Below are 144,179 nucleotides of genomic sequence, written 5' to 3' on the forward strand. Positions count from 1 at the left end.
CACATGGTTTTACAGTGAAAACTTGTTGGAGCGGACAATGAGAGGCAGCCGGTCTTTCAGCAGTCTTAATAAAGAGCAAAGCAACTCTTTTTCGCCACATACACACAGTGCAGTGTCTTTTTTTCTAATAGTTACAGTGCATTTATATAAGAGCATCACTTTGATATCTTCAGGGTAAATCATTGGAAAAGTACATGTAAGCTAGCGCCAAACAACTGCTATTTTTTTAATGAATTGTTTCTCCGAGAATTGTATTCTTGTCACAGTGACAACCTCTAAAATTACATAGAATTAAAGTCTGCAGAATTTAAAAGTTTTGGGAAAGTGTGATACATTACTTACTTTAAATGAGGGATTAATCTACAAAAAAAAAATAAGTGAATGACTTCATAAAATGTCAGAGCGGCTGCAGCTTTGAGTAGAGCCATACAGAGGCCTGTTGGGGCTGATGGATGTGTTTGCTACATATATTAGGGCCACACTAAAGTCTGCTTGTTTATCCCTGTGGAGTTGGGCTTTGTCATCACACACTGAAGTTATAGGCAGTGACACTGGGAACAGCGTGGCCCACTTCTCCCTGACCTGGAAACACTCTGCAGGCTGACCCTGAGTCTAACGCCAACGCGAGTTGCATCAAGCAAAAAAAAAAAAAAAAAGGGTGAATCAAATCTAGGCTAATCGTGCTTCTTATCATTTTAATAATTCATGGAGGTCAGCAGCTCCTGAACACTCAGCAGCACACATGCCATGTTCCCAGCGCAAACGGCTGGGGTACCCATGGGAGAAGAACAAAAACGGCTACTAGTGGCCGCTTATCTGTACATTCATTTGAGTGAAATCCACTTTAAAAAAGGAGAAAAAAAACACACCACAAAGGAACAAAGGGGGATCTGAAGTGGTGTCAAGTGTTTGACTGCTCTACTGTGTAGCACGTACGAAAATGAAAACCTGGTGATCTGAAGTGACTTTTGGACACAGGCGTATGAAGTTAGCCCGGTTATGTGAGGACAAAGGAAAAGCATGTGCTGGGCTCCGGCCAAGTACTTCCATATGGGTGTTGAGTTCACTGGCTCCAGGTGGCACGTGGCAGCATATGTAACATGTAGGTCCTGTATGGATCTACTGCCCCCTTATGGCCTGGAACGTGCAGTGCTGCAGGAGGCCTGGATGCTTGTGCTGATTTCTAGAAATTTTCTCTAATATTATCTAGAAAATATTCTAGATATTATTTATAAAAAAATCATTCCTGATGTATCTTATGCTTCTTCTAACTGGATACCCGTCAACATTTATTGGACATGGAATACTATAATCTGAGTTGAACATTTTGTATTTAACCAATATTTCCATCTCCCAAGATATGCTTGTTAAAGTTTACTGCAATGAACTACTAATTGCATGTAGATCTAGTCAGTGAAACCACTCTGGGACAAACTTGAGGATAGAAAGTTCCATCCCCCAGCTGGTAATGATTAACCAGGGAACAGAGGTAGTTACCAAAGAATCCTTCTAATCACACTGGCGACCTGCTCGGCAGCCATTGGTCAGTAGTGTTCATACTGATTTACATTCAGTATGAGAAATTGGAAACGTAAATACTTGATCCAAATAGATGTGTGTGAATAAGTGTGCAGCTTTTATGGACTCCTGCATTTTACCACCATCCTAAAGAGCAACATTGTTGCCACGGACACTGCTCTCTCATTGGCTTATAACCCTATGAACCACAAATCAATCCCCACTAAACGACCATCTGCAGGTCCATGAAGATGGAAATGGATGCTCTGAGTTTGGAGAGAAGGATTCAGATGAAGGGTCCAATGAAAAAAAAAAAGAAAAAAAAGAAACTGTCTCAGATACCCAAGTTGACGTTGTGTTGAAAACAGCTGTTGCTAACTCAGCTATTTGGCCCCTGACCTGGGTTTTTTGGTCACTGAATGGGGGTCTCTGAATTCCCACCCCTGTCAGAGCATTTACAAGCCTGAGCCCTGCCTCAGCCCCCCTTGACCCTAGCATCACCCTTGCCCAGAGCATGCACCGAGGCATCCTGGGAGGAGAATAGGGCCAACAGAGAGAGCGAGTGGCCGCGGCCGCGAGCCCACCCCGTCAAGTTTACAACCCAATCAGGCTCAGCCTCATAAATCCACGCCTCCTCCTGCAGCACGCAACAATGCCAGCCATTCACTGTATGTGCAGGTTTAATAGTTCTTCTCCGGCTTCCTTCGACTTCTTAGCGAACAGCATCCCCCCCCCCACCTCTCCTCTTGCAAGTTTATAGTGGGAGCAATGAGAAAGCCCAGGCCAGAGGAGAACTGCACACAATTAGGTCAGCACAGAGTCATGGCGAGGTCAGCATCTTCTGAACTGTGTCCGACCTCTGACCCCCCCCCCCCCCATGGTGCCAACTGGCGCTGCGATGACAGCCAAGGGAGTCCTGAGTGAACTTCGCCTGAACCTGGAACTTAACATTGGACCATTGCCTCACCCCTGGCCCTTTGCTCCCAGAGTCACACACAAATATTTGTCACAGCTCCAGTTTAGGTTTGTATTGAAACAAACCATGATGCAGAGCCACTTCTGACAGTGGCATGGACGTTGTAGTCTTTCACTTCGAGGTTATGATCTCTGACCACTCACACATCTACACAGACTGAGGCTATTCATCCAATGGAGTAGATATAGAACACCAAAAAACAATAATCATCCTGTTATAACTATGGAACTACAAGTAGACATTTCCTTTTTACCATCTTGTTTTTATTTCTCACACACTGTGCTTCACTTTTACTGCTTAAGAGCCAGCTGATTAATGCTGGTGGAAGTAGCATCTCTGACATTATTGAGTTTATACTCCCCTCTTGTGGATTTGACAGGGAATTATAAGCCATTCAATACAATGAAAGCATTCCACTTTACCACTAGATGGAGCTACTATCATGATTTTATGTAATACCTGAAAGTTAAACTGACCCAGACTGTAGTATGAACAGAGACAGATGTCTGACATGTCCGACTGTAATGTAGTGAAAAGTCAGTCAGTGATATTCCTGGAGAAGAAGTGAAGTCAATCTAAATGTACTGTGCTTAAAAAATAGCCCTTCTTTACTTCCTGTCTGAGAATAAATGCGTGTTTGTGACCTCACCCATACTGTCGTTCTTTTCAGACTCCAGTGGAAGGTCACTGTAGAAGCCTGGAAGAAAAAAAAAAAAAAAAAAAAAGAAAGAAAAAAAAAAAAAAAAAGGACACAGGTCAGCTGTTGGATGTTTTCACAGAGAGAGAACACTGCAGACAATATTTCATAAGAAAGGGGTTTATTTAATTAGAATTAAACAATGCATGCATTTGTCTTAGACTTTGAATCGGGAACATATCAAGAAGCAATGCAACTGTATAACGCAAGTATAAAAGCCCTTTTCAATTTCCCAGCACATCTGAAGATAGTGACGTTTAGGCACACTAGACCATGAAGGAGTTTGTGAGTTCTACATATTTACTGGTGCATTTCTCTGATGTTTCAGTGGTTGTAATGAAAAAGAACAAAGTAGACATTCAGAGGTCAGAGTCATACTGAACCCAGGGCTTAAATACATGTTGGGCTTTGCACAGACCACTCATGGAAAGAGGATTTTAGTATCCACAAATAGAAATTAAACTCCTATTGTGCAACTTTTCCAACTTGGTTTTGTACCTCACACAGCAGATGTTGCCTCCTCTGCTGCTTGTTTGAGCAGAACATGGGCTAATTCTGTCCAACACTTAAAATAAATGTGTACCCACATTAGCTACAAATTAAATGGAATGTACTTTTATAGCGCTTTTCTAGTCTTCCAACAACTCAAAGCACTTTAACACTACATGTCATCATTCACACACTGCAGGCACAGCTAATGGAGCAATCTGGGGTTAAGAGTCTTGCCACAGTTGTCCCTATGACGCCGTGGCCGTACTGAGTAATAAGTAACGGTACTCAGTTGAACAGAAATGGAATGTGCTGGTGAGTACTGACTAATTGAAGCACTAACTCGGACTACTTTTGACCAAAGTAATAACTAAAATTCCTGGTAAAAGTTTAAATTGACCCTATACTAAGTCCTGCCCCTGAAACGCAGACTGGCCAATCACAGCGTAGCATCGGCCCGCTCTGACTAGGGTCAAACAACTATCCAGCTCTGCTCCATAGACTCATCAAAGGTTTCAGAGGTTCTTTATGTTCAGGCTGCTTTAGTGGATCTGGAGCTCGTCATAGTTGAACAGAGACATCTTGCAGTAACTTTAGCTAAGTTTTTTTTTCTTCTATAAACCTAACCAAATCTTAATCTTAGTTGAGATAAGTTGAAGTAAAGCAACAAGCACACTTCCAAAATTGTTCCTTTAAATGTGATCACTTCTATGTCAAATAGAGTTTGATAGCCCCTACTGCCATAAGAATTATTTTAGGTTAATGGCTTCCCATAGGTAATCTGTGGAACATTTATCAACTGCACAGTGAAAACTGAATCAAAGTGCGTCACAAATAAGGGCGTTGGACCACACTGACCGAACCAAATTAGATTTGAAATACAAGGCCTGATATCATCCGACTACCACACGGGTCTGAGCATAACCCCAGAACAATCTGTTTGCTTCATATAGGTTACTCTCTTGTTATGTTTTATACCCTCTTTTTTCCCCCCCATCTCGCCTCCATCAGCAGCCTGGCCATCTGTGCGGCCAGCGTCTGGAGACACGGCGTCTACTTCTCACTTACACGGCGCCCGGCCAGCTCCATCACTCATATCCAGACGGGTGCAGAGTGTGGGCTGTCGGTGCATCAGATCCCCCTATCTGTGTCAATGTACCACCCTGCTATCAACAGCTGTAGACCCCTGACCCGACACACGCCAGCTGCCCCCCCACCTCCACCCCTGCCCCACAGTCAACACCAGCATATGTTCTCCCTGGAGCATACACCGACACACACGGGCTCTGTTCTCTCACACACACACACACACACACACACACACACACACACACACACACACACACACACACACACACACACACACACACACACACACACACACACACACACACACCCCTCCACTCAACAGACACACTTACATTGACGTGCAACACACAATCACGCATGCAGACAAGGATGAATGTCTTTGAGTGCCCCCCCCCCCACATGTATGACCCAAAACTCTTGAGATAGGTCACAAGTGAACACCACTTTTCTTTCACTGATGTAGAAGTAAAATTACACGACCCTGCTCAACTCAACTACTTCTTTGGTACCACCTCAGTCAAGGTTCCAAGTGAGCTGAGCAGATACTGGACGGTGGAGTTAAAACACTGCAGACCGATAGGTCAGAGAGAACAGTCACTGCACAAACCTGCTGTTATTAAATAGCCATGCTAACATCAGTAGCAACTGCAATTCCTTTTTATTCACTTGAGCCAGGTTTTTAAAATCACTGCAGACATTCCTCTGTTTGGTGACTGATGAAAGAATTCAGAGTGTCCCACAGAAGATAGTTTCACAGCAGTTTCACACCGCGTCGCTACAGCGATCAGCTGACAATCCCGCCCACACTGAGGGGGTACCGTCTGCTGTGGAAAACCAACAGAAGAGGACCACGCAGTGGAAGAGGATGCAACGGTCAGCAGCAACACTAGCTAGTCTGTGAGATTGTACTTGTGCACAAGTACATGCTAACATGCTGCTCTTTAGCATAATGAAAAAAGAAGCACTTAAAAATAAAGCTTGATACCTGCAAGCTTTAGGTTTAACATTTTTGTGTTAGGCTTACATTTTTAACATTTCGGTTTCTAAGTCTGTTTTGCGGGTTTGTGCATTCAGTTTGTTAAATTCCACCTTTGGTGCACTTTTGATCTCATGCGTTCTAAGGGTGCACATTTATAGATTACAGGTTAAGGATTTGATCGGGTAATTTTACTTGGTTCCATTAGTGAGTCACTGACATATACCGACATGTATATGTCTAGGGATTTTACAAAGAAGGTCAATTCATCTTTAAACGCTTTAGAAATCAAAGGTTTAAACAATCTACATTTGAGTAGTTCTTTACAGGGCTTGTACGAAGGCAATAGAGTAGTCCATGAATAGGAGATACGAGTTTACAGATAATTACATTATCTTCTCATCACTGTGGAGGTTGGTTTATGGCTTTTTGCCGGTAGCACTGGTTGTCTTCTTACTTCTTCACATTTTGGCGTTTCGAAGAATAATGCAACAAACAACAGATTTATGCTCAATGCACTGTGTCCTCATAGCTTGCATGCCATCTGCTGAGGCTCACACTGTGGTGCCATGAGCGACTATGAACAAAGCTTTAGTTTTCACATTCAATCGATTGATAAACAAAACATTTAGTTGAATGAATTAGTTTTACAGGTACTTGAAAATACCAAGGGATCTCCAAAGGTCACCCATTAGCTGTAGAGAGATTTCAGTCTGGACCAAAGTGGTGTGCTGACCAACCGACCAACATTGCCATCCCTAGCAACACGTTCTCACTCCCAACTAGTCACACAGCGACGCTTGGTCACTGGCCTATACGCTTCAATAAGCCTATACGCGTCACTGTGGTTTGGTTAGTACTGACCCTTTAAATGTTAAAGGTTATCTCATGTCTTGTGTGTGAACACCATTTGTAGAGACTTAAATCTAGCTTAACATAATTCATCACAGTGAACATCACGTCTGCTTCTACTTTTGTCAAAGATATGTTAGTGTTGTGTGTTAATGCTCTAATGGTTCCTCTCACCACAAGGCAATGTCCAGAGTAATATTGGAAACACTACAGCACGTTTTGGAAAATGGTCAGTTTTCCATTTAAATTATCTTTCAACAGAAAGCTGATGTCTGTCCAAGGACACACTGAGGCTATTGATCAGTCAGTCCATCCACATATTTTACAATTTTCTCTCCGCTGCCTTCTGGTAAGCTCTTAATAGTGGCATTTCTAGGATCAGGGTTAGGCCTTGTTTCAGTCCATACACCAAGGCTGCAATGCTCGCTGACAATGGACCAGCACTAGAGAAGAATGAAGCTCTCCAATGTGTGGTCTCTGTAGCTAATCCTCATGACCGTTTATTGACCATTATAGCCCGAGGCTGGGAAGATTTCCAGCAGCGGCCAATACAGCCGGAGCCTGCTCTGCTGCGGACCATTGTGTGTTGACAAAGAAAGGCTGCATCTTTAACCTTTCACCTCTAAAACCTCTGCAACCAGCTCCCCATCAAAATAACATCCCGACTCCGTGGATAGAAACATGCTCTGCGTGCCCAATATGGTATTTAGGACCAGCGGCTCAGTACTGCATCTGTGCTGCAGTTCCTCCAATAGCTGCTACCTACAGTACCGTCTCAACTATCAGGCAGATTAAAAGTAGCTTTGGGGTCTAGAGCTAAAACAGTAAGGGCGTAAGAAAATCAACACACTTACTGTATCGATTTTCTCAAAAACACTATTGATTTATAATTTATAGTTTGCACTGTTTGCAGGGATTGGTGGCATACAGAGACTCGGATTGCACAAAAAGTTGTTCTATGATGTTGTATGTTACAGGGACTGTGATAAATGCAAACACAATCCCACTGTTTGGATTGCATGCTTTTATTCAGATTGTATGCATATGCTAGTATTTTCTTTATACTGTGACAGTTTTCCTCAAATTAGTTTTAAAAAATATCGCAATAAAAACTAATTTGAGAATCACTTCATCATTTCATTCAGTTTAAAGCCAATTCCAATAACTTCCTGCTTCATAAAAGAGGATTTGATGCTTTTCTTTGTCATACATAATAATAAATTGAATATCTTTATATTTTTGGTTGGAAAGAACAAATGTTTCCGAGGACCTATTTGGGACACGTTTGCTGATTGACAGTTGTGTCAGGGTATCACAGTAAGCTTTGACAGATAAGTCAAGCAAAATGTCTTTAAGAATTGATTATTTTCATTATCAATTATGTTTGAGTTTTTAATTATTGATGTAGTACAAAGTCACAATTTGGTTCCAGAAGCCTTTTTAGACTTGACAGCATATTCTATCTTTAGACCATCAATTTGGAATAAATACCCCGAAAAAAAATAAATCTAAATATTTTCACAGGAAAAATAGAAAATGAATGATGGCTGTAGTTGAAATGATTAGTTGATAATCTGCAACTGGGCATGCATGCATGCATACATACATACATACATACATACATGCATGCATACATACATACATACATGCATGCATGCATACATACAATTGTTTTAGTGAAAACAAGTAAATACATTCTAAAGACGAAATAAGTGAGAAGAGTGAACAAAATCTAAGATTGAAAACGTAAATTAACAAACTGACACCTGATATCACAGGCAGCACGAGCAGCTTTTCTACTGTGAAATACAAAAGACAAAATTAAATATCCCTAACATTTTACACAGACTGGAAATATCTCTAAAAACAGCAACAGATACTGAAGTCCCCCAACCTCTGAAACCCTCAACCTGAAGCCATTAGCACTGCCTAGGAATCCCTCCTCAACATTCATGCAGCCCCTATATCAGTCCATCACTGTCCCACTCTTCTGTCCCAGATGGCAGGGGTTCCGCATGGCCAGTGGAGGGCAACGCCAGCCTGTTATCTGAGTAGGTTGGCCTCTACCTGCCAGCCCTGCTCTTATCTCAGCACTACAAACCACACGGCAACCATCTATCACATGTCTCACTCCAAACAGTGGACGGGACACAGAGGGGAAATGATGACGGAGACGTAGCCAGAGGAGTCATTGAGTAACCTGGCTATTGGCCATGAGGCCACTAAAGCATTAGTGAGGTCAAACTGGTTCTTTGAACCTCCGATACCCCCACTGAGTCTCCCCGTCTCCGTGAATAAACCCATTAATGGGATATTGTATCCCATTTTGATTGAGCTGTAGGAGCTAATAGAGACGAGAGAAAACTCTTTCCACATGAATCTGTTTTTTGGGGGGGGGGGTTTACATCAAAATGAGTTTTCATGTGTTAAGAAATAATTTTAAATTCAATTGTTTGGTCCATTAAAAATTTGGCAGCGTGACTTTTAACTAGAATCCTCATTTGTAACATTGTGAACACAGACTTTACAAGTCTTTGAATCACATGCAAGGCACTTCATGGCAGAGCCGCACCAGTACTATGAACCTCCTGATTTTAACAGTCTAGTGTTGTTTTCCTGTTGTTTTTTTTTCATTATAATGTAGTTTGTCATGTTTTTTTCTTTTGTTGTGGTTTGTCACATTTTTTTTTTAAATAATCTATATTGTCCATTTGTTTTTTAAATAATGTGTATTGTCCAGTTTTGTTTTAATAATCCAGTTGGTCCAGGTTTTAATATATCCACCTCAATGGAAGTGAATCAAATTATGATTGTGTTTCAAGAGACAGTGTTTTGGAAGTTTTGTTCGATTAGCAGAAACTTCAAAGACAAATGTCTCAAAAACCTGAGTGGTTGGAAGACTAGAAAAGCGCTCCATTTACCAGTAGCTTGGTTCCAGACCCCTGAATCGTCATCGTTCAGTGCACTGAAGTAGCATATCGCATAACATGGTGGCACTACATTTGAGTCAAATAATTGAGGACTGCTTTAAATTTATTGTATTTAACAATATAATCAAACTATTTAACATTTTGTTGTTCTGGATTCCTCATCGGAGGTGTTATTGTGCTTCATCACTGAATATGTCACAGTGGATACAATGCAGTGGTCTGTGATACTTTGTTGAACAGACCTGACCCAGGTTACATCACATGACATTAACAAACTTGAAATGTTGGCCCTACAGAAGCTCTGTGTGGGTAACTAGCATGAACAATGAAGATCCAAGGATTAACATGTGCCAATCTTCTCTCACTACACGTCCTGTCTGTGTAAGCAGATAGACTGAGGAAAGAACAGTTCGGAAATGTTCTGTAAGATTACAGTTGTGCGTTATGTGACGTCAACTTTTCACTCAATCAATCACTCAATCAATCAGCCCTCCTGACTGTAAGATGGATGAGGGGAAGCAGCAGCCACAGATAGATCATTGTTTTCACTCTGTGGCTCTCTGAGAGGTCAGAGCAGAGAGGGCTGTGTTACCCTTTAGGCACCACTCGATCCATCCCCCCCTCCAGCAGAGACACCCAAGCATGACAGTAAGGAGTTTCAGTTTGCCTCAGACAGCCTTGAAGGACCAGATGGGGATATAACCAAGTGGAGAGGGGAGACATTGCTGCTGCTACAGGACCACCTGGCTTTAAGGGGCTGTTGCTGCTGGATCACTCAATCTAGCTGGCTACCATCAAGGCCTTATTGTGCCTTTATGGGATCGATGTTGCTTCCAGTGGGCATAAATGGCCTGCTGAATGAGAGAGGGGTGCAACCTCCCATTGCTTCTACAGGTAAACTTTAAATCAAACACTGGAGCCTCCTTACAACCACTTCTATGAGCCCCCTCACCATAACAAGTCTGGGTCCTGATTGACAGTCTGTTTTTGGCTCAGAGCCTCTCAGCTCCCCGTGGTGGATAGGGCCTTATGACAATGTCAAAATGTCTTCCCATCCTTTCGATCGTGACGCCATAACGCCAGCCGTTTTGCTTTGAGAGGGCACAACATGCGGAAACATTCTCAGACTCAGCGCCACCAAAACAAGAGGAGCTCCTAGGAAAGTCCCCCTATAGGGCATGATGGATGTCATCACCTGAAACAGACTACAGTACACACAAATGTGTTAACAGGGTTCCATTTGTGGCTGCTTATGTAGAAACCGTATCTCTGCTGTACCACAACGGTTAACAGATAAAGAATCTATAGATGATACAGATAATTAAATGTACATGATTGTTAGATGCCATCACACTACATGCCCATGGCAATGACCCCCAATGTAAACACAGCAGGTCTAAAAATAGAACAAAATGATTGTGGTTATTCTAACCAGTGAGAGAATAATCAGTGATGTTATGAAGGCTCTATACACCTCAATTCAGAAATTTAAAAAATGATTGTGGACCTTAATGTCTGCCTGTCCTGTGAAATGCATTTATTAGGCTATGTGGTTATTTCCTATAGAATATGTATGTATTGAATTACCTAAACACAAGTCATGAGGGTTAATGACCTGCATCGTGTTAGAAGACTTAATGGTGGATATTGCGTACGACAGCTTGTGAAGGAACTCGAGCGTCGGCTTCACAGGCTGCTGTGCGGTCGGCCCTCTGACCTCAGCATCTGACCCATGTGCGTGCGTGCGTGCGTGCGTGCGTCGCAGCACAGTGTCTGCTCCATCCGCCCCGCTGCGTCGGGCCCGAGGTGCTGCCTCGACAGCGCCGCTCAAGTTCACAGATCTCCAGCTCACGTTCTGACCGGCAGCGTTACACCGTGTGATCACCGGGTAGCGATGGGAGACTGAGTCACGTGTTACTACGGAGGGTTTTAAACTCACCAGTAGCATTGGGACATATCAGCACTTGTGAGGAGCTGCAAAACTGAATTTAAGACACTCACATTTAATATATTTATGGTGAGATTGATAATATATATTCAGATATTTTAACTCTTTTCTTAAGACTCGTAAGCACCCTGCATTTCTTTTTAGCCTTTACAGAGGTATATAACTAAAATAAATCACCAAAACATGTGCACATTTTTTTATATGCAGAGCAGAGTTAGCCAGCGTTTCAGCCTGATTGAACCCTGTATGATATAAGATACGTAGACTAAATCCACCATCACAAACACATGTTGCTCAGAGGTTTTTGAATTCACAGAACTTTATCCCTAAAACTGTACTTCAACATTTTGGGAACAAACAACTCATCTGCTTTCTTGTGAGTGAGAGGGTTGATGCTCTCATGTCATCATGGGTGACAGAGAGCTGGAGGAGCTGCAGCCCGGCTCTGACTCAGCACCTCACTAATGAACGCGTTTTTTCATCCTTACACACAGACATTTAGCTGTGTGCTTTTGAAAAGGACTTGTGTTGTGCCACTATTTCTAGATGAACACCCACCGGGCGAGGTTGCCAGCACTGTGCCTGTAAAGAGACCGAAATAGTTAACTGGCAACCCACACTGGAGAGGCTGTGTAGAAATGCTCGGTAGATGGATGATCTCTCCCTGGAACCTCAAATTGTTCTTTCGACATGTCTGTCAGTGAACAGGTTTAACAGGAGGAGGATTTTTTCACGTTGGACAGAGCCAGACACAGACATGACACTCTTTATAGATCATTCTTCTCATCTCACTCTCAAAAAGAAAGCCAATATGTGCATTTTCCAGTTTTCCTTCACGGATTCCAACAATAAGTCAAACTCAGCTTTGAAGATAAAAAAAAAATTAAAAAAAGAGGAAGAAATCCAAAAAGTTAGTAACTGATATAAAATAATATTTGACTTAATTGTTTTGTAGTGTACTTAGAGCTCTATGATAAATAAGCCACCATGGGCCACATTACAATCATCCAATGAAGTAAGTATCCACTAGATACTGGGAAAATGCATAGAAAATACTGGCCATGATTTAGAACTGGCTTGTTTTTTTTAAATCTTATTTTAAAGCATAAATGTCTCTTTTACTGAAAATATGACTAATCACTGATGGATATCTGAGGGTTATAGTTCAGTCCTATTTTTATTTAAAGCTACATTGATGGCCATAGTGCTGCCTTCAGGATCAAACAATGGGCTAAAGGCCTCACACTTTCTCATCAGTGTATGTCGTGTTAAGCTAATGAATGTATGTCTTTATCCGCGCTAATCCGGGCGGCCGGTCGGGCTGAGGGTCACGCTGTGGTCAGAGGGGTGGGGGCTCCGTCACCGCCACTTGACACGCTCAAAGGAGCAACTTCCCTTTCATCATACCAGGGGTCAGAGTTTTACTACCTCACAGAGCGAGCCAGCGCACTGCACTGTGCAGACTGAGGCGTAAAGCAGCCATCTGATAATAATCATCTTACAAAACCAACCAAAAACAAACCGGGGTCACCGTGCTGCGATCATTCAGCTGCATCTCACTTCTTGTTAATCTCAGAGGGCCCTCTGACACAGCCACGTCGGGGAGAAACACTGAAATCTAGGTGGATTTAGTTCAAAAGAGATCTGATCTCTTGAAAAAGTTGGCGGATTGACTCCAGGTTTCCCTACTGTGGCAGGTACAAATGCTTGAAGTCATCTGCAATATGTCGAGTAACTATGGGTCACTTTTAAATTCGATCTATACCTGTAACTTTTAAACAATTGTTGCAAACTGAAAGTCTCATTTTCCTGTTATTCAGCAGCTTAGAAGCCCTCCCTCCCTGTGGACAATGAGATCACAGTAAATGTCACCAGTTACTATAGGGCACAAGGTTCAATGATTTACTCCTCTGGTCACACTCTACATGAATCATCCTACAATCTCATTTTAGTATCGTCAACAGAATTCTCTTTCAGTTTGCGAGCAGAAATCATGAACTTCACTATGTTCCAATGAAATAATATCAAACATTTGCTGATCAACTTCCAACTAAAACTTAAGCAGACACTTACAGCTGTCCATCTGAGAGAGGCTCCTCCACTTCTGCTCAACACTAAAGTGTCAGCAGCATTCTCAATTTAAGTGGTCTGAGAGTTATGTAAATAGACTTCAGTTATTATGCACAAATTCAGTGTAGTGTTGAGGAAATGAGCTCAAATGAACAGGGCTCAATACTTACAACCAGGCATCAGCATTTTGCCAAACTGAAAATATGGATGCCATTTTTAGTCACTTTATATCGAGTGAGTATTTAAGATACTATGCCGATTTCATCAGCTTAATGAAAATATAGCACAAAGGAATAGAAGCTTAATGACAGAAACCAAACTAAGTTCTTTGTAATGTGTCCATCCTAAACTCCTGGTATACTAGACATCAGTAAAGCAGCTGTAATGTTCCTCACAGAGCCCTCGGAAATGAATCCAGCAAATCACTGGTTGCTTGTTCATCCGTTCTCTGCCATTCAAAAGGTTAGTTTTCTGGACCTTTGCGCCGATTCCCAGCATAGATCAATTAAACCTTCCGCATTGAAGTCTTGGATCGCGGGTCCATCATCTCTACTTTCAGAGATGACTTCCAGTCGGTCCTGATTCTGGGAAATAATCTGGGAATGTTTTCTGTCCCTATTTTTTAAGATGTTAAAGACCAACCAAAAATGTGTTTGCCAATTTCTCAAAATGGTTGCCAATGGCCATCTGGCAACCCTTCTTGTCAAGCCCTGCTTAAACCATTAGTCATTTCATCAATTGCCAGAAAATCCAAACATTTAAGTGCAGCTTCTCTTCTCTTGCTGCTTTACTCTAGTTTATATCATTGCAAACTGAATGTCATATCTATAACTATTTTCTAACATTTTACAGACCAAACAATAAATCAACCAGTGGAACTAATAGTTAGATGCAAAGACTCCACCCACAGGCCGTTCACAACGGAGGTGAACAGCCCTTAAAAACATTATCTCAAGTGAGCAATCAGGAAATGTTTGCTCATAACTGTGTGTTAAGGTAATGAGAACAGTAACTGTTTAGCAGATTCCTGTTAAAATGGCCATTGTGCACAGCTCTGTGTGTCTTTTCTGTTGACTGCCAAATGACTGTGGTGCCTGGCTTCGTCCATAAATCAGTGAGGATGACTGTGCTACATCTTCAACAGATTCCAATCTTCTCAGCATGGAAGGACCTTTGCATCTATGCACCAGTCAAATCACCTGTGTGAGCTGAAGTGAGATCCTTCAAATAATAATAATATAACTGACACCTAATAGTTAAGGCTGCTAACAGAAGACCCCCGTTTCCTGCTCTACATACCAAGTTCAGTGTTTTACAGCTGCCTGTAAACTCATCCTCCACCCAAATTCAAACTCAAATTGAAGGCGTTTATGGCCTCTGGCTCCGCTATGTGTTAAATATCACAGAGGCGTGATAATCGCCAGTGTCACTGTACCCATACTTACTGTCATGTATTCCCCTTCAAATATGCTTTATGGCCGCTCCTCCCCCACCCCTCCCTGCAGCTCATTAGCAGCTGCTAGATCCTCAGGTTGTGCCAGGATCCAGCCAGTGAACAAGTCAGAGAGCAGCCTCACTGCCAGCCCAGCCTGTAGCTCATGGATCAAGTGGAGGCTGTAAATACTTTGCTGGGTTACATGGAGGTCAGCAGAGAGCAGGCCATTAATGCTTCAAGAGCAACATCCCACTGACCCTGGTCACCGTTCCCATAGCGCTCACTGCCACCTCCCCCACGTGTCCGTCACAGTCCATACAACAACAACATCATCATCACAAGCTCAGCCACGGAGGAAGAGCTCTGAGCTCAGTGTGAGGATGGACGTTTAGTTTGTCTAAGATTTTTTTATTTTATTTTTTTTTTTAAACAAATATCAACTGAAGAGACAATGAGCGTGTCCAAAAATCACTCAGTACATACAGCGAGTATAGCCACCATGTTGTAGTGCTGTCCGAATGTATAGTGAGAATTATTAAACCCTATAAAATGGATTCATAGTATCCCACAATGCATCGTGAAAAGTAGGGTACAACCCATGGTCACTAACTTAGCACTATAGAGCCTTTAACAGATTATTAACAAAGATGACGTGTGAAAGTTTGCAAACACAGTTTAGCACCAAAGATGGTGATGGCCACCTAAACAAAGTGATCTGTGTGCTTTTAGTGAGTGGATAGAATACATTAGCAAGAGGCGCAGTATTTAGCGTCAGATATATACATGGATTTGGTTGAGAAACCTAGCGTGTAATGTCATTAAATGACTGTAATGTAATGTTACACCAGCGGGACATTATGAGCAACAAGTCACTTTCTAATCCCAAGAATCAAAAACTGTAAATTCTGACAATTTCAGGCCATTTCATTAGTGCAAAGTTCTAGTGTTTAAACAACAATTAACAATGTATTCATGTTAATTGTAATAAAAAAACACTTAGTATTTGTCAAAGAATGGGAGTCAGTATGTTGAAACGACAGACCAAAGCAGGACACAGCACTCATGTTGAACCAAGGTGAGCTTGGTAGAGCGCATTTTCAGAGCCCACAGTAGAGTGACATTTCATACAGTGCTCAATAGCAAAGTGCCCAAACTGTTCGCTCTCTATGCGTGTATGTGATAGTGTGATGGGCCTGCTTGAATGTTGTCCTGATAAGATAAGACAGGAGGATGATCTGAACCGGTTTGTGGTCGCATCACCTGACCCTCTTCATTCCGACCACACACACACGTTGCCTGCCAACCGCAGCATCAGGATGAAGGACATTTAGCCTCTAGAACTCTTAGAGACGATCTTCTGTGTAAATGACCAGCGTGAACATGAGGAATGCCATCTGTGAGTAAATGAGCGCACATTCATGAATATTGTAAATTGGCATAGTCATTGTCCCAATAATAGCACATAGGGCTACGCATGCTGCCCGCATATAGAGATCCTGTTTTAAACAGCCTCATAAAGTTCTAAACAGCCTCAGCAGCAGAATTAAGAGACCTGCTAAAGACAAAGAACGATGGAAACAACAGAGCTGTTAATGCTGTTCACCTGAGGGTCGAACTGTCACTGAAATAAAGAAGAAATGATTCCATATGAAAAACATCTCACCACAGCAAAGTGATTGATTGGTGGCTGTGACAAGAGGAGGTCAAAACATTTAACAAGCTCATATTAGTATTTGAGCACAATAGTATCAATTTAAGTTAATGGTGATATCTTTAGGCTCTATGAATACATGTAGAATTATATTAGCCTAAACGTCAAACATAATGTCAACCTAATTGTGAAGAGTAATTCATAAGGGTTTTGAAACTCAAAAATGCTAATGAAATATACAATCCATTAGTGAAAAACGTAGGCTTGGATAACAGCAGGCTAATAGTACATGACTCCTACGACAGGTCTGGACCACAAATTGTGTTCAAAGCTAATAGAATATTCAAAACACAAGAAAATTATTGAAAGCAGAAAGTTCTCCTGATTCACTCGGACAAGCCACTTAACAAATCAGGTTCTCTTACTGGTATTATTTTCTTATCTTACAGTAAAAACAAACTCATTTACTCAAATGGCAAATTCCCATAAATAAATTGCCTGAACACAATCAACAATCAGAGAACTACAACAACCAAGGACATAAGAAAAGTTCAACCAACCGATCAGCCTCAGTTTAACTCATGACGTCATACATGAGAATAGTGTTTCGTTCCTGTGTGTGTGTTTGAAGGTAAATTACATTTAGGAGGAGAGGAAACTAAACAAACCATTTCTGGTAAAACGGATACAAACAACAGTATTTTTTTAAATTATTTTTTTTTCTTAAGCAAATTCATTATTTGACATTTTTTTTAATGTGTAAGCACTAAAGAATTTTTCGGTTTTAATTTTTTAACGTATGTATTCCAACTTAAAAATAGTTTAAATTCATGAATCAATCCTCTCTTAATTAAAACAAATCAAAGTGGATTTTATGGCCTTTAGCTTTGAATGTTTTCGGCCGGCAGTAAGAAAAACAATACTGTCTGTCATGTCAATGTTTTTCTTTATGCATCATTATAATGAAACCTGGATAATCAATACAAATTAAATAAGTAAATCCAATCTATAGCAGGGCCAAATGATTAGTGTGAAGCTTCCATTTGGTCTTCACTGCCGTCTCATTGTTCCACCACATACAGGACAGCACACCACTTCAGGATCCTCTCATTCATCAAAACAGTCTTAAATGGTGAAACCATCTGCTGTGGAGCGTGCTGTGAGATAAATCACTTTGTTTGAAATGCTAATCAACCCGAGTGAGGAATTTTCTTCAATCTGGTGAAATTATCTTGGAATAGATGGAGTCCTAACATTCAAACCCTTGTTTCACTCTGAAACTGAAAGAGATGATCAGGATTTTCACTTGTTTCTAATTGGATTTATTGAGAAAAGAAATGAGTGAAAGATGAGGCCGTGTAACTATCCGATTCTCCCCGTTCCATGAAAGAATGATCTGCATCGGGAAAACAGAAACTGTTGCCAAAGTGCTTTACGAAATGTATCATTAACATTTAGTATTATTGAACTAAATCAGTTGTAGAGATATGCTACAGCGTGTCAGAGAGCACACAAAGGAGACTGCTGGATTTACTTTGAAAGACAGAATCATTCAGACTTTCAAACATCCTTTTCTTATTTCCACAACTTCCATGTCATCTAAAAATGGGAATAAAAACACTTGACAATGACTGAAAAAACCTGTTAAATGTGTCCGTTGAAGAATAAAACCAGGATCAAAAGGAGAGAATCATAGCTTGCTGTGGAGATTCCAGATCATTTTGTTCGAGCTATTTAGAATACAGTCATTTGCTGTGTGTTTGGGGGGGTGGGTCACTGTGCTGGTGTTGACACAGATCTAGTGATAGTGGAGGAGTCAAGTTAAGAAGAAGAAGAAAACAACATGATGGATCACATCTGCCTGCATGCCCCCCTAGCAGCCCCTCCTCTCTTACTGTACTCCTCCAGGCTCATCATTCAAGCTTCACAGCAGGGGGGGGGGGTGCTGCATCCTGTCCCTGCCCCACCCACCGCCAGCCGTCCCCGAGGGGGAGGACAGACCCCCGGCCGGAGCAGGGGCTGACAAAGCACTTTCTTTCAGCCCGTCGGTCCTGCCGAGCTGCTAACCCCCGAGGCCCAAACATGGATCCACACAAATACGGGACTCCTCCACCCAACCCGTCTCCCTCTTTCTTTCTGCTCCTTCTTCTTCCACTGAGTTTGATTATATTAAAACAAGCACACTTCACTGAGCAGAGTGGCAGGTTGGGGGGGGGGGGGGGGGGGATTCCTGGTCAATTCAAAGATCAATCGAAATTGAGTTCTTCAAAAGTGGTTATGTGGAGAACTGGAGCTGTAGGAGGGTTTGGTTGATTTCTATGTAACAATGTGAGCTGAGATTTAACAGTCAACACTTCTGACCAGTCAGTGATGGGTTAACCAGCTGCATTTAACATCTTTCTTTGTGAATTGAATCATTTGGTAAAATGTCAGGAAAATAGAGAAAAATGCTGATGTCATTATGAGCTGCAAGATGAATCAAGAAGTTTTGCACTATTAAATTAATCCACAACTACTCTGATAAAAGTTATGATTCCAGCTTCTTAAATGTGAATGTTAGCTAGTTTCTTTACTCCTCTGAGACACCAAAATAAATATCTTTGAGGTGTCCATGTGGGCTCTGGGAGACATTTTTCAGACCAAACAACTAATCGATTAAAACCAGGAAAATTACTAAAATAAGCATTCAAATAATTGTTAGCTGCTTTTTTTTTTTGGTGCAGTTTATGTCTGACGTCAAAGACAAAATTCCATGTGATGCAAAACAGCTCAACTGAAAAGATAGACATTTTTTAATTATTTAAAATCGATGAGAAAAGTTTCTATTAATATACTTATTACTCCATACTTCAGCTCTACATTATGTAAAAGGCAATCCTCACCCAGATTCTTTTTACTGTCTATTATTACATTTAGAAAATAAAAAAGGGCCATTTTTCTTTATTGTATTAAAAGAATTGTATTCATGACGATGTTTGGATTAAAAGAGCTCTTAGTTTGGTGAATCTTTGGAAAAAAAAGAAAAGAAAAACGCTGAGTTTGCAAATTACTCAAACTGACTGAAATAATTAAATCCTATCGAGGGCTGATGTAACAGGTTCAAAACACATTCCGCTTTCTTTGGTTCATTCCATTAGGTCATTTGTGTATTCTTTCTTACATTCTGCAATGACAGAATTATTTCTTTAAAAAAAAAAAAAAATATATATATATATATATATATATATATATATATATATATATATATATATATATATATATATATATATATATATATATATATATATATATTTAAGGTTAACAGGGCGGAGACAATTATTTTAATTATTGATATATTAATTGTTTAGCTTTTAAAATTCAGAAAATAGTCAATGAAAATGTCTGTTACAATTTCCTAAAGCCAAAGTTGATGAAATTACTAAAAATAAAATCAATCATCAAAATCGGTGACAGTTTATTTTCTGTGCATGGACAAATCGTTTCAGTAATACATGATACTGTGCCCAAACATTTAATCATTTATTAAAATAATTTTAAGCTATTTAAGTTTACTCCTTGTAATTGTTAGAATTATCTTTTCAAAAACCAAGATTACAGAGAGAAGGAAATGACGAAGCCATCACATTTCGGTGCAGGCTTTGAATCTCTTTATAATTACGCTCATTAAGTCACCATCATAGAGTTAAAGGAATTTCAATCTTGGAAATGTCAATAAATCTTCAGTCCCCCGCATGGGGGGCTCGATATGGGACTGGCGCCTGGGACAGACACTGCTGCAACGCATTGTGGGGCTTAGTTTGGGCAATATATAGAACATGTGAAGACATAATCAATTGGAAGCCAACAGAACGGGAAAAAAAAAAACCAACTTTCTTACAGTGCAATCGGAAATGCACTCTGAAGTCATCTGACCCATGTATCGCCGCTCCTTCAATCCCATCTTTTCCATCCTGTGAAGCGCATGCATCACCGGATTTTGGGGACTAAAAAGCTCATGGCTCCAGAGCGTTCTCCAAGTTCAAAAGTTCACCTTTTACGATCTCCCCGAGCCTGGCTGGCCACCTCCAAATAAAAACATTCCGACCTCTGTTCCCAGCGAGCCCAAGTCTCTCTTTTACACACACACACACACACACACACACACACACACACACACACACACACGCACACACACGCACGCATTTTGGACCACATCTCTCACACCTGGTCGCAGTCCACTCACTGCATTCACTCCACTTGTTGAAATACATGTACGTGTCGAGCCCTAAACTTCATTTCAGCAGATGAAGTAGAAGGACCAGTTGCCCACTGAGCTCACGCTCCAGCTGTCCTCTGTCTTACAGTTCGGAGAGTTGGCTGCAGTGGCTGTAGAATGCTCGTGCAGCTGATAGGGCTGATCGGAAACAGTGCAGCCATGCCGCACACCTTTCTTCACCTCCACGGTGTGGGAAGGTGCTGCTGCCGTCACGGCCCGCAGCAGCGTGTTATATGGGGGTGTGCGTGTGGACATGCACGATCATGCTCAGGGGTCGTGTTTGCCTACCGTTAACGGACTTAGCGTTGTTTCTCTCCGGGAAGTCGAACCCATTCGTCCTCTTCTCTATCTCCATCCTCCTGCATGGGCTGATCCCGACTCAGCCCGACGTCGCCTCTCGCCACCACGCAAAGACCTGCACACTGTTGATGTGGAGCTGCCAGCTGTGGTGATGGCGATAATGCAGTGTGAAGTGAATCAAGGTGGCTCTGCTTTGTCCCCTGTCCTCAGCCTTGGTTGGCTCACTGCTCGGACCGCCGTCCCATGATTTAGCCTACTGATTCCAGTCAGCGGGGAATAACTGGATCCACACCCCCAGGGGTGGTGCGTTCAGGAACCGTAAAAAGGGTGGAGCATAGTGGATAGCATCCTTTCAGCCGAGCAGAAGAAGTAGCCTGATTAAATATATTAATACATTTTATTTGGACAGCGCTTTAAAAGGTACTCAAAGGCCCTTTACATGGTAAAAATAGAAACAATAAAAGCAATAACTATATAAAAAAGGCAGATGACATTATAACAGCAATAAACAAAACAAAAACATACATAATTAGTATCACAAGTTAAAAGCAGATTTAAATCATGTTCTAATGTTTAATCAACTCAGATTGTGTAACTCCTGAATTAAGAAATTACACAACCTGTGTCTTGCAAATGTAAAGTTTAATTCCTAAGCAACTAATAGGGCCATACAATAATCTACTACCTCCGCTTTCCTTGAAATAGGAGTGTAAAAAGACTGAGTCTATTCTACATAAAAGCAACTATTAAGTAATTTCTGTTCATTACTCCTCTGACGTGTTATCGAATAACATTAGAAAGTTGCATTTCTCCCACATGACATGAAGGCAGCACATACACAGCCAGTTATGCACAGGTGTTACTAATAACACCGGTGACGTGACGTGTGCCAGTGAGCAGCACGCTCACCATACCAGGAACCTGGAATCAGCTAAACGGAACCCAGGCGTCATCAGCAGTATTATTTACACCTGCGCTTTTCTTACTGCGACAAGTCCGTGAATAGACCTTATGCCACAGGCATTATGGGATATGGAGTCCAGTTCTGAATCTGAACAGCACGTCAGCTGTTTACCAAGTCAAGCCAAAAGCTAGCAGGCCAATGCTAATACTATCATTAGCTTCTGATAGGTCAACATTTCTTTAGCTCTGGTTTGGCTAGTAGGTTAACATTCAGTATTAGCAGCCAGTTACATTCATATTCAAGAGAAGAGTTTTCAGAAAGAAATGAGTTGATTTGAGTCTTTGTCAGAAATATTTGGCTTGTATATAGACTTTTTGTTGTTTATTGTTGTTGTTATTTTATACACCTTTAGTCTATTTATGTGGCTACTTGTGTGGCCTAGTTAAATAGCCCTGTCTGAGGCTATAGTATCCCAGCTGAACTGTCTGGCTGTAGTAAACATAATCAGAAGACTCCACACACAAACCACATCTATTTCATTCTGTTGTTTTATTGGCACTCAACGTTTACACTACCTATAACGACTTGATGTGTAGATATCTTACATATACAGACAATTATTTTGGATCAAAGAGCAGTTAGGCATAAAGGCCTGGTGTGCAGGGTTTAGTAGCATCTAGTGGTGAGGTTGCAGATTTCCATCAAAACGCTAATATGAAAATGTAACACCTGAAACACAGAGGACTCCTCATGAACACACACACACACACACATCAGTCAAGTCTTTTTTCTTTCTCCACACACATTCACACAGTTTATTATTATTATTATTATCATTATTATTATTATTATTATTATTATTTACTACTACTAAAAGTACTAGCATCTCTATTGTCATTATTGCTGTGACCAGTAATCGATCTTGTCTAGCTCCTCTTCCCACCAAATGACTTCTTAAGAGCAGGTCAGGACTTCAGATCGAGCTCTCTCTAAGCTTATGAAAACACAACAATTCTTAGTTATACACAAATGAAAACATAGTTATGAATATTAAATTCCATGTTTGCCAATAAATCCCCCTGAAACCGACACACTGGTGCTTTAAAGCTCTTGTTTGTCACATGGCATCTTTTACCCACCTTTCTTAGAAATTTAAGAGAAGTGATGATCTCATTTGCTGGGTAGTACAATTCTGAATTGCTTGAAAATAGCTAGATTACCCTGATTTAAAATAACATAATTTGTAATCATTGTCATAGTCTTAAAACACAGTGCTGCTAATTGTATACCATGGGAATCTAAGCTGTGAAGACTGAGAAAATAATATCATGATCGCTAGGGTTTCTCTTTAGACATATAATTACATAATTAAGGATAAATTCTAACTGCTATTGACACAGACTCTGGCCCCAAGGACTTAAGGGCCCCCAAAAGCCCTAGGCTCAGTGTTTCAGCTAGTTTGTGCTCATTTGATTGAAAATGTGTTTGGTAATATTCACTGCTTAAGCATAAATATAATTTGACTTAATAAGGGCATCGTAGTAAGGTTAGTTGTGTCTTGAAGAGAGCCCCTGTGTCAAAATCTCATTTGTTTGGTATTGTTCAGTTTTGTGGTGAGGTTTTATGTTGCCTAAATTATTGTTATACTTTTACTACACAGCAAACCTGGAGCTATGTATTCCAGCATATAGAGAAAGGACACATTGCATAGCGACTGGGAGAAACAGGGCCTCAGCAGCTCCATAATACATGAAGGTAAATCCCACCACTATGCATATTTTCTGTGATTTGTTTGACATTTTGTTTCCATTAACAATGTAAGTATTTTGTGTGCTGAAGGTCTGTGGCTGCATGTTGTGCATTTCACTCTCTTACAACCCATGACATCTCAAAAGTGACCTAAACTGTGGCATTATAGGATGATTTTAAAGTAAAGTGTCGTTGAGTATTGTGAAAGGTGCTCTATAAATAAAATGTACTATTGTTATTATTATTATTGGAGTTTCAAAATAATAATTGGCCAGCTGATGGCGCCAAAAGCCCTTGAAACTTCTAATAGGCACTTTGCTTTCATTCCCACTTTTACTCTCACACATAGTAACACTATTCAAACTGAATTAAACAGTTCAAGATCAATTAAAAAAATATTTTGAATTTCACAATAGGCTTTTTATTGTTATGATGATATATATTATTGTTTATTGTTATTATTATTATTATTATTTTATATATATATATATATATATTATATATATATATATATATATATATATATATATATATATATATATATATACACACATTATAATATGGTTCTGTGCAGACAGGATACAGCAGTACTGTGTTGCTGTGTAAACCCCTCCCATCAGTGCAGGACAGCGGATGACAGATGAAGCATGCTGTGTGCTCAGTTGAAGACGGAGCGCGCTCCTCAGCACACACTGACGTCCATACAGTCCTACAGACAGGCTGTATCATCCTCCCTGTGTGAAAAGGACATGGAGTTCAAATAAGTGCGCTACTACCTAATGGACTGATTGCAGTGACTGTCGCTTCGGATTTCTGAACTTCACGCCCAGACACTCAGGAGAGAAGATGTGGAGATACACGAACTTGTTCGCCTGCCTGCTGCTTTTGTGTAAGGATGCGTCTTCACAGAACAAGGTAAGGAAAGAGACTCAACAGGCGGGGTTTGATTTGAGTTTTCAGGATTCGCGTATTGCATCGCAACAAGAGCTGTGTAGAGTCACTGATGTCTAAATATCCTATCATTACAGTATCCCACTGTTATTGTGCTCAACCTCTTTCATGTCATGGTGCTTCTGCCTCAGACAAATAAGTGACTTGACCAACATTTTCCCAAAGCCAGACCTCTAAAGTTCTGTCTAAAGCCGGCAGATGGTTGTGTGGCTATGTGTTATTTTTTCGGATTCGAGGTAATCCTTCCAACGAGGGCTTTTGTGTGACACGAGACACAGTGGGTTGATGTGATGATACCTCCGGTGTGTGACCAGCAGAGTGTGGGAGAGATGGCACCCAGTGGGGTAACAGTAATATGTGGCTGCCCTTGTTTATACAGCTGCTGGACTCCAGTAACCCCTCACTCTCCCTCAGCCTAACCGGGGTAACACTCTCTCTCACACGCACACACACACACACACACACACACACACACACACACTGCCAGAAGATAACATGCATGTACAGTACATATTATAAGACCAGAGGCTCTGTTGCACATGTATGGTGTGAATAAACAACTGTGTGCTCTAGATACAATCAGAGGCCAGGTCAGTGAGTGCAGAGCAAACGCCCCATAGTAATAGTAGTGATGGGAATACTTGTATTCATAGTAAAAGTAGCAGCAGTAGTACTAATTACAACAGTAATAGAAGCAGCACGTGGTAGTGTTAGTAGTAGTAAAATATTTTGTAGTATATGTGTGTGGTTGGGTTGAGGCCAATGAAGGACATCTTGATGCTTACAGCGATCATTTAGACAACCCTGTTTTTCCAACTGTGTGGCAACAGTTTAAGTTTGTCCCTCTTCGGTTTCAATGTGACGATGCTCCTAAGCACGAACAAAGCTCCTTAAAGAAATGATTAAGAACCTGACTGAAACCCATTCCAACACCTTTGGGATGAACTGGAACACGGACTGTGATCGTGTTGGACCTCACTGATGCTGTGTCTGAATGGGGGCGAATCCCCGCAGCCAGGTTTCAACATCTGGTGGATAACCTGAAACCAAAAGCTCAGCGTCCCCTGTTGGAGTCCATCCAGACACCTTTGCTGCATTGTCACTTAGAGAGATTCCCATACCATTTATACTTCCCGATTCCGATTCAGACACATGAACATACCGAGTACCGATCCGATACCAGTGTGTTAAAAACACATTGACTTTTTACTTGTGGGATTTTCCACTGTAAGATATTGTCAAATTGCTGTCATTTTGCTAGCTACTGCTAACGTTACATTCTCCGCTTGCACCTACTTGATCAGTACTGCACATGTGCAACTCTCAACAGAGAGTCTTGATCATCGGTTGTTGTCGGAGCGATCGTTTTTTCTGGAGCTGATGATGAGTGAGCCATCTTGCTGCTTTTTCATCTCTGTTGAGAGTTGCACATGCTCAGTACCAATAGGGCAGGGCACATAGATCAGGTAGATAGTGGCATGTGTTAATCTTTCTTGTGTAGCATAAATTACCTGATAAACAAATCATAATGTGATTCCAGATCAGTGTATAGATCACATACCCAGCGATACCTGATCCAGTATTTTAGGCTGTATCAGACATGTTTATGAAGACTGAAGGTTTTATAGTAAATCCATTGTTTGTTTGTTTTTGCTTTATATCCCTACATATTTCTCCTCACAACACCATTCCCCATCATGCAGCAGTGGCACAGCTCCAGTCTTGTGGCCAATGGAGACGCCCAGTCATAGTCTGTGTCGCCAAACTGGTGGCACTGACATTAATGTGAGACAAAAGCCTGCTTACAAGAGGGCATGGAGGGCACCAGAGGGTGGCGTGGGAAGCAGTGCGTGCACCTGCTCCGTGTTCTGGTTGTAAACAACCCCGAGGACAATCGGCCCAGGGTCAACTGGGGGCTGGAGAGGAGGAAACAGCAGACTGGGGATGCTCAGTCGGCCTTAATGAAATAGCCCAGAGCAGCAGAGACAGGGCTCGATGATTACAGTCACTTACAGATGCTGGAAGGTGCCTTGTGGCCGTAGATGATTGCCACGGTGTACGTGAACCGACATTTTGTCATGCCATGTTATGGTTTCATTTAATTGAGAATGTCTCATGGGGCTTGATGAAGAGTCAACATTATCAGTCTGCAGAGAGTCAAGTCGCTCTGTTCGTGTTTGAAACAAAGCTGCAAGCTGTTCGAAATGAGAGAGACCACTACCTCATTCACACCTGCTTTTGGTGTCTGTGTGAATAGGTCAACATTCACCTTACGACTCAGGTGCACGGCCTTGCACACGACCGGGCTTTACACTGGTCTGACGTTGCTTGGCTTTGGTACAAAATGGTCAATAAGGATGTTGTATTTTAGGCTGTTCTCCTCAATAGATTGTGGGGATGACTTTGACTGTTCTTGATCTATAAACATTACATTAACTAATGTAAACAAAGTTTCACCATTAAATGAACCTGCATAGATACCAAAACCACATGAGTGTGCTGTGCAACAACTCAAAAAAGCTGTGATTTTTTAAATCAGTGTAATACAGGGTTCTATTCGCTGGTCAAAAAATCTTATCTCAAGCCATTAAAACACAGCCTTGTTTTTATTACAGACTCATTTATTCATTGTGAGAAAAGTCACAAGGCAGCTATTAGGCTATTTACACCCAGCCAAGTAGATTATGCTACTCATTTTATCAATAGTTAGTTAGCTGAAAGGCTCTCTACCAGAAGGATTTAGTAGTAGCAGTAATAGTAATATTAGTAGTATGGCTTGAACTTAGGAGACTGGTGCTTGAGTACATTTACTAATACACTTATTATTTTCAAGTTTCTCATTAATATTATTTTCAGTTGCTAATAGCATCTGCCTTAAGTAGCGAAACGCTCAATCGAGAGAGAAATGCACACAGCTCATATTAAGAAACTGTGCCTTTAAACGAGCCATTCCGACGTCTATGAAGGTAGATTTGTGTCTTTATTACGCAAACAAAAAAATATGTTTTGAAAGGAAATTTCTCGCACTGCAATCAAAAATCAAGTTTGTAAGTGAAAATATATAAACTGAGAATAAATTATTTGTTAGTTTTGCTTATGAAACTATAATTTTTGGTTGCAAAACAAAAACCTTTGCTTTCAAAACGAAAAGCTACGGTTTCAAAACCAAAAGCTACGGTTTCAAAACCAAAACCAAAACCAAAACGTAAAGCTACGAGTTGAGTTTGGACGTAGTGGGCGGGGCATACGCTGCTGAATGAGCCAGGAGTTTCTATTGGTGGGTTCGACTTGGATCCCGGCATCTACTTCCACTGTAGAGGTTACTGTGATGAGCGGCATGGAGGTAAGTTGACATTATATTGCTCTGTTAGCACTTCACTTTGTTTTCATGTTGTTAGTGTCGTAGAGTCTCTTTTTTTAAAGAACGACATGAGGTGTTGTTGACATGAAGCTTCACTTTCTGCGTGCATGTGACGTAAGTCGAACCCACCAATAGAAACTCCTGGCTCATTCAGCAGCGTATGCCCCGCCCACTACGTCCAAACTCAACTCGTAGCTTTACGTTTTGGTTTTGGTTTTGAAACCGTAGCTTTTCATTTTGAAACCGTAGCTTTTCGTTTTGAAAGCAAAGGTTTTTGTTTTACAACCAAAAATTATAGTTTCATAAGCAAAACTAATAAATAATTTATTCTCAGTTTATATATTTTCACTTACAAACTTGATTTTTGATTGCAGTGCGAGAAATTTGCTTTCAAAACATATTTTTTTGTTTGCGTAATAAAGACACAAATCTAGCTTCATAGACGTCCGCAAGGTTGTGGTGTCACAACTATACAGTTGCCAGTACAAGTGGCACTGAACTCTGTGTAGTTGTAACACACAGTAAGTCCTTGACTGCGGTGCTTCTGTGAAGACGTTAACGACGCAGACGCGGAGGACTGGAAAACCTTGATCAATAGCAGCTGACGTGGTTTTCCGGGAGAAAGACTTAAAGTGACAGCCGTGATAACGGTGCGTCTCAGGCAGAAGGTGAATACAGGTATATTCAGGCAGACAGTATGAGAAACAGAAAGAGTTTTTTGAACATTAAAGCATGTGAACATGTTCTAGTAGAAACCTAAAATACATGGATGAACCTGAAAATGAGTATGATATGTCCCCTTTAATCAACATTCCCATTTCCATCTCTATGCAAATGTGCCAGAGTTAGCTCATGAGCTATTTTTTTGTTCTGAAATTGTGCATTTGAAAGCGTCATTGGTCTTTTTTGCAAGCTTCTATGGCTTCATATGGTTTGGGCTGTTTTTTCTCTCTCTATGCAGATCCCTTAATCCTTGAGTGCAGGATTTATGATCACAGAGATGTTTCAAATTGAGTTTGTCTCTTATCTGCAGTGTATGTCCTAGTTCTTGTATAGTCTTTGTAAAGTCTCTCAGGCACCACCTCCCTGGGGACCTTGACCTTTCACAGAACTGGGCCCTTGTGTTCTCTTGTAGTTTACTTACAAACATGGAAGAGTAAATGAATGTCATGCCTACGGTCATTTTTTTAAAAAGACAACTTTAAACCCTCAACTACCCTTTGTGCACATACAGTGAACAACTATAAACTTGTGCAAAAATATGTTCTCTTCAATCCCCTTCAAGACTTGCAGCTCTAAGGCTGAGATGAAGAAACAAACAACATATCAGCATGTCTTTCTTATCAGGCCGACATCCCCCAGAAATTACACCCATATTCTTACTGAAAAGTACCATTTACAAGCTATTTCAGCAATCCGTGTCAGTGCAGGAAGCAGTGTGATCTATATGCAGCAATACCGAAGGTAAGAGGAGGTCGTGTGGTGCATCTTATTTTGCTTCAGATTGGAGCTAGCATCCCATTACTGACCTGCGATTAACATTAACGCTTCATTTTCTATTAACTACATTCTTTCCCTAATTTTGGGAAATCCTCTTGTTGGATTTCTTGCTGTGAGCTAAATGAGAAGATTGATAGCACTGCCCCCACCAGCAGCAGCTTAGTACAAAGATACAACAACAAAAAAGTGTAGAAACAATACGTTGTGCTTTAGGGGGGATTATTTTGTGGCAGGCAAAAACTGTCTCTCCATAAAACCTAACATGTTATTTTTATACAGTTTTGTAAACAAACCAGCTATAAAGTATGAATTAGTGAGTTTAGAGTTGCTGAGAGGTGGATTTAGCTGTGCTGTTTCCAAGTTGACAGACTTTGTTGCCATAGGCGGTGTTGTAGAAGTTGAGAATTTGTAAAACATTGGCACTGTATGTAATCTGCAGAACATTCAAATATCAACGGGTGTCACTCGCCAATATCTTCCTGAGTTCTTTCTTCAATTCATTCTCTAGAAAGGTCCCAGAGAGGTCTGCATCAGACTCACGACGTGTTCTTATGATGTCTGTCGTATTCAGTAGCTTCAGTAGTGGATGTGAAACAACACAAAAAAAGATGCATGGGATGCTATTACTCGTTCACCATGATGTTTTGTAAAATAATGATATAGTAATTATAAGATATTATCGTAGTTTAAATCTTATAATATTATGCAACTGTACAATTGAAGAAAATGCAATAACCAATTATTTAGCACAAACATGTCAGCCCTCTTAAGTGTCCCAGAATCTTTGTGGAAGTCAGGTTTAAGAAGAAATTTCATCTTAAGAACAGTTGATGAATGTTCTTGGTTGGTGACAGCAGCACCCCGACCAGCTACTTTTCCACACAGGTCCTTTAGAAAAATGGCTGGCTATCTTACAAACAGGCTTAAAAGTGTGGAATGATGTGGATGTGATATGGCTGCAGATCAGGTAATGTACTGTAGCTGCAGAGAAATCAAAATATGTGTATTTTTTAAGCACGCTTTTATTGTCTCAATTCAAAGTAACTCTGTTATACAAAACGTTTTTGGCATTCCTTAATTAGCTTTGAGAAATGTATAGGATGAAGATCTTCATTATAAATCACCCGTTGGCCTTTGTTCTTTCAGATAACACTACCCACCAGAAGGTTGAGTTTTCATGTTTTTTGTTGTTGTTTTCTCAATAAATGGAGCACATTATCTTTCTGAGCATTGATGACCTCTGCAGCTTGTTAACATCTGCTGTAACAAATCATCTGGAGAAAACACATTGGCAACATCTATCATTCCACTCGTTGTTGAGGTCACTAGACACACACTAACAATTAGTGTCTCTTTGTGCCTGTGAATGGATTCTTATAGCATGTGGATTTCATCAGGGAGCTGTATTGGCAGCTTGGTTTGTATCTGTGTTTTCAGAGGATTCTCTCCCTAAAGCAGACTGATGATTTTATTGTTGGGAAATAAAGCAAATGTGAGTAAATCCTGTTTATGTTTTCCAGAGTTCTGTAATCTTACTGTGGCTAGACAGGAACTTTCACACAAGTAATCCATTAATTAATTTAGTATAACAGAAATGTCATAATAGTCTTTTTGTCATTTTTGTGTGATGATGTGCTGTGAGGACTGGAAGGCCCATGTGTCGGGACACATAAACAGACTCAGCAGGAATGTAGATATGTACCTGCAAAAGCAGCAAGTGCTTGATACCCTTTGTGTTCAGCTAATTAACATCCCTGTGCTAATGCCAGTGTTGTTGTTTATAGTCTGAGCCACCGACCTCATGGTTCATATCTAGGAACCCCCCCCCCCCCCCTTTGTACCAAGTTAATCTTTACAGTGGCACAGTGAGACTGTTTATCATATGCGTGGCTAATTAGATTAAAAATCCGGCAGAGTCTTTAGACCGGAATGTGGACCCCGGTTTTAGTCCTGAGTAACCTTGACAGGAGATGATGTGGATTTTAAAGGGATAGTCCTTAAAATCACAAGCTGGATGGACTTAAGACTGTTCTTGTGCATTTATGGGAACATCATTTTAAAAAGTAAAGAGTGTGTGTGTGTGTGTGTGTGTGTGTCTGTGTGTGTGTGTGTGTGTGTGTGTGTGTGTGTGTGTGTGTGTGTGTGTGTGTGTGTGTGTGTGTGTGTGTGTTGGGGGGGTGTCTGCAGGTCATAACAGCACTTATGTTTGTGTTTGAAGGTTGGAACAGGATACCTTTTTCACCTTACAGTTGTCCCAAGGCTGCAGATACAGTGCTACTGAAACACAGAGCCTCATGCTAGAGCCGCTCATACGCCCAGATTCATTCTTAAGTGGCTGGAGGGATTCAGGGGAACTTTCACCAGTTTTCCTGTGTTTTGAATATTAGGTTTGAACACAATTTGTGGTCCAGACCTGTCGTAGGAGTCGTGTACTATTAGCCTGCTGTTATCCAAGCCTAAGTTTTTCACTAATGGATTGTATATTTCATTAGCATTTTTGAGTTTGAAAACCCTTATGAATTACACTTCACATTTAGGTTGACATTATGTTTGACGTTTAGGCTAATATAATTCTACATGTATTCATAGAGCCTAAAGATATCACCATTAACTTAAATTTGCTATTGATGTAGTTTTGTGCTCCAATACTAATATGAGCTTGTTAAATGTTTTGACCTCCTCTTGTCACAGCCATCACGTGGCTCACTAGTATGAATCCACTGAAAGGAAAAGAAAGTTAAAATAAAACACCAAAATGTTGCCTGAGGGCCAATGACTTTAACTAACAAATGCAGCAGCCATTGTGGAACACAGCTTGTGTTTTTAGCAAACTTGAGCACAATAGGGGTTTCACTTCATCACTGTCAGGGAGAGTTAGCTGCTAAAGGCTGCAGCAGCTGATCTAATAGAGCTCCTTTCTTCCCATTGTGCAGACATAAGTTCATGTTTGAGCTGTGTTCTTTTTGACCTGAAACTTGACTGCACTTGAGAGGTCAAAGCCAAAGACTCCAAGCTGTAAGCATGCATTAGATACTCTGTGCTTTTAATTATTAGAGCTCTTAATTGTGTTGCCTGTTCTCATGCTGGTAGGTCAGCTTGGCATGAGATGCTGGACGGTCAGTTAGTCAAACCAGCACATGTGATTTGACAGGAGGAGGAGACAACTGCTCCGATTGGCAGAATGATTCAAACGTTTCATGATAAGATGCAGTAGAGCCTGCCAGGTAATGATTTAGTCCTTGACTAGACAAAACATGAAGTACCAAAGTAAATCTGGCTGGAATTTCTCTGACTTCTCCAATTTAAAGCAACTTAAGCGGATGTTGCTATGCAGCAGTTGGTGTTTGGCTTGGGTTGAACAATGCAGCTCAGCAGGGCCGTAGGAAGAGCCTCTGCTAAAGAAGTTTAATCTGCTAATCCACTCTGTTTTCATGTGGCTGTAGGATTTGTCAACCTGCTGCCTTTTCGCTTGACATGGGTCAAGATTGGCCCGGCTCTGCACACAGGAGTCCTGCCCCATATCAGACCCCCTCCCAGTATGTCTGCAGTAATGGAAGGGAAGGCCCCCCCATCACTCAGCCTGCATTCTTTCACTAATGAGCCCCCAACACCTCCACCTCTTCCACTCCCCCAACTTACCTTCAGCCTGCTGCTGTCCTGCTAAAAAATGCTAAATCACGTAAAACACGTATCACAACGAAGATGGTGAGAAATGTTTATTCCATTTTCTTGTATTCATATTGTCAGGGTACTACCTCCTACATTCAGTCACATGAGGACAGGACTACAGCTCGTTAATGAGGAATCTCTGCGTTGCAGAACTCCAGCTCTGATAAAAGTGCTACCACGTGTGCGCCCATCCTGCAGAGGTCCCTAAATCTCCCCAGGAGAGATGACAGTCCAAACCTCCTCCACCACATGGTCCAGCAGTCATGACTCCAAATAAGCACACACACTGAACACATGAGTGATACCAAACCAGTGCAATGACTAGTACAATGCTCCTACGAAAAGCTGCGTGGATATGCACATGTACTACACCAACCCGTTCACTCCCAACTTGTCAAATACCGAATGGTCTGTGGCCCTCGACGTCTGATACCGATGCACAGAGGCCCTCTTTAGAGTCTGTATGAGAGACACGGGCCTTTCAAATAACTCCAATGTAAACACGTCATTATTAGACGCTCAGAGCAACTGACCGAGTATAACGATTAAGAAAGTCTGTGCTTGAGGATAGATGGGTCAAACAAACACAAGACTTTTATTCAGGAGTCTGCTGTTCGTGTCCCGTATGAAATCAAGTCTACATTGACGTATTTTACCATAGTTTTGTTACATAACTTACGTACTTAAGTAACGCCAGTTAGGTAACAAACGTACTTATTTTACATAACAAACGTACCTGTTTTAACCCAAACCACGATCTTTTCCTAAACCTATCGAACCAAGTAAAACTAAAAACTAAATAAACCTAGATTTGAAGTTTATTTAGAAGTAGTGTATGCATGTAAAGCACAAAAAACTGTCATTTTGAAAAGGCACGATGCATGCAGCCTATCGAACAAAAACAAATGACCTGTGGTAAACAATTCGCTTACAATGCACAACAGAGGATGCAACTGAAACCGTGAAATATGGCGTCTCCATGCGGGTGAGACAAGGTTTTAATACAGTGAGGCTGTACAGTGACTTTGTGACATGTCTGTCTGTTTCCAGGAGTGCAGGAGTATGACTGCATATGTGAAACAGGTTGTATAAATCTTGCCATCCATCTTTTTTTCTGCAACCAGAAATGACACAAGAGGGCTGAGCTAAGTACAACCGAACGCTGAATAAGACATTTTTAGGCGACTAAAATGTTACAATAAACTTTCATGAAGTTGTAAGACGAAAACACGGACAACTCCCAGACTACAACGCTCTAGTAGAGTCCTGTCAATCACAAGGTAGCCCCGCCCTAAAGCATACCCTGCTTTATGGTCTGTTTGACTCTAAATGGACCATCATTTACTAAATGAACATCATGCTGATCATCAAGATCTGTTGGCCAGTAGAAAGAATGCCGTTTTCTGCATTTACTTCACTTTTCAGAAACCAGAGGTGGCCCGCTGATGTATTGTGCTACAATTTTGCTCAAGTTGAAACATTTTTGCATCCTCACATCACCCACAACTACAACCCCCGTGCTCACCACCCAGGACAAATTTGCGTCCCATTGTGTCCTGGCATTGACAATATATGCAATCTACAATGTGACACAACTGTTGCTACACAAGGTTTTGGTCACCTGAACGAGTGCCCCCCTCTCCTCTGTGAAATAAGGGGAGCTGGATTGTAGTGGAGAAAGTCACAGAGTTCCCAGCAGACCTCACTCTGCCAACTCACCATCACCACCTGAACATTTACATTATGAACATGGGCAAATATGCTGTAAATCTGTGCACTTCTTTTTTTTGTATGAAAGCTCCACTGTATGCTAGCTTGCACTTGTTTCATGTATTGTAGTGTGGAATGTCAGTCCATGCTGCCATACATTGCATCCTGTTTATTAAGTAAGCCTGCAAGAGCTCTGTCATCATACATGGCAGCCAAAGTCTTTTGGAGTTATGTTTGTCTCTGAGGCTTTCAGTTGAGTCACACCTGCTAACATTCAAAGTAGGGGAAGCTTGTGGCTATTTTTCAAGATCACTTTCCTTCCCTTTCTTTTGTTTCCCTGTAATAAAAAAATGGATTAATATCCCATGGAAATCCAACAGGGGTTGACTAATGGAATAGATGACATTTTATGGGTTTGGGTAAACATATAGTGCAATCCAGGTCATTGATATCCGAGTTACATTCTTTCTCAGCCCTGAATAGTACAACAATAAAGAGACTTTTCCACTTCATCCAAGAGTTTCTTATGTGCAAAAATGAAAAGAGGATTATAGTTACAACACAAAAAAAGGCTAAAAATAAATTTTCCTTTGGATTTGAAAATGGGACAATTCACATTCTGTCTTCCAGATCTTTGGGGAGACTGAGCCAGTCCGGATGACGTCAGAGGGCTCAGACTGCCGCTGTAAGTGCATCATGCGCCCTCTGAGCAAGGATGCTTGCCAGCGTCTGCGGAGCGGGAGCGTACGCGTGGAGGACTTCTACACGGTGGAGACAGTCAGCTCTGGGTCCGACTGTAAGTGCTCGTGCACAGCCCCGCCGTCCTCCCTCAACCCCTGTGAGAATGAGTGGAAGATGGAGAAGCTGAAGAAACAGGCCCCCGAGCTACTAAAGGTGAGGAGATGAATATTTATATGATCATAGCATCTTTCAAAGCAGGGGTGTCAAACTCATTTTCACCCTGGGCCACATCAGCGTCATGGTTGCCCTGTAAGGGCAGTTGTAACTGTAAGACTGTATAAATGTAAGTACTCCTAACATATTGTTAAATAACTGTCTCTGCATTTGATTATTGTTTATTCAAATGTAAAAATATTGTACATGCAGTTATATAAATGTACAAATATATGTAAGAACATTTAGGGTTAAGAAACCCACATTACTCTATCAAAGATCAAACTTTTAAAGAAAATAACAAAGACAAATATCATCAAACACAAGTTATTACATTGACTTTGTTCAAAGCTGTTTTTGTGAACCCTCCCCGTTGTCTCCCGTGCATGGCAGCTACATCTAAGAGCTCCTCACTGACAGTCAAGTCTGCCTTCAGCCTCTAATAAACATTGATTGATGCACTGTATCCGTGTTCTCTGTGCTTTCATCAACATCTAATGAAAAAGACAAGTAACTGCTCGTCTCTTCAGCTAGCTGTGTTGTCAGATTGCCTGCTAGTTCCTGAACTCGGTCTGCGATGGTGTTTCTTCACAAACTGATATTTTTAAAAGTCTGTATCTGGTTGGAGTACACCTGCTCACATACATTTAGCATGCACTGCTTCAATGCACCCTCTGAAAGACACTTGGAAGCTCGGGCGATTTCTTCAGCCACAATAAAGCTAGCTTTCACATAATTTTTAGCTGTAACTTTTGTAAATATATTCAGCTGCGATTGCAGTCTGCCTTTTAATTCTTGGACAATTTTATGTTTTTCTTGGAGGCTAAATTGAGCTCCGTGTTTGGTGTCAAAATGCCGATGTAAATTTTATTCCTTCACCACCGACACTGCCTCATAGCACAGAAGACAGACCGTTTTTTCTCCTTGAAGCACAAACATGTATTCGCTTTCCCATCTTTCATTAAATGTTCTTCCCTCTGCATACATTTTTCTCTTCTTGGACATTTGGGGATTATTTGTTGATCTTTTTCAACTCAATCACTCAATCACTCATCACAAGCGGAAAACCGCTTTAGTTAAACATCAATATGGAAAAACTGCTGCCATCACTCACGGGTCACAAAATCAACATACATTGTGGGAGATGTAGTTTATGGTCACTGTACACTGTAAAGCAGCATAGACTTTAATTTTAAGACAATCATATGCCTTTCAAGCTCTCGCGGGCCACATAAAATGACGTGGCCGGCCCGCGGGTCTTGAGTTTGACACGTTTTTCAAAGGATACTGATGGATCAGTTGTTGTTTGTACAAAAATTACACAATTCCATCCTTTGTAAATTTGCATAGTCTGTTACTTTCAACACATTTGACAACTAGGAATCAAAAAAGTTGCAGTGTCAGTTTAAATCATTGCAACACCACACAAAATGTTGTAAATTATTTTTTACATTATAATACACTATGATCCTTGCAAAAAAAGTGAGTGAGTAATTAACCTTACAAGTAATTCTAAAATGCTTCATAATGTGTTATGATTATTGTGATAAAATCTTATGAATATTTATGAGTGCTATAACTATAACTAAAAGGAATTATGAAACAACTATAATATGAGTACATAGAATGTACGCTAACACAGAGAATAATAAAATAAGCTATAAAATAGTAAAAAGAACTAAACAAACTGAAATGAGAAGCTTCTATGTTTCACTCAGAGTGCTTGTAAAATAGAACTAAAAGAAAAGCAATCAATGAAAGGAAATATCCCTCCAGTTTAGAAAGTCATTCTTCAACTCTGTGTGACCTGGCTGTAGTTGTATGTCATCGAACATCTTAGTGAGCACGTCAGCACACCTCTGCACATACCTAAAGCACACTTTCATTTTTCACAGGCAGGAAAAGCACGCTATGTACCATATGAAACAAAAGGCAGTTCCAGATGTCTGACTCCACTTTAAACTTCAGGCTAAGCCAATACATATCTGACGGAAAGGATTACATTGAAAAGGAAAGGTATAAAATCATTAAGACGGACTCTGAATGAACCCCAGACTGAGAGCAATCAGTGTGGATGTCAATAGTGGTAATCAGAGAAATGTTTCTGGAGGGCACATAAAGCTATTGCTGCAGTTGAACAGAGGCACATAAAGCTGTCAGGTTTGTGTTCAGGAGTTGATGAGTAATGCTAGTTCTTCTCCTTTTATGGCCTGAATGACCAGCTTCAATCTATGGTGGACCTCCTGGAGGGAACACTTTACAGCATGGACCTAATGAAGGTCCACTCCTACATCAACAAAGTGATGTCTCAAATGAACACTCTGGAAGAGGTAGGCCAACACCCAAACTCGTGCATCTCCTCATATCACTATAATTCTGGATGCACCGATTCCACCTTTTCATACCCGATACCCGGGCTTTTGGCACTGATCAGATAACGTTGTTTGATTCATAAGCTGTATGCTTCAGTGTGTTTAAGTGACTGGAATCATTCTTTTATAGTCATCAGGCTTGACTTAAACATTGCAAAACAGACTATAAGGTAAATACATAAATATAAATTATCAAATTGTTATTTATCATTAAAATATAAAAGCAACTTGGCATAAAATCTTCAAAGTCAAGCAACGAATTGGTCAGAACAGGAATTAAAATCCCAGTATACAATATGTATATTATATGAACATAGAACTGAATTAAATAGTTCAGCCCAATTGTCACTGATACCCGATCCAGATATTTGAGTATCAGTGCATCCTTAATTATAATCAAAGGGTTGCTCTGAGACACGTGATTGAAAGGTGGTTTGTGTAACTACGAGCTTATTTAATGGATTATGATTGATGTAAATAATGACGTTATCTTGCAGACAATCAAGACGAACCTTACGCGAGAGAATGAATTTGTTCGGGACAGCATGATGAGCCTCACCAACCAATTTAAGAGATATGAGAACTACTCCAACGTTATGATGAGCATCAAGAAGGAGATCTCCAGCCTCAGCCTGCAGCTGCTACAGAAAGACTCTTCTGAGAGCAAAGCACAGGTTCCAAGAAACACTTTCTGTGCTTTTGTATACGTATGGTAGCATTAGAGCAACTATGACAGCATTAGAGCAACTATGACAGCATTAGAGCAACTATGACATTGTAGTAGGTGTATATATATATATATATCCTGACCCTACAGCCAAAGCCATATATATATATATATATATATATATATATATATATATATACCAACTATGACACTCTAGGTTCCCCTCTAGTGTTACTTTTGTAAAAACGTAGGTTTACTTAGTTTTTAAGTTTACTTTTGTAGTTTGTAAGTAGGTTTAGGTTTAGGCAAGAAAAGCAAATTAAGAATTAAGTATCTATATTAAGTATGTAAGATACGTAACATCCTACATGGACTTGGCCTCGTTATACAACGATTTCTCTGACTAATAATGTCGAGGATGGGTTTACATGGGCCATACAGACACTACAATGTGGCTCACTGCGTCGATATCAGACTGACCAAGCGTCCATATTTGATGAGTTGATAGTGACAATGGGTTCTGTTAGTACAGCTGCAACATAGATGCATTTGGTCCAGTAGTAATATTATCAGCAGCAGTACTAGTAATAATAATACTGGCAACATTATTAGCACTACTTGTAATGACAATATTATTGTCCTGACATAACCGAAGTGTCATGTTTACAGGACACCAATGGTGAGAAAACAAAAGAGACTGTAAAAGTACCCAACAAAAAGACGCCTGCAGCCAAACTTTCGCTCAAACCGCCCAAAGAAAAGGTCGTAAAACCCAAGAAGGAGGTCATTAAGCCTGCAAAGCTGGCCAAGCCTGACCCTACAGCCAAAGCCAAGGTGGTTGGCCACCAGCCCGGCGTGGTGAGGGGCATCACATACTACAAGGCTGCCAAGACCGATGAGGATGAGCATAGAGGAGGTGAGCATTTTCAGCTTGGCCGGGACACTGTATACTCTAGTGGTGTGTTCGTAGAGTGTCACGCACTCTGAGCTAAAGCAAACATTGAGCTCGTACTTTAGCTGAGTTTGCGCTCCCATCTGTGTGCGATCATCTGTGAGCGATCCACTGTGGGTGTTGAAAATGATCCAAACTTGTTTCTTCAGCAATCTAATCTAACCCCACATGCCACTTTAATAGATCAGGATCAGCCAGCAGCCAGCGGAGTCATTGAGCCAGAGTGTAGTTCTTTATTAGCTGGATTTAGTTTCCAATTGAGGACAATATAAAGCTTTCCTTAGAATGTTGTTTTACGCAAGTGTAAGATAAGGCTCTAATTGTGTTGCAAATTTGACAATAAAACAGGGAATCCATCGCTGCGTGGCAAACAAGATCCCCTCAATACAAAATTTATTTCACTGTTGTTTTAAGTAAAGCTGATGTACTCAACACAGGATTGGATTGCCGGTGTGCTTTCAGCAGGCAGGAAATCCAAATCTTTTATTGACAAAATAGATGGAGTTGATGGAATGCTGTCTCAATGGAGCACTGCCATGTCCATGACATGCCTCAGCTTCACTCCTGACAACAATGTGCGGGGACCCTCACCAATGCAGAGAAAACATTTTCTGACTTCTTCCAATCCTGTTTAAGTCTAGTTGAGTGAATATGCTGCATTTGCACAGGGCACACGCACATAATGCTGTCAGACTGTGTTCTACTAATGGCCACTGAGGAGCTGAGTTGGAATTCAGTAAGGAAAATGCTAAACACTCACTTAACCTGCCTACAGTAGTTTTTGTATCCTAAACTTTTTTATCAGTAACCATAAATGTATCTATACAACTGTAAGATTAAGATTGAGGCATTTGTAGCCAATGATATTCCGAAACCATTTTTTCCTTCCCCATACCAATTCCAATGCCTGTACTTGCGTATTGGCCGATACAATCTGTTACCAGTGCGTTAAAAACGATTGCGGAAGCAGCAATAATTTTTTCTGCTGATGGAAGTAGCTGAAAAGTGATATTACTTCTTTCTCATCTCTGTTGAGTGTTGTACATGCTCAGGACCGATCTGGCAGGACGTACGGATCAGGTAGCATGTGACGCACTGTTGTTGTTCCTGTGTAGCATAAATGAGCTGATAAATGAAAAGATGACGCGATATCAGATCGGTGCATAGACTACTATACTCACGGATACCCGATCCAACATTTTAGGATAAATAAGAGGCAGTACTTGTTTTGGTATTAGAACAACTCTAATGAGAGGTGTGCAGATTGATTTGAAAAGTATGCGCTGCAATACCATACAATTAGAATGCAACTTTGACAATGATAAAAGCAAGTACCATGTTCCTTTGTTCCTTTTCAAAACCCTAAAAGACTATGGTGTTGTTTGGAAAATGTGTATCAGTAATGTCAAGCACAAAGGATAGTGTGCAAAAAACTAGCATGGTCCTTTAAAAAGGACTTAAATATCTTCCTCATCGTAGCAACATGTTGAAGGGGTCTTTGATCGGTCTAATAAGAAGGTAACAAAAGAAGTGTAATGTGCATCCCATCTCATTTACAGATGGATGACATCTGACGTCTGTTAACAGTTATCTGATCTCTTTTTTCATGTATTCTCCACACAGAGCCATTAGCTACACTCAAGCAGAAATACTACGGTTTTAACAGATTTGTTCCTTTAGTTTGCTTTGGCAAAACTAAAGGAAGTGTTGCATTTAATTACAGGTGCAATTCAAAACTCCTTGATTATCTTAAAATACTTTATGGCTCTTGTTAATTGTAAAAAGAGTCTTAAAAAATTGTTTCTACTCTGTCATCAGGTCCACGTGTTCAGTAAGATGCATTGCTGTGATCTATTCACATCTGTCTGGCAGCACAGGACATCAGAGTCTGAAGACCATAAGGAGAGCAGACTTTCCCTCTGCTAAGATTGCATTTGATTAAACCTGCTGTCCACAAGTGACTATAGAAGCCTGAAACAAAAAACAAAGAAGAAAAGTGTTTGACCAATATGGGTTTTTGATTAAAAAAATAATGACACTTTGTCCAAGCATTTGCAACGGTGGTAACACCATCAGGAACACTAAAGGCTTCAGTGTGGTTAACTAAAGGCTTCAGTGTGAGCAATTTTGTATTGAAAAACGTGTACAAAAAATGCCTATGGTCACCGCTGAAATCAAAAATGAAAAACTTTTCACAGACTATTTGATGACGTTGATTTAACGTTCACATTTAGACCATATTTCACTGCAATTTGCTGTTGAGAATTTTTTCATCCTCTGTATTTGCTAATAAGTCATTTTAGACCCTAACTAAGAAACCATATTGACGTTTTTCAGTTGAAAGACAGATTTGCAAATCACAGTGAAATTCGAATTGTGAATATTTAACCAACGTCTTCATATAGTTGGTGAGAAAACTTTCAAGTATTACCCAGTTTTGAACATCTTTTCACCATAACTGTTTTTTAAAAAGGTAGTCATTCTAACACATCAACAGTTTCCACTTACAGGACAAAGAAAACCATGTGACACAGGCTACAATTCCTTTGTATTTATTGAGCTACAATTTAGATATAACATGAACAATGTTCTTTAAATACAAAATTTAATTTTTGGTTGCAAATAATAATAAAATCTCTTTTTCCTTCCTCAAATGTTTTTGTCAAAACCAAAACGGTTTCAGATGATCTGCCATATTAACGGTGGACATCTGTGAAAAGTATCAAAAATAAATATTATATCAGGAAAGGATGAATGTCCATCAAGGGTTTCATATATCTTCGAGCATAACTGTAATTTCTATATTTGCAATTTGGCATTCACAACTAAGGATAAACACCTCTCTATATTAAATAGTATCATATCTACGTTGTTTGCATGCTGCTGTGCCAAACAACAAGGTTTTGACGTCTTGTTATCTGTGCATTACTTTGTTGTATTTACTCGCTTCCCATCCAAACTGTATACAGCGCCACTCGTTTTCTGTTGTGTATTTTAGATGCAAAATTTCCCTAAAAATATGACTTTTATAACGTTAGGCTACACCTGCACCTGCATTAGCAAGACAAAATTACACATTACACGCACACATATGGTGAAAATAATCTGGCAGCTTGTTTATGTTTGCTGTTGGTCTACGCTACAGTATGCTACAAGCTAACATGCTACTACTATTAGCTTATGTCTTCATGTAGGCCACATTTTGCCAACCAGTGCAATATGACTTTGGAGAATAACATTTACGGAAATCAATATTGTCTCTCTGTCAACCCACAACTGAAAAAATAATCAACATTGTCAAACAAAGTGGTGTTTTGTGATGCATTGATGTTGTAACTGTTGTAACCCCCCACCCCCAGACCATGTCAGAACGTACTCAGTCCATCACATCACGGAAAACCAGTCAGAGGATGGAGGAGCTGAAATGGTCCTGGAAACCATGGAGGCCACCGTGGCTGAACCCACTACCACCACTGCTGTTCCCACCACTACAGCTACTACTACCACCACCACGACTACTGCCACCACAACTAGCACCACTACTACACCATCCACTACCACTACACAAAATACACCAGCATCTGATAGACCAGCTCCGACCATTGTGCTGGTGCTGGACAACTCCAACAACAACAGTCGGCCCATTCTCCACAGAGCAGGTATGTGCTTAAGGCTACATCCACACTAATACGTTTTCTTTTTAAAATGGGGTTTTAAAACAAAAACGATCTTCGTCCAGTATTGTTTTCAAAATTATTCTTTTGTCCATACTAACATGCCTGAAAACGGATATCACATGACGTTTCACGTACACTGTTAACAGGAAGTAGATTGGTTGCCTATTTACAGAAAATACAACAGAGTATTATTGTACTCTTTAATAATAAAAGGTCGCGCTTGATACTTAAGCGTCCTCTACACATACTACACATACTCAAACTGACACATTTAGTGAATTGCAGGTCTTGCTCTATCCCTCTCAGATACACATTAATTTACTTTAAAAATCAACACTTTCCAATGAAAGTTTTTTTTCTAGGTTATGGATCAAGAAATTTGATTAACACACATTTCTCACTTGTTTCCGCGTTTTGTTGTTGTCTGCTTTCACACTCGTAGCTCTGCAGGGTGGCTAAAGTCCCTGTTGCACTGGAGATAGTGTGGACGCTAGGCATAAATGTAGAACAAGATATGCGTATTAAACAAAAACGTAGTAGTGTGGCTGTAGCCTAAACTCAGTATTGTGTTGCAGGCCTGCAGCGACAGAGGGCAATTCAGCAGCAGAAAAGCCTGTAGGATCACTCTGCCAAGAAATATACGAGTGTGAAATCAATTTAAGCCCATGGTAATGCAAGTAATTCTCTCCCATGCGTACATGTTGAATGTTCTGCTTGTTTCTTCCAGGGAAGATCCTAAACTGTGAAGGGACTCTAGCATCCATTGACCAGCCAGAGAAGCAGCACAGTTATGGGCGCAACGAGGGAGCCTGGATGAAGGATCCTCTGGCTAAAGACTCCAAAATCTATGTCACTAACTATTACTATGGCAACAACTTGGTGGAGTTCCGCAACCTGGACAACTTCAAGCAAGGTGTGCTTATAATAGGTCTTTTTACAATGCCCCATTTGCCCACCATAATCCATATTTGTGTTTGATCACAGGGATTAACAGGACTCCCACCATAGATAAGTCTTAGGTTGTGACTCTGCGTTCTAAACCGGCTTTTCAGTCTATGGTTATTACAGCCAGATTCAAGTCTACTGTCATATACCTGTCTGCTTTTGGCCCTTCACCTTTTCAGTCAAAGGAGGATCAGAGGTTACATACCATGTGTCCAGTTGTGCTGCCTCTTGGGCCACCACACACACACCTTTGTGAGGTTGTATAGCCTTGATATGACAGAGTCTTCGGTAACCCACTCATTTTTTAATGAAGACGTTAATTGCTGTGGTTTGCCATATTACTGTCAGTAGTAATATGTGTGAGCTATATAGGTATTTACTGAGATCGAGGAGTATACATATGGCATTAGTACCAACTCGAGTTCGCTGTCATCGTTCATCAGCTGGATTGGTACTAGAGGAAGTTGCTGAGCATGATCAATGACGTAGGCCTGAGGGGCCCAATCACAGCCTGTCATGGCCAAGTATAAACTTGGTTGGGTGGAATTGCTTTATTCAGTGGATCCTGCTTGAGACACAGCATAAGGCATTAGTCCGGACTCTTTCTCATTTGTAAAACCAGGTTTTTAGCACAACACAAATGTTTTTAAATCCAATAGCATTGCAGCTTGAGACTACGGAAGCAGAGGAGGAGCAGAGTACCCACGTATGCACCTAGCTACGCTGTAGCCCCTCAGCGCACAACCATGAACCTTTATAGTCTGAAGCGCATATTAACCTTTCCTCATTAAAATAGCCATGAGGAGCCAGTTTGCACGGGCATTTGTCGTCTACGTTCGCATCCTATTTACTATCCTTTACAGAGACCTGGTGGGACAACTAAAATAAAATGTGGCTATCCCAAGATTTAGTGCTAAGAAGTTATGGTTTGAAATGCCATAATAATAGATGAAGCAATATAAGTTGTTTAACACCAATATGTTTGTATTAAATGTAATATTAAATATTTTGAATATTCCAATATGATCATTTAAACATATTTTGTGGTTTTTGGTGGGTTAGCAACTACATTAGTGGTTTTAATTCAGTTTTTACAGACTGACACATATCTTGACTTTTACATCATTTTCATCATCTAATTTACACATCATTATCACATTAACACATTGATCTAACGAGTATCTGTGTTTTTTAACATGATGACATTGATTCATGTTGATTGTCCAATGAGCTCTGTTAGACTGATGAGATCTCTGGAATGTAGGTCTTAGTTGTTTCATGGCTCCAGTGGGTGGGAAAATCAACTTCTTCCACATCCAAATCAACTGAGGAATTGGATTACACTCTCTAAGAGAGTTAAGATGATCTCCCCTCATAGGACTTGGCTTGTTGATCTAGATGTGTTTGGACAATGGGCTTTCTAAATGTACTTACATGCGAGGCGTCCTGCAGTCCGGTGAGCTCACAGCTGTGTGCAGATGACTAGGTATTTGGAGTGGAGGCGATGCCTGCTGTTCCCTGACATGTGCTTTGGCCTTTCCTTTGAACTGGGCACAGTGGAGAGGGATTAAGAGTGTGGGTTGGCCTTATGGGTGGGGATGGGGGGGTTCTACTGCACGTTGTTTTTTTCCTTCACTGGACTTTCCATTTATTATCATTACCTTCCTGAGGTTGGAAGGTTAGGATAGCAGATAGGATGTGATTAGAAAATGATACCTATAGTCCAGTTTGTTTAGGAGTGAACTCCTGAACAAACTGTGTCACTGTCACATGAAGCTATCTGGTCAAAACGAAAATCTTCATTATTTTTTCTTTTAGTGTCAAGTCCAGTCTTAAGAGTGTCATGTCTGAAGTAAGTTGTTATGTCATAGCTTGGTTTCAGTCCTCTAAATCGCATCGCATATCTCCGATTTGTTCAATTACTCAAATTATTCTTGTGTTGTCGCCATTGATGCCTCTATCCCACAGTTAGACAAACAGTTGACCAATCAGAGCTTTCAGAATCAGAAACAGTTCATACCAATAAACACAGTGCAATAGTAAAAGACATAAAGGTTGGCATTGCAGGTAGGATTAAAAAAAGAGAAATCATTTTTCTACACAAATAGGAAGCTACATGCATGAAAATAAGTGTGGATGAGCATGATGCAGCAGTACAGGCTTTTTTGATAGACCCATTTACCTCATTTTCCACGACAACAAGAGTGACTCCATCGCGTTCAATATATCATTCCACTTCCGACTGAGAGGAAGCTAGCTTGCCAAAGACGATCAAGTAAATCTACAATGTCAAGTATCATAATATTATGTTCAGTTAGGGGTGCCGTAATGATTGGATAAAGAGGAGGGAGCAATCACAACAACAATGTTAAGACATTTTTAAAAAGTGAGGAGGTTGGAGTGTTGTGGGGCATTTTACAACCTGCATCCACCTCCCAAAGATGAGGAGCACTTGAAGAAATGTCTGCAGACGGTAAACCTGAATTACTGTGTGCCTTTCCCATTTCATGGACAGGAACACTGTTACCACAACTAATGGCTCTGCTGCAATACTTGTGTCAAGTGATGAGGAGATCAATTGCTTGTTAGCTAATGTTAGTGAGATCCGTGCTATGAATACATTAATTCATTATCAGTCAGTTGAACTTGCTTTACAATCGGCAATCATTATTAACTTGGAGTTACTGGAGCCACAACGTCATAGGTTTAGGGACATGTCACGTTCACTCACTCCCATTCTCATCCAGTAGCTAACATTGTGTGCCGAATCTTGGCTCCAGGCAGGTCCTCACAGTTGAAATGTATACATTTTGAAAAAAAATTTACTTTTATTTTGAAATGTCTGCAAGGAATGCCGATTGTAAAGCATGTTCAACTGTAGACACTTGACTGATCATTAGATATATTCAAAGCACAGATTTCACTAGCGCTAGGTCACAAGCAATTGAACATATGGCTAGCTAGCTTACTTTAATCTGGCAACCTTCCCGAAGTGACTTCTTTAACATAGCATTTTAGCCGTGCCATTTCTCTGAGTAAGGGTCTTCATCTGTTCTTAAGACAATGCAATAAATAAAGCCAATGAAGCTGAGTTTGATGTGGAAATATTGACTACTCAACTAGCTAGGTACCGGAAGTTGACATGACAGTTTAACGGAAGTGGGATGACAAAGGCGGGAAAAAGGGAACTATAGCGTGCTGTAACCCAGAAGTTAACATCGCCCTGGTCCCTCAACAAGAAGCCAGTGGGATTTTTCTATTGGATTTTGGATTATTGCAGAAAATAAACGTTTATGGTACTGAAACATATTATTCAGCAAGATCTTCACAATTGATCACCACTTTTATGAGTAGCAATTGTAATTAGGCGTAAATACAATTGCCAGGTGAAAAAAGCTAGCATTAACCACCACAACTTAGCTGAAGGCGGACTATTCAATAATATTTTACGTAGTCATATCTTATGCATATTCATTTTATGTTCTCTGTAATATTATACAATTTTAATATTATATAGGTGGAGGCTTCAAATAAGCCCAGTTGGCTTTTTGCCTTTTCCTGCACTGTGATATTTATTTATCACTGTTATGTTTGTTTAATTTTAATTGTTTTTGTTTAAATTGTGCAAAATCAATAAACTAAACGAATAAACTAGTGTTTAGCATGATCACGTTTAGTCGTCTCATTTAGCAACTAGTTAGCAGCCGCCTTTTTTAAGACACATAAAAGCTTCAAAATTCTCGAGTGGGGTATTTACTGACATCTAAATCTCGTGTTAACCACAGACCTTATTTCAGGTATCTAACTTAAAACCCATTATAAAAAAAACATTGACTTAGAAACGAGGAACCAGAAGTGCAAAAATAATAACTTATTTCAGAGATTTAAGTTGTATAACTTGTTCCTGCTGCACTCTGTTAAAATTAGACAGAATAAGGTGAATACAACCAATGTTGTGGCCACTGGTGATCACAGACACTTCCACATGAGCAGTTGCATCACTTGTGAAGCAGTGGTCTGTTTTGTGCAACAGAATGTGTTCATTGGTAAATAACAATAGATAAGTAAAGCTAATGTGATATTCCTGTTTATCTTAGGACGATGGAGCAACCTCTTCAAACTGCCTTACAACTGGATAGGCACAGGCCATGTGGTTTATAATGGAGCTTTCTACTACAACAGAGCTTTCACCAAGAACATCATCAAGTATGATCTGAGGATGCGATATGTGGCAGCCTGGACACTGCTGCATGACGTGGTTTACGAGGACACCACCCCCTGGAAATGGAGGGGCCACTCGGACATTGACTTTGCAGTGGACGAAAGCGGCCTGTGGGTGATCTACCCTTCCATGGACTATGACTACAACCAGCAGGAGGTGATCGTCATCAGTAAACTGGATCCTGGAGACCTGTCGTTGAAAAAGGAAACAACTTGGAGGACAGGTCTCAAGCGGAACTCCTACGGAAACTGCTTCATCATCTGTGGTGTCTTGTATGCCGTCAATGTATACAACCAAAAGGAAGGTGAGGTGAACTTTGCTTATGACACCCACACCAATACTGAAGCCATCCCACGCCTGTCCTTCACCAATGAGTACTCCTTCACCACCCAGATTGACTACAACCCCAAGGAGAAGGTTTTGTATGCCTGGGACAATGGCCATCAGCTCACTTATCATGTAAACTTTGTCGACCAGTGAGCTCAGCTAGTTTGTGCTGCAGCTCACTGTAGGCCTGCCAGTGTGGCACCTAAATAAAAAGATGCAGCCATATTGGACTCAGGAGAAAGGATGAACACACAAGCCTTCCACTACCAATGCACGCTATTCAAACACCTGACCTCACAGTGTACCAAACATTCATCATGCCTCGAGATGTGACTGTACAATATATCAATAGAATGGACAACCAACAGTGAAAATAATCTCACAGGTTGAGTTAAAGCTCATTGGGCAGGTCTTAGAAAAGCATAGAGACTTCTTTATATGTTCATTTATGACATGTCAGCAGGCTGGCTAACTGGCAGACAGATAGATAGCTATACAAGGATAGTTTAAAATAGGCATATCATGCTAACACATAACGGTGGATTTTGTATCCAATAACTCTTTAATGTACATTTGGGCACCTGAGTGATGTATTGAAATAACATGTCAGAACTAATCTAACTACTACTAATGAACTACTCTAGTACAAGATTTGACATGCCACTTACAGGTGTGATTGGGTGAAAAGTGTAATAATAATGGCACGGCCATAATAATCTGCATGAACGTGATAGACGTTACAAGTCAGCTAATAAGGAGCTGATGAATGAGCCAGTGATAGAGAAGCATTAATGAAACACCCAATGCTGATCCGCTGTGACTTCAGTTTTCCAGCTGTAGTGTAGCGCAAGAAATGTGCATTTACCTTCAGTATTACCTTCAGCCACGTTTGCTGTCACTTAGTTTTAAGTTTTGAGTTTTAAGTTAAGATAACCTAATTAACTAGCTGACCTTTTAGGTAATATACCATGCCTAGATTTAGCAACCATCATCAATGTTTGACCCTGTGTTTTCCTTTTTGCTTTTTAAGTGGCCTAGAAATATTTCTACATAGCTAGTGTTATTTGGCTCCACCCTCCAACATTTAACTCAACCAATGAGATTTTTTCTGCCTCCACAGCAGTTCTCCTTGTGAGAAATGTTTGTAAAACTAAAGTATTAGCTGTTGTTTCACTTGCCTATCTACTCCATCCTATCACCAAGCACCTTGATCATGAATCTGCTTTGATCATTATTCCAGCCTCATGATGTTTCCTGTCTCGTTACCATTGATGTTGTTAAATATAAGTATGAACTCCAAAATTAGTTTTTTTTATATATATGTTTACATGAATTAATTTGACAATATGATACAACCGTTTATTTCTAATTTCCATGCATCTTTTTGAACTTCTATGTTGTATTAAAATATGCAATGTTCATCATTGTTAATATCATTAGCATAACCACTACAATTGTTGTAAGTATTGAGTATTTGAACATGTTGATACAAAAGGTATACAGTAGCATTAGCTGTGCCATCTTCAATAATGGACACCATAAACCATGAATGTTTTTGTTTTTGACAATGACTTACAATACTGTGTGAGGCCAACACATTCTCACTCTCAACTCGTCATGTGTCTATTCCCGGTCGTCACATGCATACACTTGAATACAGACAGGAAACAACTTGCTTAGGTTAAGGCAACACAACTTGGTTAGGCATAGGAAAAGATTGTAGTTTGGATTAAAATAAGTATATTTTATAATAGTATATTATATAAATAATTAGGCAGGCTGTGTCCACGTAGAGCGCTTTTGTTTGACACGTAAGGCCACTGACCAAACTGCCGTATTTGACGAGTTGAGGGTGAGACGGGCTGATGAGGCACATAATTGGAATGGTAAGCTTTAAAACACATGAGGTAACTCTTACAGCACTTTATAGTGTTGTTTTGGTCTTGTACAGCATTAATGATTCACAACCACATTATTGGGCTTGTTCTTAAACAATCAGGAGTGTTTTGTAAGTCTATTCATAAAAAGGCATGCTGATTGCAATAAAGTAATTTGTTCAATTGCAAGGTCTTTATGCATAAATAATAATGTCATAAAATGTAACACACCACTTGAAACTAACTGTGTGTGTGTCTGTGCTATGAGAAGAAAATTATTTGATAAAAGTCTGTTGTGACCCTGTAAATGCCATGGGATTGCAGGACTCACTTCATGTTGAAGGGATGATGACTCAGATCTTCTGACTTCTGGAGTACAAAACTCTCATGAGCTAGTTCTGAGGTAAAGGTCGCCATTCTTTGCTTGATCTCAATCCCAAAATACAGTACAAGGAGCCGCACTGGGTCATGGTTATAAGGGCACGGCTGCCTGATTTCTTGGCTGGGAATTTAAAAATCTTGAAACTCAGCACCAAGTCAAGCAATTCTGAAGGGACACGTTAAAATATATCAAGAGCTGAATAGTGGGTGTGGTAATTCCATGCATGTGGTCCTCATTTAAGAAGATATCAGTGAACTGTGTTCTTTTTTTGCACTCACATAATGAGGTTCATTAATGAGTGCAAGGCAAGGCCATAGGTTTGATGAGCTCAGCACTAATGGTGTGTCCAATCATGAACTCTGTCACGAAATGTTGACATGTTGTTGTAGTGGAACAATGATGTCCATGCTAGTCGAGGTGATGAACACTGACAACTCACATGACCTATGCTTCTTCAGTCCCTGCACCTCATGGCGAACACAAAGGCTCTCCTGTTGCTAAATCAGGACTCAACATGATCCTGTTCACATCAGCAGGGCCTCTTGTTCTTCACCGTCACATACTTATCATGTACCATCATAAATTCACAGTGGCCGGGATGTAAAGCCTTTGTCCCCACGTTATATGCCACTGTGAAGCCGGAAACTGCACTATTGAGCCACATATCATTCATGGTCAAGAAGTAATTGGGTTAATGTAAAAAGTAAGTAAGTAAGAGGCCCCTCACAGGCCTTTGCTATACTGGGGATATTTCTCCCTGTAGTAAAGGGAGCTTCCGTTGCATGATCAACCCACATTTACAAAAACACACCCAACACTGCAACAATTCATCAGGACCTCTGAGTATTAGTCTCATATTAAACATAAAGAAAAGCCTATATCTAGCCAAAAACATGCCAGTCTTGAGTTGTGGAGTCGTGTCAGATGACACATGAATCTGATGACTTTAGACTGAATACCAAAAGACTTGCAGTGCGACTTTGACTTATAATCAGTGACTTGTGTCTTCTGCCTTTTGACCTGGAATGACTTGATATCCTTGCAAAACCCCAAAATGTGAATAAAAAAGTGATTTTATTGTGAATCAACCCCTAGGTTCAGATAATTTAAATCAGATGCTATCAATCTGACAGCAACTAATCATGTAGCACAAGCAGGAGAAGGTCTGTCTGTCAGTACAGGCGTTACCTGCACGGCAGCTTAGGCAGTTTATGTCAGTGAGGAATTACAGGCAGCTAGGAGCGTGGTTTAGGTGTGTGTGACACAACACGAGAGACAACTGTTTGTTCAAAATATCAGGATGGCTCTGTGTAACAAACCTTCAGGCATGTCAGGTTAATGTCATCCAACTTAATATCACATTCAGGCAATAAAACACTTAAGTAGATTACTACTTTGTATCTTTCCACAATTAAAATGACTAACATCTCCAACAGCAGATTATATCAGCTGTGGCTTATTGATATTAAAAGTGTAAGCCACTTGCCAAAAGCAGGCAGCAACCTCTGGTTCTGCCAAGTGAAGCCAATGCTTCAACCTGCATTCTCTCTACTGGCCATCAGGGGACGACTCCTCTGGTTGTATAGAAGTCTATGAGAAAATGACTCTACTTTTCTCTTGATTTATTCCCTCAGTTTATGGTCTCAATCTCTAGTTTCAAGTCTTCTTCAATACAGCATGATGTTCATTAAGTAAATTATGGTCCATTTAGAGTCAAATAGACCATAACCGTATGCTTTAGGGCGGGCTTACTGTGATTGACTGGTCACTGTACTAGAGCTGTATCCGGCATCTCTATGTCACTCCTCCACGTTCCAAATATGGTAACTTACGTTTATTGGTTGCGAAAAAAACAACATGGTGACGGCTGTAATCAGAGATGGCTACAGCGAAATTGCCGAACTCAAGGCTTCAAAACGGCAGTCCACATCCAATCGGTGACGTCATGATCATTACGTCCACTTCCTATATACAGTCTATGGCCAAAAGGCAAAAGTGAAACTTCTTTCTCTTGTCTTGTTAATGCTGTCTTATACAGTCAGTGTCTGTACTGCTAAAAGATCATTTGCGAAGCAAATGAAGCGCCACAATTTGTAGATTCATTGAGGGATTCAAACCTATAGTCACAGGGATAACATACCAAAGTACACCTGACCATTTTGCTTTTAATTGTCCTTAAATGTATTTGAAAGCAATGAATACCAATTTTAATAAACATTACTTATCTCTGTAAATGTACTGACTGGTGCACTGTTTGAAAAATGTACAATGGCATTACATTTGGTGACTTTTTGAGGACTCAAAAGACGAAGGTTAGGACTTGGAACTTGATTTGGCCCTTCGTTGACTCAGGACCATATAAGAAGGGGAAATAGTCTCTGTGACATGACCTATTGGTCTTTGGCCTGCCGTTTTGAAGCATCGAGTTCAGCATTATGTCCGTCGCCATCTTGATTTTTGGCTGTCACCATCTTTTTATTTTGCAACCAGAAGTGACACGAGAGAAAAAAAGTAAAAGAACAATCAAATGCTGAATAAGGGTTCAAATTGATGCATGTTGTCCCCTCTCTCTCTTTCTCTTTTTGGACCAAATGTTACAATTAACTTTCATGTGCAATTTAAACCTTGTTAAAGTTAAAGAAAACGTGTAAAGCACTTCAGTGTGATACTATTTATTTCTTATAGAGATTAGCAGGATCCTGTAAAGTTACAATTTTGAGCTTGGCTCAATAACATATTGGAAACACATGATTGCTCACATTGAAGTACAGTATAAAATGGGACTCATGACAGCATGAGTATTGTGCTGAACAGAATATAGAGATTAACGTGACTTTAATTGTGACCCTTTGGGCTATTTCCTGTAGCAGTCACTTAAGAGAAAGAGTTGGCTGAACAGGATGTAAGAACAGAGCAAAGACAGCAAACATGCAGCACTATCCTTTTCAAAGCTGCATGGAAACTTATGCGTGGTCAACCTTCTGTCAATCCCCTAAACTTCATGAAATATCACGTGTAAAATAAAGTCCAGGGGTCCAATACTCAATAACAATCCAGTTATGAAGTGCTTTTCTCTAAGCTTGTCTATGTTCTTTGCAGAGGGGCTTTCCTGAGGTTTGGGCTAGCAACCAAGGAGCACACCAAAGAAGACCATTGTACAAGATACAATGGAGGCCTTTGGAAATTATGGGGGAGGAGTGGTTGTGTCAGGACCTCACATCAACATTTTGTATCAGAGGCGCAGACAAAGATGCCACAAAACAGATACACATTTTTGCATGTGATTGAGGCCAAACACTAAATCTCAACAAAGATTATTTATGAAAGTGAAATATTCTTCCAAATACATCATAAGTCATCTTGATGAAGTGTTGAACTCTTGCAACTGCTTCACTTTGATGTGAATATGAGATGACAAGATAACACCAAATGGAATCTGATATGTCTTTCCAAAATAGATAAAAGTTATGTTTTCATTTTTGGGCTCCATCTGTTCACTATGGTGACAGTGAAATAAAGCTGTCAACAAACAGGAATAATAGAGATACTGCAACTAGATGAATATTGTATAGGGCTTGATCTTATTAAGATTAAATTAATAGACACATACATGCATGGGTAAACCGAGCATTACCATGTTAAAGTCATAACGTCAAACCTACTACTGTAAGGTTCGGCAAGAGATTAGTCTCTGCAGTCAGTGGGCAAATTGCTGTTGGCTGAAGAAAAAAAGCCAGGCAGACAGCAATGTGTGCTGCTTTATATACTTTATATACTTTCTGTGAGGGAAATTCTAATATTAGCATTGTTTTATGCATGTTAGCACCAGTAGAACACAGACCACAGCGCTTCAGCAATAACCCATCGTCCACAGAGCAAGGACTCAAGTCTCATTGTACATATCCCATCATCACCAGTTACTGTCCTTAACACTCAAACATTTTGCTCCAATATCGGTCTCCGTTAATGTACGGTAATCACATCATCGGACTCCTCCAGGACTTCTCTCTCTAACAGAATTGAAGCAGCAGTGATGACTCTTTTACAAGCCAGGCCAATACAGAACCATGGAGTTCACTAGAGAGAAAAAAACTACAAATTACTTCCAGACCACATTCATACTCGCAACACCTCCTGTTTTGGAGAAACAAAAGAACAAATATATAGAAAGTTATTTATATGTATTTTTCTGACCTCAGCATGAGAGGGGAGAGAGAAGTGGAATGTGTCGGAATGGGAAACCATCATGGAGAGGGGCTGGGGTGTCCTGGTCTTGTTTTTGGGCCAACAACAATGCAGGGCTCAGAGACACAGTACCCACCAGTAGGCCTAATGCAATTCACACATCCACACAGTCCATCCCAACAGCTGCCCTCGGCTGGAACTGCACCAGAGGGACTACAGCCTCAGTCAACCCTGCCATCCGTCACATTGCCCAACCCAATACCAGACGCCAGCTCCAATGAGGCCAAATATTAACACCACTTTGCAGCTGTTGGGAGGGTGATGGACTGTTGAGGTGTCGCCTCATCAGAAACAGGATTGATCTGTTCTTAATTTCAGAAAATTCTTCACAGCTGTTGAAGAACTAACTCAACAATTATAGCTGGCCTTAAAGCCTTACTTCACTTAACATTAACAGCTGGTTTAGGTTCAAGCCATTCCACAAAAACAACTCAGTCCAAACATGATCCGCCTAATGCAGGCCTGTTTTGAAGAATCAAGACTGCACAACTTTGAATCACATTTTTTCACATTAATTCATAGAGGAGATGATTAAAAGAGTGAGCTGTCATGTTCACAGCCTGGCACCGCCAGCCTCCACCATGCTGCTGCTGGAGCCCAACCAAGGGTTTCATGGAGAAGCACCATGTCCTTGTGGCTCACGTTGTTGTGCAGACACAGCGACCCACCAACATCCCCATCAGGGTCTTCAACCATGATGCTGAACTTGTTATCTAGATGAGAGGGGCTGTGGTCAGGATTCTTCGGCAAAGCTGTAGAAGAAGGTGGAGAGTCCCCAGCCAGAAGCAGGTCTTGTGCACTGCTACCTGCTACAGTCCGACAGTAAGGTTTTCTCTTCAGAGCACGCTGATCTAGTCCACACCAGCACTATGTGCAGCACTATATCCTGACCAGCCCAGGACCACCTGTGAAACAGCCACCATGCACAATGGCCAGAGACAAACAGACGGAAGCAGACCAGCAGGTGCATCGGGGGAGACAGGACCCCCTGATTGCCATAGGGTATTTTGCACACAGGGACAATACCACCAGAATGCAGATGCACTGTCTAGGAGTCCCTGCTGGAGGTCATGACCATGCACGATGGCAGAGCCGAACCTCAGTGGCAAACAGCGTTAACATAATGGCCAACCGTCCAGGTGAAGCCTGTCTCCAGTGGGGTAGTGAACACCTCCAGTCACATCAGTTGTGATTGTGCTCTGTGCCATTCAAGCTTCCACAGGGTGGAGTGAACCACCCACCTGTTCTGTTGACCCACCTGTTCTGCTATTCAACTGCAGCAGTTGAATAGCGGCCAAATAACTGACCCAGACAGACACTGTGGAAGTGGATGGATGAAAGGAGAGGCTAGCCAACATGGACTGACAGAGCCTCCAGCAGCCCTGTCACCAAAGCCTACTGTGCACAGTGGGAAAGATGGAGTCTTACTGAGGAAATTTTACTACACCGAAGGAAAAGAAAAGAGTTTTGAGTTTTACTCAATTCAGAGCGATTGTTAATGTACTCCTTATGACCATAGTATGGTGAGGTGAATGACTGCTAGGGAGGAAAGGGCCCTATTTCAGTCTGGTGTGGAGCAACAGCCTTGTAGTAGTTACAGGTGTATTACAGCTACAATTACTATACTACTGCTACTTCTATCCCTACAACTACTGGTGCTTGCTACAATTACAGAAAGGTAATAAAAAAAACTCCATAATATAACCTAAAGCTACTATGCTTTCACTATTTTGAAGCTGACTTATTTTACCAGCTACCACTGGTATCAACACCTTAATGCTTGTAATGGTTTTAATGCATACTTTGATGTCTTTTTTACACCTTTTGCCTCATACAGTTTTACGGTTTTACAGTACTGTCTTTCAATATTTTTGACCGTCACATGACTTCTCATGATGTCATGATTCTGTAGAAATCCAGACTACCACTCCTGTCTTTTCAGCACCACATTAGGAAAACAGTTTCCTCTGAGTTTTGTATTAGGTTATAACTGTGCAGAAAGTGAATGTCTTTTTGCAAAGGCTTTGATCTAGGCTTCTGTTGATGGTTCCACGCAACCCCAGACATACTTGACATTCAGCACAAAGCCAGTTTCTCCCCTGGCCTTGAGGAATGCTGGCTTGATGACAGCAGCCGGAATCTGGGCTAATAAAGAATGTGACCATTGTGGTGACAGTCAGATCTTCCTCCACCACTACATGCACCACAGACAGCTGTTGTTTAGAGACTAAAGGCTGTGACACATATTTCTCCGGCTTTCACACACGCACACACAGACTTTATTCATCGAACAATACCAGAGGGGACTTCTGGAAGGGATCTTGGCAGCATTTGAATCATTAGGATGATGAAAAATCTTGGAAGATAAAAGAGTCTTCCCTCAAAGTGTTTAGAGGCCTTTCTGTCTACACCAGCAGCCTTACAGGGACAAATTATCCCAGAAAAGTTTGCACACTGCAGCAGCCAGGTGTCCTGTCAATGTGTCCTTTGACCTGTATCTGCTGTGTTCTAGTATGAGTACGGACTGGTGATCCTGTGCCACATTTCAACATTAGAGGAGAAGGAAGTTATTATCCTGTCTGTCATCAGAGAGATAGAGAAGCATTAAACGAGTCACGTGTCCTCTGAGTCAATCCCAGCTTATTAGAGTTTCATCCTATCACAATGTCAACTTCTTTTGTCTCAAAATGTTATAAAGCACAGCGCACAGTGAAATCTAGTCTACTACACAGTACCAAGGAGCAGTTAGAGGGTGCATGCCTTATATATATATTGTATATAGTGATACATGTCATGTTTTTGAAAAAAGGTTTCAGTACTTCTTAGGGTGGTGTTGAACTCTCAAAACCACAATCACATTAGTGAAATATTGAAACTCCATTCTAACAGGCTTTTTCAGGGTTGCAGGAGCCAGTCCATTACAAAGCTAAAACACATATAAACTACCAGTGGTGGGCCGTCATGGCCAGCTAAGCCTTCTCTGCTGGCCTAAACAGAATCACAAAGTTATAGCTATTTTATAATTTAATAATTTTTCACAAATACACTACAAGTATTAAAAAAAATTCCCACTAGCTTATTTTCTCATTGCACAGCTCCCGTCTTCCTTAGTTGCTCTGCTTCCAGCCTGCAGCACCGCTTCCAGTGCAGCTAGTTTTAAGTAGAGCTCTTATCCAATCGGATTCAGCCTCTATTTCTCTATGTAAGGAGAGAGGCCCGAGGTCCTCTAGGTAGACCTTGCAGATTAAAGTATATGGGGACAATATTGTCGATTAGCATCGTCTTCAACCAATCAGATCTTTAGTTTGACATGTTGGGCGTATTCTTTGACATGCCAGAGCTGTCTAGGTAGCCTGCTAAGTACGTCAGCATTAAGGTGCGCCGTGATTGGTCAGTGGGCCAGCATGACTTTTGTCAAACAGAGAGCTAGCTAGCAGATCTTAGTGTTTAGTAAGAGTTCAAGTTGAAACATATGTAAGAAGTTATGACATTGACATGACATTTTTAGCGTTTTTAAACAGATTTCTGGAGAAGGACATTTCCAGAAAAACTGGACATTGTATCAAGGGGTCAGTCAAGCCCACAGCTAGCAGCCCTAACCCAGCCAGGAAAAGGATTTGTACAAACGGTATTTCTGGCTGACAGCGGTGGGGAAGCGTTGCACATTTTATGGCTAAGAATGCGTTTCATTTGCAACTGAGCTCTTGTTGTTTGGAGCTGTTTTGAGCTATGTTACGCTAACCACGGCAGCTACATGACAGGACACGTACAAGCTAAGTGCTTTTGAAAACGTTTGGAGAGACCTGAGTGGACTTTTTAAGTGAAGAGCAGATGTGGTAAGTTAACTGATTTTGCGTCTTTACATCTGCAGTAGCGTTTCTACTGTGTTCATTTGTCTATTGTGTCGTTTTTATGAATAATATGAATGCCTCGTGTTCTAGCGCTGCAGTGTTGCTTGATTGATTTGTTGCTTTGTTGTCATATAAATATGTGACTGGTTCTTGTGAGTTGTTCTTGTCATTGTCTTAATTACATTGATTTGGACTACATATATTGTCCGTTAATTACGAAGCATCCCGTCATGCGCGGGGTTATTGTCCGGACAATTGAATCCGTTCGGGCTGTTGTTTCCCCGCTAGCTTAGCTGCGGTACTGCAGCCTCAGTTGTTTTTTGTTATTGTTCCGGGTTCAGAGGTCACAAAGCCTGTTGTCTGTTACGTGAGCGCAGTCCACCAAAAAATTATATTTCCCACAATTTAAGCTAATGCATTTTCCAAATGCACTAGTATTATTCAAACGTATTGTTCGGTTCTTAAGCCTCGTACTGAACGGTTTAATACAAATATGTGTGTTATTACACCCCTAGAAACAAATAGCCATAGTTGTGGCATCATAATGAGCTTATTAGGACATGGCTCAAGTAGGACAGCACAGAAGGCCTAAGTATAAAATGCACGGCCCGCCACTGTAAACAACCAAGCACATCCTCAACTAGAAAATGCACTCAGAGTACAGAGCTCTGCCAGGTGTGTCTGCAACGACTGAGGCTATAATGTTTGATTGAATGAATACAAACCACAGTTGCCTGCCATCTAGAATGTAAGTGTTGCTGTTAGTGCTCAGATCAGTTTGGTATTTGCTAAGCAATAGTTATACATGCAAACATACACACAAATGTACATACAATTGTCTTACCTAGACGTAAAACTTTTGTAATCTGTATGGAAAATAAGTCCAAACGGAAGCAGTTATTGATCAATTGTCCTTCAGCGTACAGTCAGAAATAAACGCAAAAATTATTAGACTGTTGGGTCCAATAGTATGCGAGATTAGCCATGGACAGACAGACAGACACAGAGATGCAGACACACGCACACACACAATCCAGCAGGGTTCGACATTAACCAGAAAGAGTTACTCTGTGGCTGTTAGGGAACAAGCAGTGACTCATTGAGGAAGCAGGAGTTGTTGAAAGAAAACTCCCCGAAAAAAGACTATCTAAGCATTCCCACCCATTCACACAACGATGGCACAGCCTACGGGAGTGATTTGGACCAATTTATGGGAGGCCGGGGATCAAATCGTTGATTTATTTATTAAGGAACAACCCTCTCTACATTCTGAGCCACAGTTGCCCATAAAAGAAGTCAACACAAAATAACTGTACCTAACTATCCTAACTGAGTGCAATGCGAGCAAGCTTAAGCGACTGTTTGATTGCATTATTTTCTATTTTAATGTCCTAACTGGCCGTTTTGAGCTGAACTTTTGTCAGACGCCTTGTTTGTATTTGTTCCTGTCACTTACTTTGAAAGCACCACAATGGCCAAGTAACAACAAAAACTGAAGTAAAGTGGCAGCTGGCTGGTGTAGCCTTATCAAGGTAAATGACCATCGCTAATAACAACCTTGCTCTTGGCTACACTGTATGTCATGTCCAGCAAATGGAGACATGGGAAAACATGCAAAGACAGAACCCTTCCAGCCAGCTAATGCTAATCACCTCATCACTGTGTGTTTGAAATGACCCACATTGGGACACTGCTCAGAGAACGGTCACATTCTTGACTGCAAATGTGATGCACTGAGGACAACTGTTGCTGAAGTCAATTTCACCCTGATGTCAGAGGGGGAAAACCCTGTGTAATCCCCTCTGGCTGGTTCACACTGACACCCGTCCAGCAGTGCAGATCAGTTTCAACACTGTATGAGGTTTAGCATTTTTAATGCCTCCACATCCATAGGGACATGTCAACTATTCAACACCTAATGCTGCCTCTCACAGATGTCAAATTACCAGCACTCAAACAGTGAAGCTGACAAAAGACAGCTCAGGGAAATGACCATGGTTTGAAACATGAGGTGAGGTACATTGCAGCCTAATAATGACTTGTGCTTTGTTTAATTTTGGCTGATGTATCTTATAGCCACTAGTGCATCATGTTTCAAAATAAAACACTGTTTACATCTATAATCATCTGTCCTCAAGATGTGGTTAATCTAATTAGTGTGGAATGTATTTGACACCCTGCCATCACATACGGAGCATTATGAAAAACCAAAGGGAATCATATCTCTGCCCACAGGTGGCCCTGTGCGCTGACCTCAGAGAACAAACATTCGGAACAAAAGAAAGCAGCCTGTGATCAGGTTCATGTAGAGGCCTTAAAGCGTCCTCACGGTTTACACACCACAGCAAATATTCCTGCTGTCGGCCCATATGCAGAGCTCCAGTTCTTTGGATAAAAGTGAGCAGTAAATCTACTTCTAGAGACACGGGACGGGAACAGAGACTTCCGGCGCGGCAGTGATTTCACCCATTAGGTTGGCCATGCCAAGCATATCATTGAAAGGAATCCGGTTTCTGTATGCTGCTGTCCCCTGAGACAAGAATCATGTGGCGGATCCCAGCATGCTGAATGATAAAGAGTCAAATATGAAAGTAGATTTACTGCCAGATGTTGGCAGAGTATGCTTCATTTCACTTGTAAAACAGAGAGGAAAACAGAGTGAGCATGAAAGCATGAATAATTCCAGGACATTCTTTTGGGGAATTGTCTGAGTTGCCTTGTGGAGAAAATGGCAGCAGGAGTGGATACCAAGGTGTCTGCAGAGTTCTGAAAACCCCAAAATGAGCATGCACAGACACTCAATTAAACAAAAAACAGTCTGTAACTTTTTCCTATACATTCCATACAGAAGAACACACAGTTCTTCAACCTGCTGTCAGCTTATGTCAGACATCATATTTACACAGGAAGGAAGGTTCAAAAGAAATGATGTGGTTTTGTTAAGTGTCGTTTTTTTTCTCCTGAAAATATGTTGATAGGAACCAAAGTGCAGTGGTGGAAAGTAACTAAGTGCATTTACTCAAGTACTGTAGTCCAATTATAAGTACCAGTTTAAGATACTTTTACTTAACTTGTACATTTTCATTTTCTGCTACTTTATACTTCAATTTCACCATACTGCAGAAGCAAAAATTTTTAATGCACTACATTTAAGTTACTTTGCAGATTCAGATCATTAATACAAAATATAATTAACAAATTAATTATGATGTATTATGTTACTTTACGCTACCCAGCAGTATATAAAGTCATTAAAATGAGTACCACATTTACCAGCTGCAACATTAAAGAAAATTACATATTAATACATCAATGATTAAAATCCATCATAATGATATACACAATTTTGTTTTGTGTATTTTGAAGCTAATACTTTTTGTAGAAAAATGGTTAATGAAGCTTGGGGCTGTTCTCCTACAGGGACCTGCAGAGGGACGACACCCAGTGGCCTTTATCAGCCGTAAGCTGTTCCTGAGGGACGTCCGGTACTAAACGGTGGAGAAGTGGGCCCTGGACTCTTTTAAATACTACCTCCTGGGATGTGAGTTCACCCTGGAGATGGACCACAATGCTCTCCAGTGGCTTGAGAAAATGAAGGACACCAATGGACGGCTCACCCGGTGGTACCTGGCATTGCAGCCATTCCGGTTTATTATCCATCACATTCCAGGAAAGGACAAATGCACAATAGATTACCTCTCTCGCTATCCCAGCAGGAGCTTTGAAGGGGGGGAGTGTGTGGTGGCCACAGCCCCACAATGGAAGTTATCTGGCTGCTGAGCGCCCCTTCCTGGTCTGACAAAAGATGGGTCTGAGGGTGGAGCCTGGTTTTATGCAGAGGCCTGAGCCAAGGACCATACCAAGAGTTCTTGTCTGTGTTGTCCTCCCCTTTATGCTTTTGTTGGTTTTGCCAGCCAGTATATAGGTTTCCCTCAGTTTCATTCTAGAGGGTTTTTGTTAATGGAGTTAACGTCTTGTTTAGTTCACCTTATTCTTTAATAGGGTTATGTTTTTTTTACTTCTTTTATAGGGGCCCCATAACTTTGTTAAGTAATTTATTTGTAACTGATTGTTATTGAATAATTGGGAAAATAAACCCACTTTTGACCCACTTGACCTAACATGGCTGTTGAGTGAAACCTTGTGTCTCTAAAATGGAGGCTTGTTAGGAGCTCAGGGTTCTGGTTCCAGCAAGTCCTCACATGTCTTTGCTCATCTGATCTGGTGAATTTACCAACCTAATCTTTCTCTCTGACAGCCAAGACCTTATTGAGATTCACACACGTCTGGGACACATTTACAGCCGTCTCTTATCCACAAGTGAGCAGAAATGAGCAAAAAGAAGAACCACGATGCTACCGTTAGCTCACTCAAAATGCTGTGATTAGTGCTACACAGTGGACCAGATAATAGACTCTGATAATCTAGAGGAGGGGTATTCAATTTTAATTCAACGAGGTCCATTTAGTCCAAAACAAATTTAGTCCAATCACAGTAATGTCTAACTTGACCTCAAATTTTGTATGTATTGAAGTAGCTTAGCAGTTGTATTTACTTCTGTATGTAGTCCACAACTGACTGTCAAGTAAAATCAAGAAAGTTTGATTGAATAATATCTGAATATTTATTGTCAAGAAATAATCTAATAATAAATAAATGTTCTCTCGTTTCAAGTAAAATAAAGGATGCATTTAAGATTAAAATACATAACAGAAAGCTTTTGAAAAATGTTTATCTTAAAATAAAGTACTTAATTTTAGAAAAAAAAAAATTAAGGATTCTGATCATATTGGGCTTATTATTTTCTGTGACTTAATTTCGGATGTGAGTTGATACGTTTGCTCAAAAGAGCTGTGTTTTGTCTCATAGTGGTGCTACACATTACCGCTTTTAATAATTGCCACGGTCTCTGATCATATATGACAAACTGGTTTTGAATCTCCCGTGGGAAGAATGAACATATAAGAGTTTGTCCATTTTTGGTTAAAGACTCTGGTCTCTCTGTCCACATTTGTCTTAATGGAGAATGGCATGCAAAATAACTTCTCTGACTTGTGAAGCTTATCGGAATACACATTGGCTGAGTAGCATCACGTAATGTGATTTACAACGCATGTAATTGGGTGTGTTTCCTGGACCGCTGAACGAGCTGCGCCAGTTAAAATAGAAGTGCTCTGTCAAAATTCAATAATTCTCAATTATCTATCGGTTGTAGATCCAGAGTCCATCTACAACGGCGCCTGGGTCTGGGCTCAGACCATCGAACTAGAGCTTGGACGGCAGGTGGCTTCCTGGAAATGTCCGCCAGAAACCACTTCATAGAATTGTGCGGGTGGGATGCAGATGTTGGCATATTGTGCAATGTACAATAAGTAAATGTATGAAAACAATAACAACATTTGAATAATTGTTAGGAGCTCAGAGCAATTGCCTTAGTACAGTACAGTGCATTTATAGTATTTAATCCAAAGGGGGTTCAAATGGATTTACAAATCAAATGATGTTGGATTCAACCAGAAAATGTATGAAACCCTTCAAGTAAGCAAAATAAGACAACATACCATGACTGGAGATACAGGACTTTTAAGGGACAACAGAAGTCTGCTTGGAGGGGTCTGAGCCAAACAATGGACATGTGCGACAAAGATGTCTATGTTCTCATCATATTGGACAGCAACAGGAACATTTCTCAGAAATGTCACATAGTCTATTCTGCAATAAATGACTTGCTCAGTGGAGTTTTTTTTTCACAAAGGACATCTGGAACCTTGTTGAGACGGTTCTAATGAGGACTCAGACCCCTTACAGCTTTTTGCATCTGCTGTTTCATCTGCTATGGACACCAGTATATGTCTTATGTATTTGCCTTGGGACTAAATAATACAGCACTGTTGCAAGAACATTGGACCTCATGCATGAACATTTTGGTATTCAAACTTCACTTTGTGTTCCTTTTTGTTGTACAGTGTGAGTGAGCCATGTCAGATTCAGCAAACATTCCTAACTTCAGAATACTGTGTCAATGACCAGCATTAACATGTCAGATCAGTCTCAATATTAATGAATGCACACAGTGGAATTCACAAGTGTATTTTGTGATTTATAACCTCTCAGCTGTGTTTGTGGTGTTGGTGCCCATGGGAAATTTTTTCATGCAAATATTGGAAACAAATATGGCTTGCTGTGTGGCATCCTGCTGGGCAATGTGCGTTGGATGACCCCCGTGCTTTTCTACTGGTTTTCAGAATTATTTCTTTCTGCAGAGAATTAAGGCTAATTTGTTTGTATTTCAAAGTTCTATGGAACCTTTTTTTCACATGGTGTTGAAATCCATGCTTGATTGCTCTACCTTCTGCTTCAAGAGTAACAACACACACACATACTCTGTGCTTTTCCAGAGAACTTCAGACTGGATTGGTAATGACACTCTAATGTTAAGTTTGTTTTGGAGTGTTTAGTGTTTCGATTATCTAATAAGTCTAAATGCTGTGTTAATAACCTAGCCCATGAGTCAACAATGAGAGGGAAACAGGCCAGATGATTTCAGTCAACAGGACTGTTTCACTGGAAATGCCCTCAATATACTCCAACGCTACCCCAAGTAATTTGATCAGCTGTCTTACCACATTTAAGCAACTAAACTTGTGTTAGTTGTGAGTATGAAAGGGTCACGAACACCTAATTCATTAACATATCATTGAATTGTATAACCAACCCTTTCATGTTTAGCTGGTTGGGGCAGCTGTGTCAGCCACTGGGTCAGCCAAGCATGTAAACACCAGTTGTGTTTGTGTGTTTTCATTGGCTATTTGACACCACATGCAACTATTTCCAGTAGTTTCTGAGAAGTTGTTGGCCTCTTCTAGGGTGGGATATTGCCCTGTATTGTCTCAAGTATAAATACAGAAGAAGAGGGGAGTACTACGAAGCAAGTTGGACAGAGCCAGGCTTTCTTTTCTTTAGCTTCTTTGACAAAAACTAAAGCCACAATCAAAGATATTGGGCACCAAGACGATCGTTATAAACTGTCTTTATTGACCCACGGTTTCTTCCTCGGGCTCTGTGTGCCTTCCCATAAAGGTGGACATACTTCCGCCTATGAAAACACCTTTGTTACAATTGAGGCATTAAATGAAAACCGGCAGAAAGTTGTGTCAGCAATTATGTACGTAATTATGTTTGTTAATATATTTATTTTACCACACAATGTACTCTTATTGCCAACCGTTTATTTCTAATGTGACAGCTGCACATTCTACAGCTGTTACACTTTAAACTTGATGCTTCAGACTTAAATGTTGTACTAAAGAACTGCATTTAGGTCTGTCCCATGGAGGACACATTTTTTGGACAAATCAAAGCGATACCAATTTTATTAATTGAATATTATCTGTGATGAATACCAAAAGACTAATCCGTTTTCTAATCAGTGTTCCATTAACTGTAATACCAGCAGTGTAAAACAGAGTTAAGCAAAAAACCAAGCATAAAAACATCATCCAAGTGGTAACGTCATGGTTATTAAAAAAATTCTACCAAATTTTCCTAAAGCAAACTTCATACTGATTAATAATGTAGTGAACTATTCATGTATGCTAACTGTGATTATATGCAATTTTATAACAGTTAACTGACATCCTGTGTACATTACTGCACTAGGGTCAAATTTTTAAAGGAAATGCTCATGTTGGTCACCTCAGTAGTGGTTTAGTGGGGCGTAAGTAGTAGTAGTTCAGACACAAACACACATTCCTCTGCTGTGGTCATCCCTAACTCTCACTTGGCTCATAGTCAGAAATAAGGACCCCTGCTCTCCCAGCAGAACTGACCTTACAATAAAAAAATTAATTAAGACTGAGGAATATGATTTGAAACGTAGCACTGCACTATGCAAAAGGTTTTCTCAGAGCTAGCGCATCATTTTTAAAAGTGTTGCTTCCTCTTTGAAAAGCAGGATATGGAAAAATGTTTTTTATGTGAAATTCTTCTGGGATCAAACCACATCAGGGGTTTTATAAGAAACACACTGTTCACACTGATGAGAATGTGTGGACATACCTTTTGTGCTCCTCCCAGGAGAAACATCTTTCTGCACTGATACCTGATAAGCAACTTCTATCAACATGCCTCCTCCCAAGTGCTTAGAGCTCTCTGGCCAAGTAACAAAGCCAAAACACGCAGTCATGTTCATGTAAGATGCTGATTCTGAAACCAAACATGTAGTTGAAGTCCAACTAGGATTTAGTATGCTCAATAAACTTTTCTTGCGTTAGGTTCACGACACGTACATCTTATTAAACGTCATACACATTGTGTAATGAGAAGAGTTGAGGAGTAATATTAATAAATGTAATTAGCTGTATGTAATCTGGCAATAATGACCTTAATAATAATGTGTTGTGTATTGTACATTAAAGCTACTGTTAGGAACTTTTCTACTGGTTATAAACAGTCTCAAATCTAATACTGACACTTATATATGACTTACATAAGTAAACAGGACCAGGATCAGTGAGAAGATATTTCTGTACAGTTATTCCTAACTGTCCCATGTTGTAAAATGTGAGCTTTTTATGTATTTGTTATTATAAAGCAGGTCTTAGTGCTCTGAAAACACTGAATGCTGTATCACTGTAACGCAATTTTGTTGAAACGCGCTAAAACTGTTTCAGACAGAAGGTAAATACAGGTATATTCAAACCACTAAACATTAAATCATGTAAACATATTCTAGTGGAAACCCAAAACACATGCATGAACCTGGAAATGAGCATATGTCTCCTTTAATGCTTGTCGTCGGTGCCACTGGGCTGGATTCCTCTTAAAATCAGATGGAATTATGTAGGGTCACCAGAAACTCCTTCAGCTCAGACTCCAGGGTCTCAAGCGACCAACCGCCTCAGGTAGACCCAGATTCAGCTTCGCTATCACCTTCGACCAGCAGTAGGAGCTCAGGCAGCAGGTTAAGGCCTGGACACCGATACCACGCTGCTGGAGGCCCAGGCCATCTTGTTGTGCCCGCTGGAGGGAAGGGAGACACGGGAGAACCTGAACCACTACTGCTCAGAGTCAGACCCTGCTGCAGTGAAATCACTCTGGTGCTCTGAAACACAACTTTTATCCACCGCCACCGCCAAAATGAACACAAAATGAAAGTTCCTTGTAGTATGTTATGTATAACACTTGTAAAATAATGCTGACCAATTGTTTCACTTCAATGCTTCAATGCTTGCTAACAGTAGATTTCATGGTGCTGCGATGCTGCTGCTTCATTACCCCAAACCCGCAGCAGACAGGGTGTAACAATGACAATGTTTCTCCCAGCTGAAGTCATAAGCTCACAAGACATGTAATGAAACACCTCATCAGTGTTGTGTAGATCCAAGAGGAATGGGTGGGAGAATTAACCTAAGCTTCATTACCCCCCACACACAGAGAACAACACGCCCAACATGCAGAGTCTGAGAAAAGCATGATGATATCATGGCTCTGACCAGGAAACCCCCCAACTTATGTTGAGTGGGTCATAGCATGAAGATCCTTTAGACAAGGGCAGCAGTGTGGTGAAACATTTCCCGTTCACTCTCTTTTCACAGAGGGGACTCCTCAAGAAGACGGGATGTTGGGGAGAAATTGGTCAATAGGACCTGTTTCAAAAATGAGATAAGTGAGGATTCCAGTTTCCACTTAATCAGTGGTGTACAAAATGCAGCAGTTGTGTGTGCAAAATGTGTCTAATCCAATAGAATCAATCATCAAAACAGCTAAAAACAGGTCAAAGTTGCATCACTGAAAATGTCTCCAGCATTGCAGCTGACATGAAGTTTTGTTGCATCACGGATCTGCTGTTGTGGGGAAATTTTTGTTGCCAAGTATCTTTGTTTCAATTGGAACACTTTGGTGACATTTCCAAAGTCTAGACAAGTATTGAGGGAGGCAACATTCATGGTCTTCCCCTAATGCCCTCTGACTTGCATCCATGCATCCATCCATATGAGCTAAGAAGCACAGTGGGTGGATGTGTATTATAAAGTCCCAGTTTTTCACTTCCTTTCATTCCAGAGTTCTTATTGCTGACAGAGGAAAGAGATTTTTCCTTTTGACTCAAAAAATGGTAAATGGACTTGCATTTGTAAAACACCTTTGCAGTCTTCCGACGACTCAAAGCACTTTACTATTCATACACTGACGTCAGGGCGACAAGCAATTTGGGGTTAAGTCTCTTGCGTAAGGTCACTTAGACAAAGACTGGAGGAGCCAGGGATTAAACAACCAATCTTCCGATTGGAAGACGACTCGATTTCTGAGCCACAAAGTACCCACAAATAAGAGTCGAGGTGTTAATATTTGGCTTTGCTATTTAGGACATCAGAGAGCAACATTTTGTCTATAACCAGACATGTTTTGGAGCGTCTTTACTTTATCTCAGTGTGGTTCTCTGTCATTACAATGTATCCTTCATTCACAGTAAAACCAAACGGGCCTACTAGCTTCAGGGTAAAGTGGGACAGTTGACTTGCTGGGTGTGCCTACCCAGTATGCCAGCCAGGGAAAGCTAGCTCACAGACAGGAGGTCTCTCAAGAGACCGTTCTCATGATGCACGGATTGCAATAATAACTGCCATTACGTGGGTCATAAAAAATGACTTTTCTGAAGGAAGGAGGAATAGCAGTAACAAACAATATTTGTTATGCCATCATGTAAAAAACATGATGTGATTATCTGAATAATTTGAGGGAGTAGGTAAACAAATATATTGATGATTGAACTATTTGAAGCAAATGGAACAACAAACTTTAAATGTGAAGATGCCAATAAAGCAAATGGGCTACAACTGCATTTTGTTGTGCAACCCTGTGTTGCATAATGACAATAAATTATCCTTGAATCCTTGAATTTATGTTGCGCAACCCTGTAGTACAATGACAATTTATGAACCTTGTAAATTATTTTATTATATTGTGAATATAAAATGGTGACGCTGGAGATTCAGAGACAGATGCTGGCAACTAACTGCTTACTTTGACATGAAACTCCCACATAGTTCGCTATTACTTTACTGCTTCAACGAATGTGAAGACTCTGGGACATTCTTGGGGTCTATAGGTGAGCACCTGGAGGGAGGTAACAATTGTAGTTGTGAAAGTAATGAATTGTAGTTTTACTAATGGTTTGAGTAGAGAGAGAGGTTGTGAGTGACAAGGGGTTTTGTTAGGTCGTTACCAGACAGACTGGACCGAGTGGAAGAGAGGAGCTTTAGCACACTATCGACTTAAAAGGGGTATTTTCAGATGAGGACATTTAATAATTGAATTAAAAGAAGTGTGGATGTGGGGGATTGAGTATGTTATAGGGGAGGGGTGAGAGAGGAAAGGAGAAAGGAATGGGGGGGGAACTGTTTGTTGACACAGTTTATCACTGCAGCAACCCAATTTTCCCACAGGGATAATTTAAGTTTCCTCTTACAGTAATAGATTCAATTGGGCTACAGAAAAAAACAAAAGATTGATGGTCTGAAAATCATTCTGTGATGTCCTCTCATCCCTCAATAACTGTTATTGAGCTGTCTTAGAGTAATTATCTCTGCTGTTGCTCCACTGAAGCTGCTCAACATCCAACTGTCAGAACTAGTTAACAGCAGGTAAGAAACACTACAGAGAGCTTGTGGCAGCAGTGGTGAAAGGTCATGTGAAACATTGTCCCCAAAGGCCTGTGGAAAGCACGCACACATGCTTTCTATTAAACTCTTGTAGATGAGGCTGATTTTCTAATGTGCTAAACACAAACATCCTTATTGAGTCAGTTCCAGAGCTGCATGCCCTCTATTTTAAGCAAAATAAGATTGAAACCACCGTGAGGCTGCAATACTTCTTACACCCAACTATACTGATCATTGAAAAAATGAAGCATTAACATAGTTTTAAGCTTGCAGCTAGTCAAGTTTAACAAACCTACTTTGCATATGGTTGATCATATTTTGTAGTAACTATGTCGATCAAATTATTGTAGTGGAGTAAAGAAAGAGCATTTCTTCTGAAATGTGTGTAAGTATAAAGTAGCAAAATATACGACTCAAGTCAACTTCAACTGCTTTAAAATTCTAAGTGCAGTAGGGGAAACCTGAGTGAAGCATAAAAAACACATTCTGTCGGTACTTAAGTAGTCACTGTAATGTCACCCACTGGTTTGTGGACTACGCTTTTCAAGCCTCCTGATTTTTCGCTGTCACCATCTTGTTTTGTTACATGAGGGGGTGGAGCTAAGTACAACCAAATGCTGAACAATACATTTTAGGAGACCAAAATGTGACAATGTACTTTCACTGACTGAAAGCACACTGTGAAAGGGTTAAAGTTTTAAGACAAAAACACAGCCACGCCCCTTCCGGTGTACCCATGGGACCTTATTTGGTAAAAAATATGTACAGAAGTCAACGGCGAGAGAGAAATATTTTTTGACTCCTTTTTTTCTTGAATTTTGCCACGAATTACACATATGCACAATGCTCGTCACCACCTTGCCTTGCTAGCTAGCTAGCTAGCTAGCTAGGTAGCTAGCTATATACATGCACAAATGTAACATTATCTTACCTGATGTGTTTTATCCGGCAGCTCTTTTAATCAGCAGGGAAGGGAAAGAACATGCAGGACCTGTCGTTCATGGAAGTACATCCTGGTACAAAACACACAAGCATCAGCAAGAGATGTCCCTTTTGGGTGTGGTCTTTGTAATTACATATTTTCAGTAATACTTCCATAGTTTTGCGACAAAATGCAACTGATATTGTGCTATTGAAAGATTTGACCTAGAGATAACAAATAAATGGAGATTAGTAAAAGGCCAAAGACTGAGCATAAAGCCACACAGAATTTTAGAGAGATAGGAATAAAACTGTAACTGATACGACCACTGATGTCTGGGCACTGTCAGCTGCTAAAAGGATATTAAGAACTCTAAGAAGTGCTGTCTCAGCGCTGTGGCCCGCCCTACAACCTGAGTAAAATGTATTAAAGAGCCTGTTGCCATTCATATGATTCAAGAGCTGCCCAGCCACCACTTTTTCCAAGACCTTTGCTGGAAGGAAAGTTAAGATATTGGGCGGAAGTTATTTAAAATAGATGAACCAAGAGATGGCTTTTTGAGAAGAGGTTGAACGGTAGAGGGTTTCAAATGATCAGGCACTTGACCAGGTGAAAGTTATCTTTTTTTTTTTATTTATTACAAGACAAGAGACAACACATAAACATAACAACAAGAGGACGACAAGAACAGTGAAATACAGGCCAGCTAACATCATTCAGTGTATGCATATGACATCCTTTGTCATTATACCCTCAATTTAGATATGTAAGACTATGATCATGAAGTAGTGGCAGTTGTTGAGACATCTTGCTCAGGTTTGATGACAGACATGATCACTCTATAAGGACCTCATATAACTAGTGGGCTAATAAAAATGCAGCACTCACAGTAGACGCATGAGAGCCTAACTTGATGGACTCCTTGCTCATTCATTGGTCCCTGGGATAAAAGATGTCAAAAAATTAATCCAACTCATGGTGGCTGTACTGTCAGCTCAACTTATGTGTTCTGCACTAGATTTCACCTGAACACCATCAAAAAGCAATGCTGCTGGTGAAAATGTGTAAAAGAAAACAGACAGCCCCTGAAAGCAACAAACCCTCCTCTGCTGGATTCAGTCCCAAGTGAAGGTGAAAGCGAAGACAGACGCAGTGCAGACTATATGAATTCCTTCTGCACCTGTCCTCCTTTTAAGATAAATCAGTATGACGTGGTGATAAAAGCATCACAGCGGATCCCTAAATCCACTGAGAAATGTTAAGAACACTCCTCACGCATGGCCATTTATTTTAGTCGCTCACCTTTTTGAATTATAACCCATGGCTTATAATGGCCTGGATTCATGAGACAGCCTCTTGTTAATGTCCACAGTACAATAGAGCGCACGTGGATCATTGGGTAGACAAACTCCACTCCCTGTAGAGGCTTTGCAGTTGCTTCACACACCTTCTTACAACAGCTGGATCCAGTGGGAAGCTGGCGGTCCACAGGGTATTTGGTTTTCAGTGATTTCATACTGTAAGTTATCAAGACATTCAGACAGAATGAGTTTCATTCGGTACTTACATTTTTATTTATTTATTAAAACTAAGTCCACTGCACACCAATGGGCAGTAAGGCATCATAAAACACACGTCATTCAAAGTCAAAAACATGAGTCACCGCAAACATGAGAGGGCCTTGAGCATGCAGCCATAACTGAGCACCCAAAATATTATGCAGTTTGCTGCAGCAGAATGCGAGATACACTGTGGACAGACACACAGGTAAACACTAACACAAGAACGCATACACGCAAGCAATCGCATGATTCTTGGAGATAATTATAAGTTCCTCAACATTTGTAGTATTGGTTATTAATGAATGTCTGGAATTAACATTTAAAAGTAATAATAAAATGATAAAAATATCTTACACTGTAGTTACCACTGTATAATTTAAATCAGAAATTATATCATAGTTTATTAGCTTATTAACGTATCTGAGGTTAGTGGGCTAAAGCCATTGTCTAGGGACTGTGGTGGTACCACAGAATGAAATAAATCTGTGGTGTTATTGTGATGTATAAAATTAGTTGCACTAGCAGGGGCAACTTAATGACCATAAACAGTATTCGGTTTGTATCAGATATGAACACATGACATAATTTTGCAATGCCTTGCTTGTTTGAGTTACTGCGTCATCTCTAAATTACCCACAAAACCTTGCATTTGAGGGTAGTTTACTGCAGTTGGTTTGGATTCCATTCCCACTCTTTAACAACCTGTACCACAGCTCTCTTGGCAGAGAACTAACAGGCATTCAATGTGTTTATTTGCTCTGTTCCAACAGCACTGTTCCCACCAAATGACCCAAGGAAAGGGAGGATACACACCAGAGGTCACGTAAAGCACTCGTGCTGGATGTGAACCTACACTGACTAACTCGATTAGCTGTTTTTGCACTGTTGAGGTGTGGCTCTTCAACACGGTAAACAGGGAGGGGTTACATCCCCTAAAAGCCTTGTTTGGATATCAACCATAATGCCATTGTGTCACACAACCCCAGTTTGGTAACTATGACAGTAGAAATCTATGACACCTTACACCCCCCCCCCCAGTACCCCTACCAACCAAACAAACTCAGAGAGTGAGCTCACGGTCCCTTAGCAACAGTTGAGTGGATCTACAGAAACAGCCCTGCTGGTAAACTCAGCAGTTGGGTGTGTATCCATATTCAGAGGAACATTACAGAATGGGATTTCATTCAAGATCTGCATGTATGATTCCTCAGAGAGCTTTGCTGAAAGACTTCAATGTCTGAATGAGAGCAGGTAAGAGCAGTCACAGAGCTTGTATCACTGTGGGAGAGTTGATGAAAGGCAGTGTAATCAACTGTAACCTAAGCCCAAACCACACGCACATGCTTTCTGTTAAAATCCTGCCGATAACCCTGCTTGTCCAAGTGTCTGAAACTAAACGGCCGAATCAGTTCCAGAGGTGGGGGCCTTCTGTTTTTCTTTAAAATGTGTCAGGCCGTTAAATGGGCCTGTAAAAAGTGCTAGCTGTGTGAACTGTTGTGAAGTATTGTGCCAGGAAACATCTGCCATGTGCTCTTAAACTTAACACAGAGTTATCAGACAATCGATCAGGCCTACACTATACTGACAGTGTTGGTAGTAAGTCAATTTGTGTGCTTCATTCCCATTGTTTGCATTTGACAAGATTTTTGCAGGGAGTTGGTGACAGTGTCTGCTGCTGGGCAGGAAAATATTTGTTCAGAGATTATTGTCTAGCTTTGTCAGCAATCAGTGCACCTTCTTCAATACCTTTAACTGTCAGCATGCTAACAGAAACATGATATACATTACAACTGCTTTGTTGAATACTCAGTTCTTATTCTATGGTCTGTTCTTCTGTATAGCAGACCACTTCTCTGATTAACACACCATTGCTTTGGACACTCTGATCATCCAATCATGTCATTTTATGCACCTGCTTCAAATTCCAACAGTAAAACTTACTTGATTGCCAGTTGCATAGAAATAAGGCCAACACTGAATTGGGCTACTTTTAAATCCAGCAATGGGATATTTATATCTCATATTAAAAACCTTGTAGGTGACTATCGGCAACCTAAAATTAGTCACTGAGAGGCTGAGTAGGGGAGACTAGCCTGCAGACGCACTGGCAGTCAATTGTTCACGGATCCAGTGGCTGAGTTTTGTGATTTTATACAGTGTGATCTTACAGTCCTCCCTCGACAGCCTTGGCTGTTCATTTCGAGTTCATCAAGTGTTGAGGCGGAAATCCTGTTGATAGTAACCGCAGGATGACCACACTCTGGATGACTTTGAGCGGTTCCAAAGCTCTGGGCAAATTCATGCCTATCAAGAGCTCCACATCTGCATCTATCTCGGGCAGGTAGATGTGTTTCAAATTAAGCCATTTATGCAGCTTTTGCTGCCAGGGGATGTTACTCCTATTCACAGGCATTCTATGTTGAGATGTCTGGCATTTTGCAGTACAACCCATTATCCAATCCAGCCACTTCCAAGTCTGACACAATACAACCGTTCACAATTTTCTCTTGGCCCATGGTGCGCAAAAGAATCTTTGTTTTTCTCCCAGAGAGATTCAGTTTATCCATCAGAGCCAATGTGCAGAAGGATGCTGAACTCGCTTGGTCTAAGAAGGCATAGGTTTCCACTGTCTTCTGACCTTTCGTAGATTTAACCTTTACTGGTACGATAGCTAGCTTACAGTTTTGTTCACGCCCCAGTGAGACCACTGGTTTGGACTGCAACCAAAGAACTGGCCACTGTACCCTCGAAGTTGCTCTTGCCTTTCTCCAAATATGCTCCTCTTTCCTCAGGATGGATGTGAAGCATTCTAGGGTGTCTTAAACCACATGTTTCGCAAGACAGACGTTTCCTGCAGTCCTTGCCGATGTGCCCAGTAAACAAGCAGCCAAAACAAACTCCAATCGTTTTCAGGAAATCAATCTTCACACTGTGTGCCCTCTTCTCCAATAGGGCGCTCAACTCCAGCATGTGTCCACCTTTACAATACAGGCAAGATGAGTGTCCATCTATAACTGTGTTTTCCGGTGTGGTCTTTCTTTACTGCAGAAACAGTAGTGGCAAAGCTACTTCCTTTAGCCCTTGCGAGAGGTGAAGGTTTTGCTCTGTTGTCTTCTTTGTTTGCCAGTAACTTTGGAACATCTTGTTTCCAAATACAGGATCTGGTAGAATCTTTACTTGACGCTCAATAAAACCCACAATATCAACAAACATAGCTCTTCGACGATGCCTTTCCTGGATGTCACATGCCACTGTTCGCCATTTGTCCCTGAGCTTGTAAGGCAAGGCAAATTTGTTTGTATAGCACATTTCAACAACAAGGCAATTCAAAGTGCTTCACATAAAAACATTAAAAACATCAAAACATAAGGCAAAAGAAAAGGAGATTTAAAAACAATTAAGAACATTGATTGAAACATTAAAAACTGTCATTAAAACACCAAAAAGCAGTGTAAGAAATAAAACACAGTAGTAGTAAAATGCAGAAATTGATTAATATCCTTGAATCTGGTTCAATTAAAGGCAGCAGCAAACAGAAAAGTCTTCAATCTTGATTTAAAGGAGCTGAGGGTCTCAGCAGACCTGCAGCTTTCCGGGACTTTGTTCCAGATATGTGGAGCAGTAGGGCAATCTTCTTATCACAGTAAGTAAGTAATTGAATGTAATAATTAGGGGCCGGAATGTAGGAGCCAGGTATGGCCTGTGCCATTTTGTACACCCTTTTTTACTGACAAATGTAGGTGACTATCGGCAACTTAAAATTAGTCACCGAGAGGCTGAGTAGGGGAGACTAAGCTGCAGACGCACTGGCAGTCAATTATTCACGGATCCAGTGGCTGAGTTTTGTGATTTTATTTGTGGACAACAAACAAACTTTTGTGCTGTATAACACACATTCATAAACGTTCAAAATACTTTCTCCTTGATCAACAGCGTCAAACAACGATAATAATGATAATAATAGCATAAATAGCGGTCAGCAAAAAATAAGACTCCCTCTCTCCCCTCCTCTCCTTCTATTCATCCAACTAAACTACGGAACAGCATATGTACCCATTGCTATCCCCAACACCACACTTCTCAATTACTGGAAGTGACAAAAAAGGGTGTACAAAATATAACTGGCTCCTACAAACCTTCACAAACAAAACCAGAAATAAATTTCATGTTCTCATGGTGTACACAAGGCAACACACAGTAGGCGACATATTGCAAATATCCTCAGACTGTACATGCAGTCCACGGTCATAAGGCCTCATTTACCCCCAAATCATTCATTCAATCATTTTCTAAGTCAGTTTTTCTTTCTTTTTAAAACGACCATCCACTTCTTATAGAGAAACTACAGTAATCATTCCTCGCTGCTGTGCGTTATGTGTGACCTTCCTGTAAACTGTAAACTACAGTTGCCATAAAGCTGCGGTAGCAGCCCAGAATGTAAAAATACAACCAGTTTAATATTACAGTAAAATGAAAAACAAAAGCACTTGTGTTCATTTTTGATTATTGGTTATCATTTAATTTCAGAGTTTTTTTAAACTACAAAGACTATGTTAAAATTTGCCATTAAAAAATATTTTTAGAGCATTTGTGTGTCTTTGAGATTAAGAGAGATGAGAGGAGGAGAGAGGGGGAATGACATGCAGCAATGGTTACCGGGCAGAAGTCAGGACATGCTGTTCCATGAACGTGTCAACCAAGAAATTTTAAATTATGGATGACAAAAAGGGAAAACATGATCTGCAGTGCTGATTATCAACACCTCTGAGTATTGATACACACAGGTGTAGTTTGATGAAAATGGAAATAATGTAAATCATATTCTGAGGCATTCACAGCTACCAAACCATCCCAAACAACACTTATGAGAGATTTTAGGGCAAGGTGTTAGACAGTTATCACCACCACCACAACCATCATTAAAACATCAAATTAGGAAATATCTTTTAGAAGAATGGTCATCCCTCCAGTAGAGTAACAGAGACTTGGAGACTTTATGACAGCCAGCACTGATTTGGTAATACGACAAAGGTTAGCTACACAGAACCATCCAAGAAGCCGTCATAGTGCTGCAGCAATGAGTCATAATACCTTGAAATAAGTCAGCATTTTTGCACTTATTTCAGGAAATACTTGCCAGGTGATTGGATGAACCATCTGCCAATCAAACTCTCACCGAAGCCAGTGAGAAAAACATCATTTTCATGGAGAAAAGCCTTCAGTGTCGTTTTCCTCTTTTTTTCAATGAAGAAATAATTTCCAGTTCTTATATTACTAACGCTACTGCAGCATCTACGCTAACCTCTTTAGGTGCTATTTCGAACAAACAGTCGCCTCTCTGTGTCGTCTCACACCCAAACCAATTAAATACAATTCAATTTATTTTGTATAGCCAATATCACAAAATTGCCTCAGAGGTTTTTACAATCTGTACCACAGGTAGCCAACACGGTGCCCGCGGGCACCTGATCGCCCGCAGGAGCAACTGGTCGCCTGCAGGGACCATGTGAGTTGCCCGCAAGGCATGTTCTAAAAAATAGCACTAGTCACCGTGGAGCTCCGTCTACAAATTGTAGTTGCTGTTAATTTTAAATCAAAAACGCTTGCATTATTGTAGATTTTAAAATGACAATATTTCTTGTCATAAGAGAGTTGGGTACCCGGAGGCGCACGGCGGACAGCCAGGACGAGGCCGCCGCACCGCTCTAGGTTTTCAGGTTCCAAATAGCGGGCGCTTCCCGTTGGCGCAGGACGCCGCGAGCGCACCCCGTCGTCAGGTCCGTCAGTCCTCGGAACAGGCCGCGGGGCAATAACTCGTGGGTGGCGGGGGTAGAGGCGAGGCAACGCAATCCGACCGAAAAGGCCCGGACTAGCGGTTTGAACGCGGGAGCCTAAAGACGCTCGCGCGCCTCGGTGGGATGGAGTCCCCCCGCTATAGACGAGACTTTGTACTAGTTTTTTCTTGGAGAAAAAGGTACCATTAGAAAAGCTGGTGTCGGTGACAACGGACGGGGCTCCCGCCATGACGGGTTGGCATGCAGGCTTCATTACGCAATTCAAAGGTGACCCAGACTTCCCAAAATGTTTACATTACCAGCAGGCGCTATGTGCAAAAGTAACCGGCTTTGATCATGTGATGACTCCTGTCGTAAAGATCATAAATGGCATCCACTCCAAAGCCAAACAACACAGGATATTCATAACTGATCATTTGTATAAACATGGGACAGAGTTCATGATTTGTTAAAAAATGTTACAAAAGTGGTTAGTACAAACGAGACATGATTTGAAGACAGTTATTTACTAATAATAGTGATAATTTGTACAAAAATAGGTGTGATTTTCAACCAAATGCTACAAATGTGCTTATTCATACAAAACTGTCAAGAAAGATATTTACAAAAATATCAGAGATGTGATACCTCTGACTTTCAAATGTTGAAACACATTAACATATTAAATATATGTGTTTCTTACCATCATTGTTGTGGAAATCATTGTTAATTATTGTGAGGAATAATTAACATTGACATGACAGTCTCTTCACATATATTATTATTATTATTATTATTATTAATAAAAAGTGATCTGTGCAACTTTGGTAATCAGGAAGTTTGTATCAAACAAGTACCCTTGACGTAGCTCTCAGTTTCAAAAAAGTTGGTGACCCCTGATCTGTACAGATACGACATGCTCTGTCCCAGGACCCTCACATCGGTACAGGAAGAACTCCCCCCAAACATTGCGACTAATAATAATAATAGCAGCACTGGATATAGCACAATAATAATAATGATAATAAAAGAAGTAATGGTATCAGTCATAGTAATAGAAATGTGACTAATAATAATAATAATGATAGTAGCAGTGGGTGTCAGCAGGACCAGGGTCCAGATAACCACGATCCATGAAACCTGTGAGGAGAAAAAGCACAAAGAAGCAAAGTCAGTAATGTGCAATAATGGGACATGAATTCATACAGAAGGAGAGAGAGAAGCTCAGTGTATGTTAAAGCTTTGCACTACTGTTTAGTTAGTTAATTTAATATTATTCTATTTTATTGTATATATTGTGCATTTGTATACTCAATATTTTGTATTATTACTTTTTATTACTTTGATTGCTTACCTGTATCATAATGCTGCTGTCGCGAACAAATTTCCCCGGGATTAATAAAGTATCTATATATCTATTCTAGGAAGTCCCCCGGCAGTCTAGGCCTACAGCAGCTTATCTAGGGCTGGTCCAAGGTAAACCTGAGCCAGCCCTAACATAAACCTGAATCAGCCCTAATTATAAACCTGAACCAGCCCTAACTATAAACCTGAACCAGCCCTAACTATAAACCTGAACCAGCCCTAACTATAAACCTGAGCCAGCCCTAACTATACACCTGAACCAGCCCTAACTATACACCTGAACCAGCCCTAACTATAAACCTGAACCAGCCCTAACTATAAACCTGAACCAGCCCTAACTATAAACCTGAGCCAGCCCTAACTATAAACCTGAGCCAGCCCTAACTATACACCTGAACCAGCCCTAGCTATAAACCTGAACCAGCCCTTACTATAAACCTGAACCAGCCCTTACTATAAACCTGAACCAGCCCTAACTATAAACCTGAGCCAGCCCTAAGTATAAACCTGAGCCAGCCCTAAATATAAACCTGAACCATCCCTAACTATAAACCTGAACCGGCCCTAACTATAAACCTGAACCAGCCCTTACTATAAACCTGAGCTAGCCCTAACTATAAGCGTCTGCCCCCCGGACTGAAACTGGAAGTTGGTTCCACAGAAGAGGAGCTTGATAACTGAAGGCTCTGGCTACAATCCTACTTTTTGAAACTCTAGGTTTTACAAATAACCCTGCATGTAGGGAGCACAGCTCTCTAGTAGGATAATATGGTACTATAAGCTCTTTGAGATATGACCACTACTGCCTGACTAATTAGGGCTTTGTAGGTGAGGAGAAGGATTTTAAATTCTATTCTTGATTTCACAGGGAGCCAGAGCAGAGAAGCTAATACAGGAGCATTAAACCACTGCTGTCGCTGCCTGTACCTCTTCACAGGACGCTGTTTGGTCCGAGCCACTGTGATTTGGACACAAACGCATTACTTGTAACCTAACAAGATGGACTTTTGTGTGATCACGTGACCCTGCGATTCTCTCGTGATATCGAATCTAGCTGCCGTCCAAAGTAACTAGTTCTGGAGGCTCGTGGTACAACAACACCTTACCAAGACACTATGTTGGTTTTTCCTTTCATTCTTTGTCAGCCATAAAATTTCCACAGATTTAAAGCAAGAAGAGCTTAACAAATACTTTGACCAGACCATGTGGTTGACACATTACTTCAACATATTGAATCCAATGTAAATCCTGGTTTCACTTAGTGGATTTAAACAACAGAGCCAAAATGTTTTAGGAATGTTTCAGCTCCATTACAATAAATTCAATACAGATTCTGAACAGATACTTTGAAGATTTTTTCTTTAAGTAATACATTCATCCTATATTCCAAAATCTAAAAATGCTGGGAAGACCCAATTACATAAATGTCACAGTTCAGTCATCCAGCCATCAGTAATTTTCCATCGATCCTGCCTCTGCCCCACTCAGCCTGTCAGCCATACCCACCTCGTCAGTTCACTCCACTCACCTGTGCACACAGCTGCCTCTCATCACATGCAATCAGCCCAGCATATAGTCACCAGCTCCACACTCACTCCTTTGCCAGATTGTTCTTTGCGATGCAAGTCTTTCCAGCGTTCTCCTGCCTGTCTTCCCGGTACCGACCTCGCCTGTCCCTGCTTCGTCTGCCTCCTGGTTATTCGACCTAGCCTTCCGTCCCTGACCAAGAACTTTGCCTCTCCTCTCCTGATTCCTGTTTGCCGGTTTCTAAACCGTTTGCCTGTCTGCCGGAGTCTAAGTAAAACGTTGAACTTTTACCTCTGTCTTCTGAGTCCTTTGTACTGCAACTGGGTCCATACACCACCCGTTACAATAAAGTCATCATCTGTAGCTTTGAAATCCATTTGAAGGGTTAGCGTTAGGGTTATTACAAAGAACACTGACTGTGCACTATCTGTCTTTGCAGTAAAACATGTTGGATGTGTGATGAATGACAGGAAGAAGCATCGGGCAGAGTTTGCAGGTGAAAGCATGTATGTCCACAGCGAGCAGAGGAGGAACTTGCCTCAGAGCGCAGTGTTCACTGTGCTTCCACTGAGACCACGACCCTATGAAGACGCAGGGCTGTCCTCCAGAGGCTCTGAGCTCCTGGGCCTGCAAGGTGACTACATGTAAATATAAGTTAGTATATACAAATCGATCAATATGATAAACTGTAATGGTCTGATCATTGTTCCTGTCACAGTGCAGGGGCTCTGCTGTCCCCTCCAGCAGAGGCCAAGCAGTGGGAGGATGACACACGGGGTGACACCACATAGCAGAGGGGGAGGAGATGGGAGCCTGACACTGCTAAGCAGTCTTAAGGGAAGGCTGGAGAGCAGGGGAAAACCAGCGTCCAGGTCCAGCACCGGCAGCAGACCTGAGACGATTTCAGAAGGTGCAGATTCTGCTGTGTGCCGTAACAGAGATCCAGTCAGGGAAACAGCAGGTGAATGAATCACATATATTCATATATAATATGGTGTATATACTGTTAACTGATGAATCAGTTTCACTATATATATCTATCTATCTATCTATCTATCTATCTATCTATCTATCTCAGAATATGTTATTAAAACATGCATTAAGACAGAGTTAAGGCAGACTCTGATTCTTTTCATTTCCTCTCATATATTAGATTCAATTTCAAAGTAATCACAACAATATGTACATTCAGGCTGCCTCGTGGCTCAAAGGTGTACTGCAGATATAAATGTAAAATAAAAGACAATGGAAGAAATTCTGCAAATGTATTTAGCAGCCCTAATAAAATCCCCAGTGACTCACCTGTGGGTTCCGACCCAGTCTTTGGAATTGACTGCTCTGGTACTAATATGGACCTTGCTTTTATAATTGGTACTAAAGCTGCTGTTTACTCACACTGCTATTCACTTGAAAGGCCTTTTTGATCAGCACACACACACATACACACACAAACACAACAGCTTCCATCTGACTGTAAAACTCCATAATCATATCCAGACTTCTTCTGGCTTTGGGCAGGAGCAGCTGTGCTTATTTCTGGTGACTCCAACAAATAATCCAATCCATTGCCAATTGACATGAAAGTTGCTCTGTTTTGCATTCTTGCTGTATTCTTTGTATTGAGGGCAGTGTCTGTTTTTGCTGCAGTTTGGGTAATTGCCTTTTGGATATCCTCTAGTGATAAGCAGACACAGTTGTTCAGATGTAGTTATGGTCGATCCATCACCCAGTCCCAGATCTAGTGTTTGGATTGTTGGCAAGCTGTACTAACATCTGCAGCATGAATGTGACTGAATTCAAAGCTGCATCTCTGACCGTGACCGACTCTTTGAAACAACATTCTCCTCCCAGAAACTCCAACAACCCCCTGCGACAAGAAGAGGCAGGCTCATCATGGACATCTCGGCGACGCAAACGTTTCACAACTCCATCTGTATCTGCCTTCATCACTCTGTGATGAAGAGGAGCAGGAAGCCGAGGTATGACTTCGTAGTGGTGGCGTTTGGGGTGTGGATGCCGTGGCGAGTCAGAGCAGCCATCTGTATCATTTTCCCGAACTGTTCCTCTGGTAATATCTTCCACGTCACATCTGGTTTTCACCCTCCTTTCCACAATCTGGAACAGAGCTCTAAAACAGGTCTCAGAAGTGATGTCAGTTGGAGGGTGGGGACACAAAAAATATTTTCCCAAGCAATTAGAACAACTGAGTGCATGTAAAAGCCTGACCACTACGTCTACATGGGATATAATCATTCCAGATGAAGTTACATGATGTTCTGTGAGAAATTCAATGTAGAGATGGATAAAGACACAGAGACGTCATGAAGGATGGTCAGCCCGATAAACCTAAAGCAGTTTAACACTTTGTTAAAGTTGCACTAATTCATATTTTTAAATGTAAAATAGATCAAAAGACTGTAATGTTAAAGGTTCCCCTCGTAGTGACGAACCCACAGAGGACTATCACTTTGTGATGTTCCTCATGACGACTTAACTTGATGTGAAAATGGAAGTTTAAACTTAGACTAGTCAACTAGTCTAAAAGTAAGAAAACACTCAGAAAACAGTCAAATGGCAGCACAATTCAATCTACAAGATTAAACATGTTCTAAGAGCCATTTGAAATTGTTAATCAATCGTATTTTAAATGCCACTGAAATCAATATGGCCCCATTGTCTGCTCCGGACATTCGGTTAGAAACTCGCTTCAAAGAAAACAGGGGTCTTGCTTAAATTGTTTTAATATAGTTTCAGTTGCAATTACCATCAATGCAATAACAACCAAAGGAGTCAGGCCATCCATGTTCCACACCTGTAGACTGCTGCATGTGGTGAGTGTTCTATAGTGGAAGCTGGATGAAGCAGTGGGACTGTTAAGAGGACTTCCCAAAATGTTTTTGTTAACGGTCATACGGGTAGACAGGTAGACAGGTCCATGACTGGAAGCTGGAAGAAACATCTCAGTCAGGTCATGTTTAAGGACCTGATTACTACATCACTACATATGTTGCTTTACTCTTTGCAGGACTTCAACAGAGGAGACTAGCGCTCAGGAATCTGAGGTCAAACCAAACAATGCAAAGTCTCTGGTGTTTTCCCAGTCCTTCACACACCAGTCAGAACCAACCAAAAGCAGGACCCGGCACTCCTCAGCACAGCATCTGATGGCATCACACAGATGTGAAGTATAGAGGACCGCAGCGCTCAGAGCAGACAGCAGGAAGAACCTCCATGTGGGCGGGACAGAAAAGAGCCTCTGCAGCTGGATGGATGGAGGCCCCACATACTGGTGAAAAACATGGGCCCCATAATGACATGCTGGAGAGTCTGCCCAAAATTACAAAAAACTACGGGAAAACAAGAGTGTGTACTGCTGGGCCGCTTTAGAAAACAAAGTAATAATACGATGCCTGTGAACAACTGATGAGCTGGTACAACAGCTGGTTGTGTTTGTTTCTAAATCAAACTCACAAGAGGGGCATCTGCAGAGACAAGATGGGGCCACACAGGAGAGTTACCAAAAAGAAAATGCTGCGTTACATTTGGGGTTAAGGAGCCTGTTACAATGTGTACATTTCAATTGTGATGATCATAGTAACTACAGCAACTTAAATCTACAAATCTAAAGCCTCGGTGTGTCACATTTGGTGGCATATATGTCCTTATATGCCCGTGACTTCTTCTGTGTGGTGGTGTTTTTAAAACTCACAGATGTCATACTTGAACAATGATTAATATTCTTTACCATCAACTTTGCTTTAAGATTCCAGATTTGTTTGCTTCTGTGCATACATTTTTTGAAACTGACATTAGTCACTTTTTAAGACATTTGTGTGGAAGTCTTTTAGTATTTTTTTAAAAACAGAGCAAAGAAGAATTGTATCTATAAAAAACGCCTGCAGGACTCATTACTACTGTAAGATTCTGGTATGGGTGTTCAAGCCCCACATTTGGGATTAGTCAAAGAAACAGTTTGGTTGTAAATGTTTCTTACAATGAAGCACTTTCATGTGCTCTATGTTATTGTGTTACAGGGAAACAATGGCTGGAAAACAAACCAAGAATTTGGTCAAAGTATTCATGGAAAGCAAGTTTCCTTATCAGCAAAATAGATCTCATCAAAAGATCACAAATGATCTTTCAAAGGCCCTTTTTTGCACAATTTCTAACAAATACCTTAATATTTTTAAATGTAATACATATACTGACTCAAAAGTGATTATATGCAAAACAACCAAACCAAAAGACATTTATCATTTACTGATTAAGTCCATACAATGCTGTGTAAAAAAGTGCCCGCCTGTTGCTTCCAGTAAATCAAACCAAGCTGACTCTTGGCCCTCCGTGGGACAAGACACCTTCATGCCAACCCACGGGACACGTTGAGACATCTTGCAGCGGTCCCGGCCAGCAGCTGCTTATCGTTCAGTGTGTCAGGTCTGTATAGTGTCGTCTTGCTGGCCTGCTCTCAGTACAGAGGTAGCAGATCATACACCACACACTGCGCTCTGGAGAGATCTGGACTCCACTGCTGCTCCGAAAAGGCCTCAGAGCACAAGAGCCTGTCGGTCACAGACAAATAGATGTGTGTGTGTATATATATATATATATGTATGTATGTATGTATGTATGTATGTATGTATGTACATATATATATATATACATATATTCTGTATGAAAGTTATAGTAATTCAATATAGTAAAAGATTCTGAGATACTTAAACTAAGTCAAAGTTATGAGATACTAAATCAAAATGATGACATTTTTATAAATACAAATATGAGCTCTAAATGAATTAAAGTCTAAATTAACTTAACATTAGTCTATATCTGAAAGAGTGTCTCATTATTTCAACAAAGTGAATCAAACCTTTTGGACAACATATAGTACATGCAAGTTTGGCCAAAAATGCCATTAACATAAATTAAAGAAAGTCAGCAAGATAAGGAATTAAGATGTTTTGCCACAGCTGGAGGGCCTTCTGTGTGTAAATATGTATCATATTTAATAAGATGATCATATGATATGTAAAATTAAGTGTAGTAGAAGTATTGAGAAGCATAAGATGGAACACATCCTTAACTCATACACTTCACATTATTAGCTGTATCTAAATTGAATATAATACAAAGCGTTACCCAGGATGAAGTATGCAGCAGCACTCAGGGAGAGCATGATGAGGAAGATGGTGCCTAGACCCAGATCTCCCATGGCACAGGCATTTGGACAAGCACAGGTGCTCTCCACCCAGATCTGCAGGGGCTCCTCAGTGCTGAGGCTCAGGGCGCTGATGAAAGAGGCTGACTGATTTGGATTACAGTGGTAATGCACCACTGTCAGCGGCCGCTCATCCTGACCTGGGACAGGAGAAGGAGGGACTGGCTATCAGGTCAGCACACAGAATGATCACTGACATGAATTAGATGTGATATGTGTGTTTTAGCTCACCCATGTATGAGACCGACAGCGTCTTCAGGGTGTCATTGTAGTGGAATTCATTCCCGTCATGTCTCCCATAGCTGAGATAGCGGCTGATGAACCCGTTGAGCCTGTGATACCTATTCATTCACATGGGAAAATATTACATATCAACAGGAGATTCACCTGCTAGATGAGTAAAGGACAAGGATCTGAACATGTATCCACAGGTACAGCTCAATGCTGAATTTAACTAAAAAATCAAGCAGTTGTCACATTACATGTATGTATGTGAGGGGGGGGGGCATCTCTTACATCCCTGAGACAGACACACAGTGCACACACACACACATTTAACAAATAATTCATAAACTGTTTCAAAAACTTTTCAATATGTGAAATGTTCACCAGAATCAGCTAGAGTTGGTGTGGTGACAAAAGCACAGCTGTCCTCACACCTTCAGTTTGTGTGTTACAGTCGCCCCCTGGTGGCCACAATAATAATTACACAACTCAACCTCGCCATTATCAAACAATTCAGTAAGTCTTGTTAGACCATATCCACCTTGTAACCTCACATTAAAAAAAAAGTATTGTTTCTGAATTACACATCTTTACTTTGCTTTCCTGTGAGGATTGCAGCAATAGGTAATTTGAGTCTTATGAGTGATGAGTGATGAGTGTGTGTGTGTGTGTGTGTGTGTGTGTGTGTGTGTGTGTGTGTGTGTGTGTGTGTGTGTGTAGTGCTGCCACCCCATAGATGAGGCAGATGAGGTGGTTAGGCACCAGAAACCTTTGAAAGGAATGCTGAAGAACCAGGTCAAAATCCAGAAGTAGTGGCATTTATTAACAAAAGATTTACAGACAGGATCTTCCTACATCTTAACAGATCCCAGCCCTCCCTGGTCCAGTCCTCGTCCCTGCTAAGAGGACATAACAAGGCTGAAAGATGTCTACACTCTCCTTGTATGAGGATTTAAGACTTGAGACTAGAAACAGACGCCCTCCCCAAACCAAGAGAGGAGGAATCTTGACTTCAACAGTACATTCACAGTCAGAACTGCTGGTTTAACAGCTCAACATGTCCTCGAACATATCCAGTCAGAATGGAGAGTTTTTTTAGACAACAACCAGTGTTCTGAATCAGAGTATTTCACAATCAAAGACAAAAACATTTCTTTTGATTAAAGTTAACCCGTTGTGGTACAATATAGCACAATACTTTAGACTTATTTAGCAGTAAAAAGATAAACGCTTGTGATATTCTATGTTTTCCTTGTTACTAATCCAATGAAAACAAACAAAGCCAGCAATGAACTTATCCCACTAACAAGTATTAGTGTGTATCCAAAATCTGATCAGTCTTTTCCCTCTATATTTAGTGAGAACTGAATGTCAGGATTTAGCTGTGATGTTGCAAATGTCCCACGTGTGTTCAAAGCATAATTTGTGCATGGATGAGGAAGTGGAATACCCTTCATGTCTTACTGCATAGCAATAAGTGACAGGGGTCCCATGGCTTAGAGAGGGCTGCATGAAGAAGTTCTGTGGAAGCACACATCTTGCTTCCGTGAACATACAATGTGAATTGTCTACTCTACCTGACAATGAGACATGCAGCGACGTTGGTACAGTCCGCTCCTGTCGGGTCCTCTGGCTGTGAGAAGGGGTGGCAGGGGCTGAAGGACAGCAGGGTCTCTGCACCGATCTCCAGCTTCTCTGCTGACACAGGCTTCAAACGGCCCAGGAAACCCTCTGCATCTCCCATAGCCTTCAGGTTTATCACCCCGCTCCCATCCTTCATGATACATTTGCAGTTGTTGACTTTGAAGCAGCCCAACTTCTTAGCGGAGCTTGGATGAGGGGAGAGCGATGAGGAAAACGTGTTGAAACAGACTGAGAGCGTGATGAGGACAGTCTGAAGACTCATGGTGTCAGTGTGCACCAGTGCATAGGACAGTGGCAAGCTGTGTGTTGTTCGGTAACCAAAGAGCATCTGACAGCTCGGTGATGGTAGGAAAGTAATTAGAATAAAGGTGATTGCCATTCCAAGCATTCCAGAGGCCCACCATGCTCAGATCAGTGTCTTTCCAATTGCAGCAAAACACAGGCAGCAGGTCACAGGTCATCCAGAGAAACCAGGAAACAGGTCCTGGAAAAACCTGATGCTCTTGAGTTTTGTAAATATCATTTGGCTGTGCTGTGAGAACCACAAACACAGTTCCATTCATCTTAAAACCTGGACAAATCAAACTGAACTATCTTTGGCTGAACTGATTCTAACATTGATTATGAGATTTTTAAATACAAATCATCTAGTCTTATACATGATAATGATACCCACATATTTGACCCAGAAACAACAAACAGTAAAGCAATCCAGAGACGACAATCAGAGATGCTCACAAGTCTCTGAGTTAGAGTCCAAGTCAAGTCTCTAAGCTAGAGTCCAAGTCAAGTCTCAAGTCACTGAGTAGAGTCCAAGTCAAGGCTCAAGTCACTGATCTAGAGTCCAAGTCAAGTTTCAAGTCTCTGAGGAAGAGTCCAAGTCAAGTCTCAAGTCACTGAGTAGAGTCCAAGTCAAGTCTCAAGTCACTGATCTAGAGTCCAAGTCAAGTTTCAAGTCTCTGAGCTAGAGTCCAAGTCGAGTTTCAAGTCTCTGAACTAGAGTCCAAATCAAGTCCAATGTCTCAGAGCTAGAGTCTAAGTCAAGTCTCAAGTCTCTGAGCTAGAGTACAAGTCAAATTTCAAGTCTCTGAGCTAGAGTCCAAGTCAAGTCTCAAGTCTCTGAGCTAGAGTCCAAGTCAAGTTTCAAGTCTTTGAACTAGTCCAAGTCTTAAGTCTCTGAACTAGAGTCCAAGTCACTGAGCTAGAGTCCAAGTCAAATCTCAAGTCACTGAGCTAGGGTCCAAGTCAAGTCTTAAGTCTCAGAGTTAGAGTCCAAGTCAAGTTTTAAGTCTTTGAACTAGAGTCCAAATCAAGTCCAAAGTCTCAGAGCTAGAGTCTAAGTCAAGTCTCAAGTCTCTGAGCTAGAGTCCAAGTTAAGTTTCAAGTCTGAGCTAGAGTCCAAGTCAAGTTTTAAGTTTCTGAACTAGAGTCTAAATCAAGTCCAAAGTCTCAGAGCTAGAGTCTAAGTCAAGTCTCAAGTCTCTGAGCTAGAGTCCAAGTCAAGTTTCAAGTCTCTGAACTAGAGTCCAAATCAAGTTTCAAGTCTCTGAGCTAGAGTCCAAGTCGAGTTTCAAGTCTCTGAGGAAGAGTCCAAGTCAAGTCTCTGAGGTAGAGTCCAAGTCAAGTCTCAAGTCTCTGAGCTAGAGTCCAAGTCAAGTCTCAAGTCACTGAGTAGAGTCCAAGTCAAGTCTCAAGTCTCTGAGCTAGAGTCCAAGCCAAGTTTCAAGTCTCTGAGGAAGAGTCCAAGTCAAGTCTCTGAGCTAGAGTCCAAGCCAAGTTTCAAGTCTCTGAGGAAGAGTCCAAGTCAAGTCTCTGAGGTAGAGTCCAAGTCAAGTCTCAAGTCACTGAGTAGAGTCCAAGTCAAGTCTCAAGTCACTGATCTAGAGTCCAAGTCAAGTTTCAAGTCTCTGAGCTAGAGTCCAAGTCGAGTTTCAAGTCTCTGAGCTAGAGTCCAAGTCGAGTTTCAAGTCTCTGAGGAAGAGTCCAAGTCAAGTCTCTGAGGTAGAGTCCAAGTCAAGTCTCAAGTCTCTGAGCTAGAGTCCAAGTCAAGTCTCAAGTCACTGAGTAGAGTCCAAGTCAAGTCTCAAGTCACTGATCTAGAGTCCAAGTCAAGTTTCAAGTCTCTGAGGAAGAGTCCAAATCAAGTGTCTGAGCTAGAGTCCAAGCCAAGTTTCAAGTCTCTGAGGAAGAGTCCAAGTCAAGTCTCTGAGCTAGAGTCCAAGCCAAGTTTCAAGTCTCTGAGGAAGAGTCCAAGTCAAGTCTCTGAGGTAGAGTCCAAGTCAAGTCTCAAGTCTCTGAGCTAGAGTCCAAGTCAAGTCTCAAGTCACTGAGTAGAGTCCAAGTCAAGTCTCAAGTCACTGATCTAGAGTCCAAGTCAAGTTTCAAGTCTCTGAGCTAGAGTCCAAGTCGAGTTTCAAGTCTCTGAACTAGAGTCCAAATCAAGTCCAATGTCTCAGAGCTAAAGTCTAAGTCAAGTCTCAAGTCTCTGAGCTAGAGTACAAGTCAAATTTCAAGTCTCTGAGCTAGAGTCCAAGTCAAGTCTCAAGTCTCTGAGCTAGAGTCCAAGTCAAGTTTCAAGTCTTTGAACTAGTCCAAGTCTTAAGTCTCTGAACTAGAGTCCAAGTCACTGAGCTAGAGTCCAAGTCAAATCTCAAGTCACTGAGCTAGGGTCCAAGTCAAATCTCAAGTCACTGAGCTAGGGTCCAAGTCAAGTCTTAAGTCTCAGAGTTAGAGTCCAAGTCAAGTTTTAAGTCTTTGAACTAGAGTCCAAATCAAGTCCAAAGTCTCAGAGCTAGAGTCTAAGTCAAGTCTCAAGTCTCTGTGCTAGAGTCCAAGTTAAGTTTCAAGTCTGAGCTAGAGTCCAAGTCAAGTTTTAAGTTTCTGAACTAGAGTCTAAATCAAGTCCAAAGTCTCAGAGCTAGAGTCTAAGTCAAGTCTCAAGTCTCTGAGCTAGAGTCCAAGTCAAGTTTCAAGTCTCTGAACTAGAGTCCAAATCAAGTTTCAAGTCTCTGAGCTAGAGTCCAAGTCGAGTTTCAAGTCTCTGAGGAAGAGTCCAAGTCAAGTCTCTGAGGTAGAGTCCAAGTCAAGTCTCAAGTCTCTGAGCTAGAGTCCAAGTCAAGTCTCAAGTCACTGAGTAGAGTCCAAGTCAAGTCTCAAGTCACTGATCTAGAGTCCAAGTCAAGTTTCAAGTCTCTGAGGAAGAGTCCAAGTCAAGTCTCTGAGCTAGAGTCCAAGCCAAGTTTCAAGTCTCTGAGGAAGAGTCCAAGTCAAGTCTCTGAGCTAGAGTCCAAGCCAAGTTTCAAGTCTCTGAGGAAGAGTCCAAGTCAAGTCTCTGAGGTAGAGTCCAAGTCAAGTCTCAAGTCTCTGAGCTAGAGTCCAAGTCAAGTCTCAAGTCACTGAGTAGAGTCCAAGTCAAGTCTCAAGTCACTGATCTAGAGTCCAAGTCAAGTTTCAAGTCTCTGAGCTAGAGTCCAAGTCGAGTTTCAAGTCTCTGAACTAGAGTCCAAATCAAGTCCAATGTCTCAGAGCTAGAGTCTAAGTCAAGTCTCAAGTCTCTGAGCTAGAGTACAAGTCAAATTTCAAGTCTCTGAGCTAGAGTCCAAGTCAAGTCTCAAGTCTCTGAGCTAGAGTCCAAGTCAAGTTTCAAGCCTTTGAACTAGTCCAAGTCTTAAGTCTCTGAACTAGAGTCCAAGTCACTGAGCTAGAGTCCAAGTCAAATCTCAAGTCACTGAGCTAGGGTCCAAGTCAAGTCTTAAGTCTCAGAGTTAGAGTCCAAGTCAAGTTTTAAGTCTTTGAACTAGAGTCCAAATCAAGTCCAAAGTCTCAGAGCTAGAGTCTAAGTCAAGTCTCAAGTCTCTGAGCTAGAGTCCAAGTTAAGTTTCAAGTCTCTGAACTAGAGTCCAAGTCAAGTCTCAAGTCTCTGAGCTAGAGTCCAAGTCAAGTTTCAAGTCTTTGAACTAGCCCAAGTCTTAAGTCTCTGAACTAGAGTCCAAGCCACTGAGCTAGAGTCCAAGTCAAGTCTCAAGTCACTGAGCCAGGGTCCAAGTCAAGTTTCAAGTCTGAGCTAGAGTCCAAGTCAAGTTTTAAGTTTCTGAACTAGAGTCTAAATCAAGTCCAAAGTCTCAGAGCTAGAGTCTAAGTCAAGTCTCAAGTCTCTGAGCTAGAGTCCAAGTCAAGTTTCAAGTCTCTGAACTAGAGTCCAAATCAAGTTTCAAGTCTCTGAGCTAGAGTCCAAGTCAAGTCTCAAGTATCTGAGCTAGAGTCCAAGTCAAGTTTCAAGTCTTTGAACTAGTCCAAGTCTTAAGTCTCTGAACTAGAGTCCAAGTCACTGAGCTAGGGTCCAAGTCAAGTCTCAAGTCACTGAGCTAGGGTCCAAATCAAGTTTCAAGTCTCTGAGCTAGAGTCCAAGTCAAGTCTCAAGTATCTGAGCTAGAGTCCAAGTCAAGTTTCAAGTCTTTGAACTAGTCCAAGTCTTAAGTCTCTGAACTAGAGTCCAAGTCACTGAGCTAGGGTCCAAGTCAAGTCTCAAGTCACTGAGCTAGGGTCCAAGTCACATTTCAAGTCTCTGAGCTAGAGTCCAAGTCAAGTCTCAAGTCTCTGAGCTAGAGTCCAAGTCAAGTCTCAAGTCACTGAGCTAGAGTCCAAGACAAGTTTCAAGTCTCTGAACTAGAGTCCAAGTCAAGTCTCTGAGCTAGAGTCCAAGTCGAGTTTAGAGTCTTTGAGCTAGTCCAAGTTTAGCTTCAACTCTTAGAGCTAGTCCAAGTCAAGTCTTAAGTCTCCGAGGTAGAGTCCAAGTCAAGTCTCGAGTCTTTAAACTAGTAAAGTCTCTTCTGGTTGTAATGAACGTTCTTTCATCTGCTATATGCCATCTGGTCTGCTTAGAACAGTGCAAAGCTTTGTGTCAGGAATTCAAAGCATACTGTATCTCTCCGTTATCTATTAGCATACAGTATCAGCATTCATTTATTGATTTGTTTGGTATATGATCAATGCAATATAAAAAGAACACAATTAAAAAGTAAATAACTGCCCCTAAAAATGGATGTGAACTAACTTTACTCAAGGTAACAGGAAAATATTGCTAACATTAAGCATGCAATAACTATAACATGTTTTTCAATAACAATTAGCGTACTACCGTATTGTATAATTACACTGGTTCTCCAGCTGATGACAGTTTACAATCTACTATAATTGAACACAATTCTAGCCTCTAAACCACAGAGGTACTCAAAAGTCATTTTTGTCCAAGTCACCGTCTCTGATAACATTAGACGTCTGCAAGTTCTGACACTACCTGTAGTGATACTATGGCATTGTTGGAATATATTGTAACTCTATTTCCTCGTATTGCAGTCATCAGTTACATCCTTTTCATCTCCATTTACTCCGCTCTTGGCTTCGCTGACTCTCCACAGGAAATAAACAGAACGTCAGACTTTATGTGCAATTGGGTATTAAAGTACATCCTTGTCACTCATTACATCATTAGAGGCTCAAGACAGGCCCATATCCACAGGACATGAGAACTGGTTTCCAACTGTGAAAATCTGGCTGTTGCCCTTACAGAATGTCAAGATTGCCTCACCACAGCATCAATACAGCAGATGAGACATTTGTGTGTGTATTCACAAATCTACAGTGATACCAAGTTATTGTCATATGAATGTCCTAAATAATGTGGAAGTGTAGGTCAAGCAGAATGCATTAGTTTAACTAGTGACAGCCACAGACTAATCAGAACTCCTTGATAATTGACAGTTAACATTGATTATGAAGGTTGATCATTAATATCTAGCGCTGCAGCTCCCCACTTCTATATGAATGAGACAGAAGCTGGTTTCACCCCTGTAGTCAGTTTCAATATTTTGGAAAACTATTGATAAAACATAAGCACAGTGGACACTGAGCCTATGCATCAATAAGGCATATTATGGTTTTGGCTCAACGAAAGTTTTTTTTTTTTTTTGAGTGAGTGAGTGTGAGAGATAACAATACAGCACTTCTAACCAACGGTATTTAAGATTTTAATGATTTGGTTGGGACTTAATGGGCCGTTGTCAACATTTCTCAGGTCAGCTCGGTTGATAGCGAAACAATCATGCATTATTCATTTTTGTAGATAAAATGACAAAAGTAAATATGATTACATTTGTGATAAAAAAAATAAAATCGACAATCCATTTTGTCTTCAACAGATTTTATTTTGTCAATAGAAAAAGCCTCTAAGCTTTGACTGCAAATTTGCGGATTGAGTAGAGCAGGTCTTTCCTCTGCTGTTTCTTGGTCCGCAGACTCTCCTCATGCTTGTTGAGTCTGCGGCGCAGAGCTCTGGTCTTCTTGGGTCTCAGATCCAGGGGCTTGTACTTCTTACCCTGCAACAAAATAAATTAACGTTTAGTTGAGCTGAAGAAATATATTTTTTCAGAATGAACAGTGAAGGACAGGCATCAGAAGTCATTAATTGGCTCTGTTATTTTTGAGAATTAGCAACCCCAGTAAACGGCCATATCAAAATAATATCTCAATCAGGATTTGTTTCATCAGTCACTGGTTATGAGGAACACTCGGCTCATCTCAAGTCTCAGTCTTTTGGTAAGCAGTTGTGAATGCATCAGCAGAACATCAGCTCAACAAGTATCATCTTGGACTAGAGAACCACACACACGCTCACTGAGGGGGGACTACAGTCCCAGGTAGCTGGTGCTCTCACCTTGTAGAACTTCCTCAGGTTCTCCTTCTGTGTCTGGTTGATTACAGTCAGGACTCTGGCAATGGATTTGCGGACAACACGACTGCAATGAACAAAACACCAAAGAGACACATTATAATTTACCGATTAATCACAATCACCATACAGCTACATAGCGATCATATGTTAATCACAATGAAAGATAGTTTGCACACACTGTTTCAAAGGACATCGCTCCGTCTTACTCTGGTGACAGAGTTTAATGGAATTCTGACAATCCTAGTAACGTTACATTTCTGAATATATTAATTTAACTTTAGCATTTATTAGTCTTTTGACCTTTTTGATCACTGTTCATATGATGAGCAGATAGACCGCTAATCAACGATGCTCTAATTTATTGACTCCACTACAAGACTATGGAGGTCTGTACAGACAGCACCCGTATGTAGCACGGCCATATACCCAGGGACAGTCACGTCTAATCTGGGCCAACCTGGTCCACTAGTAGCAAAGTCTGCCTGGTTGCTGTTCGAGTACTTCCATCCAGGACGTGAACTCACATTTTGGAGAGCTTGGAAGCGGCTCCACCGGTAACCTTGGCCACACGGAGCTGGGACAGCTCGTTTTTCAGGTCGTCCAGCTGCTTGAGCAGCTCCTCCTTCTTCTTGCCCCGCAGATCTCTAGCCTTGATTTTGGCCTGGAACATAACAGAAGAAAAAAGTATAAGCGACAGCAACCATGAAAGTATCAAGATCTTCTCTTCCCGACACGAATCCGCCAAGCTAACGCGGTTAGCAGACCGACACCACTACCCATTTATTCTATATTTGTCCGGTTAACCTCAACATAGTGATACATTCAAGCGATATATTCAAGCCGCCTGCTAACAATTTCTGCAAAGCTACATTAGAATTACGTTATCCGTAAATATTGTACAGCAATTTCATCCATCAGGCCATTAATACCCAGACGCCTTCCAATTAGCTTAAAGCTAGTACCTCAGCTTAGCCCCGTCGGTCAGAAGCAGCGATCAATAATATAACATTTTATTACATTCCGGTAGCAGTCTACTTGACAACATATACACAAATACAAGTATGATAAGCTTATGTACACGTATAACAAACATTCACTGGGGTTTAGTTCAGATAAACGTAATAAAATCATAGTTAACGGACGACTATCGAGCACCTCACCATGTTCACTCTCGCTGCCCTGTTGGAAAGGCCGGACGTACCGCGTGCTCACAAAAAAGTAGCTTCCGGGGAATTTCTTCTTTGTTGGTTCGTGTTTCACTGTCACGACACACAAACAGCGCAGCTCATTGGTGGAGCGTGGAAAAGCAGAAAACATGGTATATCAAATCACAAAAGCAATATTAAAAATCAAGAATTATAAAGATTGACACAAAACCATTGGAAAAGTAATACAATTATGAAATATATCAGAATTATATAATCAAATGGTACGCAACAAATAAAATGCGATTATAATCTAAAAATAAGGTCAAAATTAAAAATAGAGTGGTCAGAGAGAGGGACATTTTGAAAGACTTTGCTTTCTTCATCCCCCTCAGAAAAAAGGGGGGGGGGGGGGGGGTTCTAATTCAGTGTTAAATGTCAAAGAAAACTATTAGTCACACCCATAGGACATAATAAAAAACATAATATAGCATTAACAATAGGTATCAAAATTAATGATATAATCCACTGTGGCACATGAAACAAATATACCCCCCCCCCCCTCCCAGCGGGGACTCCTATAGTTTAAAGTGAGAAGGTTTTCAGTGTCACTTGTTGGTTCATGGGGAGAGGACTTAATCAATTCCTCTTTATCTCAGAGTTGCCTCAGAAAGGTTTTCATTTGACAAAACGTCTAGCCACCACGCTTTTTACGTCACCCATGTGTATTATTGTGAGATGGTCTGTACAAACTCTCAAGGCTCTGTAGTGATTCCTTTATAAGCCAATATGCAGGGGTTCTTCAGCATATAGACTACACTAGCTGTAGAACAGATGATCTTGGCTTTTAACTCAATAGTCCTTGCTTTAAGAGGAGTTAAAATCACACTAGCTGCATTACATTTGAAGTCGCCTTCTATTTCATCTAGGAAAGCACTTAGATTTTTCATTGCCAGGTCTGATTTTCTAACTATTCAGTTTGACATCTCTAGGAAGAGTCTTGATTGTTCCAAACTTATAAAGGTTTTGTCAGCATAAATATTTTAATGTTTCACTGTATCATGTTGCAATAACACCTAATAGAGCACTTGTGGCCAACAGTAATAAAGATTTTAATAACATCCAGGCTTCAACTTAAAATAGAAAGAGCCCCAAAGCTTCATCCACCATCACAAAGACAAAGCTACCTGAATGTTTCATTGATGCATGACATAGAATGTCCCGACATACCTCAGCAGCGCCTTTGTTTCTCCGACTCCCTGGTTTGATGATCACCTTCATTAACATGGACGACTATTTTAGGTGGACCACACATCCAGACTGAACTAAGTGACAGCGAGCCCAAAGGCCCGACCACTGAGACGTCACCAACGATCATTTATTCTAGACTCAAAGCTGACATAATAAAGGCATTATAACTCCATAATGATTTGGTTGGGACTAAAGTAAAAATGTATTTATAAAGCACTTTTCACAGACAGTCAAAGTGCTTAACATGAGCAGAATTAAACAAAAAAGCACAATGTGACCATATAAAAAGGGCCAAAAATGTACACTAAAATGCCCAAAAACAGAAAGTATAAAAGTAAAACATGGTTTAAAAGCAGGCCTAGGACATGAGTTGTTACCCAAATGCCAGTCTGAAGAGGTGCGTCTTGAGCTGATTTTTGAATGCGTTCACAGACACAGCAAACCGCAAGGGTGCAGGCAGAGCATTCCACAGCTTTGATGCCACTGCCTTGAGTGTGAGGGACAGACAGATCATTTAACACGTTTGACCCGAGAGCACGGGCAGGTGAGTAAGGGTGAAGTAGTTCAGTCACATATGTAGGTGTGGTGCTCTGCAAGTGAGGGTGAGAATTTTAAAGTGGATCCTAAATGCTACAGGGAGCCAGTGGAGAGATCGGAGTATGGGGGTGATGTGAGAGTGTTGATGTGTCCTAGTGAGTAATCTGGCGGCAGCATTCTGGATTACCTGTTAACTGTTGGAAGCAGATACACTGAGTGATGAGGTAAGTGTTACAGGGGACCGTTTCTCAGGTCAACCAGGTTGATATGAAGAAACCTTCATGCATTACTATTATTGTTTGTAGATATAATGACTGGTTCAAGCGTGATTTAAGTAAACAGGATTACATTTGTGAGAATTTAAAAAAACAAAAACAAACCATTTCGTCTTTAACAGATTTTATTTTGTCAATAGAAAAAGCCTTTAAACTTTGACTGCAAATTTGCAGATGGAGTAGAGCAGGACTCTCATGCTTGTTGAGCCAGCGGCACACAGCTTGGTCTTCCTGGGTCTCAGATCCAGGGGCTTGTACTTCTTACCCTGCAACAAAATAAATTAACCTTTAGTTGAGCTGAAGAAATACTGTCAGAATGAAAAGTGACAAAAGTGATATCAAAATAATATCTCAATCAGGATCGTTTCATCAGTCATTGGCTATGAGGAACACTCGGATCATCTCAAGTCTCAGTCTTTTGGTAAGCAGTTGTGAATGCATCAGCAGAACATCAGCTCAACAAGTATCATCTTGGACTAGAGAACCACACACACACGTGCTCACTGAGGGGGGGCACAGTCCCAGGTAGCTGGTGCTCTCACCTTGTAGAACTTCCTCAGGTTCTCCTTCCGTGTCTGGTTAATTACAGTCAGGACTCTGGCAATGGATTTGCGGACAACACGACTGCAATGAACAAAACACCAAAGAAAGCCACATTATAATGTACCGTTTAATCCCACTCACCATACAGCTACATGGCGACCATGTTAATCACGATAGGTGAAAACACTGTCCGACACTACTGCTCCACACACCTCAAAACAACATGCAGGTGTTAACAACGCTGTCACCGGGTTAGTTCAGATAGAGGGACTAACTCGTAGCTAACGTACAGGATGGACCTCCTCACCTTGCTGTCTCTCGCTGCTCTGTTGGAAAGGCCGGATGTACCGCGTGCTTACTATATATAGCTCCACGAGAAGTTCTTCTTCGTCGTTTATAGTTTCACTTCGAAGTCACACTAACAGCGCCACTGATTGGTGGAGTGTGGAAGAGCAGGAGGAAGCCTTCTCTACGATCTACTTTTGGGACTCAGCAAGACTCAAATTAATTGACCTCAGGTGTACTCCGATCAAGATAAAACACATCTCAAAGATCATCAAAATGGGAAGCACCTGTGCTAAATTCCAAGCGCCCAGCAAAGGGCCTGAATACTTATGTCAGTGTGATATTCAGTTCAATATGTTTAATACATTTGCAAAAATACTAGGTAATACGGATTTTAAACGATTTTAGCATGAGGCTGCAACATAATAGAATGTGCAAAAGGTGAGGGTCATCACAATATGGGAAAATGTATATAGTATATTCTCTACATTTTGCTTTCAAATGGTTTCACCCAAACTGAAAAACAGAGGAAATAGGCTATTATACATATCAGCAACAAACACACAAAATCAAACGTTTCAATAACATACAAACAACAAATGCATTGCTAAAATTGCAAATTAATGCAGTATTACAATAAATTAAATTACACATTCTTATTTTATTATTTGCATGGTGGTGCATTGGTTAGCGCTGTCGACTCACAGCAAGAAGGTTGTGAGTTGGAACCTGCCTTTCTGTGTGGAGTCTGCAGGTTCTCCTTGAGTGCTCTGGAGGGCGTTCTCTGGATGTTCTTGAGGGTGTTCTCTGGGTGCTCTGGAGGGTGTTCTCTGGGTGCTCTGGAGGGTATTCTCTGGGTGTTCTGAAGGATGTTCTCTGGGTGATCTGGAGGGTGTTCTCTGGGTGATTTGGAGGGTGATCTGGAGAGTGCTCTGGAGGGTGTTATCTGGGTGCTCTGGATAGCTGGTGTTATCTGGGTGCTCAGGAGGGTGTTCTCTGGGTGCTCTGGATTGCTCCCGCAGTCCAAGAACATGTAGATTAGTTTGTTTCCCAAAGGTCTGAATGTTTTTTTCTTTCACTGCATTCAAAATGGCATACTTTATATAAAAAAAAAAAATAAATAAATAAAAGAAAAAAAGTGTATATATTACAGCTGACCACGTGTGTCAACCCTATGTTTGACAGCAGCACCTGTCCAGGGTGTACCCGTCTCTCACACAATTTCAGCTGGAAACATTACTCCTGTAGGCTGTGCCTGCGGTGTGTGAATGGGTAAGTGGACTGTACTTGTATTTCTCTTTTCTAGTCTTCTGACCACACAAAGCTCTTTAACACTACATGTCATCATTCACCCATTCATACACTGATGACAGGAGCTACCATGCAAGGTGACACCTGCCCATCAGAACTAACTAACATTTACATTCACACACCGTAGGCACAGCTATGGGAGCATTGTGTCCTAGGACACATGGACGAGTGGAGCCGGGGATCGATCGAGCGACTGAGCGACAGTCGTGGTGTGAATGTTAGTTAGAATCCTGATGGGCAGGTGTCACCTTGCATGGTAGCTCCTGTCATCAGTGTATGAATGGGTGAATGATGACATGTAGTGTTAAAGAGCTTTGAGTGGTCAGAAGACTAGAAAAGAGAAACACAAGTACAGTCCACTTACCATTACCACCAAATATGCAGGATTTGAAGACAGGATGAGTGATTTTATCATTTCAGGTTTATTATTATTAAATATTGGAAAAGGAAACCCTTGTAGTGGAGGATATTGTTTAAATCATAAAAAGTAAAAGACAGTGCATTCATGGTTTCTTTTGCTTCTCATGGAGATATTATATTACCCAGCAGAGTCTGGGCGACTACATCCGTCTACTAACTGTCATTAGTAACACAAGATGATGACAGTTCTGCATTTAAAGGTGTACTCCTGCATTCTAATATACAGATAATGTATTCAGCAGATACAACTTAAAATGGCAGAAAAACAACAATCTGACCTAAAATACAGTTTTTGCTTCTGCGACTGATAAGATGCTCTGCATTTCTGCTTCATATTGTATGCATGTAACTGGAAATAGTTCATAATCCTGTGGCTTTTAGAAATAAAGAGACTTATAAAAGACTGACCAGGCTACTGTAGGATTCAACAGTGCCGTTTAACAGCCAACATGCAGATTCCCTGGGCTTCCCACTGATGTCCAAACAGGTTTGTTTGTGACTGATCGAGTGACTGACATCACACTGAGGAAGCATGATAGTGATGGGGGGGGGCAGAAACACATATGGGTTTTGGTCTATGATTATGATAATGATAAATACTGAAAACTGGTCACATCAAACCATTTACATCCACTGATTTATAAAGTTCTCAATGCATACAGTATGTACATATTTCTCTATATAAATAGACATGTGGAATGTACTTTCATTTACATTAGCAAAGGCAGGTAAAGGTAGAGCATTTTCTCCAGTCATCATTTACATTGTCACGTAAATTGTCATTATCACATTGTTATATTATCCAAATGGGCAACCATAGTCTAAATCGTTCATATTGGTTTTAAAGGACAGTCTGTGCGTACAGATAGCATCAGCCGTGGCAGCCATTTTCGTTCCTCCAGTATCAGAAATTTTTACCCTGACCTGAGCCTTCAGAGCAGCACTTCCAAGCTCCATATTCACTACCCCACAGGTGGTTTAGGTTGGGACCATGGTTAAATTAGGGTCTGACAACCCAGAGGACAGAGGGAAGACTGGTGAGGAACATCTGCTGGGAGCCTCAACTCGTTATAGTACGAGTTCAATGGCCAAGCACTTTTTTTTTTTGCAACCCATTTAAATGAGCTGTTGACCAACAGCATGGCTGATTTCAAAATGTTGGCTGATAGGTCACCATGCATACTGCACTTTGTCTACCAGAGAGTACGGACACATTTATTATTACACTGTAATAAGTTCCTTGGACCCAACTCTTTATGAACCAAATTAAAGGGATCCTTATAATATTCCAACATAGTGTCAACAGACTTTTTAACTCTGTATATATTATACTACAATACTTGTATGAGCCTAAACAATCTGAACCAGACCATAGCTCAGACCATCTACTGGGGATTTCAGTCTTTTTAATGCGACTCTTGTGTTCGGATTCGCCAGATCACAACTCAGTAGTGTCCGCATGAGTGTGTCCAAACTTGACACTTCAATGTAACCTGCCTGACAGAATATCTTTCATGGTCAAAGCAGCGGCAAATAAACCGTTGATAAATACATTGCATTTCCTATAAATTCTTCACAATAAAAGTCCCACATTATTTTTGCTGCTTACGCTTCCTACATACAGTATTAAGAAGACAGCCGCTAACAAAGCTAATGCCAATTCAGTGATAAACGCTTTTCATTTCTTAGAAATTCTTCACTATAGAATTCCCCAGTTGTTTTGTTCATTAAATGACACCTCTGCATCTGGTCTGGCTGATCAGATCCCAATGAGAGCAAGATCCGGTCTCGGAGCGTACAGACTTGACAGTTAATGCGTCTTGCGCTGATGGGACGACAAAAGTCGCTTTGAAAAAACAAGTGGAACCACAGTGTAAAGAAATTTGGTGAAAATGTCATTTTAAAGAGAAATAAAACCAAGGAACTTTCGTTAAAACGTACACCCCCAACCTACTTTTGATGATTTAAAATTCAACACAATTAATCACGACTTATCATTAATCACAAATGGTAAAATGTCAGAGCTCTAATTTCTCAAGAAAATTCTTGAATTTCGGGCTGCTGTTGGACATAAAATCCAACTGGGAATGGATTCCCTTGATTGTGCTAGGAGCTTTGTAAAGTAGTCTTATATTAACTGCATTACTTGGCCATCAGAACATAGTCAATACACATATTCCTTCCAATGCTATCACAAAGACTTCCACAGGTTTCAAACTCTAAATCCAGACCAGTTTAGATCCTTTGACACAAATGTGAACCATTTATGTCCATTTGGCATGTTCTATTAGAGTCTCACTGACACTGAAACCAAACCAGCTGTGGTAACCTGTACCAGTCATTTTCATTAAGAAGCCCTCTGTAATTTAATATAAAGATTAACCAGGTAACAAGCTATCAAAGCTGCACCATCTGTCCAGTGAAGAGAGTCGTATCAAGTAATGTTGTTGTCTTGTTCCAACAAAAACAGATGTGACTTGTGTATTTTGAATCTGGGTAGAAATGAGGCAGCTCCTAAGAAAACAGTTGAGTCAGTCTGTTATTTCTTTCATATGCTGCATCTCATTTTCTGACTAACTCACTTTTTGCAGTTTTCACAGAATTGAAAACATTATATCTGTGACATATGTCAGGGAAGAAAAATTAGACTCTTAAAATTCCGGTATGAATGATGTGCATCAGTTTACCCTCTATAACATATGGCCAAAAGTCTGCCTGAACCACTGACAAGGAAATAATGTCATTTAAAAATCATCATCTGATTATGAACATACTGTGCAGCCCCTCTCTGTCCCCACAGAACAAAAAACCCCAGTCCTTCCCACACAGAGCAAGCTGTGGTTCCCTTATCTCCACCACTTCAGCTCTTCCTGCTGCTCATCAGCTCCACTGAGTCGAGGCGCCTGAGACTGAAGGGCGGATGGTACCCTTTGGAGAAGGCTTGGATCCAAACCAGGACATCTAGAACACAAACATAGCAGTCACCAGGTAAAAATACTTTCAAACAGTTAAAATATTACACGACGATACAGAGCCATAATTTCTCCTTCTGAAAGAGGTTGAGCATTTGCACAGTGATTAAAAGCGTCAACCAATGACGTTGTGAGAAACGGACACATTCAATACGTACATTATAGTGAACAACAGCAGGGAGGCTCAGAGGTCCAAACCAACACGGCAAAGTGTCTCAGTCCGTTCAACCTCGACAACAGCAGCACCGTTCTTACCTTTCATAATAAAAGCCCTAGACATATACACTGCGTGAGTGTATTCCAAAGGGAACTCCCATTCACTGAGAGCATTTCACTAAAAGTAAATTAAAAAAAATATCTTACAGTAGCTTTATGCTAAAAGTTTAGCTCAGACAGTCAATAGGATTCTGCTAGTTGGTCCTCTGCATGCACCAATCTATCGAAACCTATTATTGAAACAGTGTGTTGCAACTTTTGCAAATTTGCATCCCCGCTGGTATGAATAGTTTTGATGCTAAATATTTGTCGGCAAGTATTTCATATTCAAGTTTTCATGCGTCACGTTCCGTGTGTAAAGGCCTGAGGTAGCTCCCACCCCACTACTTCTAGCACCCTTGTTCGGACCACACCCACCTTCAGACTGCCTTCATTTTAATCTCAACTACTACAGTAGACAAACAAACAAACAAACACCTGGCAAAGTACTACAAACCTCTTGTGTTTGGTTTAGGCGGGGGGGGCTGGGGGTCCTCCCCGATCAAATTTTGAGCATAACATTTGTTCTCCATCAAATTATGGGGAAAAACATCTTTGTTTACATATATTAAAAAAAAAATGCAGGTGACAATTAAAAATCAAAAAAATCTAACGGGATATAACAAAATCAGGCACTCAGGCATTCTGTATTGCTTTCAAATATTTATTCTCCTTTAGATCAAGTTTTCTTATTTATTGTTATCTCTGCTTAGATGGTTTAGAGCTCTATAGTTTTCTACTGACGCATTTAGCAGTGGTCGGCCTGAACCTGAAATGAAGTGCTTGAAGCTGCAGACTGAATACCAACCTTGTACTCCAGAGTTTCTTTCAACATGTCCTCTTCCTCCCGAGTGAAGTTTAGCAGCACAGATACAGCTCGTATTAGCTGGAATGCCTGACAGAGCAAGACACAGATTCAGGCTGGGTTTGTAACAGAACCAGGGTCAGTCATTTAGTCAGTAAAAGCCAGGCAGACCTACAGAGCTGCACACAAAATGTTTATTTATTCACTTTAGCCTACTCAGGTGTTGAATTGAAGGCATTTGAAAAATGGGCACTGAGGACTTACCTCAGCCTCTCTGGATGACATAAATTTGAGTACGACGTGCTTGAGATACTCAAAGTTTATTTCTCGTGAGTCGTTGAGGTCTGAGGTGTTGGTCACCGTCGTGTTGGAGGTCGGGGGGCTCAAGGTAGATGCTGGCAGCGGGTCAGGACAAACCCTCTCTTGTTTTTCTGCTCGGCTTTCTGGAAACTTCTCCTTCCCTTCAACTTCTGGCTCAGGCTTTAGCTTCTATTGAGAACAGAGAAGGAAACACTTGTACAGTGTATGTGTTGCAGCCTTGTGCTAAAATCCTTTAAGTTCATGTTTTCCCTCATCAACCTACACTCAATACCCCGAAGCAACAAAGTGAAAACGAGAGTTTAGATCGGTTGGGTTCAAGTCTGGGCTCTGGCTAGGCCACTCAAGGACCTTCACAGATGTTCAAGACCTGAGCTCTCTGGACCAGGTTTTCATTAAGGATCTCTATGTACATTCCTCTGTCTACCCTGTCACCCATGCCGCTGAACCCCTCCCCCACAGCATGACTATGCTCTGTTGGGATGGTATTGTACAGATGGTGAGCGGTGCCTGGTTTCCTCCAGACCCGACGCTTCGAATTCAGGCCAAACAATTAAAGCTTGGTTTCATTAGACCAGAGAATCTAGTCTCCAAGCGGGTTCTTTTGCCTCTTTCACAGTACACAACTTTAGCCTGGACTTTCCACTCCTACACAGTTCAGTCCGGTTTTTGTTGGACTTGAAAATTGGGGGAAAACAGCAGGGAGAGAGGAGAGGGAAGTAAATTTGACCAATTATCAGAATAAGATCATATATATATATATATATTGTAAATCATCGGTGTGTTATCTAGAAAATAGACGGCCGCGTCCTGGGTGAAAAGCCCAATTAGTTTACATGGGTACATCTAGAATGAACCAGCGTAAAGACATTGTCTAGGAGCTGCAGTGGTCCCACAGAATAAATCCAATTAAATAACTGTGTAGTGAAATAAATCATTAGTTGCTCTAAATAGGGCAAACTAATGACCACAAAGTAAACTTTGTTCAGTCTGCATCGCAAACAGAAGACACAACATTCAATGGTGTCCCGTGTTTTGGTTTAACGAGTGAACATGTTAACTGATGACTCTTGGTTGCTCATAGTGATGGGCAGCTAATTTAAACAAGAACAGGGTGGACTAGCTCCCTTATCAAGAAATGCTCAGTTTGCAGACATATTGTCGGAGCAAAGGAAAACTCACCAGTTCCTTCTGTAGCGTCCTTTTCAGTTCTGCCAGTCTCTGCTGCAGCTGCTTGATGGTCTGCAAAACAATGTCAGTGTGTTTTATGTGTGCTGATCGTATGTAGCTGTTTATCAGACCACAATTGAGACAAGAATTACACCAGCAGTCCCGTTAACTCACTCCCCACTGCTGGGAGACAACTTCACAGAAGGAGAGCAGGCGCCAGCTTTGAAAACGGACGGTAGCAATTCACAAAGCCCAGCACCTCTGTCTCCACAGTGGCACTCTGCTCTTCTAGCGACAGGGAGGAGGGACCCAACGCTGCCGCTGGCCACCAGCCCGCTGTTTAGACATTTTTTAACGTTAGCATGAAAACGTGGAGGAATTAGCAAGCTAATGTTTGCATGCTAACTAGCCAGCCATTAAATGAGGACAAATTAAATAAATGAATGCTTCATCTTCACACACTTGTCACTGCATAGGAAAGCACATCGCTATTACCAGATACCCAGTCCTTAACACTGACTCACTGGTTGTTGTAATGTGCTGATATCTTAATTTCCTGTCCAGAGAAAAGGAGAGAGCAGGCTTGTGCTGTGCTGTGAGTGTAATGCTACACAGTGGTTACTGAAAAAGTCAAAACAATAGAAGAGGTGAGAAGGGAGGTCTGATTCCATTCTGTAACACATTGAAGAGTACAGCTACTCTTTACTGACCCTGTTCTTGTCGGAGAGCTGCTGCTCGAGCTCTCTGTTGACCCTCTGAATGTGATCCAGATCATCCACCGTCACACTGCCATTCTGATCCTCCTCACACACTTCAGGGCTGTGGAGCTGTTCTGTCAAGGTTTCCACCTCAACCTCCAGGTATGAGATCTGAGCAACACATACATGGCCGTTAATTCATGTTCCATTAAGGGCACTTTCCTCTTTGGAGAAGCTGTAGCAGGAGATCAGTATGTTAACAAGATAAGAGCAAACTGATGGTGGCACACAGAGAATAAATAAATGCATAAGAAGTAATTACAGCCAAAACATTGGTAGCACAACACAAACGACAAATGAAAAACAATATTATCATATATTATCACAAATCATTTTAAGGTCAAACTTAAGTCTTAAGTTTGAGCTCCCAATGGAATACTGGTCTTCCCTGGATGTGTTTTTTTATGTGTGAAGGACAGTCAGTCTGTCACTAATAAATACATTTAACTAAATGAATACATATCAAATAATTAATACAATTAATGATGATTCGAAAAGAATATAAATAAAAACTGCCTGCAAACTGTATTTCAAAGTTAAATTGAATTTCAATTGTGTGAATAATTATATATCTAATAAATACTAAAGAATACATTTCCAAAAAGCAATCAGACTTCAAAATGATGGTACACTACCTCAGATTAGTTATTAATCTGAGGTTACTAATTACTAATCTGAACACTTAATTAGTGTTCAGATTAGTTTGCTAGAAGGATCATGCTGGTATGATCATACGTATCAACGGGTTATATCAAACAGTTATGTTATTAAAGAGAAAACATGAAAATTGAGATGTAGATTGCGTATCACGGCATAGCCTTCTAATATAGATAATATTTATAAGCCATATAGCCAAGCCCTACATGTAGGTATTTCTGACGTGTGTGTGAATGCTAACCCGCGCCTGGCAGCTATCTAGCTTCTGTGTCTGGCTGAGCAGCTCCTCCCTCAGGCTGATCAGCTGGGAGTCTTTGTCCAGCTCCATCTGCTCGAGCTGGGCTCGCTGCTGCTCCACTTCCTCCTGCAGCTGCACCAGTGATGCCTGCTGACACTGCACCTCTGCAACGCGCACACACACACACACACACACACACACACACACACACAAAACTGTTTGAGACAAAAATTATACAACCACAAATGAACTACCTTATGAACAAGTTACAACATTTGTGTTGTGATTATTTCAAAAATTCACAATCCAAAATATTAAATATTAGACCTCTTTTATACTTACAAAATATGCAGAGCAACAGGAAACCTAATAGAGCTAACTCATTGTTGTAGCAATGTTTTTTAATTGCTGTTAAGTCCACTTTTGAGAGGTTTTGCCGTTTGATTTGCTAATTCCACTCCCACTATTTTTAGATCAAAGATATTAATAGCAGACATATGTACTTTCTGTTCTATTCTTTCAATCATATAATTAGAATGAAATGCCTATTTACATGGAATCTGCTCACTAAGGCCTCCAACAAAAAGGAATTTTAAATAAATGCAACATACAATTTAATACCATCGAATGAGTAAGAAATGTTAAGCTGATATTTAGTTAGACTTAAGTCCACCATTTTAAAAAACAAACAACTACTGTTACATAAAGAAGAAATACAAATTGATTACAAAATGAAAGCACAAGAACTTCAGGTGCCAATATTTCTAAAGGATTTAAAGTGTGTATGTGTGTGTACCATTCTGGAGTGTGTTGACGTCTTCCCCTCTCAGTGCGAGCTTCTCAGTGACCGTGGACAGTTCCTGCTGTGAGGTCTGTAGAGATGTGGTCAGCTCGCCAACCTGACAACAAGCAAAGGCAAACACTTTCCATTACACAGCCCATGCTTCCACACTCACACACAGAACGACACAGAGCTCTGAATTTCTTTTACATCGTCTTATAACCTGTGGGTGATCAAAGAACGGTTACTAGTGTTTGCAGCTGACCCAGAGGACCACATGTTGGCTGTTCTCTCTCTATCATAGTGAATGTTTGCCTACAGACCTGTGTTTGAAGCTCCTCCTTCTGTCGTCTGGTTTCTTCTAGAGCTTTGGCAATTTCCGTGCTCACTGTCTGCCGACTGTTCAGCTCCGCCTGAGGGAACCAAGACCAAGAGACAGGAGAACTACACATACACTCTGCTTTCCGTTATCAAACATACCTTTATTTGAGAGACCTCTATATTTACTAGAGGTTCTGTCAATTTTGGTTAATGTCCTGTGCAAAGTATAAGATTTGGCTCTGGAATAACTGTCAGTGAAGCTGTATCACAATATGTGAAAACTACTACTAGTGAAAATATGCAAGGTCATGTGAATATGTGCATTCAAAAAAAAAACACAGAAACAGTGTGTTGTTGTAGTTGATCTCACCCTGTTCTGTTCCAGCTCTTCTGTCCGCTGGTTGAGAGAGGAGGTTACCTCGTCCCTCTGCTTATCCAGATCAGCCTAGAACACAAGAACAAGGGAGAGTATCATCATAGAGCCAACAGTGCCCTCTCTTCACTGCAACGCATATATTTATATATACACCGACATCTCTAAGTGTAACAGCATGACCACTGCAGAGTGTTATAAATCAAAAATGAGAAGCAGAACATACCATTCTGTCATGCAGCCTCTGTCTTTCTGTCTGTAAAGAGGTGATGCTTTCCTCCAGGCGGCTGGCCTTCTCCTGACTCTGCTGCTGTAACAAACACACCTGCTGATCCAGAAACGCCTTCTCTGCACTCCACTCTGCTTGCTGAACAAAACACATACCAATGCAGAGTTAACCCTATGTTTACAAAAACCCACATTAACTCCCTTTCAACCAGATTTAAATGAATATGTTCCTCTCAAAAAGGACATATTGTCAGTAGAGAAATATCTACATCTACCATCAAGTTTGCTTTGAATATTTTCAAATTTCCTGGATCCGAACCACAATTCTTCATAACCGACACCAACTGTGTTTAAGGATAAAAAACTCATCATACTGTAAAAACCTGTAACGAATAGATACAATAAAAAAACATTATAGAGTGTACTGCAACAGTGTCATTCTTGATATTATCAATAGATGACACCAAAGTAAACTGTAGTAATACTTTTGTTAAGTAATGACAATATATTATTTTGATTTCAATTCACTAATTTGTGCAAATTTGTAAATCAAATATGTATTTTTACACTGTACTTCTGTACAGTAATTGATAGAGGAAAGTGCTTAGTGCTTAGACGGGTCTGTGATAAGTCCGTCTACTCTAACAGCCACTTTGGGAAATATCAAGCCCATTTCTGTCTCTTGGCTGTTGTGGTACTCACCAGTTTATCCACATGCTGCTGTTTCTCTGTGATCTGATGCTCTGCACTCTTCAGTCTCTCACCACTCTCTAGCACATTCTGCTCCAAATTAGCTATCTGAAACAGAAAGTATCATCAGACATCCATTTATCAGGGATTAAGGTGAGGAATCAGACGTATTAGTATAACATACAGTTGTGGTCAAAAGTTTACATACACTTGTAAAGAACATAATGTCATGGCTCTCTTGAGTTTCCAGTTATTTCTACAACTCTGAGTTTTCTCTGATAGAGTGATTGGAACAGATACTTCTTTGTCACAAAAAAACATTCATGAAGTTTGGTTCTTTCATGACTTTATTATGGGTTAACAGAAAAAGTGACAAAATCTGCTGGGTCAAAAATATACATACAGCAACATGAATTAGCAATTTTGGTGACTTAGAAAGTTGTGTCAATGAAATGAGCTTCATAGCATGGCCTCTTAACTTCTTGTGAGTGATTATGAGTGACTACAGCTGGTGACTTCTCTGAGGCCATTGAAATAGGGCTCATTGGATACAAACGCCCACAAACGCTACAATGGGAAAGTCAAAGGAGCTCAGCGTGGATCTGAAAAAGCGAATCATTGACTTGAACAAGTCAGGAAAGTCACTTGGAGCCATTTCAAAGCAGCTGCAGGTCCCAAGAGCAACAGTGCAAACAATTGTTTGTAAGTATAAAGTGCACGGCACTGTTTTGTCACTGCCATGATCAGGAAGAAAACGCAAGCTATCACCTGCTGCTGAGAGAAAATTGGTCAGGAGGGTGAAGAGTCAACCGAGAACCACCAAAAAGCAGATCTGCCAAGAATTAGAAGCTGCTGGAACACAGGTGTCAGTGTCCACAGTCAAGCGTGTTTTGCATCTCCATGGACTGAGAGGCTGCCGTGCAAGAAGGAAGCCCTTGCTCCAAAAGCGGCACCTTAAGGCTCGACTGAAGTTTGCTGCTGATCACATGGACAAAGATAAGACCTTCTGGAGGAAAGTTCTGTGGTCAGACGAAAAAAAAATCGAGCTGTTTGGCCACAATGCCCAGCAATATGTTTGGAGGAGAAAAGGTGAGGCCTTTAACCCCAAGAACACCATGCCTACCGTCAAGCACAGTGGTGGTAGTATTATGCTGTGGGGCTGTTTTGCTGCCAATGGAACTGGTGCTTTACAGAGAGTAAATGGGATAATGAAGAAGGAGGATTACCTTCAAATTCTTCAAGATAACCTAAAATCATCAGCCCGAAGGTTGGGTCTTGGGCGCAGTTGGGTGTTCCAACAGGACAATGACCCCAAACACACATCAAAAGTGGTAATGGAATGGCTAAATCAGGCTAGAATTAGGGTTTTAGAATGGCCTTCCCAAAGTCCTGACTTAAAATCCCATTGAGAACATGTGGACAATGCTGAAGAAACAAGTCCATGTCAGAAAGCCATCAAATTTAACTGAACTGCACCAATTCTGTCAAGAGGAGTGGTCAAAGATTCAACGAGAAGCTTGCCAGAAGCTTGTGGATGGCTACCAAAAGCGCCTAATTGAAGTGAAAATGGCCAAGGGACATGTAACCAAATATTAGCACTGCTATATGTATATTTTTGACCCAGCAGATTTGATCACTTTTTCTGTTAACCCATAATAAAGTCATGAAAGAACCAAACTTCATGAATGTTTTTTGTGACAAAGAAGTATCTGTTCCAATCACTCTATCAGAGAAAAATCAGAGTTGTAGAAATAACTGGAAACTCAAGAGAGCCATGACATTATGTTCTTTACAAGTGTATGTAAACTTTTGACCACAACTGTACATATTAGAAGTTAGCCCAGCCAGAATGCTCTGACCATTGCCTAATGTTTCACTGTTGTCAGCTGTCATCAGTCAACAATAAGTTAATTAGGGGCACACAACAATACCAGTATCTGTTATTCTGTGTCTGATTGCTTACTTGTGTGTCTGTTCTTTCTTTGTAGGCTCTGGAGGAGTCGTCTTTGTGTCGGAGAAGGGTCTGCAGCTCAGTAATGCTGCAGCTCATTCTGGATACCTAGATCAGACAAAAAACACACAGCTGACACACAGATTTTTAACCTTTGTTGAGACAGCACAATGAGTAAATATTACAGCCATTATCATTCAACTTAAAGGGTCATTTTTCAACCCTGACCCTATTTCCATGTGTTTGTGTCTATGTGACTAAAGGGCAACACAATTTATGTGTGTGTGTGTGTGTGTGTGTGTGTGTGTGTGTGTGTGTGTGTGTGTGTGTGTGTGTGTGTGTGTGTAGGAGCTCCACATCCATATACTCTTGCTCAAATAAATACGGGATCTCATCCACGTTGTTGAACTCATCTAAATATTCAGCCATGACATTGTAAAATCTGTCAGATAACACAAAGCTATGCTTTCCATACACCAACATCACAACCTCTGCCTGGCTGGCACTTGTGTTTCCAACGTTTTCTAAGATTTGCCCTCTCAAGATTTTAGCCTAGCCTTGGTTAGACACAATAACAAACAGGATCAAGCGAATAGAAAAGAAAAACATTCTCTTTCTCTGTAGGGTTCTTTCAATAATGTAGTCAGACACTTAAAATAACAATCTGAGCCTGTCAGTGGAACTTAAATGAAGGTGTCTTGTGTCCATTAGTCAGTTAAACTCAAAATCATGGGAAGATAGGGTCCAGGCAGAAACAGAGAGAAGACACATGTTTATAATCATGGGTTTACAGACTTGGTGGCAATAGATTCAGGGTCTTTACCAGAGGTCTGGGTTCAGTGAGCAGATGCTGCAGGTTACCTGATTTTCCAGAGAGCTGACAGTATCAGCGTGGTTTGTCCGAACCTCCAGCAGCTCTGCTCGGCTCTCTTCCAGACTTTGCTCCAGGCTGGACATCTGAAGAGACAACAACTGGACTGATTAATAGGTGGTTTGGTTTCTATATTATTCCCTAGAACAGGGACATAATCATAATGAAATATATACTTAAGGTAAGCTGAACATCTATTAGTTTGAATGCACAACATGATCAACAAAATGTATTAGAAACTTCTATAAAGAGCTTGACCATTCTTTGAATAAAAAATAAATTAAAAAAACACAGACAAGAACTTAATCAGGTTATGAATATTTTCTGATAATGATAAATGTGTGTTGACACTAATTCTGTTTGTAAACACAGCAGTAATGGGTCCAATCAATTATATTACTATCAGTTGCCCCAATATAACACAATGCTAATTTTCCATCATTACATAAACATTAATACAAGCAATGACAGACGGGACTTTTAACTTCATCCTGCGTTTAATTTATTTAATTTCATTGATAGATAATTGTTGAGAAATGGATAATTGGTCTCAAATAGCTTAAAAGACTGAATGTAGGACAGGTACTAATTTGGTATGTACATACTACTGTATATACATACATCTTATATACATTACAGAGTAGAAGGAATCTTTCAACGTCTGCCACATGAAATAAGCTGATAGGTTCCTGCATTGAGCCCTGTTCTAGATGTTCTTCACCTCATGGAGAAGCTCCTGTAGATGCTCGTCCTGGCTCAGGTTCCCCTGGAGCCGTCTCTCCAGAGACGTCACTTTCTTCTGAAGGTCCATTAACAAGCGCTCCTTGTCCACCTCTGTTACAGCAGCCTAATGATGTCAAGAGAAGACATGAAACGGGCTTCCATCTAACTTTTCTTTAGTCAATTTTAAAACCTGAATTGTTAATATTGTGAGTCCAAAAGCCTGTTTTCTTCACAAAAGAATGATGAGACTCTTCTCAACCTGACCATAATAAACACCATAAAACACCATAATATTACAAATATCCTGTACTCTGGCATATAGTACAGTAGTATAGTATAGTAGTCTATTTACATACCAAAATGTCCATGAGAATTCAAAAGTGAGAAAGCTGTTCATGATAGTCAAGCCGATCAGTTAAAAAATGCTTTGATCGGCCCCAATACTGATCTTTGAGATCGGATCGGGACATCCCTAGTCTTAAATTTGAACTTGAAGTCACTCAAAGTGACAGCCCTAACTTGTGCCGTTTCCTGACTCTCTCAAAGACAAATCATTCACAATGTAGTGGTTCATTCTAGGCTTGTTGTCAAAAAGTATGCATCATTTGCATCTTACACTATACACACAGATGGAGAGTCTATTGGGCTCTGTTCTGACCTTTTGTTGCTGCAACTTCAGGGTGTCGTGTTCAGTCTGTAATTCCTGGAGGGACTTCTCTAAAGTCGACACCATACTCTGTGACTGAAACACAAACATTTCACAAACTCACTTGACTCACAGATAGCTGCCATGAAAAGTGCTTCATGAAAGAATAGGGTAGATAACTTCAGTAAAGAAGTAGTAGCAGCTTGTGTTGAGGACTGACCTTCTGGAAGTCTTCAGAGACCTGCTGGATGACTGACTGCAGCTCCTGGCATCGCCCCTCCAGCTCACTGATCTTCTGGTCTGCCTCCTCTCTGAGCAGCAGCAGTTCCTCTCTGTACAGATTCAGTGACATGCACATCGTCTTCTGGTGTTTTCTCACAAAAATCATAGTTCAACAACAAATGGAAACATATAATTTCTAGAAAAGGGTGTGAATTGAACTTTAAAGTTAACAGGCAAATCGGCAATGTAACTGCTGGGGACAAAACAGATGTGTCTAGGAAACTATAACTATAGCACATCTAGAGCACATCTGATTGAGAAACTTGACCAACAGACCAAAATAAATGTTTTGAAAAGAGCATTCGTTCTTACCGCTCTATCTCAAGCTCAGAGTTGAGACTGCAGCTCTCCTCATGCTGCTGCTCCAGAGTCTGGAGTTTCCCTCGAGCCTCCAACAGCCCTTTCTTTGCCGACTGAACTTCAGCCTCCTTTTGTTGGAGCTCCAGATCCCGCTGGCTCAGCTGCTCCTCCTTCTTCAGCAACTGATGAATGGGAAAGTTAATCGTACTCAAAAAAGCATACCATGCACTCAACTTCTATGAACCCAAATCACACCTGAACAAACTAAGTGCTTCTCAAACATTGGCCTATCCTGCCCGAGGCTCGCAGAATGCACTTACTCCAAAGCTTAGTTCTTTCAATGACAGCAGATCCTTTCCACCTTCAATTTTCTATTTAATCACAAAATAACAAATGGATGGTTGAAAACTGCGAAACAGTTTTTAACTAATGCTGCAAATCCAACCATCCAACTCCATATGTACGCACCATATGTTTAACTTTAGCCAGCTCCTGCTGCTGAAAGCCCTCCAGCTCATCCAGGTCATCCCTTTTCTGGAAGAGGGCTAAGCTTTGCTCCATCACCTCCTCTACCCGAGCTGAAAGGGAAGCCTTCTCCTAAACAAACACAACAGTCATACCATGAACGTACACATGCATTGGCCACGTTCAGGACATGAGCAGGCTTAGAGAAACCAACCAAGTGTGTTTTCACACAAAAATATGGCAATGTGTCCCTTTAGCTTTGGTCACTTGTTTTACTTAGTTTAAATAGACAGAGTAGGACACAAGCAAAACACACTTAGAGAGTTTTACTGCTTTTCACCTTCTGACATGTCAGGGAACGTCACTGCAATCATATGGTGACATACGGGACGCCATGGTTGTCAGATGATCTTGCAGAAATATAGGTTATATGTCACTTAACCTCGATCAGGAGATGGCTTTACAAACCTTTCACAATCAGTGGATTGCTTTTAAATTCATGCTAAAAATCACACACTATATTTCCAGGGTTCCGGTGGTACCAGCCGATATCGTGTGCTGCTTATTGTTTACAGTCGAATTAGCAACTTGACAACTTTACAAGCTGATTTCAAACCAACAAAAAGTGAAATCATCGACAGCTCGTGGGTTCCCAGATTAAATATCGACCAATGCGTTCAATCTCTTTTGCTCTACACACAGACTGTTTACCTGCATTCAACCAAAGCCTGCTCCAATGTGGTCAATACTACTCTGACTACAAACGGAAACCAGAACTACCTAAGAACGCAGAATCTGTTTTGATTATGAATGGAGAATCTGTTCATAGATTACTACCCTTAAATCCTGTGGCTGGTCTGCTTTGCTTTCACACCACAACCAAACTGCACAAGTTTGACTGGATCCAGATGGAGGCCCTTCTTTTCAGGGGATCTCAATCTGGTGGTTTAGTCTGCACCAGACTTCCATACAGTAACTGCAAGTTCAACTGAGCCCCATCAAACAGGTTAAGTGTGAGAGCACCATTTGGATCTTGCACTGTTTTTGAACTCCTTGATCCTTTGCCACTGGACAAAAACTACCCACTAACATCTGGCTCTGGTCCCCAGTGGGAAAGGTACCAATTGGCATTCATTCCCAGCACAAATGAGTCTGCAGGAGTCACAGATATTTTTTGACTCCATGAAACCCTGGTAAATTTGCAAATTTTTGTCCCTTTTCTCTATGTGATGCGCGTTGGACAATTATCGTAATTCATTAACATACAAAACATACAATCATATGCTCTACTCAAAGCTACCAGACTCCGATCAGACAACAAGAATTTTACCTCACTGATCATATTAAACTTATTATACTTGACAGAAACAAAATACAATTCATCATGTTAGTCCGACAATCAGCAGCTCTGGTTTGAGAGCTTGAAACAGTGACTGAGATATAAAAATTTAAAAAACACTGTAACGTCTTCACTGTTTACTAACCCTGTTTTCCAGCACGATCACAAGATCGAAACATGACACGCCAGAAAAGAAACAGACAATCATACTCGTCTACTGGCAATGGGACAGGAGTGTTTCAAGTATTTTTAGCAGGTTTTCACGTGTTTAAAAAACTGCATATATGTGCTAATTTTGGTAGAAAAGGTTTGTTTTAGTTGTCAAAAACAGTCACATTTTAGGCTCTCCAATCTCACCATAAACAGCTTATTATTTGAAAGTCATCAATGATATTTAAGGACTTACCTTTTCCACGTCAGTCATCTTCTCCATCCATTCCTGCAGGTAAAGGACCGAAATAAGAATAATAAGAAATAAGTAAACAAGACACAAATCAGGACTGTAAACTAGTGAGACAGAGCATTTACCTGATCCTTCTTTTCCAGTGCCAAAGCCATCCCCTCTGCCATTTTGGCTCTGCTGGCCTGGTGAGACTCATTCTGGTCTTGAAGTTTCTTGATGGATGCTGAGCAGTGAAAGTGAGAAAGAAAAAAAGGGAAGATGGAAACCATACAGAGGTTTGTATGCAACTAGAGAGAACAGAAATAATAAATAGCACAGACAGTGGCGCTGTTAGTAGCTGTGAAAGGTTAAGAGTCAAATTAAGAAGTGTGTTCATCCCAAAGCCAAAGACAGGCAGAGACAAGCAATGCATGGCGTCTAACAAAAACTGAAGAAACTGTTTCTCAAAGCTAACACTGCAATATCTGTGTGAGAAAAAAATCCACCCTTCAGTCTACATCTCATTACAACTCACAATAGTTCAGTACCAGATAGAACCAACAACAAACTGAAGATTTAACTACTCTTGATACTGGAGAATAAACCTTAATAATCAGTATATTTACCATAAACTAAGCTTTTTAAGAGACTGTTGAGCCCAAATCAAAAATACATTTTGTTTCTCTTACCTGTAGTGCCATTTATCAATCTAGATTGTCTTGGTGTGAGTTCCCTAGTTTGGGAGGTATTAGCCTTCTTCCTTCTCTCCGATAAAATGTGACTAGATGGCACTTGGCTTGTGATGCTCAAAAGCGCCCAAAAATACATCTGAAAAGCTCAACAGCAATGTCTCCTTCAAGAAACCATGACCTGGTTAATCAAGATAATCCATTGACCTTGTTGTGAGCAGTTTTCTGTAGGAACTATGATAATTCCTATTTCTGAACGATCAAAAATACATGATGGCAGATATACTGTTTCTCCACTAAGCCCAACAGACCAGAATGCAACACGGCTATAAGACATGTGGCTGCAATCATTGTCTTAACGTCCACAACCATAGCTAGGGTAGCTAGTGAGCTATATTTGTATCATACAGTCTATGTTTCTGATACGCGTACGTCCACTTGGAAGCACCAGGCCAATCAAGTCTTCGGGAGGAGTAACCATGCATTGTAGGAAATCTACCTAAAGTAGTTTGTGGGCAAATTGAGAGAAAGTGAGTACACCAACAAAGTAACAGACAATGCATACATAACTCTGAATTCAATGTGCTCAAAAACTACCAGTGCAAGAGATTTGAGGGTGGATTTCTAGATAGAAAGGAGGAAGCATTCAGTGCTCCCAAAGCAAACCTCTAAAGCCCATGATATTAGCTTCTGACATAAAAAAATCATCTTCATGGGAGAAAGTGATGATACGCCAGGTGATGGTTATTACAGCGGACAGACAGATGAGAGAAAGGAAGCTAATTGGGAGAAGAGTAGAGGTACGTACAATCCTGATGCTTTTCTAATGCAATTTCAAGCTTCTCCTGGGTCTTCTGCATAATTCGCAGCTGCTCAGCGTAGTCTAGTGTTGGGAAGTAGGGTGATGGGATGGGGTATCAACAGTACATACGCGCGCGCGCACACACACACACACACACACACACACACACACACACCAACGCACAACCACACACACAAAACACAAGAAAAAGGAGGAACCGGCAGATGACGGTAAAGAGAGGAGGCAGGACAGAAAGTGAACAAAAGGAAAGGGAGAAAGCAAAAGGGAAAACATGATTGAGAAATAATGGAAGGTAAAACTATTAATGATTTTCTTATCTGAGAAAACCATACTGGTTAAAAAGGCTGCATGAGAATGTGCGACCTTTAACCTTTTCTAAGGGTGAAAAGCCACATAAGACACCCAAAAGAAGGAGGGGCTATTACACTAGTAGAAGAGGAAAAAACAGGATCCTGTCCCATTGAAAATACGTCACCAGGCAAAGATTTAAACAGAATATTCACTGTGAGACATTTTATTGGAAATTGACTCATTTCAGATTAGAATCTGGATCTCTTACAAAAGACACAGAATGTTAACAAACTGAGGAGTGTGTAGTATGAAGTGTTTGTAGTCAGGCAAAGGTCAAATCACTGAAGATGAACTTCAGGACTGATTCAAAGGCATTTACTGTACACAACAGTCTCTCTCATAGACAAGAGGCAATCAAGTTTCACTACCAAGACCACTGTTTTAGCCAATATTTTGCCTGTTATGAGTGCAATGTAGGGCTGGTGCAATACATTGATGAATTAATCGATTACCAAAACACAACAATATGCATAACATGCGGCGGAGCATTTCAAGAAGGGCTGTGCCCAGTGGAAACAAGGATTCTACCGGAGAACAAGCTGCAGCTAAAAAACCTCGCCAGGGATCCTTTTAAGTGTGGAGGTGTTCTAGACAGAGACCCAACAATGTGGTGCTCTGCAAACTTTACAAATTGGAAATGGCTTATCACAGCAGTAAAACTGCTACGCATGAACATTTCCGAAAGTGACGGCATCCCGAAGCACCTTGTCAAGACAGCAGCAGCAGCAAGACAGCACAGTTTTCTATTTTCTGTTTACTTTAATGCACATGTATGAGTGAGGAAAGAGCTTTAACTAACGTTACAGCCTGCTGTTACAGCCTGTAAACAACGCCCCCACACTGATGCAAAAATACATTTGATTGTCTTAACTGCATATTACTCCAGTGATGAAATAAATCCATGTCATAACCATTTAAGCTTTCATTCATTCTCCAGTTCAGGGAAAGGGTTGCTATGACATACAGTGATTCAAATGTCACAGAAATCCAGGACAAATAGGGTGTATTATCATGTTACATCTCTTTGTTTTTAAGAGAAGATGATTGAATAAAACATTGAAATATTAATCAGACAAGTTTATGTTTATTTTGGGTAATATAATATTAAATAGGAATATCAAGAATTAATGTTTACAATAATAACGATTAATCAGTAAAAAGATAATCGTTACATTAATCGACATAAACATAATCGTTACATTAATCGGTATAAACATAATCGTTACATTAATCAGTATTAAGATAATCGTTACATTAATCGACAAAAAGATAATCGTTACATTAATTGACAAAAAGATAATCGTTACATTAATCAACAGAAATATAATCGTTACATTAATCAGTATAAACATAATCATTACATTAATCAGTATAAAGATAATCGTTACATTAATCAGTAAAAAGATAATCGTTACATTTATCAGTATAAAGATAATCGTTACATTAATCGACAAAAAGATAATCGTTACATTAATCGCCAAAAAGATAATCGTTACATTAATCGCCAAAAAGATAATCATTACATTAATCAGTATAAAGATAATCATTACATTAATCAGTAAAAAGTAGGGCTGGGAAAGTTAACTTGTTATTATGGCGTTAAGGCATTAATTAATTAACGGCGACAATTATTTTATCGCGCATTAACTCAGTTTTATTATTATTTTGAAAGTCCGTTGCTCACTGGCAACGATGGAGGGAGGCTTCATCAGACTACGTTGATGCAGCGTGTGGGAGAAGTATAGATAAACAAAAGCAAGACAAGCTAACAGATGCCACAGAGAAGTGGATGGATACAAACTGCAGGACAATTAGTATTGTGGAAGATGTCTGTCTGAGGAACGTTCTTAGGATCGCAACAAATGACGGCACGTATGAGCCTCCCTCCAGATGTACCATCACAAGAAGAATACACGAGTTGTATGAAAAGGAGAGGACTACAAAAGAGACGGCGTTACAACGTGCACCAGCTGTTGCTCTCACCGGAGACTACTGGACATCGCTGGGTAACCATCATCACCTCGGAGTTACAGTGCATTATGTTGATGAACAGTGGGAGCTGCATTCACATGCTCCGACTGTCATGAAAACAGAAGACAGACATTTTGCTGAAACGTGCGCGGCACATTTTATTCATGTTGCACAGCAGTGGAACGTTTCAAATAAAGTCAGCACACTGAGCACAGATAGTGAAGAAATATAACTGCTACTGTGTAGAGAGAATACTGCTGTTAAAAATAACCTTATTTGTTTAAAGTGTTTGCAAACCAAATGTTATTGCACTTTTCTTTAGCAGTACTATAGCAGTACTTTTAAAATAATAGTGCGCAATATACTACTTTTGAATTCATTATTGAATTTTGCGCATAACAATGAGATTAATGCAAAAAAAATGAATCGTTGCCCAGCACTAGTACAAAGATAATCGTTACATTAATCAGTAAAAAGATAATCGTTACATTAATCAGTAAAAAGATAATCGTTACATTAATCAGTAAAAAGATAATTGTTACATTAATCAGTAAAAAGATAATCGTTACATTAATCAGTAAAAAGATAATCGTTGCATTAATCGACATTAAGATAATCGTTACATTAATCAGTAAAAAGATAATCATTACATTAATCGACAAAAAGATAATCGTTAGGTGCAGCCCTAGTGCAATGTTTGTCTAGATGGGTGCTTAACGATTAGTTAATGGTCTGGTAGTTATAAACTTAAGTGCTTTCATTTATTGTGGGAGTGACAGAGAAAAGAGGCATACAAAGTAAAATTGATAGTTTTTAGAAAATAAGGCACATTGTGAGCTTGGAGGTCACAGCTGCCTTAAAAGGCACAGGGCTGTTAACTGATAATGTATTACATAATTTGCAGGTCAAATAAATCATTGTATTTACAGTATTTTCAATGCTGCAATGGCATTTTTGATTAATGCTTCAGTCTTGGTGAATCAGAATTGGCCATTTGATTTTAATTGTGATATTTCATCCTCTAAAAGTTATGATAGGATATATTGCTAACAGGTACAAGTTACACTTGGGTCACATTTCTCTGATCCTGAGTACTGAGAGCTACAGCTGCTTAACCTCAGTCTGACAGTCCTACCTGAGAGCTTGGCCTCCAGCTTCCGGATCTGATCATTCCTTCTGAGAAGCTGGGCGGGCAGGTCGTCTCTGGAGCTGCTGCCGTCAGATGCCTGAAAAAACACACACACACACACACACACACACACACACACACACACACACACACACACACACACACACACACACACACACACACACATCATTAGGTAGGACTTAACATTCATCCTGTTCGTAGTGGGGTTATTTAGTGCATATATTCTTCTAAAGTTCCTCTGTCACAGTCAGAAATCATCAAGTGTGTTCAAAGCATTTCAGTGGTAACTTGTTATTTTCAGTGCAGGTAGCATTGCTCTCTTAACTATTAACTGGCTGGTTTCTGATCTAGTGACTAGTCAATCATTTCTATTCTTACCCTAACCAAAACCTCCTCATGCCTAATCCTAGCCAACCCAACCAACGAAGACAACGAGTTCTAGCCAAGCAGAGGCAGAGAATGACTTCATCATCCTTGAAAAAAAAAAATGGCAGCCAGTAAACCCATAGACTGTATAAAAGAAGTGGACTAGTCATTGTGACGTCACCCATTGGTTTGTGGACTGATGTTTTATAGCCTCGAGTTCGGCAATTTGGCCATCATTATCTTGGTATTTTTCTCAACCAGTGAATGAAAGTGACCATATCTGGACTGAGGAGTGACGTAGAGATGCCGGATACAGCTCTGGTAGCGGCAGCGACCTGTCAATCACTGTGTTACCCTGCTTTATGGTCTGTTTGACTCTAAATGGACCATAATTTACTCAATGAACATCATGCTGTATTGAAGATTTGAAACTAGAGATTGAGACCATAAACTCATGTTTACAATGTTTACTGAGGTAATAAATCAAGAGAGAAGTAGAGTCATTTTCTCATAGACTTCTATACAACCAGAGGAGTCACCCCCTGATGGACAATAGAGAGAATGCAGCTTTAACACATGAAGCGGTGACTTCAGTTGTCAAAAAAACATAAGTGACTTTAATATAGAATGTGTGAAAAGGTGCGAGAGAGAAATATGACTGAATATGGTGCATGTGTGACAGAGAAAATCACTAACGGTGCCTGTAAGGTTATCCAAGTTATTTTTCGGAAACTTTGTGTAAAAGCGGCTTTAGTATTCTTAGTATCAGGAACACAATGTCACATGTTAGCTGGCAGGATTGCTACTTTAGTGACTTCACTAAATAATTTAGCTGGGTGCAACTGAGACGAGACTACAGCCTCAGGAGTTTGGCTTCTACCCTGCTCCAAAGAACAGAGCTTTACAACAGATATGGGTTTCCTTTACAAGCTGTGAGAAAAACATTTCTCTTGATAACCATATGGGAATAGACAGACAACATCCTAAAAATATCACTGCAAAAGCTGAAACCCACTGAAACAGGTCAAATGAGCAGGTCAGGAACAAAAAGAAGAAACGCACAGATTAAGTGAGCCGTGAGAGAGTGACAACAGAAATGAATGAACAGGGCTTCATGTTCGACTGGTTGGCCTGAAGACGACACAGTATCCTGCCTACATACAATCAACACAATACAATGTCAGTCACACCCAAGCCGTGTTACCTAGAACCGCCTGACTGGTGACTACTTCAAAAGCAAGCAACAGCACTGACCTCAACTTCATCAACTTTTCTGTGGCTTTCCAGAATTAAATCAGATAAATGGTATTGATCACTATTGTTTTTCAATCTATTTTCCATTATGGCTGAACCGAATGGAATGCAATCAATGTGTGAACAAAGTTGAAAAATAAAACTACTTTCTCATTCTCTGACCAGTTTAGAAAATACTGTGACGTTTAATGACTTCCTCAAAAGAAGTGATCAAATTACCAGTCAAACTGTTTTCACCATGACTACTGGAAAATAAAACTTTTTTTGCTGCTGTTTAATTGCTTTTTATCCATGATTATCAATTATACTGTAAAATCAATTGATAAGGATTCATCTTTTTTCCATATATGAATGAACATTCCATTCCAGTAACTGATTTAACCCTACAGTCACATCACTGGTGGATACGAAGATGTTCTGCTGAAAGACTGGAAACAGTTTGATTTGATAGTCAAGAAACTCCTCAGTGGCATTTAATTTATTCTCAAGTCAAGAACAAGTATAAACATTACTTGCTTATTTTTGGATTTATATTTTAGTAATTACTCGACTACTTTCAAAAAGACCTACAAATATTGATTTTTATGGATTTTCCTACTTTCTCAATTCATAAAAGTTCTCCCTATTTCCCACCGTTTGTTGGTCTACAAATGTGTGACACTTTAGACTTTTAGGTTTCACTACACTAGGTTTTAGTGTAGTGAAACAAAACCAATGCTATAATGCAAACAATGGTTTATTTGTGCACCAAACCATCTGGATAAGCACATGCAAAAATTGTCCAGCATTAGGCTAGTGACTGGTGATGGTTTCACGATGTACTTACAAAGTCATCTCCTGAATCTGCCCCCACTGAGGTGATAGATTCCTTGCTGATGGTGCGCGGTATACGAACACCACTCCGAGGTGCTGTGGCCGCCTCCTCTGCGATCTTCTTCTTCAACTTGGCAAACATGTCTGTCCTTTCAGTGTGTCTTTCTGAGTGCAATTTGCAGTTTCTGTAGACTAAGTTACTTCCCACGTTGCATGGAGTTTATGGCTCCTTGTTCTGAGCTTTGAAACAGAGCCTCGACCTCATGCAGCACCACTCAAAACAAGTTTGTACTGGTGACTCCATCCTGCTACTGTTGGACAGACAAAAGAGGCAGTTATCAAAATGCCAAGATTGATAACAGCAGCTACTGAGACCAACAAACAAAATGTTTTTGCTCATAATAGACAGGCTTCTTAATGAGAGACAAATGCTCAAACATTTAGGTTGTGGTTGTTTAGTCTGTCTACTCTATAGGCTACTTCTAGCAATGAATCTGTCTTTTACTAATGGATACATTATACAGTCAGTGTATGTCAAACTGATATGTCACTGTAGACACGGGAGACTCAATGTTTCTCTGTTTTCCAATATTTGGCTAATAATTGTGTTACTTAAAGCATGTCAACCGTCTGAATGTAGCTTTTAGGTAATGCAAACTGAAACAGATTAATGAGTTTAGTATATGCTTTCCATGGGGCTCATGAAATATAATCATGGAATCAGAATGCAATTCATCAAAAATGATTGCATTGGAGAGATTTTCAGTTTGTATATTAATTTGTTTCCGTGCTGAGCTACAAAGCATCCTAACTAACTCAACCTTCTAGCATTGCTGATGTGTGCTGATTGATGTGTGCAATCTGTGACGTTAGGTCACAGATTGCTGCAAAGTCAAAGCTATGTCTGATGTCTCGTGTCAGTGTTCATCCCACTGGGAGATGCACTAATGCACTGACAGCCTATGTTTTGACAGATAGATAGCCAGCTAGCTCTACTAGCCATAACAATGACAGTTAACGTTACCACCACAGGGCGATGCTAGCTGACGTTAGCTTGCTCGTTCACTGAAGTCGCCTTTCTCTTACCATATTAACTTCGATAAAGTATCAGTCCGTGGCGTTTTCAAATTATCAATGGCTGTACGTTCGCCTTTTTTCTGTCTACACTCAATTAATAGCTATCGTTGTGACAGTCGATTTGAACTCGCTCATAACGTTCCAGTCTCGTCTGACAAGATAGCTGCTGCTGCTGCTAGTGGGTAAGCTACACGTCATCAGCCCAACACAGACGACTGAACACGTCACGGCAGCGCCTCTGCTCATTGGGCAGATCGGGGAACGTAGCCAACATGCGCCGCCTACAGGCACGAGCAGTAATAGCAGTTTCAGTCATGCAGATGCAAGGACACAATCTACAATACATTTTAGCTGCTTATTTTTTAACAAATATCAACTGCCTGAGAAATGCTCCATGCTGGAGCTTTCCCTCCCTAAAGTAACTGTATTTGGAGTGTCAGTGTGGCAGACTCTATTTTACTCTTTTTAATGTACTGAACGAAGAAGCAATTTCTGTATTTCCTGTTGAAACTGTGTCACTCTATGCCTATGGAGATTATTCCCTAATTTGGTTGATATTTCTGTCACCATTTTCTAACAATTGTAATGTTTCAACTACCATGTGATCAAACTGCTCAAACTCAAGCTTGTACTAAAACAAATGCTTTCATGTAGGCTTATTGCTAAGTCTTAGGCGAACAGTACAGTATATGTTGATGATAAATTAGACCTAAAAGCTGAGGGGAATGGTACATTCTACCTGAAAGCTGTGAATATTCTACTATACTCCACAGTGAGATACAAATGCACAGTGAGAAAGAAGTTAGGTAATTTTGAGATTCAGTTACAAAAAAAGCATGACAAAAGTAAAACAATGTGATATATAACTCATAGGGTTTCAAAATGCTCTCTGCTTCCATGACTGCAGTAGACTCCTGCAGTAGAACATGATGAATATTCAGCGGGGGTATTCCTGGATTTAAAAAAAACATTTAAGTAATATAGCTACTATTGATCATGGCTTATAATTACATTATAAAGATATGGAATTAGAGGGGAGCAGCATACTAGTTAGCCACCTGGAGAATATATCAATATGTTCAAATAACTTTACTTCTCAGTTATTGAAGGTTACTTGTGGAGTTCACCAAGGCTCAGTGTTAGGCTGACTATTTTTTATTTTGCACATAAATGATAAACCTTACACCAAGATGGCGCCGCGGATGGCTGCCTCGACGTGTTGGTGCGTATTTATGCCAGGATCCTGTTTGTGGACTTCAGCTCTGCCTTTAACACCATCATCCCATCTCTGCTGCATGACAAGCTCTCCCAGCTGCATGTGCCCGACTCCACCTGCAAGTGAATAACAGACTCCCTGTCTGACAGAAAGCAGCACGTGAAGCTGGGAAAGCACGTCTCAGCCTCCTGGACCATCAGCACCAGTTCCCCCCAAGGCTGCATTTTTTCCCCTCTGCTCTTCTCCCTGTACACCAACAACTGCTCCTCCAGTCACCAGTCCGTCAAGCTCCTTAAGTTTGCAGATGACATCACCCTTATTGGACTCATCTCTGGTGGGGATGAGTCTGCCTACAGGTGGGAGATTGACCCTCTGGTGACCTGGTGCGGTCTGAACAACCTAGAGCTCAACACTCTAAAGACAGTGGAGATGGTTGTGGATTTCAGGAAGAATGTAGCCATACCTGCCCCCATCACCCTGTGCGACTCCCCCGTCAATGCTGTGGAGTCCTTCTGCTTCCTGGGCTCCATCATAACCCAGGACTTCAAGTGGGAGCTTAAGGTTCTTAAGGATTCTTAGTTAAATACACTCAACACTTTACATTACACCTACTGTACATCTCACTTGTTTATAGTTTTGTTATCTGTTCGTTTGTGCACCTTATTTTATATTTTACTGTACATTTTAATGTTTCTACTTTTTTGCACTGTGTTGATTGTTGTTGATTGTTTGTTATGCACAACCATCATGTCAAATTCCTAAAATGTGCAACATACCGTGGCAATAAATGGTTCTGATTCTGACAAATGTGGGGTTTCCAAAACATTAAAATGGATTTTGTTCACAAATCATAATTTATTTAGTTGTCATAATGATTTGATTTAGATTGGTTTGATTTTAACAAATTCTCCCTGATTTTGACTAAAATTACAATTCTGGGAGTGATAATAGATAATAAATTGTGCTGGAAATCACATGTAAATTAAAAATAAGCAAACATTTTCAAGTCAATTGCAGTACAATTAAGGCTTTTCTAACCAAGCTTCATTTAAATTAATGCTCATAATGCTTGTGTGTAACTTACTGTGTGGAAGTCTGGGGAGATACAAAACAAATATATTATATATTTATACTTCAAAGGAGCCATAAACCATGAACCAACAAACTCCCTGTTTACTAAATTAAATAATAAAATTTAGAGTTTTGGTCAACCTCAAAATGGCTTACATCATGTGTAGTTTAAAAAAAAATTGTAATCACCTGAAAGTATCCAGACGATGTTTGAAAGGAAAGTCAATATGATTTGAGAGGAATTTGCCTGTTTAAAAAAAATCGTGAGGACCAATGTAAAAATAATTGTATTTCAGTTGATTGGGTGAATTTATGGAGGAATTGAAAACAGGCAGTGCATTCTATAAGTTGAAAAAAATTTGAAAATAATTAATTGAGAATAGTTCTATGTTAAAGAGTCAAAAGCTATTGAAAGTTTGAATTAGTTCCTACTGGGGCTCAAAGTCATTTCAAGGCTATGGGGACTCCAGGAGAATAAAAGGGTATAAACCTACATAACACAAAAATGGGAAAAGGAAAATAACAGTTGCATTCCAGAAAAAGCCTGAACAAAAGATTGTGATTTTCAATGGACAATATCAAGCTCAACCTCATGGAAAGCTGGAAGAGTTTTAGCAGATATTTGATCACAACTGCAAAAACTACTTTTAAATTGAACAAACTCCATTTGGGGCATCTACATTCAACATTTACAAATGTCCAAACAAAAAGACATATTTGTAATACAGAGAGTATAGCTGCTTGAAAAGGTATGATATCATTTATCATTATATTATAAATCTTTGAAATGGAATGGTAAATGGTAAATACAGATGACATTTTCATTTCAATGATGGGTCAGCTGGCAGCTGCACCGGTCCTTCATTGCTCTGAGAACCAATCTTCCTGTTTTGTTTTATTATAACCATTGTAACAGAGTACATGTGTATCTGTGCTCTAATGGAATAATGTTGTGTTTCATCTTTGCCCCTATGTTACAATAAAGGTGGCCCCTAAACAACCTTCTGGTTAGCCTGAATCCCCCTGTGTTTCTAACAACACTTTCATCAAGATACTGCTGTTGCTCAACAGGTGCTCCTATGTATGGTCAACTTTAATGCAATTAGGAGTTTTATGCCTCTACAGACGCCAGATGTTTTCCGGTTGTCTGTCTGTCGTCCGTATCATTCTTGAGTAAGCAGTACCTCAGGAATCTGGAGGGAGGATAGCTGCAAACTTCTTAGTCTTTGTCTAATGTACACATGAGCAGGATGAATAAAGATATTAATTTGCTCCTAAACAATTACTATCCTGTAGTCAAATCATCATCAAATTTAAACACAGCCCTCAGAGTACAGTAGACATGATCTAATAACAATACAATAAAACTCCAAATGGGCTGACGTTTGAAGATAATGTTATTTACCACCAATATAAGTTGTTGATTATGATGAAGCATGGTGTTGTTTTTGCCCCGTTACCCAGATAATGATGTTTAACTTTTTACAATTTCCTTTATTTAAAAACAGTATGGTGACACAAAGAATAATGATCATAAAAGAACTGATACCAAATCTGAAATTCACAGAGAACATTTTAGGTTCCACAGGCTTAACAATACAGAAATGTCTAACAAATCAATATAGTCAAATTCTACACATCAACTCTCAGGTTTACATGTCAATTTATAAGATCACATGATAACACTAAGTGTATAGTCCACTGAAATTTGTCAGAATAGATGCAATTTTTTGCTCTTGTTCAGAGTTTTATTACCTAACTCCCAGCTTTAATACATAAACATAACAAAATAAAGTACAACACTGCACCTGCAATTTGCTCTCTAGTAAAGAAAAATCCAGATTTATAAATATGAACATTTCTGTCATTTGAATCCTCTCTCTAAAACATTTTACCAGCGCAGTGATCCTGCTGAGCTTTAACTCCAATGTCAGTGTGATTTAAGCTGCAGAATAACGGCATTAAATGCCTAAGTGGGAATAACAGTTGATAGTTGGCACAACGAAATGCACTGTAAATACTTCTAACTGTACAATATGAAATTCATATGGGAGCACAAGTGCTGATGCCACTGTCCCAGTCTGCATGTGTGCACTGAACAAATGGCTGCGTTCTTTTGGTTGTAATGTGCTTACAGGAAATAAGGTGTTGTTGTTCGTGGTGGAATCACCCTCTCGGAGTCAGGCACTGCTCTGAAGAGCTTTGGCTCTCTTGTGTTAGCGTCTTTGAAGACCATTATGGAGGCGATGTTGCCGCAGCGATAGCAGTAGTTAGGAGCCGACCACACCGTGACCAGCTTCTCATCGAACATAAACTTGTAGCCTTCGTGGACAAGTTGATGCGCCCTGCAGATCAGTTTCAGGTTGTTGATGTGAACAAACTGCAGGGTTTTTGGAAGATAGAGAGAGAAACAAAAGATGGGGAGAAAAAGAAAAAATGTTGAAAAACTGAAAAACACAGCCAGTGAGAATACTCATCCCCTTATTTTCTTTGGTGACCCCAAATGACAGTGAGAGGCAATTGACCCTTCACTAAATCCCGTCCTGGAACGCAGACCGGCCAATCATAGCGTAGCATTGGCCAGCTCTGACCAGGGTCCCACATCTATCCAGCTCTGCTCCACAGACAGATCTTCATCAGGCTGGTTTAGTGGATTTGGAGCAAGTCCTGGTTAAATGTTGTGTGATAGCAATACTGATTACTCAGAGAGGTCGGAAGGAGATATACGATTGTAAAACATAACATTTCTGTGGTTGTAAAAGTGAATGAAGACTTACTCGGCTTTACAGGAACAGTGTCTTTGACTCGCTTTGGAGCCAGCTTCAAGTTTGATATTTTAGGTAAAGCAGTTTATGGCACTGTAGCGTTGCACCAGAGGTTGGTGCTTGGTGGAGGCACTAGATATGCTCGGAACATTTTTGGCATACTATGTAATATAGAATACTAAATAGTATGGTAGTATGTGTATTGGAACGCACAATAAATACATGCTCTACTATCGTTGCCATGTAGCTGTTGTCATGATAACACTGCTTGTTATAATCGGCTGAATTCATGTCGATGCATGAGAAGAACAAAAAAAAGAGAAACTCTATAAAATAAATTGTATGCAGTGATCATTGTTTTAGGAAGACAGCAAGTAAAAATGCCTTTGCACTCATATCACATATAAATGTTCCCAAGTGCACTTTGGTACATACAGGTATGCATCTGGTGCACCGAGTGTCTCTGGACTTTACATGAGTAGTCTGAGTACATGTAAAGTAAGAGCAACCTACCTCGTTTGTGACCTTTGCACCAAAGAGCCAGCCAGCTCCTCTGGGGCTGATGGCCCAAGTGTCCACATCTTCAGGGTCTGACCACACCAGATCACAGAATGCTCCTTTGTGGGGGATCTCCTGGTTCCGCTCAATGGTTCGAATTTGATCTAGAGTTTTTATGTCTGGGGAGAGGCCTCCGTGGACGCACAGTATCTGCTCGTCCATCAGCTGACAACACGAAACAGAAGAATCAGGGCATCACATATAAACTATTAATCGGTTTGGCCAATGGTTACAGACCTTACAAACTATATACAATAAAAACATTGGATTGTTGTGCAACATAGTTACCTACATAACACGAGTAAGTAAGGGGTGTGGGATTTTGAAGTTTTAAGTGACAAACGTGGCCTGCTATTGGTCGTTTCTGCAGTGAAACGTTTGAAATGACCAATGATGAGGTCAGAGATATGGACAAATATAATTGATCAAAACTGTCAGTCGGACAAGCAGAAAAGTTAGGTAGGTAATTATGTGAAAAAAGTGAATGTCATATTTGTGATGATTCACCTTTTGAGTGTATACAGCATAAAGTGTGGCATGGTTGTAGAATGATTCTGAAAAATGTGGTGGTGGCTTTACTGGAGTGAAATGTGGAGGTTAGGGATAAAGATGGATGAATACTCACAAGTAGAGATCTACTTGTCATGTGCAAAAAAAAAAAAATGGTTCAACTCAAGAAATGTTGTGGTAGAATGTCCCAGTTTTGCTATCTTTGCCATTTTCCATAAAATCCTAAGAGCTTAAAAAATGTAACCCAAGTCAGGTCTGTCCTTCATTAGCGATGCTTGACAGATTTATGTACATAAGCAGCGCCACAATATTAGAGATTTTGTACAGTACTTATTCTAAACAATGTGGAAAATGATGGCCAAGCATCAGGTAGAGACTGTTCATTCCCTTTACCTGAGGCAGCTCAGATAGCATTTCATCTGTATCATAACATCACAAGTACCAAAAGCTGCTGCTCATATGTAGTTCAGCTGCTCTCTGCTCAGCAATAACTCAATATGAGCCTCATTCCAGGCTTTTAAAGAACTGTCATCTATAAAGTCATTTTATGACAACAAATGAACACAAAGCCCAGTGACACTTCAATACTTACAGCTGCTACTGTTAACATATCGAACACTTTGGTACAATAACGCCAGGCATTTGCATTACCATACTTGGTCTGGCACTCATCTGTAAGACAAAGAGGTGCGCCCTTATTTCAAACAGAAAGGTGTGACTATAGTTCAGGGAGTGAGCTCAGTGACAATGCAGTCATCATCGGACTGCTATGAATCAAATCTCACCATAAAAGCCATAAACTTGAGTGATCTGTCGGCTTTCATGGTTTCCACGAAGAAGAGTGATGCGGTCGGGCCATTTGGCTTTCAGCACCAGCAGGTAGGTGAACGTCTCCAGACTGTAATATCCTCGGTCAACAAAATCCCCCTGCAGGTGACGGAAGTTTATTAACAACACTGGCAAAAAAAAAATCACTTGAACAGAATGAATTAGGACAGATGCCTATCAAGTGCAAACTGGTTTCAATGTACTAACCATAAATATGTAATTTGTGTCTGGAACCTGGCCGCCAGTTCGGAAGAGTTCACAGAGATCATAAAACTAAGGCACAGAGAGACAGAAATTGAAAGTAAGTGTATTACATTGTATATGTACGACAGACCAATGTCTCACATGCTATGTCAACTGCAGGCTGTGCTCAGCCATATTAGGGGAAACAGAATCTCTTTCTTTTCTACCTGTCCATGTATGTCCCCACACACAGTTACAGGAGTGGAAACAGGCTGGACGTTGGATTCCTCCAGCAGAAGGTCACACACATAGTCGCATAACCTCTGTAGAGATGAAAGACAAAACACAGCGAGTCCGTCATCATTCACAGCCGGCCTTCAGTGTTGTTATATGAGACAACTTTCATGAAAATCTTCTTCTTGTCAGGGAAAAGCTTCTGGAACATTGTTTACTTTGTCACACTGTGACGCTATGTGTGAGACTATTACAGTTTTCTGCAATTGCCAAGACCCAAAAAGTGGTACTTGTGGAACAATTACTGAAACCACTAACTCATGTAGCATTGAACCCTTAACTTATTTGGCCAGATTGACTGCTTTTGATAGTAGGTAATATTATAACAATACAGTCAAAATATTAGAGTAAATGTGGCACTCTGTAATGAATGAGTTACAAAGATCAATGCAGGTGTACTCACAGTCCAGTCACTTTGAAGTGTTCAGTCAGTGAGACTGAACTCTAACACTATTATGATGACTTGAACAAAGCTTGTCTAAATATCTCCAATTGCTTTTGGTCTCCTAAAATTGCAAGGTTATAGTTTTTGGCAATTGCCAAGACACAAAAGTTGGCACTTGTTGCAGTTTTTAAAAACATTTACTCATGTAGCCTATATATTGACCAAGTGTGCTAAACCATAAACACATTGTCTGCTTTACACAAAGTTTAAAATTCTAAAACACGCTTTTCTCAACCATCAATCTCCTGCACCCACAATGCACCTGTGAAAACAATTGTAACCATTAACATCACTTAGAAATCAGAGCTTGAACCATACAGACTATGGCTTAAACACTGTAAATAGGATTCAGGTTTCTCTTTGGTGTGCATAACAACGGAGGCCAATCTTGGAGAGAGAGTTAGAAGACTGTAATTACAATATACTGTGTACAAAACAGTACTATGTTCATGTCATCTTCAGTTACATCATGCTACAAAAGAGTCATTCATGATCTCACTAATCACAATCCAGCTACTAACAGTAAATATGGTGCCACATTTACTCTAATATTGACTGTATTGTTATAATATTACCTACTATCACATGCTAACACAGCTTTATAGTGACTGTGTCCTTGGTTTGCATGTCTCAGTATTTCAGTGAAGACAGAACTCTGTGGATAGTGGTAACTGCACCAGACTGATAACAGACTAATGTCATCCACCATCACGACACTCAGCATCATCAGCTCACTGAGCTATGGCTACATGTGTGCTCATTTAACGTCAGCTGGTAATGGCACACCACGTTAGCTCACACTAGCATGTCTGCTTCGTAAGCATTTCATAATGTAGTTGGACTCGTATTTAGCGGTTGTTGCTAAACTGAATAAATCGTTTGAGCGGTTTTCACTTCCTGGCCAAAAGATGAAGTCAGCAAGGCTAACGTGACTAGCTAGCTAACGTTACTAGCTAGCTAACGGTTCATTACGCTGCAACAACACACCGAATCAAAAACATTTAAATAAAGTCACGTTTACCTTGAGGTCATTTTCTGGGAGATATTTACACTGTTTTGCAATCTCTGCATATTTATCCAAATCCAGAGGCGCCATGGTGCCTAGCTAGTCGTCATGCGCAACTTCCTGCAACAATTGAGCGAGTATCACACTACTGCCATCTATCGTCTGTATTAACGAATAGAAATTAGTCGCAGTTTTTTATATACATTTTAATTTATGTGAGCCAAACTATTGAAAACCAAGCTGTAATTTCAAAAGCACAAATGAAATGAAGATATAAATGTCCTATGTCCTCTTTCTTCCCCATTTAAAAACATTAGAAGTATTATTTTGATTGTTCCCACTGGAAGTGTTGAGTCACTGTGATCAGTTATTATAACGTAGAATGAAAGCAGAGTTTTATCAGATAGGGTGAAGAGGACAGAAAAGCAATATAAGATGACGAAATAATTATATTGTCGATTAAATAAAGAAACTGACTACACTACAATTCAAAATCAAACTACTTCCTTAAACAGAGATGCAACTTCACATTACAACCACCGGAGGGCGCAATACACCACGAACTCATGTAGCTTATTTATGAACAGGTATGCTGACCCTCAAGCACATTTACAAATGCATACACACGGTTCACTACATTAGACATGTCATTCAAAACCAAAAGCCTGTTTGAGTTGTTTACATCGTTGTTTTCTAAACTCCGCCATTGAAATACCATACTCAATTATCAATCACCTACACCCAGAATGCACCTGTGAAAACACCTGTTACCAATTAGATCACTGCGAACGCGTATTAAACCCTATAAATAGGATTCAGGTTTGCTCATTGGTGTGCCCAACAATGGAGGCCAATCTTAGAGAGAGGGTTGGGAATAGCAATTATAATACACTGTATTTTGTATAGAGTACAGTAACTATGTTCATGTCATCTTCAGGTAAAGTCTGTGTGTATGATTCTGTTATGAGAACAAACATTGCGTTTGTGTTCATTGTCTATATTTACAACATGCAACAAATGAAAATGCCAAAGACGCTATACAAAAGTGTTATACTCAGCACAGTGTGCAGTTGGCCTGTGGTAAGAGCTATTTATATGTATTAAGTGTTTGTAAAACTGTGATGCAAAATACAATTTTTAGAAGTTTATATAATTGTGAATGAGTGTTTGCTTTGCAAGATATATTGCGCGCGTGTGTGTGTGTGTGTGTGTGTGTGTGTGTGTGTGTGTGTGTGTGTGTGTGTGTGTGTGTGTGTGTGTGTGTGTGTGTGTGTGTGTGTGTGTGTGTGTGTGTGTGTGTGTGTGTGTGTGTGTGTGTGTGTGTGTGTGTGTGTGTGTGTGTCAAAGAGGGCCAATGTCATACTATCACTTCAGGTGAAGACATTCAAAATAAATGTTTTTAAAATATAATCACAATTACGCAATGTGAAGTGCGCAAAATGTGTTTTGAGGGTTTTGCCTATTTAACCGAACAGTCGTTTTTTTTTTTTGTTTTTTTTTAAATGAGCGATTCCAGAATAGTTTCACAAATATACTGGTGTGAAACCGTAGACAATTAAATCTTTGTCGTAGACAAAGATTATGGAGCCTTCACTGTACAATAATCCCACAAACTGCCACTGGGAAATCCCATATGGAGGAGGATACCTGGCCTGTTATCTGCACAGATATGACTGTATCACTGCCACAGTCGTTAGATCTTATCGGCACAGTAACTAAATATGCTTCTTCGAGTTGGTACAGTTAATAGAGCTGGTTATGTTTAGATAATTTTCAGACGAGTGAGGACGTTTGATCATTTCGTAAGATATTGTGTTTCATAGGTGTCTATGACTGTCCAACCAGCGAACGAACGCGCACCCGAAGACATTCTTTCAGGGCCTCCCATTGGCTGAGGAGTACGTCAGTCTTGGGCGGCTCATGGTAGGTTGCAGAGCAGGTGAAGTGTTGACTGTGGTTCATAGGGCAGCACACAGCAAGCATCAATGGTGGAGTACGCGTCCATTCAGGGAAAGGTCTGAGAGAGACCACTGCTGGAGCTTACATGGAGAGCTGAAAGTGAATATGAGGTTAACGTCCTTAATGATGTACATATCTCCGGCTCTGATATTTATTTTGTATGTATATATTGGATTTTCTGAAGCTGCTCCCCGCATCAGTACCTACGATGCGTCGCCTATCTCCGGGAAGCCCGGCTCAGCCTCCGACACCTGGGAGACCTTCCACACCGACATGCCTCGTACTTTACCCGAGAGCAGGTTCGCTCTCGGGCCTCTAACCGAACTCACACCGTCGCCTACCATTGTTTCTGCCGGCCCGACCACCACCACTACAAGCCCTATTACTAAAACTGCAACCACCTTCCAGCCTCTAACAACGGACCCGACGACCGCCACCGCGACTTCTATTACTGATACCGGAATCATTTCAGCCATCAGAGAACAAATAACAGCGCCGATTTCCAGATCAACCGGCGCACGCAAACGGTCCATCGATGCACAAACATCACTTTTTGCTTCGGAGAAAATGCTGCAGACCGTGGTGTCCATGGTTTCCCAGCGTACGGCCAACGACGCCTGGGCAGCAGATAATATCGGCACATCGGTTACCTCCATAGAGAATAGTCAAGGTGAGTTACGATACCTTAGAATAAAATAGCTCACAGGAACAGTGACAAAGGGAGCAATCTGATTTCTTTTAGCTTTCGTAAAAGACGCTGTACAGTAATGATGGGGGGGACTGATGAGCTGTTTGTAGCACGTTCATGTTCAGAATACGAGTCTGCGAAGAAGGAGACATCCATGTCTAATAGAGACTGCCAAAAGGATGCAGGGTGGTCACACGGGGGTTTGACGCAGAGAACGCGTAAATGAAGCAAATTGCAACAATGGCAGAGGCATCAGATCACACGGTGTACCCTTCAAACGAGCGGGGAATCACCACATCCTAATCTCATAAATACACTATTTGTCCTATATGCATTTTGCGGTGCAGCCTAATGTTCCAGTGGACTTTTATTATAGGACGAGTGTGCACATATTACAGTGGGCTGGGAGAGGGGGTGCAAGGTTGATCCTGTTGTTGTTCAGTCAATTTATCTATCCGTCAGTGCACAGAGCGCTCATACAGAGCCGTGATCCTTTTGTGTTACACCCGACGTGTTTGATATTGACAGGGAACTACAAGAAGCTGCTCAGATAGCTGCTTCCCCTCAGATCCTCTATTGTTGTTTGCATGGCATACACAGAACAAGGCCGTTCAACCAAGATGGCCAGGCTGGCCAAGCCATGAATGAGCAATGACAGAGGAGCCCCTCCTCTCACACCTCACACATCATGGTATCCATGTGGGTGTGTTGTTCTGGGCTGTGGGGTCCTGTCCAAAATGGTGCTTTAATGTGTGGGAAGGTCTGCTGAAGCCATATTGTTCCTACTTGCTGTCAGGAGATGGATCTTATTCATTCTTCCTAAACTCGCGTGTATATCAAACCGGTGGTGTCCAAACTGTTTGGATTGTGGGCCATATACAGAAAAATATGACTTTTTTTTTTTTTTTTTTTTTTTTTGAGTAAATCTGTAAATAAGTACAGTTAAAAATGGGCAAATTGTTTTCTGTTCATTGGATAAGGGTTAACTTCAAACATTATGATGCAAACATAAGATATAAATCTGTAAGTCTGATATTAAGATGTAACAAATGGAACAGGCAGAAATGGTAAAATATTGGTTCCTGTGCTAAGACAGATCATTTAGTTGATATGAAGTGTTTAGTGTAGGATGTGCAATTCATTAAAGATATGCTCAAACCCTGTAGTTTCATTTTGAAAATTCACCATGTGCCATTTAAAAAGGGCAGTGGGACACATAGTGCTTGTTAAATCAATTTCTTCCCAGAAAATGCCATGTTGTAGTTTTAACTTCATGATGCTCCTAAGCCCCCATGAATTCTGTTTTCTTTCATATTCTGACTGATACTGGCCCCTCACATCGGGGGTCCAATGCAGTTATGTTTTTGCAGTGACCCTTTGTTCTCCCCACTGTGTGCTACCTTACTGTCGGCATTAATCTCAGTGATAGGAGGAGGATTAGCTTTTGGTGTGCACTGGTTGAAGAGGGAGAAGTAGGACCAACATTCTGACTGATCTCCATGGTGAGTTGCTATCAAGGGAGTGTCGAGTGGCTGGTTAAAGAGATCCAGATGTTCAGTGGAATATTTTTAAAGTCTGGTGTGATGCTTGTGAATATATTTTAATGATATATTTTCTTTGTTGCTGACATCCTGCTGTACAGGTACATTTGGCATTTTTTCTGTTTAATTATTTAATTTTTTTGCAAAAATGCCAAACATTGTTTCCAGCCCCTCAGTTGTGCAGATTTGCTGCTTTTCTTTGTCTGTGTGACAGTGAACGCTCTGTTTGGGGTTTGGACTGACGAGCAATAAGAAAACGTTCGGCTTAAGGAAAATGTGATGGCTGTTTTTTCACCATTTTATAGGCCATACAAGAAAACGGGCAGATTAATCAATAATGAAAATAACAGTTATTCACAGCCCTGCTATCAATCTGCTTACTTCAGTTAGTATTTTGGGTCAGTATTGCAGATGAATGGCGATTAAAATGGCGTCGTGTTCAGGCAGTTCCCTTCGGAAATCTGTCGGTGTTATTTATTTGCGTTCATTTGGACCCCTGAAGTCCAAATGAGATCTCCACCCTTGTGTGAGATCATACATTGAAGCTTCACCAGGTAGCTCATTGTTCTAGGGTGAAGGCCACTCACAGTAAAAGCACATCAACAAAGGCATCACCTGGTCCAACGCCTCGCCAAGCTTCCTGCACACATTCTCTGACTTGTTCTGAACAGCCTGCTGCTGCCTGTGTCTGAATAGCAGCAACGCTGCCACGCCACTTTACAGCAGTCGAAGAGATCGGAGAGACCTCTTCACTACACACAGGTCCAGTCAAATCCACATCAAACCTGTTGTTTGGCTGTACACCCAGTGGAAGCTCTACCGCAGTGTGTGAGAGGCGATATGCATTCATGGCCTGACAGCTCTTCAGTGGACGTGGCTGTAGCAAAGGGCCTGACAGTAGACTCCACAGGCTCGCATAATCAGGCCTTTCTCAGTTACATAAAAGTCCAAGCATCAGTGAAAGAGGAGATTAATCAGGAATGCTTTAACATTCAGCCGTCCTTTTCTATTTGTTGAACTGCTACCTGAGGCTTTGTGTGCTATCTGTATGCATACGTACATGACAAGCATTTTTATTTACAGCTCTTATCTGTCTGTCTTCCTGGTCTGACTGCCGAGTACAGGGTGGAGACAGTCAGGCGCTCAGTCGTCACTCGCCACACCTAACCTGAGATCGGATGAATAATAGATAGCCACTCTGTAGTCTATAGGGTCATCCACACGTCTGTCATTGTATCCTCTGGTTTCTTTGAGCACACCAGTTTGAACTGTACAAAATCACCCATTGACAATGCAGCTGGACTCGGTTTGCCATCTTTGTTTTAGACACAAATCTTCATGAGAGGAATTCATCATAAAACAAAATGGCATCAAATAGTATAAGTGAGAGCTGCCAGTGTGGACCTGTGACATAAGACAACCCATTCAGTTCGCTGTGAACTGCCTGGCTAAGGACACACACAAACATGTGATTCAACCAACCACTCAGATTTGACTGCCCTTCCTAGTCACATGCAGCCTCATTTGAACTACCTTTGCAAAGGTGTGCCATATTGTTTCCCACGAGCCAATCAGAGCAGACTGGGCTGTATTGGAGGGGGGGCTTAAAGAGACAGGCGCTAAAACGGAGCAAGTCAGACAAAGGGTGAAAACGGGTATATTCAGACAGACTGTGAGAAATAAAAAGTGTTTATGAACATTAAAACATGTAAACATGTTCTGAAAGAAGTACAAACATGAAAATCAGCATGATATGTCTCCCTTAATTCATATACAGAAGAGGATAAAGGCCTAGAAGCCGGCTCATGGTGGCTTTTTTTCTATTGATTGGTGAGAGGAATATGGACAAGGAAAGTGAATTAGAAGCTCCCAGAGGCCAATGATACAAGAAGACTGAATGGACCAGGCATCTTTAAGTGACGGATAGCGGAAGGCTAGATGCACTTGACAGCTTCTAGTGTTACTGCTTCTTGGTATGGTCGCACTAGCCCACCGTCCAATGAGATTGCCCTGAAAGAGAATGTAATGTCACAACTCAGGCGACTTGACTTTGAACATATTGAGTGACTGTAAGCATGTGTCTATGGGACCAATGCTGCAGTTTGTAATATGATAGTGTAATCTTGTACTTTAGAGAAGCATAATGACTTCTCCATTTTCAAACACAGTGCATCTCTGTTTCTATTATGCAAATTCAAAGGAGGAAGGTAAACCAGCCTGGAGATCACACCAAAACAGGAGACTGTGTGGAATTTGTCAGGTGTCTGTTTAGGCTTCAGTTAACGTGCAATTATTTGCAGAGATTGATTCTAACGTGAAACACATTCTAGCTGTATTAAACACCACTTAAACAGAATCTGTTCTTCCTGTTAGATGGGTTTCATTAAAGTGGTAATAGACAACTTTTTAACTTTTGCCCTTTTTTTTGGTTTTTAAAGTGTCATTGGTGGCGCAGCTGTCGCCAAGACCACAGCATGACTTTCCTTTGTGTTAGCCTCAGAACCTAGCAACTTCCAACAACACAGGACACGGTGCGTTTGGTTTCCTCTACCAGAGATAGTAACTGAAGCACTTCCACTGATAGCTACCAGGGAAAACAAAATCACTCTCCTCTTCCTGTTTTGGTTGCATAATGGTTGACGTACTTCCTTTGTGCCATGAATCAAGCCTTTATTTTAATAAGAACAAGTATTATATTTATATAGCACTGTTCATGCTTAAGCACAAAGGCTACGGATTAATATTTGGAAAAAAAAATCAGAAACCCTACAGACTACTACAGATGAAAAATAGTCTCTTGGCTAATTCTGGCTTATTTAATGTGACATTTTATTAATCGGCACTGTCCTTACCAAATAAACCAATAAATAATAAAAAAATGTAAGCCCTTGTGCTCTCATGTTCTTCATTATTTTATGACATACATTTATCAAGCTGCACTGAGCCCATACATAAACAGATGAACGTGCAAGTGAAAAACATAAGAAATGATGTGGTTAAGATAAAACTTCTATAAAGCAGATAGAATGCAAATAAAAGAAGAAAGTCTTGAATATAAAAGAAAAGAGTACATTATTCATATTCAGTAGCGATGAGATGGAAAGTGGCCGATGCTATGCCACTGTTTTTCAGCAGTCTGTGACGATCCCTGGAGTGGTGTCCACTACTCTTCCAACAGCCTAGACCGTTTGAAAGTGGAAGTCCACGGTCAGACACAGTACCGTCTCCAAATTGGTTTGATTTACGACCATTGATGCTGTATTTTTTTCTGACTTTATTGACAAAGTAGCTCAACACAGCGTCTTAAATAAAGTAATGGATCTATTTTATCTCGTTGGGATGCATGCAAGGCGTTTAAAATGACAGTAAAGTGATTTTGTATTGGCTGATGTACCCTGAAACTGATATTATGGCCAATGTTAGGCTATATACTGTATGTATGTATATATACATACAGTATAGCAACGGCATACTACACCGCTGATATGAACTTTCAAGCGGCACCTGCCTTCAGGAAACGGTCTATGCCGTTAAACACAGTGGCATACCATCGGCCACTTTCTGATCTCTCCGTCACTCAAATTATTTGTGCATAAAAAGTGCATGTAGAATTCTAAAATGATGATACTAAAACAAGCACAGTAGAGTCAAATGTAAATAACCATTTACTGTTAAGACTACCTCTGCTAGTCATCTTTGAAGTGTTTCTCATTTCTTGTCTCTCCCTTTCACTGTGACACCCCCATCCATCCACCAGAGGGTCTTTGTAACTGCAGCAGTGGTGGTGAGGGCATTTTGGATCCAGACGAGTGTGACCGGAGTACCGGTCAGTGTTCTTGTGTGTCGGGCTACACCGGTCTACAGTGCGAGGACTGCGAGGAGGGACACTTCACCAACGGCACCAGTGGCTGCCTGCCCTGCGCTTGCGACTCCTTCGGCGCAGTGAACCACCTCTGTGACAGGTCAGGCTGCTCTCCCTGCTTTCACCCTCTGGTAGCCATGTTGGACGTGTCAACATACCTAAGTTCTGTTCTGTGTTTGGCTGGAAAGTGGTCATCTCAGCAGTAATAAATTGGATTCAATTTATATTTGGATTTGCTAGTTTATAGGTTTCTCTCACTGCATATGGGCCTGGGCTATCCTTAGCCTCTTTTAACACACAGACTGTTAACCCAGAGTTATATGATCATGAATGAGATTAGGTTATACGAGATCGATGTTATTCTCAGGAGATGGTGGAGACTAAAACAGAGCTAAAGGA

At 40.7% G+C, this 144,179-nt stretch overlaps 6 protein-coding genes across 8 annotated transcripts in view; 3 read left to right on the forward strand and 3 right to left on the reverse strand.

Annotated features, from left to right (window-relative positions):
• The first annotated feature begins 24,519 nt into the window (after nucleotides 1-24,519).
• On the forward strand, nucleotides 24,520-51,152 carry LOC137890167 (olfactomedin-like protein 2A). Its single transcript, XM_068734301.1, has 8 exons — nucleotides 24,520-24,754; nucleotides 35,661-35,924; nucleotides 38,147-38,254; nucleotides 38,794-38,970; nucleotides 39,633-39,879; nucleotides 43,275-43,574; nucleotides 44,320-44,505; nucleotides 48,635-51,152. The coding sequence occupies exons 1-8, from the start codon at nucleotides 24,686-24,688 to the stop codon at nucleotides 49,237-49,239; spliced, it is 1,956 nt and encodes a 651-aa protein (XP_068590402.1). The 5' UTR covers nucleotides 24,520-24,685; the 3' UTR covers nucleotides 49,240-51,152.
• A 23,604-nt stretch (nucleotides 51,153-74,756) lies between these two features.
• On the forward strand, nucleotides 74,757-85,740 carry LOC137890170 (uncharacterized). The gene is made up of 5 exons (XM_068734304.1): nucleotides 74,757-74,836; nucleotides 82,722-82,885; nucleotides 82,970-83,212; nucleotides 84,103-84,230; nucleotides 85,277-85,740. Exons 1-5 carry the CDS (start codon nucleotides 74,781-74,783, stop codon nucleotides 85,295-85,297), a joined length of 612 nt encoding a protein of 203 aa, XP_068590405.1. The 5' UTR covers nucleotides 74,757-74,780; the 3' UTR covers nucleotides 85,298-85,740.
• Nucleotides 85,741-95,520: 9,780 nt separating this feature from the next.
• On the reverse strand, nucleotides 95,521-97,319 carry rpl35 (ribosomal protein L35). The gene is made up of 4 exons (XM_068734293.1): nucleotides 97,229-97,319; nucleotides 96,593-96,729; nucleotides 96,051-96,132; nucleotides 95,521-95,712 (listed from the first exon to the last, which is right to left on the reverse strand). Exons 1-4 carry the CDS (start codon nucleotides 97,229-97,231, stop codon nucleotides 95,563-95,565), a joined length of 372 nt encoding a protein of 123 aa, XP_068590394.1. The 5' UTR covers nucleotides 97,232-97,319; the 3' UTR covers nucleotides 95,521-95,562.
• A 5,139-nt stretch (nucleotides 97,320-102,458) lies between these two features.
• Nucleotides 102,459-127,035, reverse strand: golga1 (golgin A1). 3 transcript variants are annotated; one of them, XM_068734275.1, is made up of 24 exons: nucleotides 126,864-127,035; nucleotides 125,791-126,088; nucleotides 123,330-123,420; nucleotides 119,858-119,932; nucleotides 118,507-118,604; nucleotides 118,385-118,417; nucleotides 116,643-116,771; nucleotides 116,187-116,356; nucleotides 115,813-115,924; nucleotides 115,605-115,688; nucleotides 114,945-115,070; nucleotides 114,214-114,309; nucleotides 113,365-113,460; nucleotides 111,414-111,509; nucleotides 110,710-110,850; nucleotides 110,481-110,555; nucleotides 110,113-110,202; nucleotides 109,805-109,907; nucleotides 109,012-109,172; nucleotides 108,066-108,224; nucleotides 107,368-107,427; nucleotides 106,132-106,356; nucleotides 105,871-105,957; nucleotides 102,459-104,796 (listed from the first exon to the last, which is right to left on the reverse strand). In XM_068734275.1, the coding sequence occupies exons 2-24, from the start codon at nucleotides 125,917-125,919 to the stop codon at nucleotides 104,716-104,718; spliced, it is 2,517 nt and encodes an 838-aa protein (XP_068590376.1). In that variant the 5' UTR covers nucleotides 125,920-126,088; nucleotides 126,864-127,035; the 3' UTR covers nucleotides 102,459-104,715. The 3 variants fall into 3 exon arrangements, with proteins under 3 accessions (XP_068590376.1, XP_068590377.1, XP_068590378.1); XM_068734276.1 differs by lacking the exon at nucleotides 119,858-119,932; XM_068734277.1 differs by lacking the exon at nucleotides 116,643-116,771.
• A 3,579-nt stretch (nucleotides 127,036-130,614) lies between these two features.
• Nucleotides 130,615-135,852, reverse strand: LOC137890173 (serine/threonine-protein phosphatase 6 catalytic subunit). The gene is made up of 7 exons (XM_068734306.1): nucleotides 135,746-135,852; nucleotides 134,213-134,308; nucleotides 134,010-134,075; nucleotides 133,760-133,901; nucleotides 133,567-133,646; nucleotides 132,420-132,629; nucleotides 130,615-131,521 (listed from the first exon to the last, which is right to left on the reverse strand). The coding sequence occupies exons 1-7, from the start codon at nucleotides 135,818-135,820 to the stop codon at nucleotides 131,273-131,275; spliced, it is 918 nt and encodes a 305-aa protein (XP_068590407.1). The 5' UTR covers nucleotides 135,821-135,852; the 3' UTR covers nucleotides 130,615-131,272.
• Nucleotides 135,853-137,695: 1,843 nt separating this feature from the next.
• The window catches only part of LOC137890172 (multiple epidermal growth factor-like domains protein 9), a 43,205-nt gene continuing 36,721 nt past the window's right edge, over nucleotides 137,696-144,179 (forward strand). The window contains exons 1-2 of the mRNA XM_068734305.1: nucleotides 137,696-138,359; nucleotides 143,676-143,880. Coding sequence (XP_068590406.1) covers nucleotides 137,795-138,359; nucleotides 143,676-143,880 — 770 coding nt within the window. The 5' untranslated portion in view covers nucleotides 137,696-137,794. The remainder of the gene's footprint in view (nucleotides 138,360-143,675; nucleotides 143,881-144,179) is intronic.

This window comes from Cebidichthys violaceus, unplaced genomic scaffold (assembly GCF_023349555.1).
Source record: "Cebidichthys violaceus isolate CVI_PGR_0920_01 unplaced genomic scaffold, fCebVio1.0.p SCAF_62, whole genome shotgun sequence".
Classification (NCBI taxonomy): domain Eukaryota; kingdom Metazoa; phylum Chordata; class Actinopteri; order Perciformes; family Stichaeidae; genus Cebidichthys; species Cebidichthys violaceus.

What these genes read in the sequence shown, in the direction of transcription:
- LOC137890167 (XM_068734301.1), top strand. Translation starts at nt 24,686, where the DNA reads ATGTGGAGATACACGAACTTGTTCGCCTGCCTGCTGCTTTTGTGTAAG. An exon ending in AGGCCCCCGAGCTACTAAAG is followed by an intron (nt 35,925 to 38,146) that starts GTGAGGAGATGA and finishes CTGAATGACCAG; the next exon opens with CTTCAATCTATGGTGGACCT. An exon ending in CTTCTGAGAGCAAAGCACAG is followed by an intron (nt 38,971 to 39,632) that starts GTTCCAAGAAAC and finishes TCATGTTTACAG; the next exon opens with GACACCAATGGTGAGAAAAC.
- LOC137890173 (XM_068734306.1), bottom strand. Translation starts at nt 135,820, where the DNA reads ATGGCGCCTCTGGATTTGGATAAATATGCAGAGATTGCAAAACAGTGT. An exon ending in TCCCAGAAAATGACCTCAAG is followed by an intron (nt 134,309 to 135,745) that starts GTAAACGTGACT and finishes TCATCTCTACAG; the next exon opens with AGGTTATGCGACTATGTGTG. An exon ending in GTGCAAAGGTCACAAACGAG is followed by an intron (nt 131,522 to 132,419) that starts GTAGGTTGCTCT and finishes AAAACCCTGCAG; the next exon opens with TTTGTTCACATCAACAACCT.
- golga1 (XM_068734275.1), bottom strand. Translation starts at nt 125,919, where the DNA reads ATGTTTGCCAAGTTGAAGAAGAAGATCGCAGAGGAGGCGGCCACAGCA. An exon ending in CACTGGAAAAGAAGGATCAG is followed by an intron (nt 118,418 to 118,506) that starts GTAAATGCTCTG and finishes CTTTACCTGCAG; the next exon opens with GAATGGATGGAGAAGATGAC. An exon ending in TACAGGAGCTTCTCCATGAG is followed by an intron (nt 114,310 to 114,944) that starts GTGAAGAACATC and finishes TTGTCTCTTCAG; the next exon opens with ATGTCCAGCCTGGAGCAAAG.
- LOC137890170 (XM_068734304.1), top strand. Translation starts at nt 74,781, where the DNA reads ATGTATGATTCCTCAGAGAGCTTTGCTGAAAGACTTCAATGTCTGAAT. An exon ending in CAATGTCTGAATGAGAGCAG is followed by an intron (nt 74,837 to 82,721) that starts GTAAGAGCAGTC and finishes GATGAATGACAG; the next exon opens with GAAGAAGCATCGGGCAGAGT. An exon ending in AAGAGGAGCAGGAAGCCGAG is followed by an intron (nt 84,231 to 85,276) that starts GTATGACTTCGT and finishes TACTCTTTGCAG; the next exon opens with GACTTCAACAGAGGAGACTA.
- rpl35 (XM_068734293.1), bottom strand. An exon ending in GCTTCCAAGCTCTCCAAAAT is followed by an intron (nt 96,133 to 96,592) that starts GTGAGTTCACGT and finishes TGTTCATTGCAG; the next exon opens with TCGTGTTGTCCGCAAATCCA. An exon ending in ACCTGAGGAAGTTCTACAAG is followed by an intron (nt 95,713 to 96,050) that starts GTGAGAGCACCA and finishes ATTTTGTTGCAG; the next exon opens with GGTAAGAAGTACAAGCCCCT.